The 144,179-nt window shown below is 31.9% G+C and overlaps 10 protein-coding genes across 29 annotated transcripts; 6 read left to right on the forward strand and 4 right to left on the reverse strand.

Moving 5' to 3' along the window:
- Positions 1-2,997: 2,997 nt before the first annotated feature.
- LOC113865717 (acyl carrier protein 1, chloroplastic-like) lies at positions 2,998-6,800 on the forward strand. Its single transcript, XM_027500445.1, has 4 exons — positions 2,998-3,065; positions 5,733-5,818; positions 5,898-6,025; positions 6,663-6,800. The coding sequence occupies exons 1-4, from the start codon at positions 2,998-3,000 to the stop codon at positions 6,792-6,794; spliced, it is 414 nt and encodes a 137-aa protein (XP_027356246.1). The 3' UTR covers positions 6,795-6,800.
- Positions 6,801-10,386: 3,586 nt separating this feature from the next.
- Positions 10,387-21,135, forward strand: LOC113865708 (coiled-coil domain-containing protein SCD2-like). Its single transcript, XM_027500433.1, has 18 exons — positions 10,387-10,964; positions 11,246-11,415; positions 14,116-14,197; positions 14,351-14,392; positions 14,477-14,539; positions 14,766-14,815; positions 14,913-14,940; positions 15,299-15,373; positions 15,485-15,595; positions 15,678-15,738; positions 15,929-16,045; positions 16,132-16,250; positions 16,896-16,965; positions 17,343-17,384; positions 18,017-18,057; positions 18,307-18,433; positions 19,559-19,691; positions 20,112-21,135. The coding sequence occupies exons 1-18, from the start codon at positions 10,572-10,574 to the stop codon at positions 20,155-20,157; spliced, it is 1,770 nt and encodes a 589-aa protein (XP_027356234.1). The 5' UTR covers positions 10,387-10,571; the 3' UTR covers positions 20,158-21,135.
- A 2,046-nt stretch (positions 21,136-23,181) lies between these two features.
- LOC113852459 (serine carboxypeptidase-like 45) lies at positions 23,182-26,776 on the forward strand. The gene is made up of 10 exons (XM_027482739.1): positions 23,182-23,466; positions 23,611-23,712; positions 23,808-23,903; positions 24,253-24,345; positions 24,640-24,719; positions 24,795-25,082; positions 25,220-25,344; positions 25,704-25,796; positions 25,927-26,044; positions 26,446-26,776. Exons 1-10 carry the CDS (start codon positions 23,202-23,204, stop codon positions 26,593-26,595), a joined length of 1,410 nt encoding a protein of 469 aa, XP_027338540.1. The 5' UTR covers positions 23,182-23,201; the 3' UTR covers positions 26,596-26,776.
- An 8,294-nt stretch (positions 26,777-35,070) lies between these two features.
- Positions 35,071-40,920, forward strand: LOC113847387 (dual specificity protein phosphatase PHS1-like). Its single transcript, XM_027476473.1, has 11 exons — positions 35,071-35,249; positions 35,433-35,510; positions 35,574-35,707; positions 36,099-36,291; positions 36,792-36,968; positions 37,074-37,234; positions 37,659-38,754; positions 39,223-39,369; positions 39,470-39,697; positions 39,835-39,992; positions 40,302-40,920. Exons 1-11 carry the CDS (start codon positions 35,190-35,192, stop codon positions 40,660-40,662), a joined length of 2,793 nt encoding a protein of 930 aa, XP_027332274.1. The 5' UTR covers positions 35,071-35,189; the 3' UTR covers positions 40,663-40,920.
- Positions 40,921-41,390: 470 nt separating this feature from the next.
- LOC113847334 (chaperone protein ClpC, chloroplastic) lies at positions 41,391-49,124 on the reverse strand. Of its 12 annotated transcripts, none has more exons than XM_027476372.1 (11): positions 48,861-48,885; positions 47,064-47,641; positions 46,319-46,434; positions 46,081-46,203; positions 45,809-45,994; positions 44,744-44,959; positions 44,628-44,666; positions 43,953-44,170; positions 43,600-43,675; positions 43,416-43,505; positions 41,665-43,185 (listed from the first exon to the last, which is right to left on the reverse strand). In XM_027476372.1, exons 2-11 carry the CDS (start codon positions 47,626-47,628, stop codon positions 42,007-42,009), a joined length of 2,808 nt encoding a protein of 935 aa, XP_027332173.1. In that variant the 5' UTR covers positions 47,629-47,641; positions 48,861-48,885; the 3' UTR covers positions 41,665-42,006. The 12 variants fall into 12 exon arrangements, with proteins under 12 accessions (XP_027332201.1, XP_027332191.1, XP_027332218.1 ...); XM_027476453.1 differs by lacking the exon at positions 44,628-44,666 and having other exon boundaries at positions 41,665-41,985; positions 42,090-43,185; positions 48,652-48,866; XM_027476364.1 differs by lacking the exon at positions 48,861-48,885 and adding an exon at positions 48,652-48,857.
- Positions 49,125-59,945: 10,821 nt separating this feature from the next.
- Positions 59,946-63,587, forward strand: LOC113866885 (transcription factor ICE1-like). Of its 2 annotated transcripts, XM_027501684.1 has the most exons (4): positions 59,946-61,152; positions 61,393-61,617; positions 61,957-62,127; positions 63,174-63,587. In XM_027501684.1, the coding sequence occupies exons 1-4, from the start codon at positions 60,097-60,099 to the stop codon at positions 63,255-63,257; spliced, it is 1,536 nt and encodes a 511-aa protein (XP_027357485.1). In that variant the 5' UTR covers positions 59,946-60,096; the 3' UTR covers positions 63,258-63,587. The 2 variants fall into 2 exon arrangements, with proteins under 2 accessions (XP_027357485.1, XP_027357488.1); XM_027501687.1 differs by lacking the exon at positions 61,393-61,617 and having other exon boundaries at positions 59,995-61,152.
- Positions 63,526-69,459, reverse strand: LOC113866868 (auxin response factor 2A-like). 4 transcript variants are annotated; one of them, XM_027501668.1, is made up of 15 exons: positions 68,720-69,459; positions 68,510-68,622; positions 68,097-68,192; positions 67,949-68,005; positions 67,684-67,839; positions 67,498-67,582; positions 67,283-67,373; positions 67,028-67,192; positions 66,809-66,928; positions 66,554-66,629; positions 66,302-66,473; positions 65,312-66,207; positions 65,038-65,228; positions 64,715-64,929; positions 63,526-64,563 (listed from the first exon to the last, which is right to left on the reverse strand). In XM_027501668.1, the coding sequence occupies exons 1-14, from the start codon at positions 68,826-68,828 to the stop codon at positions 64,746-64,748; spliced, it is 2,511 nt and encodes an 836-aa protein (XP_027357469.1). In that variant the 5' UTR covers positions 68,829-69,459; the 3' UTR covers positions 63,526-64,563; positions 64,715-64,745. The 4 variants fall into 4 exon arrangements, 3 of the variants coding, with proteins under 3 accessions (XP_027357469.1, XP_027357474.1, XP_027357479.1); XM_027501673.1 differs by having other exon boundaries at positions 63,777-64,582; positions 68,720-69,153; XM_027501678.1 differs by having other exon boundaries at positions 63,998-64,601; positions 68,720-69,154.
- Positions 69,460-94,881: 25,422 nt separating this feature from the next.
- LOC113868692 (ADP-ribosylation factor GTPase-activating protein AGD1-like) lies at positions 94,882-106,077 on the reverse strand. Its single transcript, XM_027504516.1, has 20 exons — positions 106,033-106,077; positions 105,689-105,765; positions 104,386-104,486; positions 103,724-103,794; positions 103,315-103,377; positions 101,322-101,366; positions 100,839-100,904; positions 100,684-100,731; positions 100,494-100,589; positions 100,353-100,394; positions 99,863-100,084; positions 99,604-99,739; positions 99,157-99,368; positions 98,981-99,079; positions 98,244-98,537; positions 97,771-97,979; positions 97,613-97,703; positions 96,953-97,118; positions 96,590-96,839; positions 94,882-94,987 (listed from the first exon to the last, which is right to left on the reverse strand). The coding sequence occupies exons 1-20, from the start codon at positions 106,075-106,077 to the stop codon at positions 94,882-94,884; spliced, it is 2,439 nt and encodes an 812-aa protein (XP_027360317.1).
- A 1,431-nt stretch (positions 106,078-107,508) lies between these two features.
- LOC113846333 (chromophore lyase CRL, chloroplastic) lies at positions 107,509-118,899 on the forward strand. Of its 3 annotated transcripts, XM_027474468.1 has the most exons (10): positions 107,509-107,694; positions 107,792-107,956; positions 108,034-108,083; positions 108,177-108,237; positions 108,358-108,393; positions 108,598-108,648; positions 109,316-109,408; positions 110,427-110,531; positions 110,639-110,731; positions 118,550-118,899. In XM_027474468.1, exons 2-10 carry the CDS (start codon positions 107,795-107,797, stop codon positions 118,688-118,690), a joined length of 792 nt encoding a protein of 263 aa, XP_027330269.1. In that variant the 5' UTR covers positions 107,509-107,694; positions 107,792-107,794; the 3' UTR covers positions 118,691-118,899. The 3 variants fall into 3 exon arrangements, 2 of the variants coding, with proteins under 2 accessions (XP_027330269.1, XP_027330259.1); XR_003501672.1 differs by having other exon boundaries at positions 107,509-107,956; positions 110,639-111,570; positions 118,550-118,845; XM_027474458.1 differs by having other exon boundaries at positions 107,509-107,956; positions 110,636-110,731; positions 118,550-118,818.
- A 6,076-nt stretch (positions 118,900-124,975) lies between these two features.
- Positions 124,976-129,330, reverse strand: LOC113874484 (probable beta-1,4-xylosyltransferase IRX10L). Of its 3 annotated transcripts, none has more exons than XM_027512720.1 (5): positions 128,738-129,216; positions 127,110-127,316; positions 126,532-126,920; positions 126,126-126,367; positions 124,976-125,826 (listed from the first exon to the last, which is right to left on the reverse strand). In XM_027512720.1, the coding sequence occupies exons 3-5, from the start codon at positions 126,799-126,801 to the stop codon at positions 125,313-125,315; spliced, it is 1,026 nt and encodes a 341-aa protein (XP_027368521.1). In that variant the 5' UTR covers positions 126,802-126,920; positions 127,110-127,316; positions 128,738-129,216; the 3' UTR covers positions 124,976-125,312. The 3 variants fall into 3 exon arrangements, with proteins under 3 accessions (XP_027368521.1, XP_027368510.1, XP_027368513.1); XM_027512712.1 differs by lacking the exon at positions 127,110-127,316 and having other exon boundaries at positions 125,313-125,826; positions 128,738-128,898; positions 128,990-129,223; XM_027512709.1 differs by lacking the exon at positions 127,110-127,316 and having other exon boundaries at positions 125,125-125,826; positions 128,738-129,330.
- Between the last annotated feature and the right edge of the window lie 14,849 nt (positions 129,331-144,179).

Below are 144,179 nucleotides of genomic sequence, written 5' to 3' on the forward strand. Positions count from 1 at the left end.
TAAATTTCACTTAAGGGATTTGGGAGGTTTAATTAGGTATTAGGATCAATGAGGCAAGGAATTGTCCTTTAGTTAAAGAAGTGAACTTGATTAGCAATCAATTAAAATTCTCAAGAGTTTAGAACATGATTATATTGCAATTGAAAATCTGATGAAGTGATTCCTAACTATTTTTCACATAATATTCTTAATACAAATTTCGTATTCTATTTTTACAACAATTCCATCACCTTTCAATTGTCTTTATTTCTTACTCTCACATGTTACAAACCTCTCAATGAAATATTTTGTTCAACTAATTGTTGAATTATGAAATGGTAATTGAAATAAAATCCTTGTGGACGATACTTGGGGCTCATATTTTATTACTTGCTACAACTACCTAGTACACTTGCTAGTTAGTTCTCAAATTCTGTTACACGTTTCTTCATGGAGATCTCGATAAGGAGGTCTTCATGCAAATACCTCCAGGTCTGCACGGTCATGGGTCATCTCAGTGTTGCAAACTGAAGAAGTCTTTATACGGGCTTAAGCAAGCCAGCCGCAAATGGTATGAGAAACTCTCTAAACTATTAATTTCTTCTGGTTTTAAACAAGCTCATGCAGACCATAGTTTGTTTGTGAAACATAATGGTGGTAAGTTTACAACATTATTAATCTATATGGATGACATAGTAATTACTGGAAACTCAAATTCTGAAATAGCCCAAATTAAATATATTCTTCATTCCAAATTTCGTGTGAGAGATTTAGGAAAGTTAAAATATTTTCTTGGTCTGGAAGTGAATCATTCTGATGAGGGAATTTATGTTTCACAACGAAAGTATTGTCTTGAATTACTTGTTGATTCTGGGATGCTAGGGTGTAAGCCAAGTACTACACCTATGGATAGCTCATTAAGACTTCGTCAAGAAGATTCTAGCGCATACTTGATGATTTGATGCAATATAGATGACTTGTTGGTCGTTTAATTTATCTCACCATAACAAGGCCGGATATAACATTTGCAACTGAACAACTTAGCCAATTCATGGCTTGTCCAACAAAGTCACATCTTGGTGCTGCTAGAAGAGTTTTAAGATATCTTAAGAGTTACCTGAACAAAGGTCTTTTATTCAAGAGAGATTCATTACCCCATCTCATTGGTTTTAGTGATGTCGATTAGGCAACTTGTGTTGACACTAGACGCTCGATTACAGGATATTGCTTCTTCCTTGGTATCATGGAAAGCCAAGAAACAAAGCATAGTGTCTCGGTCATCCTCGGAAGCAAAGTATAGAGCTCTAGCCACTAGCACTTGTGAGTTGCAATGGATGTCATATTTGCTCACTGATTTACAAGTTAATTGCTCCAAGTCTGCAGTATTATATTGTGACGATCAAAGTGCTTTCCATATCGCTGCAAACCCAGTTTTTCATGAACGCACAAAGCACTTGAAAATCAACTGTCACATTATCCGTGAGAAGCTTCAAGCCGGTTTGATGAAACTGCTTCCTGTCCCTTCTTGTCATCAACTTGCGAACATGTTCACTAAAGCTTTACCTCCTCAATCTTTTCGCTCTAATGTATCCAAACTGGAATTAGTAGAATTCTACCCACCTCTAGCTTGTGGGGGTTAACAGAAATAAGTCCAAAGCAATCTCACAAGGCCCATGATTCCTTGACCTAATCAGATGCTGATTTGTAAATAGATAGCTATTGAAATTCTATGGTAGTTTCTAGAAATAGTGAGCTATAATCATAGGTTGTAAATATCCTTTATTATAAGAAAATTGCTACTATTTTGATCATATCCTAATTGTGATCAATTGTATAAATATACTATATAATTGTTTTCATCTCTTATATATAGAGAGAGAATTATTCCCTATCAGTGTTATATTTTGTTCCTTCTCTGTCTTTTATCGTTTTTATTTATAGCAATATTTTATTTAAAAAGTACATTATATTTGTCTATATGTAATTTAATTAACATCTTTTAATAAAAATGATTATATTTAGGTGTTTAAAATCAATAATAAATATTGAATTTAACAAAATTGTTTAAAATATTATAATTATTTTGAATTAATGACAATGGATAAAATAGATAGAACGGTACTTGATTTCATTTGAATTTAATTAATTTTAAAAATGAGAAAATTTATTTTTTAAAATTATTCTTTTATTATTGAAAGATTCAAACAAATGGGATGGATTTACCGGAGGTAAAACTCTCTTCAGTTATTTTTCATACACATTTGAACTCCATATTTAAATGCGTTAAGTTCCTACGCAGGCACAATTTTTATATCACATTTCATTCTATTATTAAGACTAAATTATCAAACCTAACGTAATAATTTAGGACATTTAAGAATACAAAGAGAAAAACAAAAGAAAAGGATTTTGTACAAGGTTTAGTGTTAATATATCTTTTTAATAAGTATTCATTGAAAACAACATATGTAAAATAATCAAATTTATTTCACAAGTTAAAGATAATTATACGTCAATTTTAAGAAAAGCTAGATTAGTTTTTTATTTTATAACGTTCATGACTCATGAGTTGATTTTAATTTATAAAAAAAATTGATTTACTTGTATCCTATGATTCTCATTCTAGCACCACACCAGTACACTTGAATTCCAGCCATGCCATTTTTACTGTCGCCTCTCCCAACGCTCTTCTGCCACTGGGGTGCCACGTGGCAAAGCCAATTCCCATATGCACAACTTTCATCCGAAGTGGCCCCACAAGTAACTGCCACGTAAGCATCTCTGCCTCTTGCATTCTCTACCAAAGCACAATGAGCGCCACTCTTTCTTTCTACTCAATGCGGGACATGGCGTGACTCTAACAACAAAGCACAACCTTGCTCACTACCAGTTACCACTCGTTATATCAATTCCTATGGTTCCAATAAATAGTCTTAGAAACTTGCTACTTCATCAACATAAACTCAATCTTTGTCTTTTTAGCCTTCAGAATTTGCTTGTACCTTTACCTCACTTTCAATGGCCTTTTCTTCAGCCACTTCTCTGAGTTTCGAATCCTCTCGAATCTGCCTAACAATACCATCCAGGTTCAAAAACCCCGACTCTTAAATAGATGCATTATTTCTCTTATTATTTCATTATTTTATCTATCTCTACACTAACAAGTTTCATTTTTGGACTTTGGGTTAATGTGCTATTATGTAGCAGTTTTAGGTACAATGTGCACCGCAGTTTATTGATTAACATATCGCATTAGTTTATGAACTTATCAATATTGATTAATTTACTATTCAAATTTATAAAAATATTATTTTAATTTTGAAATTGTTAAACGATGGTTATTTTAGATTTTAAAGTTACGAAACAAAAATTAAAATGATTTATATTTAATGATTTCAAATGAATATAATAATTGTGTATTTGGTGAGGTTTTGTATACACTAGTTACTTTTTTAAGCATTGTAACTTCTATGTATTTGTACTAGATTACCCCTAATATTTTATACAATATATTGTATTAGATTATTAAAAAAAATTGATTTCAAAGACCAAATCGATACTTTTTGTAATTTTAAAAAATGTTAATTGATACGAAGCCCATAATATCAAGGATTAATGAGATATATTACCTTTCCTAATTAGATTGAGACAGTGACTCAGAGTTTAGACTGAAGAATAGGTCAACTGTTCCTGAAACGAATATTTTGGCATTTAGTAAAGGCGTGGAATGTCTCATTCAATGCTAAAATGATAAAATATGACAGTATACATTGTACACTAGAAAAAAGTCAAGTAATTCAGCTGGGATAATGATTGTCAATAAGTTAAAACCACTGAAATTCTTAATTATGATGTTGTGCAATGGTTTATTTGGAAACGGAAAAAATAGCGAAAGAAACTGAATAGCGAATGGTACAAATTTTTTTTCTTTTTGTTTAGTTAAAGAAAAGATTAAAATATATATATATATATATATAAACTTACTTTTTAAAAGTTAAATTTTAATAGTTTTATTGAGGTATTGGTAAGTTTTTAGTGTTATGTTTTTAAATGTAAAATTAAAAATAAAATATTTGATTAAAATAGAATGAAATTAATTTTTTTAAACTTTAAAAATTGTTTTAAATTTTGATGTTTAGTTATATAAAAATTTATTTAATCACCTTATATTTCTCGTAAGACTTATAAGTTATCTTTATTATTAATTTGTACTATAATTATTATCATTGCACAACTATGATTACTTTATATTTATTGTGGCGGTTAATAGACTAACCAATCATTTTAGTTAGTGCTATTATCATTGTTATCTTACTTTATTTAATGTTATTACTTATATGTACTAACTATTCTTGTTAGTATTGCCATTACATTGTTAATATTATTTCTACTACTTTTAGTATATTATTGCTGCATCACTACTATTATTATTTGATATTATTACTTTTATTATTATCACTCACTATCACCTTATGGATGTCATTATTAATTTATCAGTTTTATCTACAACATTATCACTATTGTACATTTTCTATATATACTACCATTTTTATCATTTTTTGTCTATAACAACTACCATTCATTGTCACTATCATTATTATTTTTACTATTGTTAATTGTCATTATTATTATTGTTGCAACTCTTATTATTGAGACACCATAACTATCTTTATAATTAATTATTACTATCATTATTATTACTATTATCATAATTACCACTTTATTATTATTTTTTTATAACCCTAATTACCTATTATTGTCATTAGCACCACTGTTATGAATACTTTTACTACCACCAATTACTATCTTCATTAGTACACTTTCATTTATTATTATTATATCATTATCACTACTACAATCATTCACCTCTAACATCATTATACTTTTACAACTTTTTCTATCACTCTGACGGTCTTTGCTATAATCACTATTGTTATCATTTTACAATTATTATTAGCTTTTATCATCGCTATCATTACAACACTACGATCATTTATCACCATTATTATTGTCTTCATTATTATTATTTCATTGACTATTACCACCATCATTATCACTACTACAATCATTCACTTCTAACATTATTGCACTTTTATAACTTTTGTTATAGTTCTTATTGTTGTTTTTGTTATAACTATTATTGTTATCGATATATAACTACTGTTAGTTTTTATCATCGCCACTATTATGACCATCTATTACCACTTCTTCGTTGATACACTTTTATTAACTATTATTACCATCATTATCACTGCTAAAATCATTCGTCTCTAGCATCATTACAACATTTATTATCACTCTTATTATAGTCTTTGTTATAACTACTATTTTCATTATTATACAACAACTATTATTAGCTTTTATTATAGTCATCACTACAACCACTATGACCATCTATCACTTATTTTGATTTTTTATTATCATCATTCTAATAAATAAATTTAAATATATAACAAGTAATTTGTATGTTTTAAATTTCAAAATAAAAAACTGAAAGAAAAAATAAAATACTTGTTTTATATTTTAAAATTTTCAAAACATAAAACTAAACCACTGGAGATCTAAATTTTTGTTCTCTTTTTATTTATTCTTCAAGTGAATGTTTATTTTTAATAATTTTCTTTCTCCTGGAACAAACAGATCATATGATAAGTGACACAATCCATGACTTAGTACGCTGACATCTAATTATTATGAAATAATAAAGGAATGAAAAGTGTGTTTGGATATTAAACGACGCAGGCTTCTTGCAGAATTTCAAGTTTGAGGACAGTCACTCTCACTGTGGGATGGACTAGAAGGAGTTTTCCTTCTTTGAAAACCCGCATCTCTTGTGCAGTAAGTTTTATTTCCATCTACATATAAATTTTGCACTGAAAAATCATAACTTATTTTGGCACATAAATCTCTTGTGACGATCCAGGCACAGCCTGAGACAGTGCAGAAAGTTTGTGAGATTGTGAGAAAAAGACTTGCTCTGCCACTTCAATCTGAGCTTACCCCACAAATCAAGTTCTCAGCTCTTGGTGCTGATTCCCTTGACACTGTAAGATTCATATTTTCACCGAGCATTTTTAATTGAGTAAAATATGAATTTTATAATAGTTTTTATTGATGAAGTATCATATATGCTGCTACTTTCGGTTTAAAAAGAAACAAAATAGATTTTTTTTTTATTCTTATTATAAAAAATAAATAATAGATTTAAGATGTATTAATTATTAAATTTTTTATACTTTTATTTTATTAGTATTATTAAATATAAAAATTACTAATTATACTATTTAATATCATATGTATTCTTGAAATAAAATTTATATTTATAAAAAACATAACTGACTTAAATATTTTATTTAATTTTGATGATTTAGTCTTTTATTTCTTATAAAAAGGACCATAGAATATTTATTAAAGTGATAACAAGGATTATTTTTTAAATTTATGAAAATTAATAAAAAAAAAAGTTATTATAGGATCATTAAAGTGAATATTTACAATTTTTAAACTTCAATAACGAAGGTCTGTTTGGTTGATTAGCAAGTAATTAACAAGGCATAAAATTGAGCATTATTGGAGAAATCTCTGATATTTTTAGTCCGAAAGTTAAATGTTCATTGTTAAAGGTAGCATAGTTATAGTTGATAAACTCTGATTGCTTTGGTATGAACATATGATTATGACAGGTGGAAATAGTGACAAGTTTGGAGGAAGAGTTTGGCATTAGCGTTGACGATGAGAACTCTGAATTGATAACAACTGTTCAAGAAGCAGCTGAGTTAATAGACAAACTGGTTCAAAAGAAAGATGGAGACTAGGAGCTGAACTCAGTGTAAACTCGGAAATCAAATTTCCATTTCTCAACTGAGAATAGAAAGTCTTGGGGTTTAGTTTAAATAAATTTCTCAACACCAAAAAAATTTAAAATAAAATAAAATAATATTTTTTTTATAAGTTAAAATCAATTTATGCATATTATTTTATGGAACAAGTGTGATGTATTTTGTATTTTTATTTTCTTCTTTTATAAATATTTGATAATAAGTTTATGTAAATTGCGCTTTAAGTATAGCTTAATGAGTTTAATCATTCAACCAAGTGTTTTAGATTTGTTTTTATACTTATAATTGTTCTTTAGGAAGCAGACTAACTATTTCATCGTGACATTAACTTGCTATTCTTATTTGTGCGTGTAGCATGTTCTTTAGCTTTTTGTTTTTTACTAAAGAATATATAAAAGGGATGTATTTGGTGAAAATATTTTTATATGAAAATGATATAAATTTGTATCGTATAATTATAAATAAATGATTAAAATTAATTTTTTTAAAAGTTTCATAATCATTTGCTTTTGGAGAGGAAACCGGCCAAGAGTGAAGTTTTCATCGCTTTGAAGAAATCATTTGTACTGTGGGTGTTCATCCACTCCTCTTGTGGTTTAATCATGGTGCTTGGCGTCTACTGTATGGTGGGGTATTTAAAAGTTAAAGTAATGCATTGATTAATGTGTATAGCTAATTGATCAAATAATACGAGCTTGATTCAAATGGTGGTATCGTAGCAGACCATGAATTTGAACTATCTAAAGTTGGAGAGATTGTTGGCAAATTGAAGCTTGATCGTGTTTTTCAGTTTTTCTTGTATGATCATGTCATGGTACTTGGTTTTTCTTGAGAAGATGTTAACGTAAACTTTGAGGACTCATTTTAAATATCCTAAAATTATAGTTTTTTTTTTTTACTAAAAATACGAATACCTTTTATGTTTTCATATTTTAATATGATAAAACCTTTAATTTTGTCATAAAAATTTATTATTTTTTTTATGATTAAGAGGGCATGTTGTACATACATAATTTTGACATGTAATATTATGCATTAGACTCATGCCTTGTTTAAAATTCCTAGTCTATGCATTTCATGATTTTTTTTATGTCAATTCTAAATTATAGTTTCTTTTTTATTTGATTCGTTCGGGCTCATTAGTTGATAAACATATGAGGAAAAAATTAAATTATTTAAATTAATATAAATAAATTAATAAATCTTGCAATTTAGTTCTTCAAGTTTCGATTATACACTATAACTTCGTTGAATGTATTAAAACGAAACATTGGCTGTGATTTTCAGCAAAAAGACACGAATGTGATCTTGTATCTGAAATTTGTCTTCTACTAACGTTGAAACACAATAATGAGAGAGATTGTTTGTCCTCGGCAAATTCATATAAAGGGAAAAGTAGGGAGTAATAATAAAGTGAAAAAAAAAACAAAGCACCGAAAAAGTGTTTTTACTCGTTTTATTCTTTACAAAATAAAATGATTATATAAGTGGCGTGTGACTTTTCATCATCCACTATAAACTGCTCTATTTTTTTATATATATAATTTTATTATTTGAATATATACAAATTAATATCGTATATAATTGTCTCTTTTATATACATGTATTTTAAAAATATGTTCTAATGTTAGAAGAGATAACTTTATTATTATTCACGAAACATTTTCTTTTTAAATAATTAAGAGCTTCAAAATTATCATAATTAATATTATTTAATTTTTAATTAATAATAAAGTTAATTAATCTTAGGTATCTTGTTTTTTTTAGTATTGAAAAACTTCTCTATATTACAGAAGAATCACGTCTTCATACATAATTGAATGTATTAAAACATGCAAAGTTTCTTTTGATTTTTAAAAAAAAATAAATTATAAGTTTTTCATTACCATGAGACCTACTATTACTAATTTTTTTAATCATTCTCAAATATTACAATGTTGCTGTACTTTTGAAAAAGAGAATTTGAGTGTTAAGAGACAAAATATCTTAATTAAAAACTTGGTAACATTAGTAATACTAATAATAAAATGCATAACAATCTTTTAGACTTTACCATTTAAAATAAGATATAAATGAAATAAATATTAGTTAAGAACAAAATAATAAAATATGAGACAAAAGATTTTCAATTTAAATATTACCTATTAAATAATATATAACTTTCTTTTATTTTTTAAAAAATAATACTTATAATGAATAAAATTTTTTGAGACCTTATTTATTTAGGTGCCTCTACTTGTTTTAGTTTAAGACCAACCCCCTTGTTGTCATAATTTTTTATGCACAAATATTTATACTTAAATTCATAATTATTTATTTAGTAATTTATTTTCTTATCATAAGTTTTTTTTTACTGTTGTATCAACCGAATGAGTCTCATTGTGTTCCTTACTTATGTTATATTTGCTTCTAATACATTGATTAAACTTGTTTACTAAAAAAAGATTATTTAAATTTATTTTTAATTTATTTTGATATCAACATGATTTAAGCTCATGAAAGAGGAGGTTAAGTGATTAGATCAGGATCATTAAGAGGTTCTGACAGAAGTCCATCTTCTTTGAGAATTCTCAATCCTTCATGATAAATAAAAAGAAAAAATTATTTATGATTTTGTTTCTATCTTTATGATTAAAATTTTTCACTGTTTTAAGAAAGTATTTCAAATTCTTTAAAAAAGTTTTGTATTATATTTTATACTTTTTAAATTCATAATATTTAATTTCATTATATAAATTAATGTATTTTCACTTAAAATCTATGTAATAAAAATTATTATGATAGGACTTTATATTTTAATTTGTCTTTATTATTTTTAATATTTTTAAATATTTTTAGTTGTTTAATTTATCATATTCTTATCATAATTTTTCTTTTTTATTTTTATTTTAATATTTTTAATTTTGACCATATCTTTTTAAATCATTTTTAAAGTCACAAATTTTTTTATATCTTTAATACATTTATGAAAATTAAAATAACTTTTTAAATTGTTACTATTTGAAAATACGACTAGAATGAAATTAGTTTTTTTTTATAATGTTTAATATATAATTTTTTTAATTATAAAGACTAAATTTTTTAAATTATAAAAAAATTAAATATATAATTTAACCTAAAAAAATTAAAAATATATCTTATTTTATTTTCTTGATGATACCATATGTATTATTTTTCTTTTCTGTGGAAGCATAAAAGATAAATGCAATCCTAATTGGAAGGAAGGTCTTTTTTGGGTTGGCTCCTTTGAACGTGATTGATTTGAACTAAATAATTATGAAGGGAACCATTTCATTAGCAAATCCGATGTAATATTAGATCTTTCTATATATTTAAAAAAAAAAATTTATAAAAAAGTATTAAATTAAAAATACACGTATTTATTATTTAATAATTTTAAAAAATGTTTAAGTTTAAAAGATAGAAAAAAATTAAATTATTCATGACATTATATTAGTTCTCAATTTCCAACAGTACTTCTACGATACCGTTCTCACGCCGCAAAAACAAATACACACATACATCTCTCTCTATATATATATATAATGGAAAACTAGAACAGACACGTATTCTCATCGGTCTTCTCTGCCGTGGACCCATTACAAAGAAGCGGCGTCGTTTTGTCCTACACAACCGCGCACGATTCGAACGGAACATACTTTCCGACTCTTTCTCCCCAATTTTGCTTCGATTTTCTCGAGAAAATCTAGCTCAGTCTCCGCGAGTCTCTGATATATATAATAGCTCACGCTCATGGATCGGAGAAGAACCGCGAGTCCGGTGTACACGCGGCAGTGGAGCGGCGGTTCCAGCAGCACCGGCTCCTCGTCGCCGGCGATGTCACCGGCTCATCCTCAGTCTCGGCTCGGTCCTTCTTCCACCGGCCTCTCCACCGTCAAGCGTACCCAAAACGTAGCCGCCAAAGCTGCCGCGCAGCGTCTGGCTCGCGTCATGGCGTCTCAGACCACCGCCGATGACGACGGCGATGAAGACGACGATCTCGGTTTCCGGTACAGCGCTCCGCCTCCAACGGCTCTTTCTTCTTTCTCCACCAACGCCAACAGTAACAAGAGTGCTAGCGCTAATGCCACCGCCACCATCCCTCCGATTTCGGTCGCGAGGCCAAACAGATCTCCTTCTCCTTCGGTAATTCTCACCGTAATTGTTCTCTATGTCTTCGCTCCGATGCGTTTACGTGATTATTTGCATGGATTCATTTGTTGAATTGGGAATGAAACCGAAGACGATGCGTATTCAATATGGTTTTGAGCTTAGATATATTTTACTGGTTTGTGATTGTTAATTTCACGCCGTAAGTAATGTTTGAGCGAGATCTAAGTCTTGGATTGTGATGTTGTTGCATGATTGTGGAGTTATTCGATTGGTAAGTTGTTGTTGAGCTAATAGGATTTTGATGTTTTTATTAGTTAGGTCGGAACTTTGTAGAGCATACACATTCGGTGCGCTCAACATCAGCTGGAAGATCAGCTGTTTCAGTTCGCTCAACGCCAGTGGTACCACCGAGCAAAACCACACTGCGAACGCCTATGGCTGTACCTCCTATTGACCCTCCTACCAATCGGAATAGAGAGAAAAGGTAGTAAGCATTTCCTTTTCCCCTTTAATTCTTTCGGTTTTACTGCTATATTACTACTAGTAAGTTTTTATGTCTTGGAGCATTTCCAGGTTGAGCCGGTAATACTGTAAAACTGAAATGCTGACTGAATCATCATTAATTTTAAAGAAGGAAAAATGCTAAGGAATGCTCTTACAGCACTTGTTAAGGGTTTAAAAGCAGAAAAGTATTAAATGAAAAGTAAATCATTTTTCAAATATCTAATGTATTAATTATGTGTTTTGGAATAGCTATATTGCCAGAATTATCATTTTTTTCCCCTTCAAAAGCTACCTCATGAATCTAATATGCATATATTATATTTTTCATTAAATTATTATTTTATATTCTTGTAAAGTACCCTTTAAGGTACTCTTTAGCTGGGCCGTAAAAGAAAAAAAAAACATCTAAAACAGTCGAAAGTCATGAGATTGCTTCAGTGACTTATTTTCTAAGCACCCTCTCCATCAGTGATTGTTATGATAACATATGTATAGGTCTAATTTGGGTAAATTTCTAAAGACGTACTTATAAGAGAAGAAAATAAAGAGATAAAATGAACAAAAATTCTTTCATAAATTAACTTATGCAATTACAGTTTTGAAAAAGTTAAACAAGAGAACTTCTAAAGAAGTAGAGGAGCTTAAGTTGATTAACTTATAGGAGTTTAATTTATTTTACTTTTTTATTTTTTTCTTTTACAAGTTCTTATTGATGTATTTAGGATGAATATGAAAAAGTTTGGTTTTGGATTAAGATATCAAAGATCAATTGGGAGAAATATTTCTATAAACTTTTTAATAAGGGACAAGGAGCAAGTGAAAATTTAACAAGATTAAAAGTGCAAGCGAATGGGTTAAATTTGACATATTGTTATAGGATTTGAGTGGACGAAGTAAAAAAAGCTCTTAAGAGAATGGAAAATGGCAAAACGGTTGGCCTTGATAATATCTCTATAGAAGTTGGAAAAAGTTTGAGAAAATAAGGATTGAAGTGGCTTACTAAATTCTTTAATGAGATTTTGAGATCTAAAAATATGTCAGATGAATGAAGGAAGAACACTTAAGTTCCTATATACAATAACAAGTGTGGTATTTAAAATTGTGTGAATTATAGAGGGATTAAACTCATTAGTTACACTATAAAGTTATGGAAAAAAGTGATTGAACATAGAATACGGGAGAAAATTAAGATCGCAGAAAATCAATTTGATTTAATGTTAGGAAAGTTTCCAACAGAAGTTATATATCTTTTATGAAAGATGATGAAAAATATCACTATAAGGAAAAGGACTTATACATAATTTTTATTGACTTGGCAAAAAGCATATGATTGGGTACCAAGAGAAGTGTTATGAAAGGTTTTAAAAAAGAAATGAGCTTGTGTAGCCTATATTCAAACTATACAAGACATGTATGAATAAGTGACCACATGTGTGAAAACTTTTAGAGGTGTATCCAAGGACTTTCCAATTAGAATATGTTTACATCAAGGTCCTGCTTTAAGCTATTACCTGTTTAATCTTGTTTTAGATATGCTTACAAAAAATACACGAGATTATCGTTTGGTTCATGCTATTTGTAGATGATGTAGTGTTGATCAAGAATTTGAAAGAAGAGGTTAATGTTAAACTTAAGTTATGGAGGAAAACTTTAGAATTTAAGGATTTTCACTTAAGTAAAAGTAAGACAAAGTACATGCATTATAGGTTTAACTAAAAATAAGATGAAGATCATGCGTTGAAAGTTAAACTTGGAGATAATATTATACCAAAAGTTCTAAATACATGGAATCGATTATAAAAAATGATGGAGAACCTAAAGAGTTATTTGACCATAGAGTACCAATCAATCTAAAAAAAAAATTTATCGTACTGCAATACAACTATCTATCTTATATGGTAGCGAATGCTAGATCTTAAAGGAACAACATGAAAAAAAATGATAGTAGCAGAAATAAGAATCTAAGGTGGATGAGTGGACACACAAGAAATGATAGGATACAAAGAAATGATAGGATACAAAATAATAGTATATGATAGAATATTGGAATAACATCTATAGTGGAAAAGATGATTGAAAATCGTTTAAGGTGGTTTGGTCATGTTTAGAGAAGACCTTTGGAAGTGCTAGTAAGAATAGTGGATTGCATGACTCATAGTCTAGTAAAGAGGAGTCGAGAGGGAGGTTCAAAAAACCTTAGATGAAGTTACTAAAAGGAACTTTTTGATTAACTAGATTTCTGAAAATTTGGTTTTTGACCTTACTTAGTAAGATAAGACTTGGTTGTTGTTGTTGTTGTTCTATAAGTACTTATTGATAAGTTATTTGAAGATTCAAAATACTCTATTCTCTAAATAAACATAAAAATAATGAAGTGGATTGACGTGTGTGTGTTATCAAGCTGGTCAGTCAAATGCTAATTTCATAAGGAGGTTGAATACATGGGCTTTAGTTGTGATTTGGCCAATTTTTACCTTTCCCCACATGCTTGTAATTGATTCTTTTTTACTATGAATTGGGTTCAATCCTTATTCTATTTATTGAGGTCATACATCTATTTATATCTTTGTGTCTGTATGCCGACTGAAGTGATAGGCTAACAAACTCTAGTTTGTTGGCCATTAGGCACTATTGATGACCCACTCTTCTTTGAATTGTACTCTTTGGTGAATAATTTCAGGTTTGCATCAGATATTGCTATCAGACCACTTAACTCAAAAGACACAGGAGATCAGCGCGAAGCTTCTGCACTCCGTGATGAAGTATAGTATTTACATGCATCAATTTCTATCTCCAAAAACTAAATCTGATGATCCTTATATTGGCTATGCTAATTCTTGAGCTTTATTTAAGTAGATTTTGTATTGCAATCCATAAAGAATGAGTTTTGAAGTTGATTCCTACTGATATTGCAGCTTGATATGCTACAAGAAGAAAATGAGACTTTACTTGAAAAGGTATGCTCATTCACACCCAAACAAAGTAGGTTTTTTTTGCTTGTGTTATGTGATGCTGAGTATATATGCTTGGTTATATTCCAGCTAAGACAAGCAGAAGAAAAACGCCAAGAAGTGGAGGCCAGAGCTAGGGAACTTGAGAAACAGGTTAGTTTTTGCTAGATATTAGCTAAACTTTGAAACCTAACCACAGTAGTTTTAATATTGTAGTTTCAATACCATATTTTGCATAATTAGTATACTTTTGTTTACATTAGTCTGTCACTATATGCTCTAAGATGTATTTAACAATAAAAGTTCCTTCATTGTATAGCTGTTAATCTCTGTGCTGAGTTTGTTGATATCTGTATCCTTATTCATTTTGATTTGGCAGGTTGCTTCCCTTGGAGAAGGTGTATCACTGGAAGCTAAACTGCTGAGCAGGTAAACTAGCTGCAAATTCTCTTACATGCTGGCTGGAACTGGAAATATTTATTTTGTATAATTATAAGGTTGTGGTTTTTGTGTGATATATTTGCAGGAAGGAAGCTGCTTTGCGTCAAAGAGAGGTATACTGAAAGAATAGATGTTAGATGCGGCCAAATATGAAATGAGTGATGTTTGGAAGTTTGAAGGGCTGTGACCACCCTTACTTGATAACCCACTATTCTATCGCTTCTAAGTGTTAATCGTCAAATTTTTTCTGACTTTCCATACTTTTGAATAGAATGAATGAATGCATGCATATATGTGCAAAGGGCATGAATTAGAGACAATGATGTAGCTGGTTCTACAATCTTGATATTTTTTTGTAAAGCTCTGTTTCAGTTACAGTTTTCTTCTTGAATTGTAGAATTTGAGCAACAAGCTCATCAATTTTGACTCTTTCAAAGAACGTCATTGAAATACTCAATATTTTTGTAACAGGCTGCTCTCAAGGCTGCCCAACAAACCCAGAGTGGGAGAGATGAGGATATTGCAGCCCTTCGTGTGGAAATTCAGGTAGTTTTGAATAAAGCATGCGTTTTTTTTAATCTTTTAGTTGTACCATGTATCTACTCTGATCAGTTATTCCCTGGTATAAGTTCTAGCTATCTTCTTTGTATTTGTCAGAACCTAAAAGATGATGCTGTGGCTGCTTTGGAACAACAGCAAGAAGCTGAAGCTGAAGCAAAGGCTCTTCGCACGATGACACAGAGAATGATTTTGACCCAAGAAGAAATGGTTTGTGTTTACCATTATAATTAGAATTAACGAATCTTCATTTTCCCATCTGTCTCAATTTATCTTCATATCTGTCTTTTAGGAAGAAGTTGTTCTGAAGAGATGTTGGCTAGCCCGCTACTGGGGTCTCGCTGTAAAACATGGTAATGGAATTTCACTGCTCTCAATTTTCTGAGGAAAGAGAATTTCCAATGTTTAATTTTTTTAACCTTTGATTTGACATGACTTAAAAAAAATGAAAAGAATATTTTGCAAAAGTCAGTTCATCTTTTTATCTATTAACTATCACAAGTCCTTATATTTCCTGTGGCTTGTTACTTTTATGCTGTTTAGGCATATGTGCAGATATAACACAATCCAAGCATGAACATTGGTCTTCACTAGCTCCTCTTCCTTTTGAACTTGTTGTCTCTGCTGGACAAAAGGCTAAGGAGGAATCTTGGAACAAAAGTATGAGTTGGTGCTCAAAAAAATTGGTTGAATTATTTCTCTCTTAAATTATTTACAACGACGTCTAACTAAAGAGCATGGACCAGGTGCTGATGGTCCAGATAGAAGCAAACTTGTTCGTGATCTGAATGATCTAGCTGGGGAAGGAAATATCGAGAGTATGCTTTCAGTTGAGATGGGTTTGAGGGAACTTGCTTCCTTAAAGGTTCTCCAAGAAATTGCTTTATTTGTTCAGTTCCTTATCTCATTTTTCTCTTGGGCATTTTTCGATACAAAGAATCATATTTTAAAGCCTATTGCTTCTTTTAAAGCACTAATTTCAGAAACCCAAACTTATATACACGAGTTTGGTTTAGATTTGACTTCCTATCTTTTGGACTGTTCTAGATTATGTACATCCTTTTCCTTTCTTATTGAGTTCTGAAAGATATTTGATACACCCATATCACATTTATGCTATAAAAAAGAAAGATGCGCTGAATAAGAGTGATGTGCTGCATGTGTACGAGAGGAGAATAGGAGATGCAAGAGAGGAAGAAAATGAGAATGTGCTTACTGCAGAGGAAATGCCAGAGGACAAGTATTTTAGAAGAGAGTGGAATGGCTGTAACAGCATGAAAACAGCTGTCATATGTTGAGGGTTGAAGGGTTTTTCTTTCTTTTTTTTTATTGGGTGGTGGCAGTGGCAGTTTTCTTCTCCTTGTTTTCTGCAACTTTTACATTTTTGTGTGTTGCTGTTTGGGTTATGTAGTATGTACAGGGAGTCACATTTGATTGTAAGGAGCTGGTCTCCTCCACACTTACTCTTCTGTTGTAAATTTCAGTTCCTATCATAATTTTTATTTTGTAGGTTGAAGATGCTGTTGTTCTCGCATTAGCCCAACACAGACGGCCAAATTTGGTTCGGCAGTCTGTTTTAGGTATTTAATTCAACCTATTGTATCTTTTTCAAATCTCAGTTTCTACTTGTCTTGATTAATTTGGTTACTCAAATCTTTCATTTGATCTGTGACTACTGTCTACCTGCTGTTGGTGCAGTACTACCCTATTAATTGAGTTGTTGCCTTTCCTCTTTTGATTCAGTTTTGGTTAATTAAGGCTGTGTCTTAGTTTTATGATTTTTCATACATGGATATCCTATTGGTGATGAGAATTCTGTTTAAGTAGTTTTGATTCATGTGCACATTTAAAATGTTTTTTTTCCTAGACTATTGTTTTGGTACTATTCCAAAACAAACTGTTTAGTAGAAGATTATTTGAATTATGATGTTCACATTTTTATTCATTTATTTTGCAGACTCCAAATCACATGGTGATGCCAAATATTTGGAAGCATTTGGTAAGAATTAAGTTGTCAGCTTTTGTTTGTGTTTAATTTGATGTTTGGCTGTTTTAATTTTTGCTAAGCAATAGGTTTTTAGCTTTTATTTTGGCATTTAATTTGATATTCTTTGGCAAAGTCAAGTTTTCAGTGATATTATTCCTATAGAATTTTGTAAGAGTCTAGGATGTACATTTGCATATAGGATTTCTATGCTTCTCTTTCACAAGTAAAATGTTGCTTTTATATTTTTGAATCATTTCTCTATATTATTTTCTTTTGGAGGGGAAATTCGGATTGGCTTTTTGGACATTATATGTAAGTTTTTTGCATGCATGGTTTGATCAGATATGCATGTGATTTGTATAGGAGGAGGATGGCACATCTGTATCATAAATTGCGTGGTATGAACTATGTAGTCATTTGTTACCCTTGTCACTATCTGCAAGAAATACAAATTCTCTTGATTATGGATTGTCTTCCATCTATTGGAGAGCCTTTATGTATTAAGACAATGGCTTCATGTGTATTTTGCTAATATATTACACTGACATGGCTGCATTTAGCTGTTTTTCCTTTCTATATGGAGAAGTGTCTGGCAGATGACATGATAATTCTTTGTTGATTTTCTGTTTCTTTATTTCCTGCAGAATTAAGTGAAGAGGAAGCAGAAGATGTTCTTTTCAAAGAGGTTAGTTACTTTTTCTCTGATGATTCTGAAATTTGGCACTATTCATGGCCCTAGTTCTATGAAATTGTATCCGCTAGTTGTTTTATTGCATTTTCACTCATTAACCATCATATGTGAGATGAAATGTTGAAATGGATGCTCCTGAGTAGCCGTGGCCTTTTGATGACCAGTTTATGTCAATGTTGAATTTATAACTATTCTGAAAATACTATGAACATATAATTGAATTTGATTTACTTATAAACTCAGGCATGGTTAACTTATTTCTGGAGAAGAGCTTTATTTCATGGTGTGGAAGAAGATATTGCAGAAGAGCGGCTTCAGTTTTGGATTGCCCGTAGTGGGCAGTCACCAACTTCCCATGATGCTGTCGATGGTAAGCTCGTCATTCTTATCATCTTTTGTGGTTTTTAAGATAGTACGTGCATTTTTTATATAGATTATTTTTGGAAAAATAGTTAATTAGTTTTTAAAAGCTCTGTCATGAATCTGATCAAAATTAGCGATTATTCTTTCAAAATAAGTTGACAATCTTGAAACTACTAGTGGGTGAATATATACATGTTTTTGAATTGTGTGCTGATTGGCAAAATGTTGCGAATGGAAATTACCTTTATGGACCAGTTTAGAAAGCTATTCTGGAATCTAGAAAATAGGTCAACTGAAAATCTTTTATCTTGGGTATTCAAAATCGTATATAAGGGAAATTGGAATAATATGATACAAACCAATCTGATTCTCAGTCTCAGCTATATGAATCAGAACTGATCCTAAATCGTCTCAGAATTGGTGGAATCAAATCTATTCAATCCATTCTGGTCAAATTGTGCAATTTAGCTATCATGATAAAGCTTCTTTTTTTTTTTTCCTTTTTTTTCAGTCTGAGCATGACAGATAGACTTAAACAAAGCTTAATAATTCAGTTTGGCGGTTTATTTTTTAAAACTAAAATTATTAATCATAGTTTTTTTTTTTCTGTCATAATATTTGTGTATACATCTATTAGATTGTGAAGACTAGGTTGCTTGACAAATCTGATACCCAAGAAGTTCATGCATACACTTATAAAAAAATTTTGCTATTATTTTTGCAAAATTCCTGCTGTTTCATCCAAGTTCTCATGATTAATTGGGTGCTTCGCTACTTGCAAACCCAGACAACCTCACTTTTAGGTTTCATCTAAACTTGAAGTACTTGGATATTCAAATGATGATCTCTGGGTTCTCTGAACTGTAGAAGTGATAGCAACAGCTTATATAAATATCAATATCCTTAAATTTGTCTAGTTACCATGCAAAGTATTTAGCATCATATGGTTTACAAATGAGGTGGCTTGAATTTTTTTTTTAAAACAAATACAATGACGTGGCTGTAATGTTAGACAAGCACATACAGGAAAATTTAAAGAAAGAAGAGCGTTATTTTTTAAAAATATTTAATATTTATTACTTTGATGTACTCGAGTGTTTTGTGTATGAACTCCATTCTGTTTCCTATGTAGTGGAGCGAGGTTTGTTGGAGTTGAGGAAGCTGAGTATAGAACAGCAACTTTGGGAAGCATCTCGGAAGGGAATTGATCAGGCTCAGGTGTCAGATGCGAATCATAAACCTGCCACTGACTCTGATGCCTCATCGTGAATGTTTCTTGCCCTTTAGTTGTTGATTGATTCTTTGTCCTCTATGTATATTTTATTTTGTTTTCTATACAAGTTTTTCATTCTGTAAACCATCTCAAAACATTATATTTGGAAATATAAAGAATCTTTACGTTGCACGAGAAACCTAGTTGAGTGGGTTGTAATAATTAATTATCTACATGGGACCGAGTTTTCCATATTCTTTTAATTAAATTTTGTAATTTAAGAATCCTAGTTTTTCTGTTTGTTATATCAAATGAATTTTACTCAGAAAAATAACTGCCATTATTATCTTTTTAACTTCTGGTTTGATATCTTTTTTCTGGTGTTGGTCATCTTGATATCAATTGAAAGCTTGGCTTCCTTTTGAAAATTGGAATATAAAAGTGCAATAAGTCAATGTTATGCATTACGCAGCATGAAGCGCAAGATTCTCCCTATTCCTGCACTGGAATTCAATTAGGCGTAATGTCACGGTGGTGTCTCGGATCGAACACTATAGCGACTAGCCAGAGTTGGAGAACTGCACATCTTCGGAGGCGAATCAGGCTGGTACTGAATTGCACAGTATATCACATCACTCTCATCAATCCCCCACAAAAAAATGGAAAATATTCCTCTCATTCAATAGTAATAACAAATGATAATAGTTACATTAATAGTTTATAACATTACCCATACAAGCCCATGCCTTAAGCGGAAAAATTGAGAGGCGCGTGCTCTGGTTTGCAGAAAACCCGGTTACTCTATAGTCATCCACATTAAGGATTCTGAGAATATATAGCTCAGGCCCGCAGATGGTGCACTACTCACGCGGGGTCCTGTTCCACACTGTGGACGCCAAGAGTGGCTGGTGCATAGCAACCCGGATCATAAAAAGAAGGAAAGCCTGCGTAGTTTAATAGTAAAAGTGGATGAGCTTTTCCTCCACTTGTATTTTTTATGACTATCGTGAAAAGGACCCAAATTTTGAGGGGGAACACCAAATAAACAAACCGAAGATTACTCACCAAAAAGGGATGCCTTTGCTCTAGTCGCAAGGATTCAAAAGCACAATATAGGCTTCACTCGCACTCCACACATTTTCCAACTCTGATGCTCAAAAGTCATTCTAACCACTTCTACATAATTATAATATTCAGTCATATCCTTGTGACATAAATTTTCCCAAGCACCTACTTTTATTTTTCTCGTTTTGTTTTGGATTGGAGTTGGTTGGGAGTACACTTTGGGTTTGAGAGGCAATAGAATATTTTGACAATCAAGAGATGAATGCTAAAAAATCAGTGACACTAATGCTGGTAATGATGAAATATCTGAAATCTTTTGTAAAAGCTGTGAAGGTAGGGTCCATTTTCTTCTCCTTTACCATTTCTTTGAGCTGCAAATGTAACAGAAGCACAGAATCCACCACATAAATCTTGATCAAATTTGTCATTTTATAGTTTGTTCTTTTTTTCACACTCATTATCTTCCATTTTTTCCTCCTTGTCTTATGGAAATTAAATAAGAACCTATCTACCTATGCAATTAGAGTGGTCCAGTAACAAGTCTTTGCAGTAATTATTTCATGACTAGATCATCTTTCTCCCTTCAATCCTGGTTAGATGGGGTCGATTCAAATCACTCGAAATGTTTGCCAAACCATAAGCATCCAAAAATTACGCTGTTACATGGCTTGCAGAGTTGAAATGGGGAATAGAAGAAGGCCCCACTAGAAGCTAGCGTGGAAAGGTTTGAGGCCACGATGGGGAACATGTGGCTCCGTGGAGGCTAGCATGTGAGTTTGTAAGCAAAAAGAAATATATATATAGTTGATGGATGGAGGTGGGGGTGTATTTGCTTTTGCATCACCGGGACAAAAAGTTTTGAGAAAAAAGAATCAAAGAGCTATCTTATAATTATAAGAAAAGCCTTTTCACAACTGGTCAAAGGGAGCAAGTTCATTCCCACATAAGTACATAAAGATAAGTCTTTAACCACCACCAGGAAAAGATTAGACTTTATGGGACTAAGCTGATTTGATTTCCACTTAAACATAAAAAAAAAATTGGGTTTTTGGTATATTCAACAACACACTTATTATGGGCATGAGAAAAAACCTCATCCCAGATCTTACTCATTACTTAAATAGATAAAGATTCTTTGCATAAAAGGCAAGCAGGAAATAAAATACAAAAAAGGGAGAGCATACCCTTCATCACTCAACTTCTTTAGTGATTATTGTTTATGGTTAATGATGCATTTGAGTACTCTTCATATTTTCTAGCTTCTCTGACAAGCCACAAATATATTTAAAATGCAATGGTCATTTGCACAAGTAAGATGGCCTATTTTCCTTGGAATCTCCATTCTGTAACCACTTATTTTGTCGACGTGCAAATCTTGCCCGTACTTGCTGATCAAGAAAAACTAATCAATCAAACTTTTTTTTTTTTATAAAACAAAAAGGAACTGCGTGTGCATCTCTCTTTTACATCCTGCATATGTACAGCATCTCCCCAAGATGCTGTCAAGTTCTAATATTTCTCTGATGCAAGGAGACTTATATTTTGTGTATATTTTTAAAGAAATTCTTAAAAATACACATTTTTCTAAGGTGTGAAAAGCAACCCCGTAAAGCCATTTTCCATGGAAGAGACACATTCCTGTTGATACAGTGAAAGGATACAAGCTTAGTTTTTGTTTTTTCCCAAGTGCAACAAAGATGCAGATACATGGTCTTTGTTGTTAATGCATCAACAGAGAAAAAAACAAAACGTAAAGAAGATCTAAACACTAAATTGTTTTAGAAGGAATATTATTCAAGGCAGAGCCCATATTCTAATAAGGGAAATTTTTTTAGAACTATCATATGGTCTATTATAAATGAGATGTATTTTTAAAATGTATAAATAAAAATAACAATATATAATATCACATATGATATTAAATTTTAGTAATATAAATAATGTAACTCATTTCAATTAATTTCCTTTTCATAGCAGCAAACTAGTGCTGACTCAGCTTCAAGCATTCAAACTCTCATAATTTTCTTTTTGCCATTGGATATAGACAGACCCGGCACACCGTGGTCATTACCTCTGTCACATCTCTTTCAACACCATTTTCAGGCTTGCCATTAAAAAGCTAAAATTGTAATGATAATTAGAATGGAATAGATGAACTCCAACAACCATAGTGGTCCACCCTCAAACCAATGTTGTTAAACATATCACTCTGACGTTTTTTTTTACACCTTTTATTATTAGATAAAAAATTCCTTAATATCATAAATAAAATCATTAAATAAAATATAAATTTATATTATTTTATAAATGTTAATTAATTTTAATTAATAATAAATAATATATTTAAAAGATTATGTTAAGAAATTATGTTTTCATGTCTCTTATTGCTATTCATGTTCTCACCACACTAGGTAACACTTTAAATATAGCATCCATCACTCTCTCTTTGTTATAGTACACACACACTCTCTCTCTCTCTCTCCCCATTTGTGAAACCATGAAGTGGCCAACATGGAAGTCCAAGTCCAACACCATGGCAATGGCTGTGTTGTTGCTTCAGCTGAGTTTTTCCTTGAAAGTGTTGTGCCACTCTTCTCCTGCAGATAGAATTGCTGTGCTTCCTGGCCAACCCCACGTGGGCTTTCAACAATTCTCAGGATATGTCACAGTGGATGAAAAAAAACATAAATCTCTGTTTTACTATTTTGTTGAATCAGAAACTGATTCAGCTTCAAAGCCTCTTGTTCTATGGCTCAATGGAGGTCTGAAATCTCTCTTATTTCCTTCTACTAATATTGATTTATGCAATGGTTCAAAACTTGAACTTGAAATTAAAAAATAAAAATCAAGACTTTGGAGTATTCACAACATGAGTTATTAAACTCGCTAACTCCTGTTTCATTCAGGACCTGGTTGTTCTTCTCTAGGAGTAGGCGCATTCTCAGAAAATGGACCCTTTAGACCAAATGGTGAATTTCTTGTTAAAAATGATTATAGTTGGAACAAAGGTACCCTTCTGGCCACATTCCATTCCATTCCATCTGCCACAATGGCCTGCATTCATTCTTCTTGTGATTGAGTGAGTGTTACTTTTGTGCTTCAGAGGCAAACATGCTGTATTTGGAGACACCAATTGGAGTGGGATTTTCTTATGCTAAAGGTAGTTCCTCCTATATGACAGTGAATGATGAGGCAACAGGTATCTCGATCTTCCATTCAAATTAGATCCTTCTGTTTTTCTTTAATCTTTTGGTACAAAAACATTTATTTCTCTTTAGAAAGATCCTTTTAATCCTATCTTCTATGGGAAAAGGCACTATCATGTGTATAATGCTTAGGCTTTTAAAAAGTTGAGACAAAACAGTGATTAATGGCAAAGTGCCATGCTAACTTTTGTGTGACACTTTACATGATTATTCTTCATCCCTTATTCTCTACGCAATACTTTTGATTTCAGTGTGATTGTACTGTCCTTGAATAATGAATACTCTCAAACAGTCATGGTATGCATATTTTGTCACCTGAAGCAGTGCTTTTGATTTCTTAAGCAAGGGACAACCTTGTATTCCTGCAACGTTGGTTCAACAAGTTCCCTCAATATAGGACCAGAGATTTGTTTCTAACAGGGGAAAGCTATGCAGGTGAACCTGTCACCTTTGCTCTACCTATCATTTCTCCAAAATTCCATGTCAAAAGAAAGTTACAGTAATTATTGGTAGTACTATTATTGGCTTCATTTAAAGACTGATTTTAAGCAAGTAAAAATACTAGGATTATATTGAAAAATAAAATATTTATCACAATAAAAATACAAAATGTAACAAAAATTGTCAATTATGATAAAATCTTACTATTCTTAATTGCTTAAAATGTTAACATTTCCTAATATTATTTGTTGCGTGTTTTTGTTTATTGAAAAAATATATATGTAACAGGACATTATGTTCCTCAACTTGCAAAGCTCATGATTGAAATGAACACAAAGAACAAGATATTCAATCTGAAAGGCATTGCCGTAAGTAATACTAACATTTATGCTTTCTTTCTTGCATATTACTGTTGGCTCATGCCATAATGGAATGAATTGCAGTTGGGTAATCCAGTTATAGAATATGCCACTGACTTCAATTCAAGAGCTGAGTTCTTCTGGTCTCATGGACTAATATCAGATTCAACGTACAATATGTTCACTACAGTGTGTAACTATTCTAGGTATGTGAGTGAGTACTATAGAGACTCAGTTTCACCTCTTTGTTCAAAGGTTATGGGGCAAGTAAGCAGAGAAACCAGTAAATTTGTGGACAAATATGATGTCACCCTTGATGTTTGCATTTCCTCAGTGCTATCACAATCCAAGATTATTTGTCCTCAAACACAAGTAAGTCTTCTCTTCTGGATTAGCCCTTCTCAATTCTCATGCTTTTCCATTACTTTATTTACTATTTTAGGTAAGATCATTGCTTCTTAAATTTGGCTTGTTCAATAAAATTATTGCCTTGTATTATGGCATGGCAGCAAGCAAATGAGAGCATAGATGTGTGTGTAGATGACAAGGTTACAAACTATTTAAACAGAAGAGATGTACAAGAGGCACTTCATGCAAAGCTTGTTGGAGTTCGCAAGTGGGACGTTTGCAGCAAGTAAGTCCTTTTCACTAATAAAAAAATCTTGTGGTTGGCTACACCAATGTTTTTTTTTTTTTTATTAAAGGTAAATGCTACCTAGTACCTATAATACTGGTTAAAAACTTACAAGTAGAAAGTTTTTATTAAAATGTATTATTAATACATTTTCACCATAATTTTCCAATGCATCCTTAACATGATTTACAATAAAAGTTTTATTAATTCATTAACCAATGTTCTTCGGATACTCGTTAGCAAGATTTAATTGGTTTTAAAAAATTGAAACATAAAAGTGAAGATCTGCTTAGCTTGTTCATGCTGATTTTAATTTAACCAAACCCTGTAATCATTGAGCTGCATTGTGCTGGTAACAGCATCCTGGACTATGATATGCTCAATTTGGAAGTGCCTACACTCCCTGTTGTTGGATCACTGATAAAAGCTGGAGTTCAGGTCTTAATTTACAGGTAACTCGAACTAAAACTTCTTCTTCTCCTTTTCATTTATTTGGTTACTTGAACTTGAAGTCTTGAAGGCTTATACATATGTTTTTTAGTGCTAAAATTGTCATAACCATGTGTATTGTTCTTGCTACAGTGGAGATCAAGATTCAGTAATTCCACTGACCGGAAGCCGCACCTTAGTTCAAAAGTTGGCTAGACAATTAGTACTGAACACAACAGTCCCTTACAGAGTATGGTTTGAAGGCCAGCAGGTATATACACTAATTACTGTGCTAGCTTTTTGCCCCCCTTTTTTTGTATTTTTTCTCCACAATCTAATTAGCCTATGTTTTATAGCTTATTCTTCATTAAAAAAAGCTACTTAATTAACATCTTACCAGTTTGATTTAGCAAAAAGTAAAGAAACCATTGTATAAATTACGGTTTCATATTTTAAGAGGTCAGAAGCCTTCAGTGGAATGACTAGTCTTTCGCCATTACTTGGCTTTAATCTTTGTCCATTAGGTAATGTGTGAGTTTTTTAGTTTGAACTATATGATATCTGCATTCACAATGGTAGAAAGCAGTTCCCGTGGAAGGAACACCACTTTTTAAACATAATCCAAATGGTATATATTATATATCATTAACTAATTCCAGTAACGAAACATAGGTTGGTGGGTGGACTCAAGTTTATGGCAATATCCTCTCATTTGCCACAGTTAGAGGTGCCTCTCATGAAGCCCCTTTCTCACAGCCTGAAAGATCACTTGTGCTATTCAAGTCATTCTTAGAAGGAAGGCCTTTACCAGAAGTCTTCTGACACCGTTTGTGTATTCAGATTTAGTTTAGATTGTAAGTAAGCATTATCCTTTTATACCATTTCACTAGCTAAAAAAAAAAAAATGTATTAACTGTGCAGGTCAGAAGAAAAGTTGGAAAAAGTTGTTTATTTTTTGGGTAATCAACCTTTGTACGTGAGTTATTTGAGCTTGCTTGTTCTTGAGCTGTCTAATGTGATGGATCCCTCGGTTTAAGAGATTATGTAAAAATGTTGTAAGAGAATACAGCTGTTCTTGTACTGAATTTCTAGGCAAAAAATAAGGATTATCCTATAAATTATAATGTAAATTTTGATGTGACTTGAATAAAGTTCTGGTTTGTGAAAAATTAGCGATTTTTTTTAGTTGGTTTCTCCTTTTTATTTATTTTTTTAATTTAGTTCTTCAAAAATTAACTTTTCATTTCCACACATTTTGGTGTGTGGTGCCTTTTTTTTTTTCGCAATATTTTTCAAAACACTGCTAAATTCTCGTATTTTTGTAATTAGTTTTTAAATGATATTTTTTGATAAATAGTTTTTAAAGTTGTATTATTATGGTTAAAAACCTATTATACAGGTTTAACAGCGAACAGTTTTACCCACTCCCAAGTAGTATAAGTGTGTGTTTGGAAACTAATTAAAATCACATTAAATTAAATTTCAATATGAAATGTTTAACTTACAACGTTGAAATAAATTTAGGTTGGAGTGAATTTAATGTCATTCAAAATACATTCTAAGCCACTAGAAAGAACAATCCATTCTCAACTAATTATAATGTAGATAATCAGAAAGGTGTATGGATGCAGTGTCTATCTACAGTTTATCTCACTGGGATGAATTCCTGTATTACTCACCCATATCAGAAAAAATAGATTTTAAAGTACTATTCACAGTTAAGCACTGTTCCAAGAGCCTATTTTGTATTGTAATAAGAGGATTTATACACTTTCCGGGCTTAGACTGGTCATTATCCAAGAACTTAACAATGTTGACAATAACTAAACTAAGGATCTATATGCTCTCAGACATTGGTTTTTTCTCCATTTGCTTTTGAAACAGTGCTGTACGTCTAGGAATTAACATGCCATTAGTAAAAACATCTCTTTAGGAGAGCTTGTACTTAAATATTAACTCTTCGCCTAAGGGAGCAACTTTTTGTCCACAAAGGGGGTTTCTGATCCCGTTTGTCCACCCTGCATAACTGCACATACCCTGAAGAAACAGTGTAAAACATGCACAAAAGTGGCGTGGGAATTTCATTAATTTGGTTTACCTGCTCTTCATCGTACAGAAGGGACAAAATGTGTTTCGATGAATAGCAATGTGTTTGTTTGTCCTCACCACAACTCCCCCACACGATCAATTGCTTGCTTTTGATTCCAGAATTAAACTATTTTAAGATTTTAATTAGTAAAACATAAGATTTCAAATAGATGAATTTCTTAAAGAGATTTACTAACAATTCACCACCTGGATTAACCCACGTGTATTTGTTTCAATTTGAGCATGTGATTTCAAACAAATGAGTTTATTTTTAATAAATGAGACTCGAATATGATTATTTCCTATTGAGGATATTAATAGTCTAAAAACAAAAAGAGCTTTATTATATTTTCCTATTTATTTTTTATAAGCTTTATATTAATAAAGTATGCATTAAATGAACACATTTATGCATTTGCCATCTCAAAAATATAAATCATATTTAATATTTTTATTTAATAATTAAGAAAATTAATAAAAACAATAACTTGAAAAGTTTAGAATTATTCCTCACTTAAATAGGCAAATTAGGGTATGATTCTTAGCAATGTATGTGAAAAAAAAATTATTAAAAGAGAAAAAGTTTATTTTAATAATATCAACTCCTATAGAGAATACCTTTTGTGTTTGCATTTTATTTTTTTGAAGGAAAGCAAGGCCTAGGATCTAACTTATCATCTTGACATGGTATATCTCCAGTTCACACTGGATAGCAAATCCTCTCTAGAATTCATATCATTGAAGCCAAACTGTTTCTGATCTGATAATTATCAATTGCAGAACATTTATTTGATTAGCCCGGATCTACATTCAGCCTTTGGATTAACATGGTAATTTGAATAAACAAATCATTCCATATACAGCAAATATGTAAGGGAGTACCAAAATTTCACACGTGGCAATTTGCTAACTAATTACTTTCCCAGCCTTTGGATCAAACTGGAAGCTAATAGGAAAATGAACGATCAATTCAAATTCCTCTCCCTATGGCCGTCTCTTCCTGACTTCGATGGCCAAATGAAGAAGTCTTAGAATCCTTATAAAATTCTTTTAAGAAATATGTCTCATACGACTATATCAAACTTTAAAGAGCCTTTTTTAATTTATACACTTCCAACTTGTAGATAGCGACGAGATTGATTAATAAATATTTGTTCTTTCAAATTTCCATGCAAAAAAGTAAACTTGACATCCAACTTTTATAGGCCATGATATTTGCGATGCTAAAACGATCATTAATCTTATTGTATCATGCCTTGTAACTAGAGTAAAACCTTTTTTATAGTTGATTCCACACTCTTCTTATATCCCTTGGCCACAAACCATGCTTTATACTTATCAACTTTACCATTTTCTCTTCCAGTTTTGTTTTAAATACCCATTTTACACCAATGGTCTTATGATCATTTGGAATATCACATAACTCTGATATATCATTTCTTTTAGTAACTGCAATCTCATCGTCCATTACCTTTTGTCATGTTGATTCTTTGAGAACATTTTCAAAACTTGTTGGATCACAGTATGAAAATAGAGCAAGATGAATGATTGAATCCTCATTTGACTCAACCCCCGTAACCACGTTATCTTTCATCCAGGGAGGCCGATTTCGAGCAGTCATGATTCAACTTTTGCATGAATATTTTCTGTTGCTAATGTAGATTCAGTATCTATGGAATCATCACTTGGCAATTGATCACAAGCGGAAGCTGCTGAAATTTCTTGGTGTGGAGCATGTTGTATTTCCTCTTCATATTGATTGTCAAAAATAGTGGGAGATAGTTGCTTCTTACTCCAATTCTAAGTGTTCTTCTCATAACAAAATGACATCTTTGTTGATTACTCTTCTCTTTGTTAATAGATTGAACAATTTGTATGCTTTAGATACTTCACTTACGCCAAGAAAGACACACTTTTCACCTTTATCATCAAGCTTCATTTTTTTCACATTTGGAATATAAGCATAAGCTATGTAACCAAATATTCTGAAGTGATTTAGGTTTAGGGTTTAGGATAGACATGGTCAATCAATCCATTAATCAAAGATACTATTTGTATAAACCGTTTGAGGCAAAACACAATGAGTTTGTTCCCTTCTTCAATATGATGATAATTTTCCTTTACAATAAACTCATACTGCTTCATTATTTTTATTATTTTCTATTTCTTAGCATTAATTTCAGCTTCACACGTCAAAACAATTTCTTTTATCTATTACTCCATGTTTTGTATTTGTGCCTCAAGCTTATTTGCTTAGGTCAGAACTTCTCGTTGATCTCCCTTAACCTTGTACAAACACTCTTCAGTTGATACTATTTATATAAGCCACAATTTGTTCTTTCACCCTCAATCTCATTTCCTTACTTGCAACTTTAAAGCATCATTGAACCTTAGCTGCATTATTTTGCACGAATTTTTGTTCCATACAAACTTCTTTATAAGCCTGTTATTTTTTTTATTATTATTATTTTCTCTTTTCAAAATTGCACTAGTATAGTGACTCTTTTAAAGTTTTTTTTTTTCTATTTTCACATTTTTCTTAATCATCTTAGCTAGTCTTGTCTCTAATTCTCTTACTTCTTCATCTTTAACAAATTATAGATTAGATGATTTGCCTTTTTGGGAAGTACCTAGAGCCTTGAATGGTAATTTATTCTCTTAGGCTTTTTCTTTAATCCACTAGTAGTAACTTGCTTTTGCTGCACAACGCCTTACACCCAACTCTTTTTTGAATAACTTTTGCCTAAGCATTTCTTGCTTTTTGGATTAACTTGATGAAGTTTTCATCTTCATAGTAGAAAACAAAAGGAGTCAATAAATCCTTGCAAGTTGTCCCATCATAGGATAAGTAAGTTAATGTTGCTTCATAATTAGATTATAACTGATACAGCTCTGAGTACTTATAAGAGGAACATTTGTGTAACTCCTATAATGATAAACAATATTTGTTGATGGTTGCCATAGAGTGTGCCACCTAATGTGCATTTCATTCAAGCTAGCTAGGTGGTTAGTCTATTCTTGACTATTTTTAGCTCAATTTGAAACCTTAACAAATTAGTAACCAAATATTTAATTTCACTTGACCTTTTGAAAACATAGGTTATTAGCCATATATATATATATAGCATGGGCAAACAACATATAATCATTTTTTTCTTCCTCTTATGACAACATATATAAGCTAGTAATAATAGGATTTTCAAACTAATTTTTGTATCCGAGAAACACATGTATGACAGTTAAATTGACAAAGTTATCATGTTTAGGGGAAAAAAAAGACAATATCATAAATGGTGAATGCTAAAACGTCCATGAAAATCTATTAATCTTCATTTCTTGCCAAATTATACATATGTTGCGCGAGAAATTTTCTTGTACATCTTTTATTATACCTCTCTTGGTTTGTTGCAACTATGGTGAGTGAATCTTCAAGACATTGGGTATGGTCAAGAGGGATGCATGGTGTTCCATAGAATGATACGATTGCTGACCCTCCAAAGGAAAGTCTATAATATGCTCAAATTTTTCTAATATCAAAGCACTGAAGGTCTTGAAAGATAAAACACCTTAATGGGAAATGATAATACTAAGTCAGGGCTATTATGATATCTTCTTGTACATCAACTTCCAACAATCTTAGGATATTTCCAAATCTCCTTGCTAAAGTGAGTTGATGAATTGTCTTTAGCTACTTTATTAATTCTTGTAAACTAGTGTTGTCAACTTTCTTGACTCTTAAATGTAACTTTCTTCTTAGTTCAAATGATCTGATACCATTACTTTTTTCATTTTTCTCATATACTCAAATAACTTTGTAGTTCTCAACCTATAAATGAAAGCAAAAAAGATGAGAAATTATTCAAAATCTTGTGTTTGCATTATTGATATACAGATCTTAATAATAACAAGGATCAATATTGATTTTAAACGTATAAGTTATCCATGCAAGGATCAACATTAATTTTAAATGATTAATAATCTACAAGATGCTTATATCAATGAATAAAAAATGTAATGATGGATAATGATGAAAGAACGTATGAATTATTACTCTTTCAATGGTCTCTTTGAAAATTATTATTTAATTTTCTTTAAATCTAAATTGATACCTAAAAGGATAATATTTCATATGATAGTGTAATAATGCAAGAAACATGTAAATCATTATCATTTATCTTATTTCAAAATCAATTTTAAGTTAAAATAAGTATTAAAGGGATGGCAATAAGCATGATCCTTGGATAAATGATATGCAATGAAAATAATGTAAGGAAATTTGATATAGAGAATCATGTGAATCATTAGCCCTTAGCATTTTTCCAAATTGTAGCAAAATCTCTTTATTTTAGAAAACTTTAGAGCATTAATAGTTCACATGATTTCTAAAAGGGAAGATAAGGAAAAATACTCCATTTGTGTCATATTTTAGTTTACCTATGATAAGACTTTCTTTTAATTGTAAAGACTTATCAAAAGTGACTTGTAATCTTAAAAAGCCACTAGAGCTAAGATCCAATCCCTAATATTGACCCCAAATCACATAGTGTACTAGATGTAGGCACCAAGAAAATACTTTAGTTAGGGTTTTCATGATAGTCAAATAGAATGTGCATTCAAAATTACATTCCTGCATAATTTCTCTAATGCTAAGCATACTTAGACCTAGGTATAGGGTCCTACTCAAAGTGTGCAATGAATGTGTAAGTAAGATGTACGAGGGAGCATACAAATTTTATCAATTCAACAAAAATAATAGTTGCAAAATTAAACAATACAAAATTTTCATAATAATTATCAATAGTCATTTATCTTAAGGTTAACATTGAACAATAATATCAAGAAAAATATTTACAACAAGGCTACAAGATTCAAAAACATAATTCAATTAATTCATATACTAAAGGAAAAAAAAGGTTAAATAAATAGTAACAAAATTATAAAAATTGTTAAATTAACTATTAAAAGCTTAACACTCTAAAAAAAAAATTTCCTTAGTGAAAGTTGTAGTACATCGCAACGTGGGTCACAACAATATAGCGAACATATTGTTTTATGTATGACTTAATTTAGTTGATTGATTAATAATTTGATAATTAAAAGAAAAAAATAAAATTAATAAAACATATTTTGATTAATTATTAAAATAATTACTTAGTTAATTTAAAATTAAAATATAACAAGTTTATATTGCGTAAAATATAAGGTAATATAAGTAGACATAGGTTTTTATAGCTTATAACGTATAACCATAAAAAAGTTATATGTTAATGTTATAAATTGGTATAAATATTTATTATAATATAAATTTAGAAAAACATAATTTATTAATCATGAAATAAAAGAAAGCCAAACATGAATATAAAATCTTAATTGATAGTAGAAAATTGAAGATAGAAATTTTTAAGCTTTAAAGAATCTAGATAGACCATTACAAAGAAGGCTTGTTTCGAAAGGAATTGGTTTTTCAAATGTCTCTTTTACATATTGAAATGCTATTTATAACCAAAGAAAAATGCTACAATAATTATTAGTACTATTACTGGATGCTTAATTGTGAAGTTTTTACTATTAATGAATTTATTCTTTTATCTTGTCATATGTTTTTCTTATTGTTGTACTATTGAATGATTCCTTCTTTTGTTTTGTCAATAGTTCACTTTTGTTTGCTTTAAAATTAAGGATTTTGTTAACTTCAATCCTTAGGATTAAGGATAAACAGCTAATAATAGTAAAATTATATTAGAAAGAGAAATATTTATTGTATTTCTATAACTTCAATATAATAACGATATATTTTTTTCATAAAAATTTTCTATTTGTAAATGTTTAAATTCAGTCTTAAGGGCTCAGGTTAACAAAATTCTAAATTTAAAAGTATAATATTATTATTTATTGTAAAAGAAAAAAAAAGTAGAATATTATATTTATCACATTATAATAATAAAAAAAGTAATTAAAAAAATAAATTCATCAATTAAAAGAAGCAATTGATAAAGAGCTATAAAAAAAATGCTTAAAAGAAAAAGGTTGAAGAGAGACTTTTCTGTAAATATTTAAAATATATTTAAAGACTTATTTATAAATATTAATTTTAAATAATTAAATATTAAAAAATTATATAATGTGGCAATGATGAGTTAGTTTATCATAAAAAAAGTTGATGACATAAACTAAATCTTAATTTTTAAAAAAAATTCAAAAATTAAATCCTAACCAAAAACTTTTGAATGACTTATCATAAAGGAGGTTACTTTTACTTTTATTTATATATATATATACCTATTTCACACTACATTTGAGTGTGGACAAATGATTCTTGTTCTAGGTGTAATAAGAGTGTGATTATTTGGTGAAATTATAAGCAAGTCAGTTTTTTCATTTTCAGCATTTGGCAAACTTAACTTTCTTTTCTTTTCTTTCGACTCATCGTCACCTACCTCAATATTTTTAAATTAATTATATTTATTCTTTTTATATCTAAAATATAATACACTATTTATTATTTTATAAACTAACCATTATCATATAATAATTAATTAATTATTACTTAAACAAATTATTATTATATAATTATAACCTATAGTAGAAATGTTTATGAATTTTGTTGACATAATAAACTCAACCTATCTAATTAAAAATTAATGAGTTGATTCAAGTAAAAATTTTAGCTCGTTAATATAAAAGTTGAGTTGTTAATTTATAATATTAAAATTTAATTCAATCGAATAACTCATAACATATTTTTTCTTTTTATATTATTTTGATTCCATTTAGTTTGTTTGAACTGAAAAATTAAAAATTATTGATTAATTAATTTTTAATTTTTAAATATTGTGTATTACTATAAGTGTAAATAAATATTGAAATTTGTATTTTATAATTTATAAGAGATTTTTTTTAACTAGTTTAATTCTTTATTTTAGATAAATATTAAATTATTAGTAATACATTATATTTTAAAAAAATTATCATTTAGTTTCAATAAATTTGTTATCAACGAGATTAGAATTAAGTTATCAATTGTATAATTTTTGTGTACGTTGTTAGCTATGCTAATTCATTTACTCAACCCATTATCGGTTAATTGTTTTTTTAATCAAAACTGACGCAATCCGATTTATGAAATTTTGATTATTTTCTATATCAAAATTCATCACACTCCACTCATGATCTTGTCTACTTTGTAGAGGTTTTGATTCAGGGTTCTATCGCTATTTTCCCTCCATCCTTGAAAATAGCAAACTACTTTGCCTGCCATTGCCAGCAGTTTTTTGCATTAGCTCTTATTTTTATTACAAAAACTAAAATCTAATCTTTTTATAATACCAATGGCAAAAGAACAGCAAAAGCAGCATCCCTGGGGAATCACCAACTCTTTTCAAAATCAGGTTCATACCCATTTTTCTCTTTTCGCTCTCGCTTGTTTATATAAATGAAAAAACGGTACTTGTATAATCTAGATCTTATATATGTACATCAACCAGTGTGTGTGATCTTCAAACTTCACTTTTAGTCCTAATGACACAGATAGATAGATAATGTGATATTGTGAAATTAAGTGCGAATTGCAGGGTAAAGGTGAAGAAAAACAATTGGAAGTGGAGAACGAGGAAACTGAGGCCCCCTTGCCTCTGAGCGTTACTTCCAAGGTAGATTATGCAACCGGGTTTTTGCTGCAATGAAAAAGTTTGAAACTTGTTTGGTGAATGCAGGTTTTGTACATGTTGGGAGACATCACAGCAGGGCCTGCGTTTATGTTCACGCAATGGCTCCAATTAGTTCGTAAACGCACTTCTAATTATCGCTCTTCTGGCTTCCCTCACCGTCCTTCCACCATGCCTTCTAGGTTCTCTTCTCTCTCTCTCTCTCTCTCTCTCTCTCTCTCTCTCTATTTCTCTATTGCATTTGCACTATGTTTCATGATTGTCGTTGAGAATGTAATATAATGTCTTAGACAGATGCTACGGATATGTATGTATGGTTCAAGAAAATGTTTTCATAAATAATTACAAAAATGCCATGTTGATTTTTCACTTTTTGGTTCCTTGTTTTTAAAATTGTGTCCAAGAAATGGTGAAAATAATATGTAATTGTTTGTGAAAATAAGAAGTAAAAACAAACTGTTGAGTTTTTCCAAAATAAATAGGCCAAAAGTTTTATGTTTTTTGGAAGGGGTGTGATAAGAATTTAGTATGCTTTCTAAAGTGGTTGCTAAGGGTGATTTAATCTGTTTTCAGCCCGGGAGAATCTACCGAGGATGCAAAAATTGATCACCAAACAGAAATTAGTTTGTGGGAGAGGCTTGGCAAAGCTGAAATGTTGGACATTGAATCAAGCTCCTTTTCTTGGGATAGGCTCTCTTCACTCCACCATACTGAGCACACAAGCAGCAATGAACACTCTGAGGATGAAATGAACAGAGCTCTTGAGGTTTGCTATTTTTCTATACTCTTAAATAATCTTGTTTACAATTATTATACTTAATGTATAATGTTAAGGGCTTTTCTTCATTAAGTTTTCACCTAAGTGCTTCCATATCTATTCTGTTAATTGATTCTTTCTGGGTGTTAAGCTTTTCCCATGTAGTTGGGTTCATCTAAAGAAGTGTCTTTGCTAACAAGAGCCAAGAAATAAAATGAAAATGGAAAGTTTTTATTGAAAATCAAACTTGACTGCATTGGAAACCATGAGGGGAAGTTCATTAATAACATATTTTAATAAAAGCTTTCAATTTTTTATTTCATACCCTCAATGTCATAATTCATAACCAGTTAACCACTGTCCTGTCCTTAGGGCACTTGTTAGCATTTACCTAAAAAAATCATTGTTGTACCAATTTTTGAGTTTTCTTTTGTAGTACAGAAACATTTGCATAAACTGTTTATTTTCTTTACTTCTGCCTCAGTTTCTTATCAGATGTGTGCACATAGGTAACAGTAAATTCGGGAGGAGTAGTCTTCTTTGCCTTATTCAATGGCCTTGGGAGTGATGATATTTTTGGAAAAGAAGTGGCAGCTGTTATAAAGATATCATCTTCCAGAATGGCAACACAATCCGAACGCCTTGGTTATGAATTTGCCAAGTGGTTGGGAGTCCAAACTCCACAGGTTTTTTCCTTACTTTTTATCTAACATGACCATCAGATTTGTAAGCTTAGGGTATCAAGCTGAAGTTCTATCATATTCATTCTTTACTTTGATTTGGAATACTAGGCTAGAGTCATTCACAATACCAGTTTAGAGTGGCTCCAAATAAAAGAGGCTACAGAAAAAGCAAGAGATGCAGCAAGTTCTGCGGGTGATGAAATTAGTGAAATGACATGCACAGAACTTTTGGAAGCACTTGAGCTTAGCCGATGTCTATTGTTTATGAGGTATTATTCAGTTCTAGAATTAATAAGATATGGTTTATAACATGGCAGCATGAGATATCTTGTTTGGCTTGTTACTTTTCAACCTATTGATGATTCTTTGTTTCCTAGAAACAACTGTGCACAACTGCTCATAATTGGGCGTGATGTGGTTGTTTCAATTTTCAAATGTGGAATGCAATCACCAAAAGATAACTAACTCTTTTTTTGTGCTCTTCTCCATGTGATGATGGTGTGCAATATGTTGGAAGTTGGACTGCAGTAGTATGTAAATTATGTCGTTTTGTTAAGCTAAATCAAATCCAGTATCACTATTTCCCAGGACAGCAATGAATATAGCATCTTCCATGCAAAAGCACATGGCTATTCTTCAATAATATAATTTTGATTGTTTATTCTAAAGATTCACCATCTATTCTTCTTGCAGTTATGTACATGGTTCACCCATGCTTGAAAGCTCAGGTGCATTTGAATCACAGGAATATGCTGAAAGAACATCAGCAGCCCTTGGCAGGGTAATGATGCTAGACCTTGTCATCAGAAATGAAGATAGGCTCCCTTGCCGTCAACTTAGATGGCGTGGGAACTCTGCAAACTTGTTATTGGCTGAAAAGATGATATCTACAAGTACAGATATAATAGGAGAAACTTTTGATTCTGCAGCAGTCCGATATGGACCAAGGGTGAGTAGGGCGCTTCATAAAGAAAGAAGGTCAATTTCAGTAGATAGCAGATTGAATTCTCATAATCATAATCCTGGATTGGTATCACAAGGCTCTGGTCTTTCAGACATCACAGAATCATCAATACCCGCAGACATGAGCCTTAAAAGTCAAACATCAGGAGAATCAATGTTTTCTGACTTTAGCATTGTTGCTATTGATTCTGGGGTTCCCCGCCGACCACCTGCTGGAAAACGTGCAGATGACCAGGTTAATTATCCTAAGTTGGTTGAGTTACTACTCAATAGCTCAGAGTTTTCCTCTAACCTGTTACATGAGATAACTGGAGGGAGATTAGGACATCCTCCCCCAGAAGACACAAATGCAACAACTGATGTTCATGCGGGTGATGTAGCCTCAGTAGTCCATGAGTTCCGTACTGGTTTTCGTGCTGCTCTTAGGGATCTGCAGGGATTCCATATATTCCTACTCACACTTCACCAAAAACTTGATAACTTGTTAAGATCATTTATGACTACTATAAGCAGAGTACCATCAGGGGAGTCTGAAAAAGAGGATGCAGTGGTTCCTGATTCACCTTCACTAGCTACTGCTGGCAATTTTTCCTCTCCAACAAGTAAGGAGAGGTTTTCCAATGACATCCATCAAGATTTTAGTGATTCAGAATCACAGAGAACTGCTCCAAGGGCATCATCATCTTCTGGTAATAGAGATTACTGCGACTCTGCTTCTTCTCTGCCAAGAGAATGTTGGCATGGAAAGCACTCTAAAGGAAGTGGGGAGTCACTTCGTGGTCTCCGCTTGACAACTAAGCTCCGTGACTTCCATAAATTTGCCAAGGTTGGTCTCTAGTTAACATAAACTTGTTTACTAATTCATGGTTTTGGTACAACTGATATAGTTGTCAAGTTGTTTTGGTGCATTTTTTATTTATTTTTGGATAGATAAAAAATAGTCGGTCTGTAACATATTGCAAAATAAAATGATTTTATTGCAAGTCTATTTTCACAAAATCAATAAATGTGGACAATATTTAAGAGTTGTGTTAAGAATGTTTATGGCTATTAAGAATGAACATAAATTTTGGGGAATCAGTTTTAGTTGTTTTTTTGGAGACTCAGAAGCATAAACCAGAAATAGTGCATTTGAAAATGTGGGTTTCCTCGAAGTAAAATATTTTCTTGTAGTTCTATTTCTATTTCTCTTATAGAAGTATTGCAACTTGCTCTTCTCTGCCATGTGAAACTGCATTCTACCTTGCGTTCCCTCTCTCTCTCTCTCTTATCTTATTCTTATCATAATTTCCAGGTTGACTCTGAATCTAATAAAGAATTGGAACAGTGGAATGAACTGCTTAAAAACGATGCTGTCAAGTTGTGCCAGGAGAATAATTTCAATACAGGATTTTTTGAGGGTAGTGATAACAACACTGTTGTTGATGCATATGAGTTGAAGGTATCTTGGTTAAAAATAGCATGCAAAACCAATATATTGGACTCATTTCATTTACGAAGGATTCATATTCGCAGAAAGCATTTACTTTATTAACTTTCAGGTCAGGCTTGAGCATATCCTTGAGAGGATTGCATTGATATCCGAGGCTGCAAATACAGAGAGGCCATCAACTGTTACAAATAGTCTGTTCATTGGTGGTGCACTGGCTGCAAGATCTACATACACACTGCAACACTTAGGAATCACTCATATTATGTGCTTGTGTACAAATGAAATTGGTCAGTCAAGTTCTCAGTTTCCTGATCTATTCACATACAAAAATTTCTCTGTAAGTTGTACTCTCCTGTCTATGTTGTACCACAATTATTCTGTTGGTTCTGTAAGGTACCAAATTTACTTTCAATATGAGGTTCTGCTCAAGAATGAGTCTTCACATTGGTTCTGTTCAATCTCCCATTTGAACAGGTGTGTGACAATGAAGATTCTAACATCAGCAGCATATTTGAAGAGGCTTGTGATTTTATAGACTATGTTGAGCAAACTGGTCTGAGAGTTTTAGTTCATTGCTTTGAAGGGAAAAGCAGAAGTGTCACTTTGGTCCTTGCATACTTAATGCTGAGGAAGTAAGTAAAAATATAAATACAATCTTAGATATGGTGCTCAAAACTGGTGTTGCTATGGAGTTGGGCCAGTTGGCCCTCTATAACCCATTAATGTTGCACTTGCACTTACAATTCAATAATTGAATCTTAATAACTAATTATATTATTAGATACATTTTATCAGTAAACTAATTTTTTCTATAATTATCCATTATTTACCCGGTTAGGGGCCTTAAAGTATTATTATTCAGTATGTGGAACACTTGCAACTATAAGCTTATATTACTGCTAGTGACAACAGTTTAGAAACTAAAAGCTTTTGTAACGTAGGAAGTTCACTTTGTTAGAAGCATGGAATGCTCTGAAACGAGTTCATCGTCGATCACAGCCCAATGATGGTTTTGCAAAGATCTTACTGGAACTGGATCAGAAACTGCATGGGAAGGTTTCAATGGAGTGGCAGCAGCGGAAACCAATGATGAAAATTTGCCCTATTTGTGGCAAGAATGCTGGACTAAGCAGTAGCTCACTGAAGCTCCATCTTCAGAAATCTCATAAAAAGCTATCCTCAGGGAGTGTAGATAGTGCCATGACAATGGAGATCCAAAAGGCATTAACAGCTTTGAAGATTAGCCGTGGTGGGAGTGTTAGCCCCTCCCAAAGGCAGTCGCATTCAATGATAGATCAATAGATTACTCTTCCAAATACAACGAATGGTCATTCATCATTTTATTTTCATGTTAGGAGTTGAGTGTGGCTAGATTTTAGCAACACAAGCAGCTAAGTGCCTGTTTGTATAGGCAAGTTAACTCCGTTTTTTCATAATTGAGAATTTCACTGCTCACAAAACCTGCATTGTAATTCATATAAACGGAGTTTTCAATCTATACAAACAGGCTGTAAGCTTTTTTTTTGTTTTTCTTTTAAAAGTGCAAGTAAAATAGGGATTCGGAAGTGGGTTCAATTGCTTCCCTGATTCATTGTTGTACATAGTTGGTACAAAGTATACTCGTTGGGATAGTTGTAATTTGTGGAACTGTCGTGATTAAGCTTTTTCACAAGCTAAGCAACGGATTAGTTAGGTGATTATCATATTAAAATATAACGGTGTATGAATAGCGGGAGTTCGATTCAATTGTTGCTGGCCATTATGGTTAGAATAGACTAGGTAAAGTTAGTTGCTGTATGGCCTGTCTAATCTTTTATTTTTGTTTATCTTAAAAATATATTTAAAAAATTGTTATATAATAATCTTTGTAAGTTAAAAAAGTCATCTTGAAATAGGTTAACAAGACTACGTAAATTAACAGGTCTTTGTTCTAAAACATTAATGTATCGTCCAACTTTTTTATTATTTTTGTTATCATTATAACTTATTTGATAAACTTAGAAGAATTTTTAAATAATTTAAGATTTGACTTTTTTTAATTTAATAAATTTCAAAATTTTAAATTGACTTATTAAATAAACTCAACCTCCCCTAAACCCAACCAGGCTCCAAATGAAAAATAAATGACCTCTTTCATTCCCTGCTAGTAACTTTTTCTTGACCCAAAAAAAAGTGCGTATCAATGAAATTTTGGTGACATCGTCGGATTCAAATTGATCTAATTTCCCCGACCCTGTTACCTGTCATTAAATGTGCAAGCATTTGTGAATACATGCATTGCAGTTTCAACTTTCAAGCAATGAATACGCCGTAACGATGATTTACAGTAACGCTGGGATATTACAGCACGGTCCAACCATTGAAATCATAAAAACACCCCAGCTTCCAACGGAATAGTTCAGTGATGCACTGTCCATGGTATATACCAAACACAGCTCTCATTCTCACCCCCACACCCTCTTTAGTTTAGGGTGGTAACCCCCCGCTACCCACCCCCTTTCTCAACCTGTTTTGCTTGGGTATGGGCAAGCATAACTGGGCCTACCAGTGATCAATTACAAGCTTTCGGAACATCAACAAGTAAAAACAGACAAAGACTATGGTTTAAATAAATTAAGTAAACATGTACTAGCAAAGGTACCCACATTATACGGGGAGAGCCTCAGGTAAAGACTCTGGCGTACCGCTGCTACCATTTAGCACAATCACGTTACCATCAGAATCAACATCCACTATAACAGAGTCTCCCTCTTTGATCTCTCTAGCAAGCATCTTCTCAGCCATGCTGTCCTCCAAAAGCCGCATTATGGCTCTTCTTAGTGGCCTGGCTCCATAACTAGGATTATATCCTTCCTCAACCACTCTGTCCCTAAATCTTTCTGTCACTTGAAGCTCAATATCTTTTTTCTTCAGTCTATCAAACACCTCTTTGAGCATTATGTCAGCAATTTCCTTCACCTCCAGTTTTGTTAGCTGCCTGAAAACAATCATTTCATCCAACCTATTTAAAAATTCTGGCCTAAAGTATTGTTTTAGCTCCTCAGTCACCAAGCTCTTGATTCTGTTATAACTGCTATCCTTCTCATCATAATCCAAATCAAAACCAATTCGGCGGCCTCCTTTCTCAATCACGCTGCTTCCAACATTTGATGTCATTATAAGAAGTGTGTTCTTGAAATCCACAGTTCTACCCTTACTGTCTGTTAGTCTTCCATCTTCCAGGATCTGAAGCATCATGTTGAATACATCTGGATGGGCTTTCTCAATCTCATCAAATAGTACAACAGTGTAAGGACGACGCCGAACTGCCTCAGTCAATTGACCTCCTTCAGTGTAACCAACATATCCAGGGGGCGAACCAATAAGTTTGGAGACAGTGTGCCTTTCCATAAATTCACTCATGTCAAGCCGAATCATGGCTTCTTCAGAGCCAAAGTAGTATGCAGCCAATGCTTTGGCCAATTCAGACTTCCCTACACCAGTTGGACCAGAAAATATGAAGCTGGCAATTGGTCGATTAGGGTTTTTCAATCCAACCCGGGCCCGTCGGATAGCGCGACTTATGGCTTTTACTGCTTCATCCTGACCAATGACTCGCTTGTGTAAAGTCTCTTCCATCTTAAGGAGGCGATCAGATTCATCTGTTGAGACTTTTTCAACAGGAATACCAGTCCAGGATGAAACAATATGCTGTATATCAGCTTCAGTCACTACAGGACCTCCATCCCCTGCCTCACTCTCTGCCTTGCTCATCTCCTTGCCTTTCTCTACAAGTGTTGAGATCTGTGCCTTAAGATCCATTTCTCTATCTCGTAGCTCTCCAGCCTATTCAGAAATTCATGTCACATAACCCACAAATTATTAGCCAAGAAAGGAACCACACATTACATCATTCTTTAAACTCAACAAACTAAAACAGAAGCCAATGTATAGTTATAATCGACAAAATGCCAGTCATTCTTTGTGTTACTTAAGCAAAAACGTATAACTTTCCTTCAACAAGGTAGCTGATAATCTTCATGCAAACGGATGCAAAAACTTGGGTGAGACATTACCTTTTCGAAGTCTTGGTTGCGTACAGCTTCTTCTTTCTCCTTAACAATCTGCCTGACCTCCTTGTCCAGTTCTCTTGCTTCTTCCGGTAACTAGAAGTACATCAAGTTTGGGGTCCAAATTAGCTTGATAATAGAAACTATAACTGCTAGTTGAAGGATAGACAAACAATGTATATATATATACCTGTGCATGTTGAAGCCGAACTCGTGAACCTGCTTCATCAATCAAATCTATAGCTTTGTCGGGCAAAAATCGATCACTGCAGATCAGGATATTTTTGGTTACAGTATACGGCAAGAAGGGGAAAAGGACATAAATAGCATTTTGATTAACACAGATCTCAATCACACAGACATATTAGAATTCCAACACAAATAATGTCATAATTCAAAGAGGACGAGAAGTTTGACATATACTTCAGCGTAATTCAGTGGAAAATTTCCATTAAGATTCAGTATTGAAAAAAAATGGTATACCAGCATAAATGACAAGGCATTTAATGAATATAGAAGGTGCAGAGATGAATTATGACAAACCTGATATACTGATACGATAGCTGAGCTGCAGCTACAAGAGCCTCATCAGTATAGCGAAGCTTGTGGTGAATTTCATATCGTTCTCTAAGTCCTTTCAGTATTTGTATGGTTTCATCTACAGTTGGCTCTGGCACTCTAACTGGCTGGAATCGTCTCTCCAAAGCTGGATCTTTTTCAATGTGCTTCCTGTATTCATCCAATGTTGTGGCTCCGATACACTGCAGAAATATTTAAATAAACACCCCAGTACAATGCCATCAACTGCGACTGAATTTAACACATTCAATAATTAACTAGTTGTTCATTGTGGCGAGTTCAGTCTGGGCATAAGAACCTTCGAAATAGGTCTACATTGACAATAATGGATTCTATTATCAACCCAGATTGAAACTGTTGGAAATGCCAAACTTGAATTTACAGACCTTCAGCATTTTATTTAATTCTGACTAATAGCAAGCAACAACTTTGACTGTATATTAGAATTGTAACTAGATAGCTGACTCAAAGCAGACCTATTAAATATCTCAAAATGGTTTTAACTTTTAACTGTTTATGAACATTGACTGACCAGAAGAAAGATCATATATTCATTTTGCATATTGTGGAATTACAAAGACAATTTTATGACCAGAGAAAGTCTTTTGTCCCTTGAATATGCAAAAGTTTGAGTGATACCAATAAAATCCAACAACTGAAAACCCATTCTTTCTCCCTCTACATAATATATTGAGTACAAGGTCAGAGTCAGCAAGCAGTAAATCCATTATGAACATGTCAAGGGAAAATACTACCTGTAGTTCACCTCTTGCAAGAGCTGGTTTTAGTATGTTAGCAGCATCAATTGCCCCTTCTGCTGCTCCTGCTCCAATCAAAGTGTGCACTTCATCAATAAAAAGTATTATCTCATCACTTTGTTTGATTTCTTCCATCAGTTTCTTCAACCTCTCCTCAAATTCACCACGATATTTAGTTCCAGCAACAAGCAGACCCATATCAAGGGTTATAACCTAATTCATGCAGAACAAAGTACATTATTAGAAAACATTGGGTATAAAACCATTCATATGCCTTTCACGTAACAGTTTATGGTAAAAGGGGCTCCCTTGGGCATGGTTAGGACTTTGATCCTTGCTGCCCTTAGTTTTCCATATAAAAATAAAACTTCAGGATATGGTACAAAAGGATAATTACATTGTCCACAGTTCAAGCCCAAAATGCTCTTGCATGAGGGGGTGTGTTAGACATGAAATCATTTATGTACCTTCACCTAAAAGGTTTAGGTTTTTGAATAGTTGGTTTGTGACATAATAGAGTGGAAAAGTTATCAAAGGGTAACTACTCAACACAAATCCGTTGAAACTGCATTGATCATGATCATCCATGTGTTATCATAAATTTGAAACGATAATTAAAAATGATTTTAAATACACGTACTTACCCACTTGCTTGCTATTAATTTGATAGTCTTGATATACATGTTGAAAACAGATTATTCTATGCCCAATATAATTGAGCAAAGAAGGCATTCACATTATTCAAGAGTCAGGACTCATTGCACTCATACTGAACACACACCCACAAATCCGATAATTTTAAACAGTAGGTCCTAAACTGAAATACCAACATGAAATTAATATCAATCATATGACTCAAAATGAGACAGCATGCCCAGATACAGGCATGATCATGGTGGTGCCATAAAACTCCTTTTTGTCAACATGTATAAAATTCCACAAATATAATGACATATTGTTGTAGAATTACTTTACATATATCCAGCAAGTTGAATATGTTAAATAGTGCCGAAAACAAAAATCAATTTTAAGAATTGCAGAGGTAAAATGATTTCTACAAACCTTTTTTCCCTCTATGGTTTCAGGTACATCACCATTTGCAATCCGTTGAGCAAGACCTTCAGCAATTGCTGTCTTCCCAACACCAGGCTCTCCAATAAGACAAGGATTATTTTTGGTGCGACGGCCTAAAATTTGAGTGACACGTTCAATTTGCTGCTGCCTTCCCACAACAGGATCCAATTTTCCCTGGGTGCAGATGAGAAATAGTTAGCTTTTATGCACACTAAAGCATAATCAGCATCGTCATGAAGGAAACTAGGAACTGTCATCACCTCCTCTGCTAGCTTGGTCAAATTGGTACCATACTCCTCCAAAGTTGGCATCTTATTGCCACTACTTCCTGAGCCAACAGTAGCAGTAACACTGTCAGCACTCTCACCCACCATGCGAATAACCTGTACCCATCCAATGGAAATTCTAAGATCAACATAAAATTTAAGATTAAAAAAGAATACATTCATGTAAACAGAAATTTGTGGGAAAAATGGTAAATGAAGGTATAGTACTAGCCTGTGTGCGAATATTAGTAGGATCAGCACCCAGATTTTCAAGCACACGTGCTGCAACACCCTCACCCTCTCGAAGAAGACCCAGAAGCAGGTGCTCAGATCCAATATAATTGTGACCTGAAAATATCAAGGGTTAAAACTCAAAGTTCCAGCATCTAAAACAAAATATTACATATAATTTTATCCCCATACACAGGGCCGCATTGAACAAAAAATATTAACACAGTCTCCAACTCTTTTTCAAATGCATTTAGAGCAAGAGTGTGCCAGACTCCCAGCTAGTAGTAGCAGACAAACTTTGCATGTAGAGGTTTGGTGCAATTGACTCAACAGACATACAAGAAGTATTAAGCAAAGGTTTTAAGACAAGATAAGTTTCTTGCATCATTACATTTCATGACTTCTATTTTTTCTGTAAGTAGTAGAGTAGTAGTAATAATAGGGTAGCTTGCTCAATCTATCACTTTGTCCTTTCTCCTCTATACCTAATCAAAATTTAGACTCATTGAGTAAGCAGATATATATATATATATATATATATATATATATATATATATACACACACATTACAGATCCAATATAACTAAATCAATTCTACCTTATTGAGTAACAATCACACCAGAAAAACCATGAGAGCGCCACTAGGAATACAGATGGCTTGAAGTTGAAGAAACATATGCTTTTACTGACTTATAAATTAAGTAAAACCAAAAAAAAAAAAAGTAAGAAGTGAAAAAGATGTTTACCAAGTTGGCGAGCTTCCTCCAGCGAAAGTTCCAAAACACGCTTTGCACGGGGAGTAAACGGAATCTCAACAGCAACAAATCCACTACCCCTTCCAATTATCTTCTCCACTTCCACACGTGCATCTTTAAGGTTTATTCCCATTGACTTCAGAACCTTGGCGGCAATACCAGTGCCTTCACCAATAAGACCCAATAGAATCTGCTCTGTTCCAACAAAATTATGACCAAGACGTCTTGCTTCCTCTTGTGCCAGCATAATTACTTTGATTGCTTTCTCTGTGAAACGCTCAAACATGGCTTTGGGTATGCATCTGGAAGCTTTTGCTCGACGTGAAGAAGTTGCAATGGATACCTTAGAATGAAAATCTAGTCCAGGTCTCAGCATAGTGTCCAAAGGATTAAAAGTGCGAAGTCCTGAAAAACCTGGCACTCTTAATCCATTTGTTCGTAAAGCACTCATCATTTTGACCGATCTTTTTAATTTTCCTGACCCCTTCTGCTGACCATGCCTTTGCCCAGCTACTATGCCAGGGACATTAATTGACTGAGCCAAAACCTTAGCCATAATTCCTGAATTGCTGCATTTTTTATGAAACAGATTAGCCAACAAGTAACACACCATAAGTAACAGAAAGCACTCAGATCAGATAGGCATGTGAACATGTTCCAAGCTTTCAGAATCAGCACATCAATATTTAAGGAAAAAATTTCAGAAAAGTGTGAAGGATATAAAAGATATTTCAAAACATATTTGATGAATAACAGAGACATGCTGACAAGGATCAACATCATAAAATCCAGAAATCTAGAAGCTCACAGGACAATATCTTGCTTAAATAGTTTAACAAACAGTGTCACGAACCACATTTATTTCATACTGAATCCCACCTTATAGGAATGAAGTTCAAGCAAATGTTGCCCAATGTCTGTATTATGATTGTTATATGGTAGAGGAATCAAGAATTACTTCAAATGGCCAAGACATTCTTTCAAGTTCATTATAACAAAAGAGAAAATATACTAGGCGAATTGAGGTGTGAGGAAGTTAACACCAGAACGAAACCAATAACAATATAGTTGGAGCATTTCCAAGTTAATTATCAAAATTAACAAACAAATTGTCTATTAAATGAATAAATAAATTAATTAACAAACAAACGAAAAAAGGAGTTTTTTTAAAAAAAAAAAAATCAGCCAACTAAGTAGCAACTGCAAAGATAGCGGCGAATGACAGAATAATCAACAAAACGAAAACAACCAGTTATGCATATCTCGTATCTCGTATTGGGAAAAAAAAACTAAACGAATTAATTAATATCTTAATTGTAGTTGTACAAACAATAAGAACAAAAAACAATTAAATAAAATTAAAAAAAAAAACAATTTAATTGAGCAAACACCTGGTGCTCTAAACTCTAACGGGGGATAAGGAAAAAAAAAGCCCAAAATAACTGAAAACCGTAATCGAAGCAGCTTTCGAAACCCTAATCGAAGCAGCTTTCGAGCTAAGGAACCCACGAAAAAAGTAACAGCAACACACAACAGTGAACGAATAAATGAAAATTGAGAAAACAAAAAAGTAACTCACCGGAAGCACTGCACCACAAACAAGTGATAACAATTCAATCCAGAATAACCAAAAATAAAGGAAGAGAAAAAGACGAATAATAAAAAAAAAAGACGAAGAGAGAGAGAGAGAGAGAGAGACCTAGAAAAGAGAAAATGAAGAGATTAAATTAATATATAGCGAGCGAAGAAGGGGAAGGAATAAAAATGTGGTGGGGAATAGAGGCTAACCTTCCCCAACCCTAAACTCCAAGATAGATATCTCTAATCTAATCCAATCTTATGTAACCCAAATATCTATCACACCTTCGTGTACCCTCTCTCACTCAATCATTTCTATTATCTCATCTCATGCGTCGATTCTTTCGAGGTTGTGTCTGAAAACGTGACACGTAGCCGCCTGCTATTGGCCCCACCACTCAATATTGTCTTTCCTTTTTACCCGGAGTGACTGTTTTGCCCTTTCTTCACTCGCCGCCTTAATAAAAGGCCAATGCAATGAATCAAAGGCGAAACACCAGAGATTAACTAACTAACGTTAAGTAGTAAATATCAACGTCGCTGTAGCAAAGACGTAGACGATTCCACTTTTAAATGTTGCACCTGCCAAAGTGCAACGTCAAGCGTTGCTTAATTGATTTGCTTCTTTTTGTTTGCATTTTCATTCTTCCGCTACTCCTCCGTGGGCTTCCGGCAAACCATGCATCCACAGAAAGTGAGAGTTCCATGGGAATAATATAAATCTTCTTACTAATTAAGATTAAATGTATTTTATATTTTAATGACATTAAGCGTTTTCACATTCAGATTAAAATAATAATTACTGGATAAAATACTCTTTAGTCCTATCTATCTCTCAAATCTATTTGTAGAAAAAAATAATTGAATACCCCTTCAACTTAACATAGTTAGATACTCTATGTCAGAATTAAAAGGTAATTAATTTAATTAGCAGTAACAAAAATCAGATTGATTCAGCAAGCTCATTAATCTATAACAATATTCATAAAAGAAAAGTAAAAAAATACAGTAAAAAGTAAACTTTTTATTATTAAATAACATTTATTATTTAAAATTGAATCTGACTTCAATATTGAAATATTTTTTTGCAGATACCCTTCTTACCTTAACGACAGTCAAAAGAACATCAATATTCTAGAATAGATAGTTAAAATTGTAGGCCAGGATGAGTCGACATCGAGATCTCTGTTTGTAGGAGTAATATTAAGGTGGTTTTTGGTTGCTAGTTTAGTCACTTCCTACTTGCTTGTTTATTTTTGGTCATGTAGTAAACAATGTACTGGCTAGTTACTGTAGTTGGTAGGTTATCATAGGGTCGATGAGCTGTGGTGTGGATGAAGCATAGTTTGGGCCAAACTATTCAATTGGGCGAGTAAAGTTCATATATTGACCTACGTAGTCATTAAAACAAGATATTAAGCTACATACGAAAAAGCCCAAAGGCAACATCGGCTACACTAAAAGTTGTGTCAACCAAAAATATATAGTTGTGTAAGGATACGCTAGGAGGTTTGTTAGCACTTGGCCTAACTCACTTTAGGTTTAAATTAAGCTAATTTTATTTATTAAATAAATTATATTAATATTTTCATGAAATTTTGTTTAGTTAAAAAAATGGTTAGGTTTTATATCATTCAAAAGGTCTTTTTTAAGTATAATCGGTACTTGATGCATTTAAATAAATTTGAATAACATAATATTACAGTTGTTATATTATACTTTTAATAAAATGTTTGACATTATATACTTATAGCTATATTTTAAAACTTACTCTTTTGTTTGGTTCATGTTAAAAATAGGAACGAAAGAAATAAGAGAGAGAAAATTTAGATAAAAAAGAAAGTGATATAAATGAGTAATTTTTAAGTTGCTTGATATGAAAGAAATATTAAAAAAATTGGAAAGAAAGAAAGAAATTTTTTTTTCTACTTGTTTGATTGAAAAAAATCAAATAAAATTACTTTTAATTAAATAGACAATTTTCTCCTTAAACTAATGAAAGTTCTATAATGCAATATTGATATTATTCTTTTATTTTATTATTTTTAGTTGAATCAAATAATATAAAAATTATTTTAAACTTATTAAAATCTAATACTATTTGATGTGATAAAATAAATATTTTTATTTATATAGATACTATATACTGCTCTATTGGAGTTCATTGGATTCTAAGAAGCATGATTTGCTTCAACCATAAACAAACACTACAAATCTTTGGTATCAATTTTTTTTATCACTTTGTTATTTGTTTAGAAGTTTGTAAAATTGTTTGGGTTAGTCTAATTGTTTGTATAACCCATCTCAATGGGTTGAAAGGAATAAATGTTTGTACACTACTTTTAATCATGATTCCAACTTGATATGAGACTTTTTAAGGAATGGATTAGAAGCTCTTCATTTTTTAAGGCTAACGGATTTGCCTCACACATACATTTTTGTGGCTTAAGTTATCCTTTCAAGTTCCAATGTTAATGTCCTGCCAAAGTTTCACTCAAGCCTATAACATCGTTGCACTCAACTATATTTGAGATATTGTTTGCTTTGATTCTTGTGGATCTCACTATATTTATTTTTTAAAGATATTTTGATGAGTTGAGCAACATGAATATACATAGACAATTATTGACTTGACTTCTATTTAATGTATGACTTTTTGATATATTAAAGTACCGTTGAAACCCATGTAATTAATTATGTAACATAATTTTTCCAATTTACTCTATTTGAAGAAAATAAATGAAAAATAAAATACAACCCCTATCTTATCTTTCTTGTTTGGGTTGGCAAGAATTATAAAAGTGTGGGACCATTTTTCATTTTTCTCCTTTATAAGTTTTAGAATATACTAAATCACGAAAACAATTTCGAAATAATTTTTTTCTTTTTTACAATTTTTTTTCAATTTCTTTCTTATGTCAAATTTTTTCAATTTTTTTTTTGTAATATTAACCTATTTAAGCATACTTAGAGATATGTATGCTATCCTACTTGAAAATAATTATTTAAAATGTATTATCAATAAAATATCAATTAACAATAAATTATTATATTTTTTTCCTACTTGATGTATGAAAATTAACTAAGTTTTAGTTAAATTTTATGATATTATTTGATAAAATGTTTATGTGTTTTTAGTGTTAATAAGTATTCAAAGCATTAATGGTTAAAAAAACAATACATATTAATAGTATAAAGGAAGATAACAACAACAAAAATATTTTAAGTAAATATCTTTTTAATAACAATAAAAACAAGTAATGACATAAGAAACAAACATATTATTTAAGAAAATAATATCAAAGTTTTTAATAAAGACAAAAATAAATTTTTATTCAACTTTTTTTATACTAAAAATTAAATTACCAAAAAGAAAAATACAAAAAGTACTTTTAGTGGAGTAAGAATTCATATAAAAACCTTTTCAAAGAAGATTCACAATATGACTAATGGATATATAAATATCTCCAACAAAAATTAAGATGTTAGAAGTCATACCAAGAAGCATACATTTCAGCAAAAAACTGGACATGCATATGTGAATATAATGTCATTCTTTCATTTAAAAGTCTAATTATTCTAAGTCTTTTTTAAATGTAAAATTTTACTTTTTTGTGTGTTTAAAGTATGAAGAGATGTGTTAAAGAATACTTATATGTATGATAATTTGAAAATATATATAATCATAAAAATACTTAGATTGTTAAGTTTAAAAAAACCAGTACAAAAATACTTGAGTTGTTAGATATTGAGTTTAAGTTTTGGTTAAATAGTAAAAAAGACTTTAAGTTGTTCTTACATTTTGGAATGAATTAATATCAACTTTATTGTTCTTTTTTCCTTTTGTACTTTTAATAAAAAAAGTCTTTAGAATTTCAACTTATCTTACCTTTAATTTGAAACTAAATTTATCAAATAAATTTTTTAAATTTAATTTCTAAATTTTATGAAAACTTGATTCAACTCTCATTTTCTTATTTTCTAACCTCCAATTCAAAGCTTATCTAATATGAAACTTAACTTAATTTCACTCATATTTTATTCCTACAAGTACGCATTATACAATTATAAAATATCTTAAAAAAATAGAAAAACTGAGCTAGCATATTTTCAATGAGCTTCAAGTAGAGTACCTATTATTTTGTCTAGTTCTTTATCATATTTTTTTCTTGTGTAGTTCAAGCAAATCAAGTTACATTGAACTATCAGATAATAAAATGATGGCTAAGCAAGTATTGCCATCATCTGTATGACTAAAATGGAAGTCATTAATTTTTGCTCTTAAATAGAATTTTACCACGAATGGCTAAATTGTCATTCTATTTGGATTATTTATAATATAATGAGTTGTGTGCATATGAGTGATAAAGATCAAATGGCATAAGTTTCAAACCTAATAAAATGTCACATTTAATAAATTTTGATCAAATTCTATTCAAGTCTACAATATATAAACAATCCAAATAGTTGCACCTAGAGTCACATTGTTATTCCATTCTTTTCCATCAATTCACATCCCGTCATTCTATTTGCAAATATCTCCATTCTTTTACCAACAAATTATAAATTTGTTAACATTCTCATTGCACATGATAACTCCAATCTAATTTTGGTGAACCATTTAAGCTACCTTGCTAGTATAAATGAGTTGGAAGCTTCATTTGACAACTCAAAAATACTTCATTACTGATCAACTTGATCTAAACAAAGTTCAAGTGACAAGTTTGTATTTAGACCCTCTTTTGCAATCCATATATTCATGTTTAGCCTTTATTTTATTTAAGTTTTACACTGATTTATATGTATATTGTGTAGTTTAGCATAAAAAGGGTCACAATTGGGTTTAAGGCGTGTTTTGAATCCAAATTGGTTGGAAAATAGAGTTTCACAGTAGTCAGCAGGTCTAGACCTTATCATCAAGCATAAAGGTGCTTCAAACGCATGCACGACTATTCGGAGGGCAAATATACCCATCGAGAAGTAATAAAGGGTTCTTAAATTAAGTTTCCGAAATATCGTCCCACAAGGATTGTTTTCCAATCACTAAAAATTTCCTAATTCAATTGTTTAAACTTCAAAGATATGAGATTAATTAAAACAAGAATTTATAAAATTAATTATAAATTAAGAGCAAGGAATACAATGTACGTCTAAGTTAAACTTATTGGAGAGAAACCTAGGACATATGGGTTTTCTCATCCAATACTTTATATTATTTTTCTGTTTAACTCTAAATCTGATTTTCTTGTTATTACTAATCATTCATACGAATATTATTAATACCTAATGGTCATGCAATATTAATATTCTTTTCTCTAAATTAACATCCCCAATAGTCATGCAAGACATCAACTTGAGAAAGCTTAAGGAACCTATGAACTTGTTAATTTAATAATGATTAGAAGATAAAGATTGGTTTGGTCCACTTAATCCTTTGTCTCGTTTTACCCTATAGATCTATTAATTAACCGAGGTACGGTCGCCTGACGATATAATTAATTAGGATTAAGAGAGAAGCATAATAGGATAAAATCTAATCACGAAACGGAAATCAAACTTAGATTCAAACGTCAAAACCCCATAAATTCATGAACAATAGTTCTCATAACATTAACTATGAACTTAGTTACTCATACTAAAGAAAAGAACTAAAACAATCATAAACAAAGGTATAAAGAAAAGTAAACTAGAATGAGATGAGTTCCCGATCTTCAAGTACAATCGCTCGAAACTTCAAGTCTCGCCAAGCATGTGCCAAGGATCAGGTGTAAGAGAAACAAGATGAAAAGTGTATTTGAAAGCCAAAGACTAGATGTAAAAACGGTACCCGTTACGATGCCTGAGATCTTCCTTTTAATAGGGTTTGAAAGTCCTAAATATTCTTCATAATTGGGCTTCCCGCAGATGAGTACAACCGTGCAAGGCCTTGAGCACGATGGTACATGGGCTCGAAGCACCCCGTGCTTGTTGAAAGGGTCTGGGCAACTGATTGCTGCGAAGCTCTAATCTTCTATCAATTTGGGCCCAAAAACCCACCCAAAGTATACTTACAGCCTCTTTATACCAAACTGCATAATTAATATATAAATTAGTATAAACACTAAATAAAATAAAGGTCAAATATGAATATATAGGCTATAAAATAGGGTCTAATTACAGACTTATCAACGACTATGCATATTGACTAGCATGCTCATGTATCAAGTTTAAGCATGACTGTGCTCACCTGGAAGAAGTCAACTATAAAATAGTTTTATGTTTCTCAAAGCCCTATTTAAAGGAACCTTGGAGGCAACAATTAATCATTCTGTTCTACACCATTTACATCCATTTTTACATCTTGCATTTTGATCTTTGATGCATTTTTCATTCGTCTCTCTTACATGGAATCTTTGGCATACTTTTGGTGGGACTTGGAGCTTCAAGCGACCGTACTTGAAGACTGGGAACTCGTCTCATTCTAAGTTAATTTGGTGTGAACTAGAGAGATTAGGGTTCAATTAGGAATGGTTAAAAAGACTAATGTATTAAAGGAAAGAGGGAAAAGACAATGAAGAAATGTAAATTGATAAAAAGTTCTCTTAAAGTGAACTATACCTTATTTAAAAATAATTTGCTTCTCGAATTATGCTCACACATACAAGTTTAATTTTCTCACATAAGTTCAATTTTTTTACTCGTAACTTAGTTCAGTTCAACAATTTGATTTATTTAAAAATAATTTTTTAAGCAAACCTACTATTTAGTACTTTATAATATTACTATTGCAATAGAAGTAAGTCTTAGTTGAATTTCTTCTATTTTATTATTTGGTACATTCATATAATTGTATTTTTATCATGTCTTATAACAGTGAACAAAATAAACTTTAACTAATATTTTATAATAAATTGAAAATATTTTCAAGATAAAAAGTAAATTTATTAAAGTAGTAAGGGAAAAAAAAATCCTATGTTAGACTATAAGCTTAAATACTATTCTAAGTAATGTCTAAAAAAAATATTATAAACAAGTGAAATCAGCTCGTTTATAAAACACTGTGTTAAAATAAATTTTATATTTGAACAAGTTAAATAAAAATTAATCTTATAATAATTTATTTTATTTTATTGTATAATATATTCACATTTTTTAAGATAAAATTTAAAAATATATAAAGTTATGATAATAGTTATTAAAATAATAATAATCAATTGTTAATGATAAAATAGAAACATAAAATTTAATTAGAAAATAAGTTAATAATTTTTAATCATAAATTCTAAAATTTTATTTATTTTAAATAAGTTAATTTCTTTATAAAAAAATTTCAAAGATTACAAGCTAATTTTTTAAAACTTTTTAAACAAGAAATAATAGCATTTTTGTTTTTTTTTTTATGATCAGTAAAAATAATCCAATCCAAACACATACTAAATAAATAAATATAAGCTAAATATGATATTTCACAAAAAACACTCTAAATATAATTAGTTTATGAATTCTATAACTGATTATGGTAGATTTTTATTTATTAAATTTTTTGTTTCTTTTTTATTTTTTACATTGCCTTATCCTGTAATTTAAGAAAATATTCAAATTCATTATCAAATGTTGTTGATGTATTTTTCGTGGTTTGGTCAATAAAGGGTGGAACTAAATTGTGCGCACAATTGGGAAACCATATATGCAGCATGTACTAATTAGTTCTTTTATTTTGGCAATATAAAGTAGACAGATGCTAATTAGTGTTTGAGTTACTGGTTAAGAAATTAGTAAAAATTTTATATTAAAACATATTATTACCTCTATCCTGATGTTTAAGGTATTTTTAAAATGATTTTTAATAAAAATAATAGTATTTTTTCAAATAGTGCCCAGAAGCACGATTTGCAAGAGCCTATAAAGGATTTTGATTCAACTTTGAAAATCTTTTCTGGGCTGAACTTGGGATATAGCATTTTTTTATGCACTTCCTAATTGTTGAAAACGAGCAAAATTTAACAAACTTGAGATTTGTGAAGACATGCAGACACAACTTGATCAGCAGCAATGGTGCAATATATTAAAAACTGAAGGTGCAGACCAGTGGACAAGTTGTTCAGGCGAGTGCAGAATTCAAATATTTAGTGATGATGACATAACCCACTAGACAAGGGCAAATTAACGTTCTATGCCCCATGTTCACGAGGTTAGTGGAGAAACAATAAAGAAGAGTATCTTTCCTTCCCTATATCAACAGCCACAGCACAGCACTCACTGCACCTTATTTAAGATTCTTGTCCCTCTCCACTTTCTAACACTTTCACCAAATGATACGATTTTAATTCAATTTCTTGCATTCAATTCTCGCCAGATTTACACATGCATGATGTAAATACAATTACATCTTGTGGACCCCATTCTTATTCATATTTTCTTCCCCAAATATGGGTTTAGGAGTTTTCTTTATATCAACTTCATTTTTGTCTATAGTATGGTGAGATTACCTTTCTTCAGTAATTTTTTTATATATGTATATAATTCATATGCGAAAATTATGTAAAAATAATTAAGTATATACTATTTAAATTGACTCTTTATGTTACATTTTAATGTATAATTTTGAAAAAGAAAAATAATTTTGCCTTCTTGGTATGTAATATTTAAAAAGAAAAGATGATGATAGAGACATGATTGTTAGAGATAGAGTTGAAATAGTTTGGGAAGTAACCGTTGAAAAAAGAAAGAAGGAGAGGGAGTATTGTGTACCATACTGTGGTAGACACAGAGAGAGGTGTTATAGTTCCAATTGGGTAGTAACTGCGGTGACAAGAAAAGCTTCACGAGATGCTTGAGACACTGTTATTTTCAGCTCCCTCCCTTAATTCTCACTACGTACTTAGCCTTCTTTTTAGTTTTCTACTATCTTCCTAATATCAGCTAAAAGGATAAGATTTTGGTTTTATTTTTCAGAAAAATTCTATTCATACAATTTCTATGTACAATAGTATGCATTACATGGAGAAAAGATCAGAAAAAGTGTATAATAATATGATTATTGTGAGAGAAAAAATATTATATAAATCATATAATGATATTTTTTAAGCATTTGTAATATTATTTTTAATCAAACTTTATTTCAATAACTTACATCAATATTTAATGCGTAATTTATTAAAGTGACTCTAATTTTAATAGAAAAGTAACAATGCTTACAAAATAAGGATTTTTCTTAATATATATATATATATATATATATATATATTAAAATTATAAAAATATAATAAATAATTTTTTTTAGTAAAATTTTATTATTATTGAATGTTGATCCTCAACTCCTCTAAAGAATAAGGTTAACAAAATACAAAAAAACAACACTAAAATTTTGTCTAAATAAATATAGCACGCAGTTTAATATCAAAATCACAATCATTATATCTGAGGTTCTAGATCCAACTCCAAGTATTGCAGTCTGTGACAAACCTTATCCAAGTATTTCTCACACGAACATCTTACCAAAAGAAAGTGTTTTATTTAAATGATTTTATTAACCATTATTTTAAAAGAAACGATAAAAATATTTTTATTAAAATATAACATTTAATATTATTAATATATCCCAATAACTTTTATATATTAATTATTTAACTATTTCTCTAAGAACAACGAGTAATAATGAGATAATTTATTCTCATTTTCTGTATGCAGAAGATATATAGCGTATTTTGTTAAGATAGACAGGCAGAAAACGTTACTTGAACGGTGTCGCACTCATTCACCGATTTATATTCGCAATTATCAAAACAATTAATGTAAACACATTCATAATCATTGGTTTTGACTTGACCTTGATAATTAATTACCAGTAAACGCATCAATTTGTGATGCTAACCTCGTGCACTCCCACGGTTGATGATGAGGTGTTGAACTGGTAAAGGGAAGAGAAAAACAAAAAGCATGAAAGCGAAAAAGATGAAAAGAAATCAAAGCTGTAATAAAATTAACTTCATCCGTGCCAGTGATATTACTGCTCCTCTGAAGAGGGCTTATCATCTTTTTTCTATATGAATCTGTATCTGCATAACCTTGGCATTGTTGGCTTAGCAAATTAATAAGCAATACATTTATGATACTAATTCTCTCTAAATCTAATAGAAATCGATCTACCCCCATAATCCATCTATGTCTGTGAAAGGATAAGGCTGTGGAATGACGATGATAAAGCTTTCTTCTTTGCATGGGAATAAAAACACACGTCATTATACATTTCTTGTGTTTACGAGATGAAATAAAATAAATTCCACCTTATTCATATTGTCAAACACTATTCACGTGTTCATAGTCACAGGCCGTGTCTGGATAAATAGATAAAATGAGTGATGACATTGGCATTTACAAAAGGGAACAACAAGTTTGCTAAGGAAGCATCAAATTTTAAATCAAATGGGTATAATTTATATTATTATTATTATAACCAGAAATATACAAACAAGAAGTGTAGATAAAATGATAACTGATAACTTGGTGAGAAGGAAATTTTAAAATTAGCAAATGGTAAGAGGGATACACTGGCCCAATGAAAGCCATACTTAACTGCAACTTATCTTTGCTTGCGCTTGAAGTCATATTTTTTTAATTAAAACTATATTTAATTTTAATGTATTGAGAGTATAAAAAAAATGTGCTATAATTTAATACCAAATTATTGTATTATTAAACACTATTAACTATACTAACATTTTTTAAAATCATATTTATAATATATTTTATTAATTAATGATATTTTTTATATTAATAATTTATCAAAAAGATATTATATATTTATTCTGTTCTTATTAATTATTAAATGAAATTTTGGTGTGTTGGACTTAAATTAAATGATTAAGAAAGTATAAAAATTAAATATGGGTAATTAAAATTAAGAGAAACAAAATTACCCACAAGATAAAGTACAAAGAAGAAAAGTGAAATGTGTCCATAAAAAATATTATTAACCAAATTTTACATAGCTTTTAACATACTCTCAATATATTTTAATTATTTATATTAATTTTTAAAAAATCATAATTTTAATTGAAAAAAGAATATGAGACTTAAATGCAGCATCTAAGATCTTATTGAATTTACATTTAAAAAAATAATTTAAAGTGAATTTTGATCATGGAAGTAAAAAAAAAAGCAGGATGGTGAAACATCCTTCCACGTGTAGAAACAGTAACAGAGAAGCACAGAGAGAAAAGGGCACAAAGGGGTGAGTGTATGTGATACTCCATCCTACTCATCGTGTCAATGCATTGCATTCCTATATGGGGGAAGCGGTGGTTGGTTGTTGGTGCAAGTGTGTTGTAACGTTCCAAGCCTATGCTTCTCTCAAACAATCGCAATCTCTCCAAAAAAAGCCAATGCCCTTTTCCTTCTGCAACAACAATAGCACCCTCCTTTCCTTTAACTTCCCTCTCTCTCTTTCTCAACCAAAACCATCATCATGTCTAGAATAAACCCCAGCGTTGCGTGGATGGACGAGAGAGAAGACCAAAACTCTGCTTCAGCTTCATGGGCCAGAACCTCCAGGCCCAGCAACATCATAACCACCGACAGAAACACAAACACAAACATTGGTTTTGTCGAAAACACTAACAGAGACGACTTGGGATCTATCTGTGCCTTCAAACCCATGTTGGAAGTGGACGAGGAATGGTACATGACCAACCACAACCACCATCAAGACATGACCTTTTCCCCAAACTTCGCTGACCCAGATAACCTTTTGCTTCACGCTGTTGACTCTTCATCCTCTTGCTCTCCCTCTTCCTCCGTCTTCAACAACCTCGACCCTTCACCCTCTCAAGTTCAGTACTTTCTCCCTTCCAACCCCAAACCCACCACTCTCTCTTCTCTGCTCAACCCTTTTGACATGGCCTGTGAAGTGGGGTTTCTTGATCCTCAAGCTTCGTCCTCTTTGCCACTTCTCAGTAGAGCTTCTTCCCTTCTGGGTAACCAGTTAGCGCTTCCTAGCATGAACTCAGAAACACAGTTAACAACAACACCTCAAAGCAGCACCGCCTTTGCGGGGTTTCAGAACTTGGAAGAAGGTTCTGCTTCGAAGCCTCTATTTCTTAACAGGTCAAAGATTTTGAGGCCCCTTGAATCGTTACCTCCTTCTGGGGCACAGCCGACGTTGTTTCAGAAGAGAGCAGCACTTAGGAAAAATATGGGATCAGAAGGTGGAAGAGGGAAGTGTGAAGTGGGGGAAGGGAGTGACAAGAAGAGAAAAGAGGAGGTGGAAGATGTGAGTTTTGATGGGTCAGGGTTGAACTATGATTCTGATGACTTGACTGAGAGTAATTATAATAAGGTTGAAGAGATTAGTGGCAAGAATGGTGGAAACAGCTCCAATGGAAACAGCACTGTCACGGGTTTGGATCAGAAAGGGAAGAAGAAGGGAATGCCTGCTAAGAATTTGATGGCTGAACGACGCCGTAGGAAGAAGCTCAATGATAGGCTCTACATGCTGAGGTCCGTTGTTCCTAAGATTAGCAAAGTAAGAGCCCTTTCACTCCTCTTAATATTTCAATTGCCCTTACTTTTCATGTTCTTTGAATGTTTAATCCTTAATGCTTATATTATATAATATATACACCCATGAGAAACACACCACATGGCTTATAATGATTCTTGAAGATTTTAATCTGCGAGTGAATGTTAAGATAAGGATTAATTTAGTTTGGTAATCGGTGTTGGTTGGTTTGTGATGGATTCTATGACATGGTATGGTTGATAGATGGACAGGGCTTCAATCCTTGGGGATGCAATTGAGTATCTTAAGGAGCTTCTGCAAAGGATCAATGATCTTCATAATGAGTTGGAGTCAACACCTGCTGGTTCTTCTCTTACACCTGCCTCAAGCTTCCATCCTTTGACACCTACTCCTCCGGCACTTCCGAGCCGAATCAAAGAAGAACTATGCCCCAGTTCATTGCCAAGCCCCAGTGGCCAACCTGCCAGGGTAATGGTGTTTGTTGTGGCTTTCAAATATGCTCAAATCGACCTTGCTTCCTTACTTTTGATTCTTGTTACTATAAATAGTTATGGTTGTGTGGTTATGTTGACAGCAAGCAATTTTTTTATGTGGAATTGAACTTTTATTTGTATTTGGGGGGGGGGGGGGGGGGGGTTGTGGAAATTGGAATGAAGCGTGTATCTTATTGCTTACTCTATTATACTTATCAATCTTGGTTTAACACTAGGCTCATAGGCGTAGTTGAGCATTTTGTTTGCTGGTAGTATGATTTAATGGAAGGTTTTGATAATCCAATTGTGCAATTATTGTCTTCACCTTGAACAGGTTGAGGTTCGTTTGCGGGAAGGAAGGGCTGTTAACATACACATGTTTTGTGCCCGCAAACCTGGTCTGTTGCTCTCAACCATGAGGGTTTTGGATAACCTTGGATTAGACATTCAGCAGGCTGTTATCAGCTGTTTCAATGGATTTGCTATGGATATTTTTCGAGCCGAGGTAAACTTTTTATTCTGTTATCTACCTACATCACTTGGAAATCAAATCATGTTGCATCCACACTGCAAGGTCAATTGATATTTTTTCTCAATGCTTGCAACCTTGGTAATAGATATCCAGGCTACAATTCACTACCGAACTTTGTATCCCATCTATCTGGTACCTTGTTATAGATAGAAGAGATATATGTTTCATGTGGAATTCCTTAAATTTTATTTTAGTAATCTGGTGTGATTACTGTCAAGATCCATTATAAAACCCTACTGTAGAATAGTTGTCACTAAGGTTACACACACTGAAGTAGATAGCAATTAAAAGAGTTTTGCTGTATACTCCTAAAACATCTGTAAAAAAAGAAACATAATATAAAAATTTAATAAAATTCATTTTACAAGTTTAATTTAATTATACTTTTCGATTTTCTTAAAAACTTCTCATTTAACTTCTTTAAAACTTTAAAGAATTAGTTATTTTTAATTTATAAAAGAAAAATTATTCAATTTTTGTATTATTTTTCTTCTCTTGGAAAGACTTATCCACAACCTCACCACTTTGTTATTTTAACTTATATGCAACTTTGATCTATATTTAACTGCCCATGCTTAATCTTCTTAATTTTTTAATTGCACAAATTCAGTGAATTATTGAATGAAATTTTGAAGTGAAAGACTGAATTTGTACAATTAAAAAATTAAGAAGATTAAGCATGGGCAGTTAAAATTAGATAGATCAAAGTTGCATATAGGTTAAAATAACAAAGTTTATTGAATGAAATTTTGAAGTGAAAGACTTAATTTAAATAATTGAAAAAAAACTATGAAAATTAAGTGTAAACAATTAAAGTTAAAAAACTAAAATTACATAAATCAAAATACGATGACTAAAAGTCAATTAACATACTTTTAAAAATATAAAAAGCATTCAATCCCTTCTTTGTTTTTAGTAATTAGGAATTCAGCAAGATGATTTATAATTATTTATTAAAAAATCGTGGGTGCTGTTAAAGTGATGATTGTTTTGTAAGGGCTAACGTTCCCCTATTTCAGCAATGCAAAGAAGGTCAGGATGTCCATCCGGAGCAAATCAAAGCAGTACTCTTGGATTCGGCAGGCTTCAATGGCATGATCTAACGAGATTTTACAAAAAAAAAATAATAATAAAACTGGTGGATGCCGTTTCACAGTCCGTGTGTCAACTGTAATCAGTTTTTACTTTGCAATGTCCGCAATTCAGGCGTACAATATTGGATCTGGTAACTTCTGTTCAAGTTGAATCAGAAGAAATTTTCACATGAATTTTACCTCTGCAACAGCAGTTACTGGTTGGCACATATCACATGTTCGTGTCGAACCAAAAGTTGATGATATTCGAGTTCAATTAGTCCAAGGAAATATTTGAAGACGCGTTTTGATGTGAAACATTGTATTATTTGTATGACCAACCTATTGTCCTCTTTACTCAATTTTCAGAAAGGACAAAACCTTTCAGAAAGCGATTCTCTGTGTTTCTTCCCCCGATTATGGTCAGCACACACTTAATGTATCTTCCCCTTTAAAACCGAAAGGTAGCGGAGAAACAGAAAAGATAGATTGAATCTGCAGTATAATCGGCAAAATTAAAACGATTCCCATTGGAGCTTCCTTTTTAATCTAAAAAGACAAATGGAGTGAAATCCTAGGGTAGCACAAAGTAGCTGATGAGTACCATTAATAATGCGCCACTTCCAGATACTAATTGACCTATTGACTCCACCCAAAAGAAACTAATAGACCTTGAAATATCGTGCTTCCTAGAATGCCGCTTCATCACGTAGCCTCACTACAAATGTCCAAGGAAGCGATGACACATAACTAGTGTCCATTTCATCTGGTTTCACATTTACACATACATATCACTTTTGAGTCTAACATGACACCACCATTCCAAGTTCGCCATTCACACGGAATCCCTGTGGCCAACTGACCTCTCCCCAAACACGAGGTACAGACAAATGTTTTAACTTGAACAAAATAATTATACATCAAGTAAAATGGAATATCCACAATTTCCATCTCACAAATTATGATTAATAGGAATCAAAATTAAAATCAAATAAACCGGATACCAACCATAAGGCTGCCCTTGTAAATGAACTTCATTACATTAATGGGTTGGGTGTTCAGCGGGCGGGAGAGAAACAACTATGTACAACTAACAAGGAAGGATTGTTGAAAATTGGAAGATGGATATCAGCCCATATCACCTCGCTCAAAACACAGATTACAGATTAGGAGTGTATAACGGGCAGGCATAAACTACTAGATCCGGGATGTCCAAAATTGGATGGATACTCTTTCAAGTCATCTATATTGATTCCAACTCGATTACATTCATCTTCAAGTCATGTTCTTCCAACTGAATGGCTTCATGACAGTTCCCTACTTTCCAGCCCGGAATCTGTGGATCCAAACAAAACCTGACACCATAAGATACTTCTACTAAACTAGATTCAAATTCACATATGGCAACGTTACATGAGGCAATTTCATCTGGACAGCTAAAATAATTGAATCCAGTGCTCACTGGAATGCGAGACGCAGAAAGTTACCTGAAAGCTATGGAAATCAATCTACTAATGATCAGGCGTCAAGGCCATTATCTGAGTTTAACTCCTGTTGTGGCTGACATTTAATGTCTTGAGCATCTGCACCTTCACTAGCCGACTGGTTCTCTTCATTTTTTGAACCCAAGGTACCTGGGCTCATTTTCTGAATCTCCTCTTTAGGGTAGATAAAAATTTTCCGAACCATGCCACAGAACTCCCTAAATTAAAAATATAGAACTACGTAAATTATGTACCACACCCAAAGAAAAATAAAACATTTAAACAATCAGCGGATCAAGGATGTATAATTAAAAACAGATCCTTACTGCCATGGATCATCGCCTACAAGCATCATATCACCCTCATTGTCAGTGTAGACAATAAGCCAATCTTTTTCAGTTGACTTTAATTTTCCTTCAAAGTCAAACAGCTCATCCAATTCATCAACCAATTCTTTGTAGCCACTGAACTTTGCAAGGTCCACTGACCTACCAAGTGCAATCCCCTTCTTGTGAACCTAAAGCAAAAAGCATGTGGTTAATTTTCCCAGCGAACTTTGAGCTCTCATTATTTTATTCATCAGACAGTAAAGGACCTTACTTTAGTGCAACTCCTAGCAGAACCACCAAGAGGTTTGGCTTGAACATCTTTCATATGCAGCTGAGAAGTCTGTAATGGCTTGTCATGGTCATCAACAACTAGACCATCTGCTAGTTTCGAGCCCTTTGAGTGATCTGACTTTTGATCATTTTCAGATGTTCTTTGTTGGTGTGATGTAAGAGGCATTTGACCAGCTGGATCACTCACATTTCTTTGTGAAACAGAAGGCTCAGGTACTACAGGGCTACTGATAAGGGAGATGCCAAATAACTTACAGTCACCATCTTTTGGTTTCACAGCCTCATAAGTTTTCACTGACACTGGTTTTGACATAAGCTCTATTGAGTGAGGACTCTGATATTGAGTTAGGGGTGTGGGTGGGGGAGGCATCAAGTTTCCATGCGAATGCTCAACTTTATGACCATGCAGTGCAGGGTATTCACCAAATGCACTGTACTTCAAATTCCCTCTAGCTTGGTAAGTTGTATCACCACCATGTGCAGAACCTTTTGTATTAGGGTCCAAGATGTTCAGACAGAGACCAGAGGACATTACAGTCCAAGATTGCTTTCTAGCAGGAAAAGCTACAGTAGTCATTTGATCAATCAAGGCCGAATGAGAAGGATCTCCACTGGCCCCAAAGCCCGAAAGAAGATCTGAATATGTTGGCTCATTCCTCCCCATTGACATCCAGCTCCCTGAACCATACCTCCTTGAAGTAGAAACAACATCAATCTTTTCATCATCTACTGCAGGTGGCCAAACAACAGACTTCTCAGGAGTATCAGAGTCATTGCTTTCAGCAAAATTGCCTCTCAAGGTCGTGAATTCTTGACCTTGCAAGACCCTTGGAAACCCATTTGTTGGTGAAGGGTCTATGCTTACTTTAGATGATGCTGTTAGTCACACAAAACATATCAGGCCTCGACCATATGTTTGCAAAGAGGATATTCATGGAAACATCAAATATCCAGAACTGAATAACAATACCTTCTCTAGTAAGAACGGAGGAATCTGGGGATGATGGAACAGCATTAGCCCGAGGCCTTTTAGGCCTGGGCATTGAAAGGGGATTCAAAGCTGGAGGAGCAATAGCCGGCTCTATTTTCCAAGGGGAAACTCTCTCTGGACGAGGAGTGTTGGACGTTTCATCCCATCTCACCTGAATGACAAGAATAATGCCATTATAAAATGCCTTACTTAACATGTAATAAAAAGTGGCACAAAGACTAGAAGAACAACCTTGAGGCATCTCCATTTGGATTCTCTCCACCTTTTGGGATCAGCATCTTCTATTCCAACAATGGTACCAGTGAACCTACAATTTTAACAAACCATGTCAAGAGATTACTTCCATTCAAATTGAATTTTTAGTAATAATAAAGCACAACAGGATTACATTATATTAACAGTTGGAGAGGCAAAAGAAAAGAAAAAAAAAAAAACATGCACAATGACAAGTCAATCAGCGACGAAGACATCATCAATCCCTCGTACCTCTGCTCTGGAGCCTCTTCACCTTCAAATCTCATTTTGAATCGCATCCCTATGGTATAATTATTTTTGAGGGACTCCATATATTGATTGTACGGAACAATAAATTCAGCAGGACTGGTCCTGCAAAATAATAATTAAAGTAAATACTGTTAATCCTACATGCCCACTCTCAGGATAGGAGGTCAAGCTGAAATGACCAAGATATCAGGTTCAACAAACCTCGGCTTGTAATAAACAGTGAAAATGGTCCCCGTCCTGATGGCATGCCAAGCTGTTGCAAGGACCCCAAGGTGCATACTATGGCTAGATATAACTGAGGATGGAACGTTCCCCTGATGTCTCATTGCTCGCCTGACACCAACACGAAGCTCCCCATTCTCACCTCTGCATGTCCCTAAATTAGTTCCACTCTAAATAAAAAAGTGGAAGTAACAAAGCAGTGCAATCTAAAGCCCAGTTCACGGTATAACAAACCTAAGAAATATAAATGCATCCCCAGCGACAAGCCTTTTGGAGCTGACAAAAACACTCCAACCACTCTGAAGCAAGTGCCTACGGGGTTGACCTGAAATTCACTCAACTTATCAGTCACAATCTACACTCTACTGACAAGTAGAACAAAGACTTACACAAAAGCATTTGACCAAACAAACTAGACAAATAGAAAGGAAGGATGAGTTAGCAATTACCCCGAAAGATATGTCTAAATCGCCACTCATTACTGTGCAGATCCTTAGCCACCAATTCCTGGGTGGGTGGCTGCTTCGTCATGTCCTGTCAACAAACAAGATTTCATTCAACATCAGCCACCTATAATAAGAAACTGAAACAAAGTCCCAGAACGACAGTAAAAAAAAAAAGGCAAGAAACCAAACCAGAGGAGGAAGACATTCATCGGCATGCCGTCTCAGTACGGAAAACCCACCATGGGTACTGGTATCCGAGGCCGTCAGTGTTTTACAGAATGAATGAACGTGAAATCGCGGCGGCGGAGGTGGCGGAGGCTCCTTCTCTATGTCATTCTCATTTTGCTATCATCGACACCCACATTAAAATAATAATAATAAGCATAAGGATCACGTTTTCGCTCAATAACCAAAGCCAAAAAAAAAAATAAAAAATTTTGAGCTGGGAACTTACATTTGACTCGGGAAGTAAGGTGACCTGGGCAAACACTTCATCCGTGTCCGGCTCGGCCTGAAACAATCATTCTTTTATGAGGATTGCTTTGTTCTAAAGCATGGGAATTTTTTATAAGCAAAACGTGGCACAGATCGAACAACACTACCTTCAGCTGCACGTTGATGACCCGACAAAGGATCTTCGGTGGGAGATCGTAAACCGGCATATGTTGGTCCGCCACCTGATTTGTCGACGCCTCCACCTATTTCGCAAGCCACAAAACCCAGAAATCATAAAACCGAAACCATAACACCCAGAAACCCAAAAAGAAAAATAAAAAAACTGAACCCATCTGACTCCAATCTGTTAACCAGAACACAAATTCTGTCCCCAAAAAAAAATACAAGAAAAGAAGGCAAAGCTCCTAACAAATCTGAACTCAGCTCCATAAGGAAAACGGTGATTTCCAAATGGAAAAAAACATAAATAAAGGAATACTAATAAGTTATATCAACGATTTTCCGGAATTAATTACTTAATTAATCGTTTTATTAATTAACTAATCATTTATTAATTTACCTGCTCAATATGTCCCTGAGGAAAATAAAAGACGCGTTCGTCTTCCCGTGGAACAGTTACAAGAGGACCGGCACAGGCGTGCCACAGTTCCCTGAAAAGTGCAACTTCCGCGTCTGCAAGAAATTCATCACAGCCAAACAAAAACAACCGATTACAATTTCCAAACACTCCAAACAAAAAACAAAGGAACCTACAGTGTCAGTTACCTACCTTTCGCGGTGGTCGGCGAATGAGCATTCTGAGTCTCTGTAGCAGCGTTCCTACTAGCATCGTTATGGTTCAAGCAATTTCCGTTCATCGTCACCTCCGATGATGCCATTTCCACAAACCTCACCACAGATCTCTCATCCGAAACACTCCTCGCGAAATTCTACAGCCGTAAAACCTCGCTCGCAGCTTCTAAAACAAACAAACTCTAAAATTCACGCGAATAACTAATCTTCAAGCTCAGAACTAAGAACAGAGCTCGTGAAGAAGCAATCCAAATCCACAATCACGAGAGTTTGAGATTTTTCTTTTCCTTTTTCTTTTTTTTATTTCCTACTTTGTTGTTGTTGCAGGGAAAGCAGAGGCAGAAGAAGAAGGGTGTGTGGATTTTGTGAGGGGAAGGGGACTTAACCAGAGTGGTCAAAACAGCGTGCAATGATTTCAACCGCGGTCAATCCTTTAACCAATCTCTGTGGAGGGGACCGGCATTTGGCGGTCACTCTGGGCTTTGGGACCGGATACAGCCGGTGATAAATAAAGGCGGCTGGGGACAGGGGAGGTGGGGTGCAGACGGCGTTAACGCTGTCGAAGAGAGATTGGATTGGCATGTAACGGCGTGTGTCGTGACGGTCGCGGGAAAGTTGTTCTGTTTTTATTGGGAAATGGCATTGTCGTGCTATTAACGGGCAGCGCTTCATAGATGGGATTAGAATTGAATTGGATGCAATTGCATCCCCAAGAGTGCGCATTTCACACACCCCGGCGCATCTTAACCTTTTTCTTTCTCTACATATATTCAATATTGTAATATATAATTTCGTATTTTTACCCTTTTTGTAGCTCACCGTAAGCACGCGATTGTGATTGTGAACCGTAATTGTCGTCTCGTCTTATTCTCGCGATATGTGAATATTTATTAATCATATCGGAGACATTTCAACACATGCAAGTATGGAAATCAACACGACTTCAACCAAGTCCACCTTATTTAAATTATTAAAGCTTAAATATATTTTCATTTTATATTTTTGTAAGTTTCGTTTTTTTATAATTTTTAAATAATGACGTAAATAATTAAATTTATAGCATATTATTTTTTATTAAGGCATGTTCGTAAAAGAAATCAAATTGATAATTTCACAAAAATATAAAAGCAAAAAAAATTGAAACTAAATTTTTTTTATAAATATATAAGAACTAAAATTATATTTAAGTCACTCGTTGAATTCTTCTTTGCTTGGGGTCCAGCTCCATGAAATATTTAGGAACAATGCGTGCACAATTCCATATACTCGTAAGCAAAGAGTTGAATCATGGTTTCCTTTCCATATAAGGAAGGTGTTTTTTAATTAATAAAATAATTTTGTTATATTTTATTTTAATATTCAATCTAAGTATTTAAAAACAAAAAAATATTATAATAAAAAATTATATAAAATCTTACTATAATTAACTATTTAAACTAAAATTTAGAAGTTTCAGTTATTTTTTTATATATATAAAAGTCTACCAAACTTATAATATATTCATAAACTCGTAAATATACCCTGAAAGAGAGGATGCATGCATTCAAAGTCCAAACTGGAGTATCCCGTCTTTGAACGATTAAAAAAAGCTACCATTGTCTACAAACATAAATACTATGAATAAATAGGGAAAACTTACTTCAACGGTTTTTATAAAAAAAAAAATATAAATAAAAGTGCATCTATTTTTAAAATTTAGAAAATCGAAATCGATGTATACTTTAAATTAATTAAGTGCAAATATATCATTATTTATTCATTTTAAAAGCAAGCACACTTTGTAATAAGAATTTTTATCTCATAAATATAAAGCATCATGCACTTAAACTTTCCAAATAGTAATAGAGTAATTTCCATTTCTCCGTGAAGAAATAGAACAAGGAATTTCGAAGAAACAATCAAATTTTAGAAGGGAGGGTCAAGATTAAACTTCAGTAATTGACTGATTTTATAAACAAAAATATATCATAAGTAAATTTAATTTTTTGTTATTTTATTTGTAATCATATTTAATTAGTTTCTTAATTGTTATAAATATCAAATATTTTGTTGAATATAAATGAATAGATTGTTTGATATGTGAAGATAATAAAAATAAGAATATAAAACATTTTAGCAACAAATCGACTAGGTTAAAAAAAAGAAATTAACCAATGAAAAATGAAGGGCAAAAAGCTGCAAATAGTAATTTACAATTATTTTGTTCTCTAGATACTTACAGGGATAGAGCTGAGCATGGGCCATCTCCCATTATTCCTTGTTTCCATGCCTCATCTATGTCCTGGGCATGGGATAGTTTTTTTTTTTCTCTATTTCAGTTGAAAAATTAAGAGATTATATTTAAGAAAACAATTGAAATCAAAATCACATGTTAATTATAATAGAAAGACCAAAATTATAATTAAACCAATACATATAAACATATAGCAAATATTGTACATTTTTAAAAAAATTAAATAAAAAGAAAGAAAAAGACTCAATTATTTTTATTGTCAATGTTATTTTCACACTTGAAAGTTATATAAAAATAAAAGCGCGTTGTTTGTAAAGAGATGTAACGTGCACGTTACTTTTGTTTTTTGTTTTATGACAACTGAATGTGAAATCTTCCATATTAATATCCTAGTATTTGCAATTTTTATAATATTGCATTGTAGAAACTGTTTGTAGACTTTGTAGTCATACCAAAAATAAGGCGACCTCAAACAAGGATTCATAACTTAATTAGTGATTATACTGAGTTCCTTTGGGATAAATTTTGTTCAGCTTGCAAATAAGATTTTTCCTGAAAACAACACAGATGTTTCACTTTCTTTAAAAGAAAAAACCTTCTGAACTCAAATTATTAAATAGATACAAAAAGAATCTTAAAAATTTGTTCGGTTGACACGAAATACAATATATATTTAATGACTATTTTGTTTTACAATAATCAATTCTAATATTTATTAAAACACTTCATTGGGATTTGGGGCTTTTGTTCCACTACATCATGAAACTACGATAATGTTATCCAAAAGGAAAAAATATTTTAATTATGGTCATTTAATTTGGGACACTTTGCGGATTCACATATTATAAAACGAAAGATTATTTGTTTTAGGGGATGAAAGTGTTACATATGTATTATTAATTAAAATTTATAAAACTAATATATTGATTTATGCGATGCACAGGTGTATTATTATGTAATAAGAATATTAATTTTATAATAATTAGAAAGCGAAGAGATAAGAGGGATGAGAAAATGAAGAGAAAGCGAAGCGAAGGGGGCAAAGCACGTGAAGAGAAGAGGAAAGTGAGTGGGACCCAGTGGTGTTGTATAATAGGCAATAGCAGGTGTGTGTCAGTGTGTGTCTATGGTCCAAACCAACAACAAGGAAAGGAATCTTTGTCCCCTCACAAATTCTATTTCACTCACTCGCCACCCTTCCCACACTGCATTCCCCATATCACCCCTATTTTATATTATTTTTCAATTTCTTTTTTACATATTAACTTTTACTATTTTTCTATGAAAATCGAATATTCATTATCATGATTATGGAAAGTGTAAACATGCCAATTTTAACTAATGTATATGGATCGCTTTAGTATTATAAAATTACTATTTTTTCACCTATTACAACCTTTTTTTTACAAATCGTGTGTGAGAGAATAAGATGAACTGGTTTAGATATTGAATGTGATTCTTGATATGAAATGTCACATGAGCACCAAAAGATAAAATGTATTGAGAGAGGTTCATTCTAAAAAATGAGAGCTTAAATTTCAGAGTTGATTACATCTTATTTATTTTAAAGTTGAAATATCACAAACACACGTTATTAGAAATTTAGAATATTTGTTTTCTATTTTTGTTGATGGACTCAAAAGTTGTCATGTTATTTGACTCTCCGTTTGATCAAGGGAAGATGAGAGTAAGTGAACAAGTGGATTTTTGTTTACGTTTTACAACAATGTGAACTAAACAATTAGTTTATGATCAATTCAAATTGTGACAATTTCTAAAATATAATTCGTCTGATGAGGTTTAAAATATGCTCTTAAGATTATTCAAAGTAAAATTTGTCAGTTCTTGTTAACATATATATATATATGACCTTTGTGGGGTTACTTTTAACTTACAGTTGTTTAAATTGACCTGATTAATCCGTGCTTATAACAATCGTAACAATGAACTATTGTCTTTTAATGGAACATTTTCAACATTTCTATGGCTAGAAAACCTATTCGAACATGGAATCTTATGTTTACCATTAACCAGAAGTTCTTTTCCACCAAGCTAGGGTTCTCATCTTTTGTCTGTTCTTCAATTGTTTATCGTATCTCTGTTATCCTTGTAACATAAATCAGTACCCACTCTGTAACTTTCCTAATTTATATTCCATAAAAATTTAACCTTAGGTCCAAGTATTCAACCTCATGCCAGAATAATGCAGTGTTTAAATACATTGATGTAATGTTGACAAATTTTGTAATGGATCAATGATAAAATAGTGTCACATCGTGAATAAATATAAAATTAAATAATAAATACACTAGAATTTAAATTAAAATCTAAAACAAAAATTCTAACTTCCATCCCTCTCCTGCTCTTTTTCTTATTTTGCTATATCTTTTTCTATGATATTCTTTCTTGATTTTCATCCAAAATTAACTTATGATTCTTTTAAATTTTAATAAAATTTGATATAATTTAGGCTAAATTAATAAATTGCATGGTCTCTTACCTTTATATTTTATTTTTGTTTAGTCCTTTAATTTTTTTTATTTCATTTTAATCCCTTGGTATAAAAAAATTAAATAAGCTTTTTTTAAATTTTAATTTCATAAAAAAATTATTATTTATCATCATTCTTCTTGCAAACAAAAATATAATATATTTCAATAAAAATTTTATTATCTTTTTTTTTCTTATTATTTTCTTCTTCTTCTTTTTCATGTATATATCTTTATTCGTTTCTTTTCTTATTTGACTTACGTTAATTTATTTCTCTTCTTGTTTCTTTCTTTTTCTCCTTTTACACATTTTTTGGAACTTTAATAAAAAAATTCTTTTTATTTTTTTAACAATAGTGATTATTTTGATTAATAAAATTTATATTGTAAATGTATGTATAGATAAAGAAGGAAAGGACTTAAAATTTTTATACATATAATTATTTTTTTAAGATGTGTGATAAAAAATTAAATTTAATGAATCTAAATTTATGTTGTTACCAAAACACTAAGACTTCGGAAAGGTAAGTGAACCATTGATTATTGAACGAGAGATCTAAATAGAATTGAGCTTTTGAATTAAGGAGGACAAAGAAAGAAAAAGGAAAAAAAATATTTTTGTTAGACTTTAAAAGGAAAAGAAATATAAATGATAGCTAAGAGAAAGAGAGGAAAAAATAATAGATTTTTCTTTAAGTGTTTAAAAGAAAAGAAAAATAAGTTAAGAGACGTAGATGAAAGAAATAATAATATATATATATATATATATATACTATATTTTTACAAGAAATGTGAATAAGCCAGTTTTTTTATTAGAATAACATTTAAAAAAATATTTTAAAAAAAAAAGACTAAACAAAAAAAAATAAAAGGTTAAATATGCAATTAAATTCTCAAGATTCATCGAACGACTCTCTCGACAACCCATGACACTACTTTGAAGCTCTTCTTGCAATCCAAAAACAAGTAGGAATATATAAGAAAGAAAGACATGAAAATAAAGGTTTTGTTTATCTTTTATTTCTTTAAATTTAAATACATTTTCATAATCCTTGATATATTATATATTAGTTTAAGAATGATGTCACACTTTACTTATTGTTAATATATTCTGTATGCTTAACATATATAGATCACGTTCAATCCATTTGAATTGTAAATAAAAATCTAAAATTATATTTTTAATATTCTTATTATTCTTCAACTACCTTTGCATTTTCTTAAATTATCTAATAAGAACTGTATGTGATAGCAAAAAAGATGTTTATTAAATATTTGGTTGAAGATGATATAGATATTATAACTAGAGACAAAGACTTATCACTTGGCTTTGAAACTCTTAAAGTTTTTCAAGTTACTAATCTTCCTTCTCTTATTTTACAAATATTATTTATAAGTTATTGGAATTAATTGAGTTTTAAATAACTCTTCATTAAAGGTCCATTACTGAACAATACTAATATTTGACTGTAATAGAGGATGGTACAATGAGCAATACTACACCATCGTGTAATGTTAAATCTGTACCTTGCTGGTTCTAAAGCTGGTTGATCAGGTTTTGAAGTGAGTCATCCTTTGCAGTAGCTTCTTGTAACATAAAAAGAATTAAGTAGCTAACAGTGTGAAAAGCAAATTTCTAGGCTATCCTAAGTAAGCAGGATAGAGCATATGCAGTTGCGTTCTATTTACTTGGTTTGTTTACAATACAGTAATCAAAGCCTAATAACTTACATAGACAGTTTGAATCACTTGGTTCATGAGGTCTTTAGACTTTGGTGATCTATTCTAATTTTGAATCGATGCCCAAGGAGGTGATGTTGCCATTCAGATATTGCCTACGTAATTGCATACAACTCTCTCACATAGACGAATGCTCCTGCTATTCAGAGGTTTAATTATTTGCTAAAGAATGCTATCGAGTGACCTTTCTATGAAAGTACTACACCAATGGCACTGTTTGAAGCATTTGTCTCGATAACAAAGTCCTTGTTGAAATTGGGTAGTGCGAGCAGAGGCACTTTTGTCATATACTCCTTCAGCTTCTCGAATGTTGCTTGTGCTTGGTCATTCCATACAAAGGTATTTGCTCATAATAGGGCTGTCAAAGGGGTAGTAACTTGTGTGTAATGTTGAATGAACCTTTGGTAATATCCCATTAGTCCTAACAAGCTACGAAGTTCAATAACTAACTTTGGAGTAGGTCATTGCAACATTGTTGATATTTTATATGGATCTGCCTGAATTCCTTCGTTTGAGACAACGTGCTTGATATACTCTATATGAGATTGTGTGAATAAACACTTATTTTGTCGTATGAAAAATTTATGCTCTTGTAATATGTTTAATACCTCTTCTAAGTGACTGATGTGTTGCTACAAATTTGAGTTGTATATCATGATTTTGTTCAAAATAACTACCACAAACTTACGAAGAAACAGGCGCAAGAACTCATTTATTATTGCTTTGAATGTTGCAGGTGCATTTGAAATTCTAAAGGGCATCAAGATGTACTCATAATGATTGTTATGAGTTTGAATGTCATCTTTGGAATGTCAATTTCGTACATCTTGATTTGATGAAACTCAAAATGGAGATTGATTTTCGAGAATATGAAACTACCATGTAATTCTTCTAGCAACTCATCTACCATTAGCATCAAAAACTTATATTTGATAGTCATTGTATTTATTGCTCAAAAATCTGTACACAATCTCCATGACTCATCTTTCTTTTTGACAAGTAAGACTAGGGATGAAAACAAACTCTGACTTGGGCAAATTATCAACATTATCTAGTAGTTTGTTAACTGTCTGGACACTTGTGGTTTGCAAGATTTAGATTTCAAAGGGAACCATTACACTTGGTTTAAAGGCAATATTAAGGAGAAAATTGACAGGATTGTTGTAACAGATTATTGGAGAATGTTATTTCAAAATAACTCCATTGTTTACCTTCCTCTTTTAAAGTTTGATCACAATGGATTGGTTAAAAATTCGTAATAATGCTAACTGAGAGCCTCACTATACTTCTTTTAAGTTCCTGGCTCCTTAGATATATCATAGTGATTTTTCTAACCAAATTAGAAACTCTTGGATTTCCTCTAAATATTGGACTAAAAACATAATTTGTTTTCAAAATAATATCTCTGATTGGAACCTCAATACCTTTGGAAATATCTTGAAAAAGAAGAGACGATTATTAAATAGAATTAGAGGTATATCCTGCAGAATGGCCTTGCATGAGAATCCTTTCTTGAATAATCTTATGAAAAATTTATGGGACACTATCAAAAGATTTTGGACTAGGAAGAGGTGTTTTAAGCCCATCATTATAAATCTAACTGGCTTAGAATAGGAGATAGGGACAATAATTTCTTTCATATAGTTGTGTTAATTCGTAGGCAGAAAAATACTATTAAAGCCCTTAAAGATGATTCTAATAGCTGGAAATTTAATCTCCTAAAACTTCAAACCATTGTTGTTAACTATTTCAAAAATATATATGTTGATCCTTACCCTAACAGGCTAACAGCCCTCTTCTCATTATTGTCTCCCACTTCCCCCTTCCCTTCAAGATCCTGAGTTGTCTATTTTAAATGCTACCTCATTTATGAAATAAATTAAATCTATTGTTTCTTTTATAGGAAATCTTAAATCTTCTGGCCCTGATGGTATCCATGCCTTATTCTACAAGAGTCAATGAGAATTCTTAGGCCATTTCATTTTTTATTTCATTTTCAATATTTTTAATATTCCCTATAGGATTGCTGAAGTTAATGATACAGCTATTACCCTTATTCCCAAATGTGAGAATCCTGAGCATATTAGGAATTTTAGACCTATTTCTTTTTGTAATGTCAGCTATAAAATCATTACAAAAATCCTAGCTAACAGAATTAAAGGTTCCCTTTTTAGTCCTAGCTAATCAAACTAATTTTGTCCCGAGAAGACAGTGCATTAATAACACTTTAATCTTCAAAGAATTGAATCATTTCTTCTATAAATTAAATTCTAAAAGTGGCTAAATGATGATCAAATTGGATTTAAAAAAGGTTTATGATAGGCTCAAATGGAGTTTTATTCAAAATACCATTTAGCAAATAGATTTAAATCATAACATAGTTGATCTTATTTACTATTATATTTCCTCTCCCTCCATGTCTATCAACTGAAATAACTGTTTCACTAAAAAAAATTTCCTAATAGGGGAATAAGGCAAAAGGACCCTATTTCCCCTTATCTTTTTGTTCTATGCCTTAAAAGACTTACCTATACAATTCAAGATAAGATCAATAGTGGGGTTTGGACCCCTTTCTCTTTCATTAATAATGGTCGCAAAATATCTCATCTATTTTTTGCAGATGATATTATCCTAATTGCTAAAGCAAATTAAGTCTGCCCTAATTGAGTTCTGCTCTGTCTCTAGTTTTTCTATCAATAAAAATAAGTCTTTTATTTTCTTTTCCAGTAATTGTGATTATGTGCTAACTAAAGACATTAACCTTAGATTAGGTATTGACTGCTTTGGCCACTTTAGTAAGTACTTGGGTATTCCAATTAGTCATCTCAAACCAAATAAGCAGGAATTTTTCTTCTTAGTTGACAAAGTTTGAAAAAAACTTTCTCTTTAAAAAAAAATTTTTTTATCTATGGCTGGGAGGATCTCTTTTGCCCCCAATCCTTAATCATGAGTATTCTATCCTATTTTATATAATCCATGCTCATTCCTAAGTCTGTTTGTAAAGAGATAGATCAAATTTGCAGAAAGTTTTTTTAGGGCTCTCTAGGTAATAGGAAATGTCATCTAATTAGTTGGGATAATATTTGTAAACCTAAAAAAGATTGGAACCTGAGATTTAGGAAAACACACCTTGTTAACCAAGTCTATATCATGAAATTATGTTGGAGGCTCATAACCTCTCCCAATGACCTGTGAGCCCAAGTCATCTCTAGTAAATATAAATTTGATATTGGTAAGAACCATTCTTCTATAAACCCCTAGAATTGTTCTCATCTTTGGAAGAATATTATTTTTTCTTAGCAGTAGTTCTATAATGGACTTGGTTGGGTCCTTGGGAATGGGTTGCCGATCAGATTTTGGGAAGATAATTGGGTCCATCCTAATCTGAATCTTAAACAATTTGCCTTGCATTTTGTCCCTAACTTTGATTTGCAAGAGCTTGTATTCCTTTTTTCTCAAAATGGTAATTGGAATTGGCTTAGGCTTAAATCCTTGCTCCTTGAGCTTATATGCAACTTAATCATCCAAATCAAACCCTTTGATTTTGATAAAGGGTAGGATCTATTTTTCTGGAAATCTAATGACAATGGGATGTTTATTGTGAAGTCTGCTTACCAAACTATTCTTACTCTTATCAGTCCCATCTTTTGATTAGTAACACTTTTAACCTGATTTGGAGTTGGATAAACCCCCTAAAATCAAGATTTTTCTTTGAAAAGTTGTCCATGGTAGACTCCTTACCAATGCTGAACATTTTAATAGTAATATGATTGAATTTGCTATTTGTACTAGCTTCTCCTCCCTGATAGCTAGGTTCCCTTTTACAGTATAGAGTTGACTAATTGGCTTGAGTTTAACATGTCCATATGTAATTTTCCTTCTCATCCTCGCTGGTGTTTGTTATTTGGTTTAGTGGTTTGGAACATGTGGAGTAACAGGAACAAAGAGATCTTCCAGGACTCCCCCTCTAATTAGTAAGTTTTTTTTTTAAATTTTGTCCAAATTTGACTATATCAATTTTTGTGACAGTGATAATTTAAAGGAATCAAGTTGGTTAGGGTTTGAACTGAAGCTTAATGTTGATGGGGCAATTTTCTCTATTTGGATGATACTCCCTTTTCTCTAGTTCCTTTCTTGAGAATAAACACCTTAGGAGTCTAGGTTCATAGAGGTGTAATCTAGTTGTTTTGTGTTTTTAGACCATTAAGTCCTGTTTGATAGAAAAAAAAACTTTAATTCTAAAATAATAAATAGCATTCAAAAAATATAAAGAACAACATTAAAATTTTATATTAAAGTAGATTATTTTTTTTCTATTTTTAATTAAAAAGTATTTTTAGTTTAAAAATAGATTATATTTTATTCTAATTTTAAAATAATAAAAGAACCCTTAGATTTAAGTTTATTCTCATGGCATATAATTTCTTAATTTTTGAAGTATTACAAAAACTATCTTCATATTTTATAAATATTTTACAAAATAAACTCATGTTATAATAAAAAGTATAGAAAATTATTAAATATTTAAGAAAATGAATAAAATTTACATCTTCAAAATAATCAAATTGTTTAAAAAATATTTATATACTACCAAATAATTTTATTGGTGTTCTAAGATGAAATTTAATATATATATATATATATATATATAACTTCTTTTTGTTTAGACTACATCTATTCATTATGAGCTAGATAAGATTATTATAAAAAATTTAAATAATTTTAATTATTTTGAAGATATAAAAAGATTTAATGATCTAAATTTTTACTATAACGTGGTTTAATTGAAAATCACTCACTCTAAATTGTTGAAACGTGAAATTTAATCTAATGATAATTTGTAACTTTTTTTATATGTTTAATGATTTAAATGTCAATATTTAAAATTTAAATCCTAAAGTTATAAAAAATATATTTTTACCTAAAAAATTTAAAAATTAACATTAATTTAAATTAATGTCAAAGCTCCATCATACATGTTACAACATATAAGAAATATGCTCCTGAAGAAAAAACATGACATGTCTTAATAAAAAATCTTAAATTTAATATATAGTAAATTACTTTGACATTCCTTTTAGTTTTTATTTATATAAAAAAATTAATTTTATAATTATAAATACATATTTTAAAAACAAATCATTTTTTAAAATTTTTATGTGAAACTTTTTTAATTTAGTTCTTAGGAAGTTTGTAAACAAATATTAAAATAATTTTTTAAATGGTCCTTATCATTATTTTATATTATACTGATTTTATTTTATAATATATATTTTAGAAAAATGTTCATTTTACTTCTTTGTACTCTTAATCATCTACAATTTAGACACTGATTCTTTAAATTGTGCAACGTACTTATGAAATTGGGTAAAAAAATAATAATCTTGTTATTTAAACATCTAATTTGATTTTTAACTTCCTATACTTTTCATATATATATAATTAAAAATCGAAGGTCTATATTGCGCCAGACAAAAAGTACAAAAAAATAAATCACTTTTTTTAAATGATATTTTTTTTAACAAATTATACACTTTGAGAAGTACACGAAGAATTATCGATTAGATTGGATATCTTATTAACAAAATAACTTCTTAAAAATTGATTTATAAGCAATGAAGAAAATTTCAATACCTTTTACCTAATTTTTAAATATCACCTATGATAATCACTCTAAACACCTAAAGGCTCAAGTAATAATAATTTTATTCAAATTAAGTTAATAAATAGTTTTTTTATAACTGATCATGATTTATCGTGATATTACCTTATTTAGAAGCGTTCTGTTTCGCTATAATTTATAATAATCTCAATAACTCATTTTTAAAGAACATGTTAAACCTCTTCAATTCCTATTGGACGCAGAGCTTAGAAATGAAAATAGTTTTAATAAAAGAATATATTTATTACGTAAAATAAAAAAATGAGAAAATGGAAAAAATATATGGAAACGAAAGAGTAGAAGCGTAGGTGGGAGCGGGAGATGAGAGATGAGAGATGGAGAGAGCGAGGGCAGCGCAGACACTGAGACAGCGAAGCAGTAGTGAGGATGGCATTATTGTTTATTAACTACTGCGCCCTATTTTGGTAATTACACATTGGCGAGTGCGTCGGTTGCAGGAAACTCCACATTCCAATTTTTGCTTATAATATATATCTTTTTGTTGGCATATTGCAATGAAAATCTCTGTGGGAGGTAATAATAATAAATAAAAAGGAAGGAATGATGATAAGGTTAATAATTATAGTGGTTACTGTAAGTAATAAATAATGGATTAAGAAAATAAAAGTGAAAAGAGGGATGTCCCCTGTTGAGATTACATGGCAGTTGGTGGGACCCATTTAGGGTATGCTTCATTGCTTCCTCTCATCCCCTGCCCTATTCTTTTTGACCCCTAACCCACAGACCAAACCCTCTTTAGTTTAATCTAAACCCATTCTATTCATTTCCCTTTCCTTTTCAGGTGAGCTTTGCTAACCGCACTCCCCTCGCTCCCGGACCTCAAACGCCCTTCCATTATACCTTTTTTTTCGATTCTACAAAAATGGGAGAAGGAGAATGGTTCGCTCGCTCCGCTTAAAGGAATTCTTTTTCTGCCAGACGCCAAAACCCCCACTGCCACGTGCCATATATAGACACGTGGGTTACGCAGGTCAAGGATTGCAAGTGGACCCCCCACCCCCCTTAACCTCACACATTTCGTTACGTCGTTATCCATTCACGCAGGTTCCGTGACGATGGTTAGGTAACAGGTACAACCCGGGAAGCGTTACGGATCATGACGTCATCTCCCGCTCTTTTTTTTGTCTTTATTACTTTACGCAAATAGATAAACTCAAATAAACTTTCATATATAAGAATTTAAAATATGCATCGCTTTTATGTAGATGAACTAATATAAAGTGTCAGCATATAAATTACAACAAAAATTAATGTTCTAATTTTAATAAACGACAACATTGATTTGTAAATAACTTTTTACATAATTCAAGATTTAAAATATTTTTTTGGATAAAAGTTTTTAAAAGTTTGAAACCAAAACACCGAATCTATAATTACATCTGCAAGATTGATTTTTTATATTATTAAGTAAACTTCAATATTACATAATATTTTAATGCCGACGTGTATTATTATAGTTTTTAATATATTATTTCTATTTTTATTCATTTTTCTAAAAAAATTATTTCTGTCCATCTTTAGAAAAATTTAAAATAATATTAACTTTTCATTCTTTCACTAATTTTTTATATGAAAATTATAAACACAATAAATAAAATATTTATATTAATTGAGTAGTCTAAAAGTTAAAAAAATATTATAAAGAATAAATTAAAAAATACATAATTCATATAAAATGATTATATTCTATGGTCTGTGTAATTTTCCTTTCTCTAGTCAAATTAATAAAAATATGGATAATATTTTTAATTGTACTTTTTCCTTTTTGTCCCTCATCTATTATATTCTTTATTTTAGTTTAACTTATTTCAGACCCTTCAAGGGATGTAAAAAAAAATATTAAGAGTATGTTTGTTTTCTTTTTTTAAAAGATTTTTCAGTTTTTAAAATTAAAATACAATATAAATTTAAAAAGGGAAACAAACATATTCTAATGTTTTTAACACCCCACCAAAGTATATAAAGAGGATGAAGAGGAGGGAAAAGAGAGAGAAAATGAAAAGATATAATAAATAAAATAAATTTAAAAGAAAACATATCTGAAAAAGTCACGACTCCTGATTATGAAAACAACATTACCCTTATTTATCTAACATCATCTTATTAAAAATGAACTTAACTCTTCCTTATTTTGGTCCAAATATTAATTCATCTCTTATAATTTAGTTTTAACATTTTATATTTTTAATAATACCACAAATTGTTGAAATTATTGCCCTACAAGAACTTCTCAACATATTCCACTTTCAATGAAATAAAAGCATTTGTGTTGTATAGTACATGAACAAATAAGCTAAAACAACACGTTCCACAATTTAGAAAATTTCGTCCCTTGATATTTATCATACACAGTGGTAGGTATCTTTTTAATGATATAAGGGGTATGAGATATTATGTTCAATGTATGAAGAATGTAATTGGATTGAAGTTAAAAAATTAAAACATATTTTAACAATTAAAAGTTAAATTGTCAAAAAATGGAAGAAGGCATTGGTGAGGACAAACTTGGGATGAAAGATAGTGGTGGAAGATAAGATAAACGCATTAAAATGTAATATTAATGAAGCTAGATTGAAAGTAGTACCACAAAATTCATCCCTCCTTTATTCACCCCTTTTCTCGCACCCCAACTTTAATCATTTGCCATGAGTAGATAAACAAGGTTGGAATAAAGCTAGTAAAAGAAATTAGCAAGGAAGGAAACACAAGTGAAAGAGTAAACTACTGATAAAAAGCGAGACAAGAGTGGGGCAAGCAAGTGAAGTGGAAAAGGAATAGAGGCAAATCCTCATTGGTGTGAGGAAAAGCAAGAAAGTAAGTAACAAACAAAAGAAAGGGATGAGGTCCTTGAGGTTTAGGACTTTTTGGCCCTTTTGGGAGGTAGGCAAGAGCAGTGGCTAGGTGTGTGAGGAGAGAGAATTTTTCAATTTTGCACCAAAGCCTCAGTGATAGGAGTGCCTATGTCTTAGCATGATCCTTTAATTTATCACAATCAATCAATCAATCATGGGTGGTATCGGGAATAATAAGCTTAGGCTTGCACGTTTGGGTGTGTGTGAAGTGTGATCGATCATGCAATATAAACATAAACTTATTTATATACAAGTCCTTCCTTTGCTTTTGGATGGCTTTGGTTGGTGGGTGATGGGATACAGTGACACAGTGGGAGAAGACTCAACATAGACCAGTAGCTCACGTAAAGAAAGGTTACATAATTCTAACCCCATTGTCCCTACATGTCTTTATTTTCCCTTCCCACTTTCCGGAACCCTTTTCCCCCAGTCAAATTAATGCTTTATTTTGTTTCTATATTGGTTTATACTTTATACTCTTTTTATCATTTCACAAAATACTCATTTATTATTTATGTAAGTAAACTATAACATTTTTTTATTAATATTAATAAATTAGTTATTTTTATAGAACAAATGATATTTTGTAAAATGTTTATCATGTACAAGAACATTTTATTTACAAATCGTTTTAGTTTATTATTGGTATTAAAATGTATATAAAAACTTTAAATTGCTTTTCACTCGTTTAAAATTATTTATCATAAATATTTTTTTATTCTTTGAGAAAAAAATTGGAACATCACTTTAATTTACATGTCACCTTTTAATAGAAAAGCAGACGAAGTAGCACTGACAAGAGCTGAGGGACGAACAACTTACTTAAACATTCGTCTAAAACTTTTTTTTAATAGATTATTTATATATGCAAATAGTATAGGACCAATAATTGCTCATGCAAAACTTTTTAAGACATTAATTAAGACAAATCATAAGGAGCTTTAACAAGTAATACTACTTGATCATTTAACGGTGAAGACGTCATCTTATTCAGTCTTTTGTGAATGTGTAAGAGTGTGTATTAATAATAGGTTTAATTCACTTAAAAAAATCGTTCATTAGTGTTTGTTAAATTTTTTTAATTAACAGTGATTTTATTAGTTTTTAATTTTTTGTTCCTACGTTAAGAAATTGATGATAATAAACTAAATTATGGAAGTTGTGTGGCATAAATTTTGTTCTAATTATTTAATGATAGGTTTGATCGATCGTTAAATTTTAAAATTTAAATATTAAAAATTGAATATGTAACAGATATAAAATTTTATTTTATAATTATTAATTTCTCTCTAAAGGTGAAAGATGATTTTGGTTTCACTTAAAACTCTTATGAAGTTCAAGCATTGAGGGTGAACCATGGTTACGAAAATTCTTTCAACGAGAGTTTAGGTGATAGCAATGAAGCTAATTTGTTCCCTCAATTAAATCAAATGATTATTGAGAATTTTAACACTTAAGCAAGAGCTCCTTGCCTAGATCTTAGTAAACAAGACTCGTTCTTAACTCATGCAAAGGAGTGAAAGCCTTGCCAAAAAAAAGTTAAAAGTTTTGTCACTAAGATAGAGGAATCACTAAACCATGTTGAAGCAAAGAGTCAAACATGAAAGAAGCTTAATCAGAGATTTTATATTTTAAGAGTTGTTATTCCTAATATATCTAAAATGGACAAAGTATCTCTTTTTGGTGATACCATTACCTTCATCGTTGATTTCCAAATGAAGATCAAAGTGTTAGAAACATTAAAAAAAAAAACTCTGTAGCGGTTACATAAAAATTATGCTAAATCTCTTATTTTTGTTAGTAATTATCTCAAATTGACATTAAATTCTTTATTTTTACTGAATTTTATTTCAAACTAACGTTAAAATTTTTTATTTATCGGTGATTATTTCAAATCAACTTTAAACTTTTTATTTTTGTTAATTATTGTTAAAATTGGCATTAAATGTTATTTTATGAGTGTTTTGTTAGTACTTATTAGTAAAAGTTGTTAATAAACTGACAATAGATGCTGCAATCCTTACGGTAATTATATTAGAAATTAAGGATAATCAAGTAAGAATAAAATAGGTTAGCTGGTGAAAATCATACAAAATATTTTTTAATAAACACGAAGAGGTTAAGATAAAAATAAGAATATAAGATTATAAAATAAAGTTTTGTATGATAAAATTAGCTAAAAATTTATATTTTGTAGTGAAAAACTTATAACTACCTTAATTAATTAATTTTTTAATAAAAATCGTAGCACAATTACTTCAGGTGTGTTAAATAATTAAAAATATTTTAGATAAATGTAAATTATTTAAAGATTAAGGTAAAAAAAATTTTCAATAAGTTAGAAGTTACACAGAGTAACTATTTTATAAGTTAATTTTAAAAATTATTAGTTTATTTTAATTTTTATTCACCAAATAATTTTACTAACTTATTAACAATAAAATAAATTATAAACTTGTATTACCAAATACATTCTAAGATTTAATAAAACTAACTAAAAGCTTATAATTTGTAGCTTATAGCTCATGATTTAGTTGAAAGCTTACACTTATAACTAAATTAAATTAAAATCAATCGTATAACTAGATCACATGTGTTTAATGATTTAACCAAAGTGTTAATGTTACTTTGTGTAAGTATAATTTGTTTAAAAGTACAAATAAAAAATTGCACAAGCTGATTTCCATTTCCAACAAACTAAATATTATTTGGAATAATTTTTCACCTAAATTTTTAAAATGATTTTTTTTGTTCACTAAACAATTCTACTAACATATTTATAAACGCATTATTTCGTCAAGAGAAGTTCCTATCGAAGTTCACTATGAATCTTTGGGTACCTATCATGAAATTTATGGGCATTATCTAATAGTAAGAAGTAAAAAAAAAGAAATTCATTGTATATACATTCGAACCACGGTTGATCATATTTCTTTTTATCGAGAAATTGAAGAAGCTATACAAAGTTTTTGCCACACCTATTCATACAGTATATTTAATTATATAGATGATTGATATGTAAGATAAGTAAATTTATGTTACCAGTGTGAAATTCAGGTCTCTGTGGTTCAACTAGAATCATAGTTTTAAAATTTCTACGCGAACATATTTATAAAAATTATACTACATGCTTCCATTTGTTTGAATTAAAATAGATGCTATATTGCTTTTCTAAAAATATTTTTAATTTTTAAAATCATTAAAGATAAAATATTTAATTCATATAATTAATTATTATAATTTTTAAATATGTTATTTATTATTATTTTTAGATACAAACTATAGTGGATCCAGTAAAATGCTACTCGACACAGTCATTGAAGCTGGTGGGTTGTATCCACGTTACCCAGTCCGGTGGGCCTCCATACCATAACTTTTCATTAGATTTCAGAAATAATAACCACGTTCTACGCCTATAAATCTTTAAAAATATATATATACAGAAGAAGAAAGTGAAAAATATAATAAATAATATAATGAAAAATAAGAGAAAGTTAAAGAGTTATAAAATATACGAGAAAATTAAAATTCTTATTCGATTCAAGTGAAGTCAGAGTGAATCAAATTATAAATTAATATCGATCATATAAGATAAATGGATTGTTGAATAAAGCATTACTGAAAAAAACATTTTCTATGACAGCTGAAGTGGAAATGACTAGATGTTATTTATGCAATCTAACCTACAATATTTAGTGTTAATTAAAAAATTTAGTAAATAGTAAATATTATTAAAAATCATAACATTTAATATTATAAATATATTAAATTTTGTAAATAACTTGTACTTTTTAATCAAATTTACTGTATATAGATTTTTATAGTTTATCTTTAAAAAATTGTTTTAAAAACATTGTTTAACGTTATCTATGTTGGATTATACTTTTTTTATTGTGATTTTTAATAAAAAAATATTAAACTATATTTTTATTATTTATCCTTCAAGATAAATTAAAATATCACCAATAAAAAACTCGGTTTTTATGACATCGTGATCAAAATATATTAGGGGTGGTCGGTGAACTATTGTTGATAAGATTAATATAAAAGTTAAGGTGGATTATTATAGTTTTATTTAGCTAGTTCTGTTTGAGGGGTGACATTAGCGAGTAATTGGAAGATAATGATGATGATGATACAATGATTCTGATAAATTTGTACCATGTTGTTGTTTAGTTGGGCCAGCTAATTTAATAGTAGCTGTCGGTAATCCAACTAGAGTGCTTGATTAAAATCAAACAACTCAAGATTTGGTGTGTCAATTTTGATATTTATTAATTTACAGAGTAATTATAAGGTGAGGTGGCTACGAATCCCATTTAACTATGCCGATTCCATATTAATTAATTATTTGACAAGATTGATGCTCATTAGAGAAGCATACATTACTTTCTCGGAACCAATTATGACCATTAAACTTTTCTTAAGATAGAAGATTTATATTAGAGTTTGTAAAGTTTTTCGTCACAGTAAGCTTCTACATTGGAGGAATCTCATGATACATTTGAAATCGATAATGAAAGTCAACTTGGATTAATCATAACCACATGAATTACGGCCACTCAGAAGTCTTGAGCCTGATTTCCTTTAACTTGATCATTCCTTATATTGGTAACTTTCCAATTTCATGTTCGGATGATTTTCCATGCTTCATTTTCTACATTTTACATTTTGTAACCTTATATATACATATTTTTATACCCATTGTTTTTTCTCAAAAAATAGAAAGTGAAAAACACAGAGGAGGAAGAAAAAGTGAAAAGTAAAAGTAAATAAAGTTTATTTTGGAAAGAAAAGCATGAAGCATTTGGAGCTTTGGTCCAGTCGTTGGTGAGAAAATGAGGCCACTAATGGTATGGTACACATTTTAACCCTACAAACCATGTGCCACATTTTCCCCGTGGGTTTTGAATCGTTCTGCATATGTGAACGGCATTAATTTGGCTTCGGAGTGGGGCTTCACAATTTCAGACTTCATGGACCAAACAACACCCTGGATTACATGTCATAATTTAAAGTAATTATTTTTTTCATATATAAAAAAATATTCAATAATTTAATATATTAATAATATTATAGTAAAATAAAAATGCATGGAAGTAAAACTATACATTACAAAAAGGTAAACAAGAAAAACGCCTAGACCATGTTTCCTTGTAATCTACAGAAAGAACCAAAATTCAACAGCTCATTCAGAGAAACATGGGCTGAGGAAGATAATATTGCTATTCAAGGAAAGAAGATAAACTTCAATGTATGCAACAGTATGAAGATGTCATTCTTCTTACTTTTTTATTTGTTCTTTCTTTAATAAGCTTCTAAGATAAAGGAACCTAAAACTCCATCCCACGTGTCTGGCATTTTGTGATCTCGGTTCACTTTATGTAACCATCCATATCCTCAATCTAGGTGTGAAAATCGGATGATAAACAATTTTATCAAGTATAAAATATATAACCTGTTTTCTAGTTCAAACCCAACCATTTTGAAAGAGTCAAAATATAGAAGGAAAATTAATTAATGTAAATGGGTTTTTAGATGGCTACCCCTTGTACTCTTCTTATCTATTTTATTTTCTTGGCTGATATATAAATAAAGATTTCTTGTCACTTGTCTTTTGTTTACGTTTATTTAGCAATTTTAAATGATTATAATACTTATTAGACATTCAAAATAATATTTAGACTAAATTTAATTATCTTAAATAAAACAAGCAAGACAAGGGTCATGATGACAATCCTTTAAGATTTTTATTTTTCAACTTTAGAATTTTTAATCACAAAATTTAACTTCGAATAAAAGAATAAAATTTAGACAATTTTTTCCATTAAATTTTAAATAAAATAATGACATGTGACACTTTTCTTTTAACATTAAATAATTCGTTCAGATCATGTTGCTGAACTAATTGAAAAAAAATTACATATAATTGTTTTGACCAAGTATATGTTTTCTTATTTATAGGCATAGTTACCAAACTAACCCTCAAACCATAGCGATAATTAGATAAAATTCTCCTCAAAATGATGATTCTTCAACTCAAACTCTTGGTAAATTTTGTACATATGGGATCACAATTTTTCTTTGTACTTCAAGTAATCACTATTAAGTTGCTGTGTTGGACTGATGTTGTTTAATTCAAAAACTCAATATTAAAAACATTAGTTTTATGAATCAAACAAGAGTTTTTACGCATTAATTAAAGAATTAATAAATACTAATTTTCTAAATACAAATCAAGTTAAAAAAATATGAAAATAGGTGATCTTAATAAAGTTATAAAATTATTGAATGAAAGTTGTTGACTTGACCTACACTGTCGTGCAATTTGTTTTGGATAGAGTGACAAAGTATGGTCATATAACAAAACAATACAGCTGGACACGATTTATATAGAACACAAATGAGGCAAAAAAAAGTAAGTACTTGCATTGCAAGCACAAATGAACTGCTTCGCGAGAGAAGAGAAACAAGCGATTGAGCATGGTTATGAGAACGTAACTAGACTTGTTCCCATAATTGCACCGCCTCGTGCCTTCTTTCATTTGATATTAAAATTGTGCATGCATGCCATCTCAATCTCTTTCTATCGTAATCAATTTTGACCAAGACGATCCCTTTAGGCCAATCATTACTCCCCCAAATATCTTTGTTCAGTGTTCAAGATTGTAGCTTCAAAGGGGTTGAGTAGATGAACCAAATACGAGAAATGCTACCAGCATTATCTTCAATATATTTTATATGATTATTAATTTTTAAAATGTTAAAGTTATTTTGTAAAATGATTAATTTGTAAAATATGTAGTTTAACTTTTCAAAAACTAACTAATCATGAAAAATATATTAAAAAATGTGTTATAGACATTCTTCTCCAAACGTGTATTTCTTTGTTCAGAGGGGATAATGTTGAAGCCTAAGGATTACAAGTCCTTTTCATATTGGCCCACGTCTGAACTCTCGTAGTAGAGAAACAAGTTATGTGCTTACAAATGCTGAAAATAGGTTGGCAAGTTTCACATGACTCCCAACACTTTGTGACCCTAAATGGGTCGATTCTTTGTTTTCCATTATATGTGGGAAAGCGAAGTATCCATACCCAAGTAGATGCTGTTCACTCTGCAAATGCAGAACTTTTGGACTAGGAGACATTGCTTTGTTCAACTAGACTGACCTCTCTCTTGCTCTTTCATTCATGCTTATGTTATAATAAGAAGAAAAACATTTACTTAAGCTGACTAATTATAATAGTATTTTATCAAAATCTATTTATTATATTTTTACAAATTTTAATATAATATCTTTAATAGTAATGGTTCAGTCATTGTTTGGCTTTCCAATGAATTTCAGTTCATAATATCGAGGGGAAAAGATATTGCCACAAATATGTGATACCTAAACTTTCTATTGGTCAAAACAATATATGTAGTAGTTTGGTAGTTCTATCGTGAAAGCCAACCAATCAACTGAAGAAGATTCTGCACACCATTTATCATCACTGAGCCCAACCCACTATTAATTTTAGGAAAATAATTTGTTTTATACATTTTTTCTTCGTTTTTTTTTATTTAAAAGAGTTTGTATAAAACTTATTTTGATTTATCTTATTATATAAATATTTAAACAGGGGTTTTGATAAAGAAAGTTTTATAATCTTTTTATTTTATTTCAATTTGTCACGGTGGAACGTAACAAATCATGAACTCATGCGATAATTCGTTATGACATTATGAATTTATTTCGAATTTTATGATAAAATTCTACAAATGGATAAGTAGTTATTTATTTTTTAATCTAGACAATATGTCAAGTATTGTTAAGTAATATATATATATATATATATATATATATATATATATATATATATATATATATTCTTTTTAAAACGATACCTTATTTAAAAACAATAAATATGTATTCCCAAAATTAATCACGTACATATTGATAAATAAATGAGTTAGTCAAGTGTTTTTTTCCTTTTTTTTTTTCCGGTGATTTTGATATGCATACAAAGTAGTTGCATGTATCAAATACAGCCAATTTCGTGCAAAGAAAAAATAAAATGCAGACAACTACTCATGTGCTGCCCCTAATTATTATCAGATGACAGTAAATCGTAACCTAATAAAGCAGTATTCATAAAGATATCTTGTACATGTGACAATTCTTGTACTCTTGTTTCATATAGTGACCATGTTCCGACAAAATAATGTAATATCTCTGAAATAAACTAGAGTTAACTGTCAATCGATATTTACGTTGATTCTATGAGGTAAATAGAATCATCTCATATATGTAGAGTAAATATGTTTTTCGCAATTTTTAGAAAAATAATTTTGCATCAAATTTTTGATTTTGTTACCTTATCGTAAATGTAATTTTGTTGTTTTTGCTATTAAGAAAAATTCAACTGAATGTGTATCGATAAATAAAATGCCTCAAGATTTAATATTACATTATTAATTTAACAATATTTACATTACTAACAACATATTTAAAAATCCTTGTATTAAAATTATTTTTGTAAGGTCAAATTTATCTAAAGTTAAATTTATAAACCCATCCCCAATCCAAAAACATGTTTAATGTATAAGCTTGACAGCGACAATGCTTCCAAATTTAAATAATATTTAAAGTTTCAGATAAAGTTGAATAGAAGGTTTTTTAAGCATTTTTGATACAAGCAGATACTCATTTATTATAATAGGAGGTATAATAGATAAGGTATAAGATGCATTATCTTTGAGTTAGAGTTTGTTTCAGTGATTCTCAGTGCAAGTTTTTTTACGCCCCTTTCTGCTACATCCCATAAGCCAGCAGCATCAGTCCCTTTTAGGGGTCAAATAATGTGTTTTCTTCCGAGGACTACTTCACCATCGAGTGTGAGTTCCTCGTCTGATTTACGGATTTCCCTTATAATATAAGAAGGCTTTTTTATGTTAAGATACTGTTGGCTTAATACTGGCTGGAGGGGAATTTGTACACTCGTAAGGAACTGGATGAAAAATGGAACTCCTAAAACAAGAGGATAGCAGAGGAATGCGACCATAGAAATATAGAAAAGCCTTACCTGGAACATATTTAACCGTTTAAACTAATCAAATTTTCATATGAAGTTTTTGTCTGTTTAATATCTTAATTTGGTTTTTCGAACATTACTCATGTACCATATATATCATTACGGAGGATCAAGCCAACACAATGTTGGTAATTATATACATGCATGCATACAAATTTATACCCTGAAAACTAAGCTACTCTTTTGAACCATATTTACCATTCTCTCTAGCTCGGGAGTGAATGTTTATATCAATGATGTTTATACAAATGACAAATATCTCAAATTTGGACCAATTAATGAGAATAAGAGAGTGAAAATGCCTTCTCTCGCTCAGTCTCAAATAATAATTGATTTGATTAATTGTGGTTAAAGTCATAACAAATCAAGCAAAAATAATAAGCTTGTCATTTTGTCTGGTTGACTTGCCCTTTTGTCTTGGCTTTGGGCCAAGGAATCAATAATTATTGACTAATTGTGTGCCTTTGTATGGAAGGGGTGTTTCATTTAGGTCGAGTTTAGGTTTGAGTATTGCAGAGCCCTCCAAGCTTTTAAACCAGAACTCGATTTGGATGGTACAAAGCCTTCCTATCTTTGAACTATGTAGAGAGATGAAACTCGGATTCTAGAGAAGCCTTTCAAATCGTTTAGTTTTAAACTTTTTTACTGTTGTCCTATTAATATTGGTTAAAAAATTAATATATAATTTTTTTTATTGAATATTATGATTAAGTGTATTATAAAATTTAACGAGAGTATATAATTGACAATATTTTCTTATAAAAACTTTTAATTTTTAATTCTGTAACTAATGTTTTAAGGATACTTGTAACTATTTTATTAAAAAATAAATATCTTTACTATCTTGAAAATATTAAAAAATGTTTAATATTTTTCATATAATAAGTGCATGTTTAGTAATTAATTATTTTGAAGATATGGTTTTTTTTTTCAAATACTCACTCAAAAAATTGATAAAAATAAATTATTATTATTTTAATAAACTGACCAAAAACGAGGTAAATAAAAGACTAGTAAATAAGATTATTCTTTTTTGAAAAAGGAGAGTAATGATGCAGGCTACATCACAGTGTGACGCAAACTAATCATATTTTGGCAGAAACAGGAAAACAACTCAATTTAGGCATTGATTAACCTTCACCATGTTAGGACAATAAACGAAAATGAGAAAAGGAAAAACACATAGGAAGGAGTGCAACTCGTACGATAGTGGAAAAAACATTGGCTTACTATAATGGCAGGTTGAGGTATAATTTCGATTCGGGAGTTAAACAGTCAAAACTATGTTGCTTGATAGAACATGGGTGAAAATTACGATAACACGAAAAAATGATGGTTAAATGAATTTCGCCAAATCATGATTTAACTAGGGGGGTTATTACCTTCATAAATTAAATTGTGCTGACTTTTATATGTACGAACATTGAATCTAACAAATCCACCACAAAGAGTAAATAACATGCATTTAATCTAACTAATGCAGTCATAATCAGTGGCATAGTTACGATCTTAGAAAATTTGTGTAAAATAATCCTTGTTCCTCTTAAAGTCTGGTTGGATAATGTTTATAAGGAGTTGAGAGAACTTAATTTTTTTTTTACTTTCACATAATATGTATTAGAAGTCCTCCCAACTCCATTTTAATATACATTCAAATAGGCACTTAGTTTTTTTGTCATTGATCATCATGCTACTACAATGTCGTCATCACTAAAATGGGAACTTAAACCTGGTTGAAACTTATATACAATTCCTGTATAACTTCGATCCTGATACACACTTCCACAAATTGAAAAGGATGAATGTTGCAAAACTCAGGCTCTGTAGTTGAAAATTAAAATGGACCAGAAGCCCAATTAGACAGCCTATCCCTTACTACATGGCCGACCATAACCAACCCACCAGCTTCAAGCCTCTTGGGCTAGTTGTTTCTTGAAATAAATGACCAAACGTCTGGTTTGGGCTTTTGGGCTATGCTTGTTTTTATGGGCTTCTGATATCTGGACCAAGAGAAAAATCTGAGACATGGGTTTTTTTGAGCCCTTATAGTAAGTTTTGAGGGCATGTCATCTGCTTAAGAGAGCAAGAATGCCTTTGCTAATAGTGTCAGGTTCTGATGCAAGCTTAAGAGGAGTGTTGCCTTCTTCGTCTTCGGCAGCTGGATTGGCACCCCTGAAACAATTGGTAATTTCTTTTAGTAAATTTCCTAACTATGAGCATATTATGTCACACACACAATATGGGACAGTTATGATGGAAACTGAAGTTTGCAAGGCATGTTAATTTCAGTCACCATTTCTATATATTTATTGGTCCAGAACGAGAAAAAAAAAATTATCTGTTTATGTAGAAGTTCAAGAACAACATTAATTACTATTTTTCTACCTTTTGTCTATATAAAATATGGATTTATCCAATCAATGCTCTTAGGACATTAGTTAAGACTCGGAAGTATTTTTTTATTATTAAAAATTATGTTGGGATGCATTGAAAATCAGAGAAAAATATGCATTAATAACACTTTTTGAACACAATTTTATTCTAATTCTTTATCCAATGCCCTTTGTATTGGTTAACGTTTACTATAAAATGTTTATATTATTTGAGTAGTCCAAAGAGTTAAAAAAATATATTAATAAAAGATAAATTCATAACTTTAGCAATTAATTTCAATAACTGATTAAATATCTTCTTCTTTTAGACAAATAAACAGGAATAGAGATAGTAATAAAAAATTAATGATTTTGTTATACGCCTTTAAAAATTTTAGAAATAAAAAAATTTATAATACTTATATATTTTTATATAATGAATATTTTTTAATAAAATCTTACTACTTGGTAATGGTTAAAATGAATCTTATAAACTGACGATAATATTTTAGTAAAATTAAAATGCAATATTTCTCATGGGATAACGAGAAAGATACTACAGGGTTAAAGCATAACCCGTATTTTATGCATGAGATTTCAATTCCTCCTAGACAACCAACCTAATCTCAAGTTTGAGTTCCTGCTGCATGGAGCTTACCAAGGAAAGGGGACAGAATAAATTGATTGAAAAAATGAAAATATGAATAGAACGAAGCTACAATATTGAGAAAACATGCATTACCTTCACAAGAGAGTACCAAATGCCCATGTATGAAATTGGAATAAAAACTTCATGTGTAGTAAATAGTTTTCATTCATGCACTTGGGAAATACTACATTCATGTATCACATTGTAACTTAATTTAATATTAGTGTCTAAGAATTTGCACTTAATTAATGTAAGCCCCTAGCAAATGATCTGCATTAAGTCTATAAATTTTTTTTATATATCCAATTATTTTTAACGTGTCCTACAATACATAATAAAAATTTATTTATCGTATTTTTTTATTATAAAACATAAGATATTACAAAATATAGTTCAATAATAACATTAAATGTTATAAATTTTAATATATATTTTTATTTAATAATTTCTTATTGTATCTCCTTAAGCACATATTAAAAAACTTGTATAAATAAATAATATGAGTGTATTGTCACTTATATTTAAAGTTTGGCAATATAAAATATCGCTACCATTATAACGGTCATAAAAAATAGAATTTTTTGAAATAAAAATTACTTAAACACTTAAAAATCGCAATAGACAGCTCATAAATGATATTCAAAATCTATGTATTTACATTTATCTGCATATGGATAGAGAAATCCAATGAGTGAAATCAAAGAGGTGCAATAAAAAAAATGAGGTGTTTAAGAAATCTTTGAAAATAAGTACCTTGTAATAAGCACTTTTGCAGCTGCATTCTTTCCCCTCATAATGCAGTAATGCAGTGGTGTTCGACCTCTTGAATCAATAGCATTTACATCTGCGCCATGTTGTAGGAGCAGTTCTACCATTGCAGCATCACCAGTTAGGCATGCCAGGTGAAGCGCAGTAGAACCATCTTGGAAGTCTTCCATTATTTCAATCTTACTTTGAGATGATATGTTCGAATTAGTTGAAGAAGGCATGTTGGAAGAAAAGCCTGCACAACAATTCATTCTTTTTAGGATGCATTTTGACACATAACTTGTTTAACAAGTTTTTTTTTTTATAAAAATAATAATATTTGAAGAGTTTGGGGATAAGAAAAGATACCATATAATGCTTCCCCACTAACAAGATTGACATCGACATCTGACTTGACAATGCGTCGGTACACTGCTTTCTTGTCATTGGCACAGATGCTTGCTGCTACCTGTTGTGCTGCCGAAAGGAGACGGTTGTTTTTTGTCACCCGCCGAACAAATATTTTCTCAGAATACTGCAACGAAACAATCTATCAATTTCTATCTCTCTGACATTATTTAGCCTCCCATTATGAAATACTTTTGTAACAAGATCTCTTCTAGCTACTAAAAATTAGCTTTTTTAAAAGTAATTTTAAAGTAGATAAAAGAGTTCTTATATTTAGGACTATAAGTAATAAATATAATTAATCAATACTCTTTTTTTAATAAAAAAAAAATGAGGAAAGAAAAGGATTAGACATTCCTCTTAGGTATCTAAAATGTAACTGGTTGCAAATCATGTAGGAAATGGCAATAGGGTGCCACAAATTGATTGTCAAGGGTAAATAAATATCCTAATCCCATGGTTATTTTTTCTGGGTTATAGAATACCAAGCTTCTTCAATACAATGATAGAGCAGATTTATTGTTTTCCTAAGCTAGAAACTTAAGCTAAGAATCGTAAAATTGAAAACTTGAAAGGGTTCATTTCACCTACCCAACTAGGAAATAACTTGTAAGTTATTACCTTTGCAAAAATGAATCTCTCCTTCAGTGAAATAGGATCATCATGTGCTGGTTTTCTTGCGTGAAATAACTTTTTGGGTACCTTGGATGAACTACATTGCAGGGTCCATGTTAGGGGAAATTTAATTAGTTAATCCCATCAATTATGGCAAAACTTACCCGTCTGGAGTGTCATCAGTTTGTGAAGTACTTGTTGAATGCAACAGCTCCTCCCAAACTGAGTTTGCAAAGAGATTCCCTAGTGACTGAAACATGGTTAAGACAGAGGAATCCCATACTTTCACATCAAGTGTCAGCGATCTTACCTGGGGAAAAAAATGTTTTAACTCCACCTTAATTGCACGTACGAGGAGTGAAAAAAAGAAAGCCTTTTGTTTTTCACGATTAATAATAAAACGTTTTTTTTGTTAACTATTTATTATATTAAAATTTAAAAATTTACTATTTTTTGGTGCTTAAAGGGCTGAAGTTACGATTTTTTATAATAAAATAAGTACTGCACAAAAATTACTAAGAATATACTGTGCTCAATTAAAAAACAAAACCGAAAAAAGGACAATTTAGAATTGTTAAGATGCAAACCAAGTACAATACAACAACATACTCTTAAATATGCAACCTCAACTACTTACTTTTGATACATGTACACCAAGGTTACGGTGAACACCAGAACATTCAATGCATATAAGGATGCCAAGGTTTAAGGATGCCCAATCTGGGTCAGGGTTACCACAATCAGCACATTTGTCATTCCCGCTAACCTTTCTAAGAACATCAATTGGCTTTCCAATTTTTATAATGTTCTTGGTCTTTTGCAAGGTTTCAGATGCAGAATCTCCACTTGATGCATGATCATCATCTGGAGAACTTTGTAAGGAATCAATCTTGCTAGCAGAGTAACAATCGCCGCTTTCTGAGTCATCTGACTGTCACATAATAGTTTAATAATTATAGTAGTCACAATTAATTCAGGAACTAGAGGATGCATATAGAAGAATTTTTCTTAAGAATTGGTCAAGAAACATTCCATGTCATTGCAATTTCAAATGAGCAAGACATTAGATGAGAAATTCTAGATGCTTATAAAAAAGGTGACAAAAATTTCTCAGCACTAATTATAATTATATATATTTGGCACTGTTAATTTCTTTTGCACAGTATAATGATGATTTGTTACAGATAACAGAATTAAACCTTTTAGGTTGATGTTATCAAAGTTTAATTCTTTTAACAAATATTAGATGATAATGCTAAAAGGTTTTGCAATTTTACTAAGTAAATCATAATTAAGGTCTATAAATTATATATTAGACCCACATAATATATTAAGACACTGTCTTGTTTAATGCAAGTAAACAGAAGCCAAAACAGAAGTATGTACCTTATCCAGTGTATGTACACTCAACAAGGAGGCAATTACACCAGTTATCTTTTCCATCCAATCCATCTGGTCCAGGGCATTTTCTGCCTGCCATTTTTCCTCAGTGAGGAGTAATATTAACTATAAATGCCAAACTGCATATATTAAATTTTTGGGATGAGTACCTGCAATGTATAACTCTTTGTTGGTGAAATAATCCTGAAGCAAAACCTTAAATCTGATTGTTCAGCATCAATCTTGATTGTTGATATCAATAGGTTCACTATATGACGTGCTACGGATTTTTCATCAGGGACAACTCCATGGTTATGTGAAGAAAGCAATCGACTCAGAATCCCAGCACTATTGTCAGCAGCACAAGTCTTTTGTAAAGATGCTTGGTTGCCACCCTAAAATAATATGCTTATTTATTAACAAGATAAGGTGATGAAATGAGCATTACCTAACCTACAGTACTAATACTTAATGTATATTTGGAAACACGTTGTTAAAGCTATAAACGTGAATCCAATTAAGAATCTATAACCTGTAGCGTTGAAGTAAACATGAATCCATACTCATTCAAATGTGAATGCAAACATGCTACGAGTAGTTAACTTTCAGTTGCATACTTACATGTAACCCATTCCAGGGTTTACGGTAGTAGTAAAGCATTCCGCGACTGTCAAGAACAAAATACCTTCTCTTCCAGTCACCCCTTAAGTTGGAGGATCGTTTTGAAAGATACCCTTGTCGAATGATTTGGACCTAAATGTTGCACTTTATGAGATGAAGAGATGCCAATGGATAGGACTCAAATGAATAGCTATATAGAATGAAGTGAATTCATATTCTATCAGAGAATGAGTGAAGCATCATGCCCTTAAATACCTTTCCATTTGCAGCAGATTCTGTTACAGCATCTACCACTTCATTTGATATCCTAGAAAAAGGTTGCACTTGAGCTCTATCTTTACCTGGAGAAGTATAAGGGCCATTCAAGGACATCATACTTTGATGATGAACTTGTTTTTTGTACTCTAACATTCTTTCACAAAGAGAAATCTGCTCCTCATTGTAACTTTCTCTTGCTTTTTGTGCATAAGCCAAAACCTACATGTTAGATACAAGAAAGGGAATATTCCATTGAGTAAATAAATGAGAAAAACCAATAATATTTTCAAAACTACAATTTTGCTTGATACTTGAAACATGTCATTATGGTTTTGATGAAAGCATACTATATTAAGCATTTCAAATGTATTATTTTAACCTTAGACAAATAAATAAAATAAACTAAATCTATTATCTAAGGAAAAGAAGCACATTTCCAATCTTCAGTGAGTTGAAAGTAAAAGAAGTGAAGAGTAAATAACACAACCTCAATAATGAAAGGCTCTAGATCATGTAATAGCTGATATCCCTGCAATAGAAATAATTTTGAAGAACGTCGTAAGTGCAGCATTATATCTATGTCATATCCCTACATTTGGAAAATGTCATATGTAACTATGTCATATACCTGTCGATAATATCGAAGATGAGCATCCATAACTCCAGTGACAGCCTCCAAAAATTCAAATCTCTTCTTGGCCTCAACATTATGAAGAGCCCCTACCTAGAATGGGAGGTGAAATATGTTATGCAGTTAAGAGCTAAACTTATACATTTCATACTATTCAAAGTAGCATATCTTGTTCAACTAAGATTACCAAATTGAATCGAGCTTCTTCAAATGCGGTTCTTGCATTGTGCATTTCCTGGAATGTCTCTCTACCAAATTAGATTAAAAAAGATCATGGTAACCCATGACAAGCTAAGACAATATTTATGAGTAAAAATGCCAAAGGTAAGCTACATAGCATACCTCTTCTACAACAGCAGCAATATCCATCCTAGTGCTTTTTCTCAATGACATAAACTTCTCACGTGCCTATAACATAAAATCCACATTGTATTTGTGATATGATGAAGAGATAGGCCAATGAACTTTCAACAGATCTAATTTCTTTTAAAATAGACTGAATTTCTTCCTTGTTTTGGGGACATTGAATACACACATGCATCTTACTCCTTTGCTATTTCTTCAAGACAATCATTGAAACTTGAAAGTGCATGCTCAAATTGAACTTCATGAAGTAACTAAAGCATTACAATGAAAAGTGATTTGAAAGTCCATTATGTAAGAATATGATAGATTACCAACTGAAATAGAAATTTAATTGGTGTTTATTACGATTAAACATTAAAACACAGAATTTGACTGAAACTACAGCAAGAATGTTGTTTCATTGTAAAACGAGGCAGCAGAGGTAATATTGTGAAATTTTTGTACGAAATTGAGAAGCACCTGATCATGTACGAGGGATGCTTTGTCAAAACGTCTTCGAGCTTCCTGCAAGCATCACTTGAAGCATTAAAAGTGTAAAAAAGATCACAAACCATTTGAAGGCAATAGTTATAAATATTTTGTTGAACATATGAAAATCAACTCTCATCAGAGTTCTGATTTCATTACTTTAAATTATTAAAATTTTCTTTTTAAACAAATAAAATATAGATTCTTTGCTCCAAATTTGGTACGTACATAAAATTGCATATAGCAACCTCAGAATACAAAACAAATAATTTCAAGCCAATGCTAGCAAAGAATGAAGGCATCTTTTGATCTTTAAGATTTTAATAGATAAAAACGAGTGATTCACAGTGTTAGCCTTAGATGTTAAGCATAATTCATTTCGTTGAATTGTTGTATAAGATGCCCAAAGACAGTAAACATTTGAAATCAAGGTCAAGAATTCTTTGCTCCAGAATTTTTATTAAGCTAAAGATTGTTGTCACCTATTAGATGATGTTTTTGGTTTGAACTTGAAGTTTTGGTTGATTAAAGATTCAAATTAGAGACTCAAATTCTGAGTGTTAGTTTTCTCAAGTACAGCCATTTGCCTATTTGAAAGCAGTGGCAGATATAAGTAAATCTTATTGGGGTGGCTAAAATAAAATATTATTAAAAACAATTAAATTAAAAAATTAGTTTAAGTATATATATTTTTATCTTGCAGTCATTTTTATATTTAAATTAACCATTTCATTTTTCAGATGTTACAATTAAGCTATTTAATTTTTATCTGCACAAAACCCTGACATTCTTTTTATATTATTTATTTAAATAATTGAGGGTTTATGACACATTTGAAATAAGAAATAATTTGAAAAGTTTTAAATTACAAATTAAAGGACTTTATAAAATGTGAAGTGAGTGTTCAAAAGGATAAACATTTGATTTTTTTAAAAAAATTTGAGTAAAAATATGATATTTGAATTGATGAATTTTAAGTGAAAGAGAGTTAAAATGATATCATGCAATTAGTTTAATTCATGATATTTTTGAAAAAGAAAATAACAATTTAAGAATTTTAAGAAGAGAAAATTAACGATTTGTTTATTATAACAATTAAAAAATAGAGAATAAATTTAAATAAAATTATTTAGAGTTAAAATTTACACATGAAACATAATAATCAAATGTATAATTAAACTTTATGTGTGTTTGTGTGTTTTATATAGACAGAGAATGTATAGAATTTGCCCGGGGGGGGGGGGGGGGGAGTCACTTATTTAACTGTGTAATGCTGGAAATATGTTTGCATTTGGAGGAGCCTAAAGTAAATCTGTGGAAATAAGGCACCACAGATAGCTTCCTCAGCAATTTGATTTAGATCATTCCGCAGAATTATTATATGAGAGGTTGCTCTTTATTCATTTAAACTCAACTCCTTTTGTGTCACCATTTTTACAACTCATTTCTTTATGCTTCTAAACTCCTAATTTCATAAGTTATTTAAAGAGTTGCTGCTTATTCTTGCACATTGGTTATTTATTTAAAATATAAAAAAAAAACTGAATAAATTCCATTTATATAGCACTAATAGAGAGAATCTTATTTTTGACAGGTTATCTTAATTTTGTGTGACAGTGATATGTCTCATGAGCATTGTAGAATACTAATTGAAGTTTTGTAGGGATGACATTAGCGGCTTCAGAGAGGAGGGATAACATCACGTACTTATGACTTATAAAAGTCCTCCAAAAAAATTACTGGGAGTTATATGCAAGTATGATATGGCTAACATTCCATAGGTTAGGGTATAACAATCAACACTATTTAAAGGTTTTTATATACATTTTTCAGAAAAATATATTTGACTGCATTAAAAATTACGAAAGAATGTTTATTAATTATATTTTTAACAATTTTTTTTTTCATTTTTGATTTCTTAGAAAGTACCTTAGCATTTGCCATACTTAAAACATTTAAAAAACTTCTGCTACTCACAATGTACCTTGACATCAAGGATTTCGACATTTAGAATGTTCAGTAACCGGTCATTCAGCATGTGCTCCACCTAAGAAGCCAAATTAAGTAGAGTCAGCTTGGCAATATCAGTTAGAACAATTGTTTTTTATTTACTCAAAAATCATGTAAAGGGATTTTCAACAATTCATTTTGTAGTTTGATCCTACTTAGAAGGATGCACAGGTAGACAATAAGACTACAGACATATCATTAGATTTGAGAAAGAGTTGAGTCACATGAAAAGCCACAAGTCTCTAAACATAGATCGTTTGAAACTAATGATGTTGAAAAAATGTAAATTTATAGGCATTTAATTGTAAATCTAAACATGTTATAAATAAAAGAAAACATTACTAAAACATAAAAAAGACGATCAACATTAGACAAATCATTACCTGTGACCGAAGAAGTTCCTTGTATGTACTAATTTCTCTCATAGCAATAGCAAATTTGGTCATAACAGGTCCTAATGATACCAACACAAAGTTTATCGACATTAATAACAAAAAAGAAAATACTTCTTTTCTTGGAAATTCAAATAAAGCATGATGGTGAAAAATCATGGGAATAAATGAAATAAACATAGCATGCTTCAAATTATTAGAATATTTGAAGCATTTAGATCACATTATCCAAGGAGTTTTAGAAGTTCCTTTAACGACCTAAACAAAGCATGCACAGAGCTAGAGTATACATCCAACTACAATATATGACTTGTTATGCTCAACTGAAATTTTTATGTGAGCTCATGGCCAAAAAATATAACCTAAATCATAGCGGTTTTCCTACACATATAATAAAATTTTTTAGTTAAAAATTATTTTATTTAATACATTAATGAATTGAGTTGAATTAAATTTTGTAATTTTTAATAAAAACTTAGTATAGATTTTATAATTTTTAGAAAAAAGTCAAATTATAATCTCCAAACACATTGCACACCTATTTCCGGTTAATGGCTTTTGCTAAGCAACAAGCATATGACAAAAAATTTACAAGTTTATTTTATCAGAAAAGCCAAAAAGGCAAGAGTAGGGAAGAGACCAACAAGACTTACCCCCCAAAGTTACAAATAGAGGATCATTATGCCCTCCTCCAAAACTTTCAAGGGCACTTGCAAATGCAATGTCTCCATCATATGCCCCTCCAAGCCCTTCCCTACAAAAGTTAAAAATATCGGGGCATTAAAATTTAAGAGCGTGAAAACTGTGGCTAAACATATGTTTAATCAACCTCAATACTCAAAAGTATGCCTTGATTATACCAAATAGCAAGACATAAACTGTCCACGTATTTGCACTTAACTTATGAAATGTTCAACCTTTTTATAAGAATCAAAATTTACATAAATGTAAAAACCTATAGTTTTCTTTCCCCATTTTTTGCTTTATTTCTGATACATGAACCCAAGACTTCATAAACCCACTCTGTTCCAACATGTTTTTCCTCTCATCAAAATATTTCGTTTACTTGGTGTTTCAACAAATTATAGGAATAGTACGATGATTTTAGAAGAAACTTCAAGAGCTCCATGAGCTCTTTTTCTCAATAGATAAAATGTTTCACATCTGCAAACATATTTGGATTCGACGTCCAACCCAAAATCTTTAAATATTATAGTTTATAGGTTCATATCACTTTTTATATATTTTTCAACTTTATCATTTATATTTAATATACATTTTTTTCACTTATATTCGTTACCTCAACAAGCTATTTACGTTCATGCAATCACATTGAAGTAGGTTTCTTTTAAACTTTTGTACACCTACACTATAATTCTGTCATCATTTTTTGGGACTCATTATTGTTCAGTTAGTAACTTGTCATATATTCTATTACTTGCATATTTCCTTTCTAATCCCCATTGAACACCTGCCCTATTTAAATCTTGCCTACACTGTGTCTTATCCAATTTGACACAGTAGTAATACGTGAATAATGAGAGATTCTTGGAATTCAAGCTGGGAACGCACTAAACTAACTAACAATCAATATACTATTATTATATATATGTAAATGATTATTTGACAAATTGCAATTATAAAACATTGACAGTTAAACTAATTTATAATAGCTATGTACGCTAAGCAAAACAAAAATGTCTCGTGAATTATTTAGAATTGTTTAATTGTTGAGACTTAAGGTTTGAGCAAAATCTTTCTAGATTTCAACTTGCCCCAAAGGTATGGAGGCTTGGGTCTTTCTTCTATTTATATTAAGTATCTACCCTCTTAGGAGAGGTGAGGGTCTAATTGTACGTATAAATTGACACGCTTTTAACTAATATTCTACCACCCCACATATTACTAAAGTGCAACAACATATTGATAAACAAAAATGCGTGGAAACACACGTACGTGTACTTTCGACATCCTTTGTAGAACTTCCAACATCTCGAGCGTAACGACTCTGAACTTTCTTCCATGCACTGGAGCTGCATCCACAACCATTCATGACACATACATAATTACTCAACCAATTCGTGTTAAGCACACCACATGCATGACCCTCCCAAACAACAATGAATGAACCTTGAAAATAAAATAATACCAACCACGACATGCGTGCATATATAAATATTTCTACGTAACAGGAACATAAACATCAATGTTCTTAATTATGTGTGTTTTCTTAAGCACCCTGATTCGTAGAATGATTACAATCTTTAGATGATGAGGAAAAAGAATATTTAGAACGAAACCTGTTGTCGGAACATGGGCGAGTCGTTGAGTTTTGCAAAATTCATTTTCAAAAAATAATGTTTATGAATTTTCTTTCTTCCTTTCTTTCTTTTTGCTGGTATTTGTTTGTTTTTGTTGTTTTGTCAAAATGTTATTTAGAGAGCGCATTTGAAGGTTTGAAGCAATGGCTGCGATTTATCATGTCTGTCGCTCGAGATCTCAATTCACCCTTTTATTCTCTCTCTCTGGAAACACCGTGTCACAACATGTTTTTGCTTTGACCAACTATCTATTTAGGAAAATTCTATGATACTTCCAAAATTTGAGGGGTTTAAATATCTTCAACATTCAACAGGTGGATTAATAAAAAAATTAATATATTTAAATTTATTAATCAATATTATTGCATAACATGTATTTCAATTTTATTTATTTTTTAAAAAACTCAAAATTATATAATTATTTCACAGTTAAACTTGTAAAATCACTGAAATTAAACATTTAACTAACATTTAACATATTATTATTAAAAAGAATATTATTTTACTGAAGCTAAATTGTTCATAATACTGTAAATTATATCATTATAATTCTCTTTCATTTCTTTTTTCTACGTTAGATTTTACATATGTTTAGTAATATTTTGTGTAAAATTTCAGGTAAGTATAAATTGACATCAAATCATTCAAACATTATGTACCACAATTTTATAGAGATATCGCAATGTAAAAAAAAGATATAATATATCATCATCATCAGTATCATACAACTTACAAGTTTTCAAAGAAATTATCAATCTGTGTTTGATCAAATTCTTTTACATCGAGATTGCATTAAGTAATATATGCCAAATAAATAAACTATTTTTCTTAGCATGTTGACCTTCTAAATCTTGTGTAAGACCTGCATTAGACTTAGTTTTAAATTTACTTAAATAAATTTTAAAAAAAAATTAACTTGAACAAATTTAGTGAATACTGTTGATATAATATTATATAGGTAAATTTTAAGAGTATTCATAAAATAAAATATTCATTGGTATGTCTAGTCTAAATCATATAAAAAATTATGTATATTTTTTAAGCTTCACCATTTAAATTAGATTGAATTACTCAAATAATTATAAATATAATATAAAGTAAAATATGAAAGTATATAAATTTAAAAATTTTAGTTTTGTAAAATTTTTAAAAATTAGGTCATTGATAAAAATGCATTTTAATAATAAATTTCACATATTTTATTATATTTATTGTTGATTAAAAATTACACTAATTAGAAAATAACCAAGGTAAAAATTAAAAGGTTATTTCAATGAAATTACTGCTTAATAAAGAAAAATATCAATACATATGAAAATCTAAAACACATATTTCATAAAAAGAAGAGAAACATGTTATTACGTGAAAAAGAGAATAATTCGGATCATTTTATTTTTAAGAATAAAATTTAAACTTCATAGTATAGGAGTGTGTTTCTAAATTTTAGCCAAAGATGCCCAATTTTTATTGATATATTCCTTTTTTTTTTTTGGGTACAAATTCACAAATGAATTTGATGAAGATTCATTTGGGCAGAAAACATAAGGAGTGGAATCAAAATTAAAACCTCTTTTCTCTCTTTCTCTGGCTCTGAATGATGAACAATTCATAAACCAGTGACAAATAAGAGAGAGGAACGAGGTGGTCTCCTTCTCCAACTCAGAGATTGCTCCGCAACTAAGTCTGATTCCATGATTGCTTATCATTATTATTATTATTCATTTCCTTAAAAACACAGAAGATGGGTACGGGTTCAGATTCCAATGGATGGAACCGTGCTCGAGGGTTAGCCGTTAAGACTCTGCTACTCATTGGTGGTGCACTTCTCGTCAAGCGACTCCGCAAGTCCACCACGCGTTGGGACCATGCTCGCTTTGTCACCAAGTCCCTCACCGGCCAAAGGGTTCTCCTTTTTTCATTCCGCTCTTCTTCAACTCTCTTCGTTTTAATTTCTTAATTTTGAATTGTTTATAATTGTAGTATTCAAAGGAGCAAGCTTCTAGAGACCCTGATAACTATTTTAATATTAGGTATGTTATGTTTCTACCAATTCATTAGCACACCTAAATTGTGGTTTTATTTGGTTTGCATAAGTTGTTTATCCTTTCATTTGGTATTTGCAGAATGCTTACGTGTCCTGCAGCAGAGCTAGTGGATGGTTCTAAGGTCTTGTATTTTGAACAGGTGAGGAATGTTATATAAGTATGCAAGTTCCTTCTTTGTTTGTGACTTTTAGTTTTCAATCTTTTTTGTTATCTATGCTTTCAAGATAAGCTCAAATGAAGATTTTCTTTGTGCTGCTAGGCTTTTTGGAGAAGTCCACAAAAACCCTTTCGGCAGGTACCTATATATCTTACATTTTTTTCTTTTGTTTCTTTGTATTTGAAATATAAACAACATCAAGATGCTTCCATTGACTATTTGCTTTGGTGAAAAATGTCTGCATGTTAAACTTTTTTATGTTATTGTTTTCAGTTTTTCGTATTGACTGAAAAAACATCTAATCTTTATTTTCATTGTTATTATTATTATTTTTTTTTGCAGAGGTTTCTTATGGTGAAACCTTGTCCTAAAGAGTTGAAATGTGATGTTGAGGTATGTATTTGTTCACTTCAATGATGCTGATGCCCTTTCCATTCTTCTAGCACTTTGTTATATGAAACCTGTTCTAATGCTTGTGATAAGTTTTCTCTGTGAAGAGTAGTTAAGTTAGCCACACCACACTTGCCTTGAGTATCATGATTTGTGTATATTGATGATTTTGATGCTGATGCCTTGTCTTACTGATATCTCTAGCTTCATAAGACAATATTGAAATCTTCTTTCAAGGGTGTGTACCATGACTTTTCTCTAGAATGGCATTCAAAAAATTATGCTAAGCCTTCCTTACAAAAAGTAGTAAAATTTTCTGAAATTTTAGCTTTTCTGATATTACATGTACACAGTGATGCAGGAGAAAAGGGATCAAATTATAATTAAATGTTAGGATATTGTAGATTTGAGTAGCCATACTATATTTGTGTGTATAGTTGATCCAAACAGTATCAACATTTAAGTATAATTGATCCAACTGTTGTCCTACATTACAAGGAAACTTGTTTTATGTTTTTGCTCTGATTTCTAGGAGCATGATACCACTCTGTTTTACATTTTTATTTCATTTTTAGAAGAATAGCCTATTCTCTTTCTTGTTACAGTTTTCAAGTGGCTGTTATATTTTGTTTAAATCTGAGCATGAATACTAACTTCTGTTCAATGGCAGTTGAGTACTTATGCAATTAGGGACATGGAGGAGTACAAAAATTTCTGTGATCGACCGAAGGATCAGCGTCCACAGCCAGAAGAAGTGATTGGGGTAAGCATTTTGTCATGTTCATGGTTCATACTGTGATCCTAGCTTTAGAGTTAGAGGCATACACTTTATGAACATTTCTTTTCTTTTCTTTTTTGGTTAGAGACAGAGCAGTGACCAAGTGGAACAGAAAAGAAAATGATTTGAAAATTAAAAAAAGAAAAGCCTTAGGATGTTAAAAAGAAATGCTGTAGAGGTGGAGTGAAGAAGAAAAAGGAAAGAAAGAGAGTGGTGAAAAAATAAAAGCTATTTTTAGGATTAAAAAAAGGAAAGAAGGGGGAAAAGAGGCCGAAAAAGAGGTATAATCTTTAGATTTTTGAAATATAATAGTTGTAGTCTTGTAGATAGATTGAAGGATATCCTGAGATTGGTTAGACATCACATCTGAAATGAAGTGTTGGGTATAAACATATTTCTGTTTGAATACGGCATAATATATTAATGATTAAGGATTATGTTACAAAATATCTTAGATGCCATTAATCTAATTGGCCAGTTTCTGAGGTTGATAAAGGTAGAGTGGTGAGTGAAATGCATCTTTATATCAGCTGCCACTCTTAAATGATAATTGATCAAATGAGTGAAGAAATTTTCAAGTTTGTCTGAGGAGTTGAAGCTGTTATTTCCCCCTAATTTTGTTTATAAGGAGCTGCGATGATAATTCAATGACTTACCTAAGCAGGATGTAAAAGCTTGGCTGGCTTCTTGGGTATATTACCTGTACAGAATGGGATATGGAGTTTTCTTTCATGAAATGCTACTAGCTTAATTACCAGAATGAAATATATCTGTGGATTGATTTGTCACTTCTGCATTTCTGATTATAATGTTGTCCTACATTTCTTTTCTTGCTTTTCCTGTGTGTGTTGTTTTGGCTTTACTTAGGTTATTTTTGTTTACACTTAAATTGACAAAAATCTATTATGGTTGACAGTTTCTTAGGTAATTGCTTTAGTATGTTCTATGGGATCATGACGAGTTTTTGTATTTGAACAATTGTAACACGTACTTTGTTTTGCAGGATATTGCAGAACATTTAACAACAGTACATCTTAAGCGATGTCCACGTGGAAAACGTTGCTTATATGAAGGTTCAACGCCACCTGGTGGATTTCCTAATTCATGGGTAATTTTCAGTTCAAACTATTGTCTTAATATTCTCATCCTCGTCCTTTTACAACTTTTACTATACATAAGAGTTGGATTGAACATCTATACTCTCTTTTGTAGCAGAATGGGGCAACCTACTGTACTTCAGAACTTGCAGTTATGAAAAACAATGAGATACATACCTGGGATAGGGGTTATGATGACGATGGCAATCAAGTCAGTTTTCTTTATCTCGTTTTATCTAGTTTGACTAGTTTTATGGATTATGATAGGAACAGAATGATGATGTAAAAGGAGATAATATTATTGATGAAACCAAAGATGGTGAACCTGAGCTCTTACAAATGAAAAACCAGAGCCAAGGCATTAGTATTCTCTCTCCAACAACAACCAGATAACAATTCCTATCTCTCTCTTTTCTCTCCCTCCTCCTATAAGCATACTGTATGGCATAACAACTTGCCCAGCCCAGCGAAATGTAGCGATAACTTTCACCCCTAACACACTTCTTTTTGATATGCATAGACACTTTCCATACTTTGTGCTTCTCATGGATAGAGCCCACCAGCTGATCCATGCCTTGTACTACATGATCCAGATCACATTACCCATGGAAAGAGCTGGTAATATTAGTTTGTAGGTGACACTCCCATACGTCTCCAACACTTGGAAGAGACCATAATATCTAGGGGGCATTTTCTGACTAATTTTGCAACAAATTGTTGCATATATGATAGCAATTTAAGAAAAACCCATTTTCCCACTTCAAATTCTTTTGTCTTCCTACTTGAACCTGCATACTTCTTCATTTGCTCTTGAGCCTTAGTTAAGTTATATTTTAGTTGCCTTCAAGCTTCATTCCACTCCTCTAATTTATGAGCCACAGCTGCTACTTTAGTCTCACCTGGGATAAAACATACAACTGTTGGAGCCTTTCGATCATACACCACCTCAAATGGAGTAGCCCTAGGAGAGGCATGAAAAGTGGTGTTATACCACAATTCAACCCAAGACAACCATTCCTACCAACTTGGGCTGCTTGGAAGCAAAACATCGTAAGTATACCTCTAAACACCTATTAACTACCTCGATTTGTCCATTGGTCTCTAGATGATAAGAGGAAGGCGTCTTCAGCACCATTCCTTGCAATTTGAATATATCTTGCCAAAATATGCTAACAAATATGGGATCCTGATCTGTAAGAATTGATTGCAGTATGCCATGCAACTTCACCACTTCTCTTGCAAAGACAGCAGCCACACTTATGGCTGTATATGGGTGTTTAAGTAGAATAAAGTATGCCTACATTCACAAGCAATCAACAAGTACAACTGCTTAAATCCCTTCAATTTAGGTAATCCTGTAATAAAATTGAGTGAAATATCCTCCCAAACTTGATCTGGAATGGGCAGGGGTTGTAACAAACCATATGGAGAGGTGGTAGCATATTTCTGTCGCTGACAAGTATCACAACCCTGCACAAATTCAATCCAATATAAATTTCCTACTTTTCTTCTATATGTCCTAAAAAAACCTCAGTGTCCTGTGGGAGAGGAATGGAATTCTTGCAGAAGCAAGAGAATTATAGTTGAAGTAGAAGATATGACTAACCTGCCTTTATAGAGTAAAAGTCCCTTCTGAAGACTGAATCCGGATCTCGAAGTAGAATCTGCCTGTAAATCCTAAATTATGTCTTTCAAGATCTGGGTCCTTTGTGACTTCAGGAGTTAGAACTGTGTAAAACTCCCACGTTGGTTTCTTCTTAACCAATATGACTGGACTTCAGGAGTTAGAACTGTGTCTAATAACTTCCTGTTGCAACAAGCCATGCACATGTTTCTCAATCATACTTTTGTGCAAATGAGGATACCTATATGATCAAACACTGATTGGTCCAACTCCTGGTTGCAACACAATTTTATGCTTAGTAGCTCTCTTTGGAAGCAGCCCTAACACATCCTTAAAAACCTCGGGACATGTCTCCAACAGTTGAGTGAGTTCCTTCTACTGTAGAGGGGTCAATTGTGGTTTATCAACTCTATTATCTTCCACTTCATTGTGCCTTAACTCTCTTGGCTCTGTCATTAACTCCTTTTAACAAATTGTTAAATGAACCCAATCCCTGCATGTCCTTCTGGAGAAACCATGCTGTCATTATTCTGCCCTCTTAGCTAAACTGATTTGCCTTGATGCTTGAAATTCATGGTCATTTCTCCCCAATCCATAACAACTTTCCCCAAATTCCTAAGCCAAGCAACCCCCAATATTATATCTAGACCACCTAAATCCAGTACATATGCTTTAATAGTAATTTCAATGCCACCAAGTTGAATTCTAATTTCAGATGATTTAGAACATTTTCCACGCGTTATAACTTTATGTCCATCACCTAGGCAGATACTCAAATCTTCAGTAGAAGTGTTAGGAACCAATAAACACAATAGAATAACAGCAAGGCAAGATGGAAGAAAAACGATGGAATATTGTATTAATGGACTGATAAAGGAACTACAAGTGGAGGTAAAACTCCACTGCCCAAAGCATCAGCTCCTAATAGGGAAAACAAGGGTTTTCTCTATCCAAAACAACAAATGCAAACAAAAATCGAATCCCCTCTCTCATACTCCTCTTCTGATCTTATGCAATTGTCATTCCCTCTCTCCTCTAACTACCTCTGCCACCTAACTAGATTCAATAGGATTCCTAGGGCCCACAGCCTTCTTCCTCCTCACATACACTCTGTAGGATCCTGATGCACTATTCCCTTCATGGACCATTGGCACCTTCGGCCCATTAGGACTTTGGGCTGCAACAAGAAGTAATAAGTCTAGAGCAGTAGTCACTGGAGATGAAATAAAATTTGTTAGTGTGAAGTACTACTATCCACAATAATTAGAATCCTAATTCCGTTAAGCTTGCCTTCAAACTTCATAGTCTTCATTCCTTGTAATAAATCGCTGGTGACCCCACAAAGATCCATAGCCTTTACTTCATGACGGTTGTCTTTGTCTTCATCAACTTCAATCGCTATGATCTCTTCTCCTTCATTAATAGTCTCACCATCACCAAGGATTAATAATCTCGTTACTTTTCTGGACTTTGGTGCAGAGGATGGTATTTATCTCTGCTTCTAAAGCACAATCCCTTAGATTTCTTGTCCATGAACTCCTGGTATGAGAGATGTTTAAGGGTCTTACTACATTCATTACTGTCTCTCTTTTCCCTTTCATTTTGAGAAGTAAGAGAGGGTGTTAAGCCCCCCTTAATTTGTGACCTGAATGCGTGCCCAATGCCCAAATTAATCTGATTTGAACCAAATTGAACCATATCCAAATTATTGGGTATGGCCAAAAGGCTTTTATTGTGAACCTTTGAATTACTAGTCTGAATGCTAGAAAAGAAACTCCCTTGACCATCGACAACTCCTTGCAATTCAGCTTTCACATATCTAGCAACTTTTATCATTTCTAACCTAGTTCAAGTGTTAAAGGTTCAAAAGGCAAAATCTTAACTTGGGTAAATTGCTGACTTTAGATGAGATAAACTCGAATTCTACAATATATTCCTCAACACTTCTTGTTTGTAGCAAAATAGAAAGGTCCTCAAATGGATTATCATAGCACACCTGCTGCCATACCATTCTAGCATTGCTTGTTTTAATTTGAACCACATAAGATGAATTTGTCTCCTTTAGCAAGTTGAACAAGTGGATTGTGGGTTGCTCCATACATAGCTTGGCAAGCTTCACCTTCACTTCATATAAATATTCTAGACCTCAAAACATAGTAGTCAATAGCGTGCTAACGCCCACTATCGTAGAGGAGCATAGCGGAGTGGCTCCTTGTTGCAATTCCATGCTTGTTGCATTGCGGTCACCATCACACCATCACACGCGGAAAAAAGTTAAGTTTGCCCTTCTTTTCTAAATGTTGGAACATTTTTAAGTGGGGCAATCTTGAGATTTGTCCCCCCTATTACATTGTTGTTTTTCTGTGCTTCTCCTTTGTCTTCAACAGATCGAAATTGAACCTAGTGTAGTGCTTTGCTTCGTTCTCCATCTCAGCCATTATTTTCTAGTGAGTCACCATTTCTGGCCAAGTTCAGTTGTCTTCATCTTTGGCAAAACCCAAATTATTTCTGACATGACCTGGACATTTTTTGGCGATGTCAGGACATTTTCTACTATCTGTTTTAGAGCTTTTTATGGTGACTGACCACTCTATTCTCTAGTTTCCTTATTTGTTTTGATTATTTATTTCCTTCCCTGTTTTGATTTTCTTCATTGTTCTGTTTTGTTTTTCTTCTTTGAACAAACACCCCCCCCCCCACTGATGATCCAAATTTGACGTGTTACATTCTCTAACTCACTTTTGATCATTAACTATACATATGTCTTTAATTTGGATATTAATTTTGCATTTTTTAGCATATATATGTGTAGCATAATTTATATTAGGTGCCCACTTAGGTTCATCCGTTCATGGGACCTAACATTGCCACCCCCAATCAATTGAAGCCTTGTCCTCAAGGCTGACATCTTGAAATTGAGTGAAAATTGTGAGAGCGTCTTCACCAGGCTGTCCTTTCCACTTATTGATTAACCAATAAGTAGAATGAAATGAGCCTATTTGGAGAAACTACCACCAAAATAGTATCAAATCCCTTGGACTTTGGTATAGCAGTAACAAAATCAAGACTTTAATCCTCCCAAATTTGTTCCGGAACATCTAAAGTAATCGTGCAGGAGATAGAGCTTGATATTTTTGCCAGTTGACAAATGTTGCATTCTTTAACAAACTCTTGAACTCTCTTTTTCATTTCACACCAATAAAAACATTAAGCCAACTGCCTGTACATTTTGAAATACCCTAAATGTCCACCCGTCAAGGTGCTATTAAATTCTTAGAGTAATGTTGGAATCCAAGTCGGTGTTGCAGGGATAACCAATCTGTCATAGTACAATAGAACACCAGAATGTAGAGAGAACCTAGGTCTGGAAGAAGGGTCTTGCTGCAAATCTGAAAGCACCTTCTGCACAAAAGGATCTTGTTGGATTCCTTGTATTTTCTTAGAATCCAACCACTCCAGTTTCGAAATCAAAACCTGTAAATCCAGCTCCTGTGTACATCTAGATAAAACATCTGCAGCCTTGTTTTGGAGACCAAGTTTGAAAATCACTTCAAAATTATACCTAACAATTTTGTAAGCAAATATTATTGGTCTGGAGTTGTGATTCGATTCTGCAACAACTGCCTCAAACTTCTTTGATAAAAAAAAACTTTAAAATGTCTTCCTAATAAATAAGGTCTGTAGTGCTGAATTGACAAGACCAATGCCATGAGTTCTTTGTGATATGTAGACTTAGCTAAGTTTTCCTCAAAAAGAGATTTACTAAAATAGGCTAAAGGCCTACCATTAGCATCAAAATTGCTCCCAAACCTCTTCTAGCTGCATCACACTCAATTATAAATTCCTTAGTAAAATCTAGAAGCCTCAAAACTGGTGCTTCTGTAATAATTTTTTCAACTCATCAAAAGCTACCTGAGCCACTTTACCCCATTGGAAGCCTCTAACTCCTATAATACTTTTTTTTCAACTCATCAAAAGTTACCTGAGTCAACTTAATTTGTTTCAACTCATCAAAGGCTAAAGGCCAATGAAGGGTTTGACAATTTTGTCATAATCTTTAATAAACTTTCTATAATACTTTGTTAGTCCAAAGAAGCCTCTAACTCCTCTTAGACTTTGGAATTGGCCAATCTAACACCTGCCGAACTTTCTCAAGATCCATGGCCGCTCTTTTTACTGAAATTATATGGCTAAGATACTCTATCTCTTGTCTACTAAATTGATACCTCTGGTTCACCACCAACTCATGATCATGAACGCAGCCCAAAACATGCCTCAAAGGATGGATGGATATGAGAGTTCCAATCAGTGTTGTATATTAAAATGTCGTTAAGAAACACCTACACAAACTTCCTCAAGCAATGTCTAAATACATCATTCATTAAAGATTGAAAGTGGCCGGTGCATTCATCAACCCAAAAGGCTTAACTAAATTTCATCATGTCCATTATGTGTCCTAAAAGCTGTTTTATGACTGTCTTCTTCTCTTACTTGAATCTGGTGATAACTAGACTTCAATTCCAGCTTTGAGAAGTAAAAAAAGCTCCATGCATCTCATCTAACAACTCTTCAATAACAGGGATCAGATACTTGTCTAGAATTTTGGCTTTATTGAGAGTTCTATAATTGATACACATTCTCCATATAAGGTCCTTCTTTATCAATATCACTGGGCTGGAATAAGCATTTGTTCGCGGTCTGATTCCTTGAATTCAGTCACTCCTCTACTCCAATTAGTAGGGACTTCTACCAATGTGGCCAACCACTTCACAGCCAAAATTAAGTTGACTTATTTCATATCGAACACATAAAAATCAATGCATATTTGCAAGTTTTTCAACTCAACTACTACACTACATCTCCTTGGCACATATTTTTGGTTCCCATCTTCTAATTTGACTCCCTCCTTGGTGGTGTTGCCATACTATAACGCCAAGGACTGCACAATCTTCATTGAAATGAAATTATGAGAAGCTCCACTGTTAACCAAAATTATCGGTGAAACTCTTGATTTTTCCTTTTATTTTTATGGCTTTGGGCTTAAATCTAACTCCTCGACCCATCGCATAACAAGTAGAACACACTAGCTCTCTACTAGGATGCTCCTCCATCTCCAAGGCTAATACCTCCTCTCCCTTCTCAATTGCTCATCATCCATAATGATTAACTTAAATTGTCGCATAGGGCATTGTGATGCACAGGGTGAAAGTTTTGGTCATATTTGAAACACAACCCTTTTTGCTTCCTTTCTATTAGTTCACCATATGATAAGTGACGCACTCCTCGGTCTTTCCCATTATTGACTCGGCTTTCTCCAGCCCTAACATTGCCCAAACTTGACCCACCAAACTTTCCTTTCCTTCTTTCTGAACTTCCTATTTTGTGTTCCACTTGAATTTCCATCAAGTTAGGCTATAGGCAAAGGCTCTATTCCAAAATGCAGAAACTATATTTGAGCTTCTCCTATACTTTGTTTTATACTGCACAACCCCTAACAAGTCAGTCTCAGTTGCCCTTGCTAACTCTATCATCCTCACCTTGATAACAAGTTTATGAATACGGACTTTTAATATTTGCTCTAAGACTACATATAAAGTAGGCCATGATTAAGGTATCTGGCAAGTTGGACCAATTGTTAGAGACCAAATTAAAAGATATGAACTGCATTATTAGCAAAGAGGATAACAGTCCTACAAAGGTTCACACTCTTGCACACTACTAACCAAAAAAAAAAAAAAAGAGCATAACTGACCCGATCTCTCTCTTCCCCCCATTATATTAACCATTACATGTCAATTTGCTTTCCATGACTAATTTCTCTTTCTAATTTCCATTCTGCACCTTCTTATTTCTCCTATATTTTTTCCAAATCCAAGTCCCATGACTGGGTTGGACTGGACTTGTCCACTTAGGTTCATGGGACCTAACACCTTCCCATTTGGATTGGGACCCTAGGCATCAAAGGTGCAATGTCCCATCATCTTACCCAGCTCTTTCTACAGAGACTGTTGAAATTCAACCATTGACAACTTGGGTGGCATCGACACTTCTCTTAAGCTCTCCTGATTTGACAGGTCAGACCGAACAATAGGAACAGAATGATATAAAAGGAGACAGTATTATGATGAAACCAAAGATGGTGAACCTGAGCTCTTATGAAGGAGAAAACAGCCAAGGCTCCACACACTTCTTTTTCTCACGTATACACTTCCCATATTTTGGGTTTCCTATGAATTGAGCCACTAGCTGATCCATGTCATCCATGTCTTGTACTACTTCATGACTCACATTACACATTTGGAACTCTATCAGATTGCTTTACCTTTGTAGTTGCAAATATGGATATATAGTATATAGACAACAACAAAGAAAACTGTAACATGAATTATTCCTATTTGATTGCAGGTTTGGGGACAAAAAGAAGGCCCTTACGAGTTCAAGCTTGCACCAACCTCCAGTTTTAATGATATGTTTTCTCCCTTGAATTTTCCCCCTCCACCATCCATGGAGAGAAGAATAGAGGGTTCATTCGTTTTACAAGAATGAAAGCGTTCCATATAATCGGAGTGTGTAATTATGTTACTGTAGCTCTGTCAATATGTCTTTCTCGTTAGTCAGTACTATCTTGTCAATATTTTCATTTCAGACTAGAGTTAAAAGCAAAAGTCAAATAAAAAGCTGGCTTCTTAGAGCATTTTTGGATTAGATTTTGTTTAGATATTATAATTTAATTATGAAAAAAAAAACACTATTGGTGATATCATTCAAATGTGTCTGGTGATTTAGATTATAATTAAAGAATATAACTTCAATAAAGGAATTTGTTTATGATAATTGTGGAACTTATTATTAAAAATAACTTATATTTAAGCTAACTTTAAGTTTCCTATTTTATCTCTAGTAATTAATTAATTTAAATATAAAATGTTATTATAAAAATTGTCTTTTTATTATTTTATTATAAAAATACTTTTTTAAACAATTTGAATGAAATGGATTGCTTTGAAATTGCTTTTCATCAAATACATATAACTATGATGTTTATTTCGTTGAATGAACGATAATTGATTATACCTGTAATCATTTCTTAAAATAATTTAATAGTTTAATTAAGTTTTTAATCTTTATAAAAATTGCACAATTTAATCTTGATTTCTATCAAATTTTTTTTTGTTAGAATATAGTTTTCATTTTCTATGAATTATTGTTTTTAGTCTTTTTAATTGATGTGATTCAATCAAAAGCTATTACTTGACTGTCTGAAAAATTAAAAATAATAGTTTATAAAAGTATAGGAATTATATTCTAACAAAATAATTTACAGAGACTAAATTTAAATTGTATAATTTTTGTAAGGGTGAAGCAATTAAGCCTAGTTTAATTTTCATCACAAGGTAAATACACATCAATATTTTTCTTCTATCACCTGTTATATGTCAACACTTCTGTCAAATTGGATGGATATTCTTAAAATATTTTCTTAGAGGGCTTTTGATGTATTGAAGACCTAGAAGTTTAGCATTAATAGAAGTGGCCCAAGGTGATAGTATCACAGTGTTTGACGGCTTTTGTTCAGTCAGATGGCAAACGTCCTGCAAATAAAACTCGAAGTCACTTTTGTAATATTTCTGCTTTATTTTCAGTTTAACTTGTGAAAACATACTACTTAGCTACTGGAAAATGAACAGAAGGAATCAGATAGAACCATGCGAAAATTGAACTAAATAAACAAATGAAAGGCCAATGCAACCAAACATCCACTAAAATTTTGTTGTTCAAATTGAAGTTTAATACCAATTCCCGCGGCAGCTGCAATAGAAAGAAGCATAAGATTGTTGCAGTATATAAATAAGAAGTTCATAAAGACAGACTTCATTCATCTATCATTGTGAGAATAATAAAGGGTGAAGAGATGAAAGAAAACCCGCAATGCAATGACAACAGATACGCACGCAAATCCTGACAATTCTAGAAGTAAGATGCTGTTGATTAGGATGAAGTAAGAGGTAACCGGAGAAAAAAACTGACTTTTCAAAGAAAAAGGATTGCAGAGTGGTCACAGGCCAACATTGTCAGTGAGGCTAATGAAGGTGGGGGACCTTGCAGTAGCAGTGTTAAGGCCATTTCTGTTTCCCTTTGCTCTTCCTATGTAACGCAGTTGACAGATACTGAGTTAATTGAGTGAGAGTGAAAAAGAGAGACAAGAAGATAAGAAAATACTTGTGAAACATAAGGTCACTCTGTAAATGTGTAAGTGCAATTGATTTGTGTCTCAAGTCCAGGTAGATAGCATGTCATTCAATTTTATCTTATTTGAACTAAGAAGTATCAATGCATTTCTGCTATAGCCCCACACTTTAGAATATGTAGTAACCATTAGGTACTAGCAAATTAAGAGTAACATTTTTCAATTCCTTTCTTGTCCCCTATGTTGTCGAGAGGTTCTGAAGACTAGATAATCTAATTGTTCTTCCGAAATTCAGCTTATGAAATACTCTTGTGCTTGAGCATTGTGAAATCTTGTGAGTTGTGACTATTTCACGTTAAGTTTCGTTATTTGAACATCTAAAAGTTAACACCATATATAATACTGTATATGTTTATCTTTTATCTCTTTTAGTTTTGATATTTTTTGTATACATGCATCTAAAAGTACTTCACAAAATCAAAAGGACACCAAAAGATGTGCTTGCAAAATAGTTAAATCGGGATTTAAGCTGTGAATCATTGGGATTTAAGTTGGGAATCATGAAACCTGATTTTTAAATTGTGAATTGAATTGTATCATAAATCGCAAGATCAATAATTTAAAACATAAATATAAGATTATTGTAACATAAAAGAAAATCAAAATAGTGTATAGCTAATAATGTGACATATTCTTAAAAGCAAGTTAAAATTCAAATAATAAGTTTGTCCCGTTAACAAAAATAAATCATACGCTACCGTCTAAAATCGTAATTTAGCTCTATGATTCACGCGATTCTGGAACGATTCTGGACGAAATTGATACTCTCCTATGATCCATATCTTTGAATTAAGGAATTGAATGGAATTGGTATTATCGTTTCACGAATCGTACAATACTAACTACCATGATTCTAACCTTAATGGCTAAAAATAGTTAAATGCATGTCAATTGCACAAATTCCTTCAAAATTAGCGATAACAAGTAGAATTATCTTCTTGTGGGTGTGAAAATTGGCTGCCAATATCTCTCTTCCTGTGATTTAAAACTTTCCAAAAGAATTTGTTAGATGTAAGTTTGTAGTGATTATATTATTCATCAACAGTCTGGGATAGACATAAATAAGCCAAAGCAAGATATTATTATTATGATGATGATGATGATATGAGGCAATATGATACAGTTTGCGTGCTTAAGTTCTAAGGCTATTGCAGTACTAATGCCATGCCGCATATGCATACAGTGCCATTGAAGAAATTTGCCAAATCTGCTTGCTGAGAGTTACAATTATTAATATGAAAGGTAGGACAGCCAAAAAGGTACTTGGTTTAGCCTTGTTTTGCAGGCATTTAAGCACCTAATCAAATCAAAGCATTCTGTGTAAGTTTCCGGGGCTGCATTGTAAATCCAATATTCTTGCTTCAATGGTTCTAGAAATAATAACATGATCCATTAGTACAATCACACATAAGGGTTATTGAAATGCTAGTATTAAGTTAAAGGCAAATGTTATTATTCTTAACGGATCGGCTAAAAATTAAAAAACAAAATTTTTTTATTAGTGTTATTAATGCATTCTCTATATAGTTTTTAATAATTTTTTATTTTAAATAATTTTAATTAGTGCTTAGCATTAGTGAATAAAACTTGAAAAAAAAGGTACTGAAAGGCAGCTGAGATGTTCCATGATCCGAAAACTTATAGTAAAGCAGTTAGGCTAAGCCTGCTTGAGCACTGCTGCCTAAAATGTGTGTAACATTTTCGGGGAAAAGAAAATTAAAGAAATGTTTTGCTGCTCAGATTCTCTTCCATAGCTAAATTTTTTTTCCTACATTTTTCAATTACAGTCGCTACACTTATATTATTTTTTTATTTTAGTCGTTACATATAAAAATTTTACATTTTGATTCTTATATAAAATATTATTTATATATTAGTCCCTGTTATGTAAACATTTTGATTCTTATATAAAATATTATTTATATATTAGTCCCTGTTATGTAAGAATAAAAATAGGTTAAATTTTATATAAATAAGTCTGACTTATTTAATGATTTTGAAATTTAAATTTGACCTATTATTAATCACAGACTTTTTATTAAGTCTGACCTTTTTAAAAGCATGCTTAATCTTATTAGTGTTTTCGTACTAAAAAAAGTTACATATAATATAATATAAATAAGTGCATAAAAAGATATGGATGAGATGAAATGAAATGAACCAGCCATAGACATACTTAATTGAGACCATGTAAATGTAAATCAACATTGTGCATATAAGATATACGCAAAAGATTCTAACAAGTAAGGCTTTCTTTTGTAGAAAGTGTGTAGTTGATACACTTTTTAACTCCAATGAAAAAATTAGTATTTTTAATTTAAAATTTTATTTATTTTAAAATTTAATTTATTTAATATATTATTATGTTATAATTTTTATATAAAATTATTTAATATATTAATATAAATTTTATGAGTTTTAAATAAGCTATTTTAATAGACATATAATTTTTCTTAAGTTTAAGTCTAACTTATTTAATTAATTAAAATTTTTAAAAAATCTAAATTAAGCTTATTAATTAAATAGGATAGGTCGGGCTAGACTTTAAAAATGTTAAATTGTAACTCTGCCGAACAACTTTACCTATTTTCATCTCTATTACTATAAAAAATTTAGTCCTATACTTATTAATGTTTCTATTTTAGTTTTTATAACTATACTTCATTTTAGTCCATACATATAAAAAATCTATATTTTAATTTTTATATATTGTATATTATTTTATGTTGTGATCCATGTTAACACCGTTACAACTTAAAATAATATGAACTAATTTGTAGAAAAATTATACAGACTAAAATGTAGAATAAAGATAATTCAAGTAAATCATGTCTCATTAATGACTAAAAATATTAAATTTTTAAAAATTAAAGATTAAAATAATATTTTGAGAGTTAAAAAATTATAGAAACTAAAAGTATAACTAAGCTAATAATAAAAAATTTTGACAGACAAATAAAATTTTGGCAAGAGTAATTGTGAGGCTTATTATTAAAAATTCCATTATTTTCAGTTTTTTAATCAAAATATTTTTTTGAAAAATTAAATAAAAAATTTAACAGATAATTATTTCCTATATAAAATAAATACTAATAAAAAATTTAAGTAAAATTACTCTTTTCGTCTCTTAACTTTAAGGTAAAATTTTTTATACTTTAATTTTTTTATTATTTATTTTAGTCCTCTAACTTTTAAAATAGTTTTAAACATGTCTTTTTCCATGAAAGTTTTATTGTGTGTCACACAGTACTGTGTTACTGTTCATGATCTTCCTTCTTAGAATTCTAACCTGGTTTCCAGTAACTTTTCTTCTTTCTTCTTCCTTTTATCGTCATCTCCTTATACTCAAAACTCTATTTTCTTGCCACTAACACTAAACACTCATCTCGAAATCCCAAATCATAAACAAATTAACTTTCTAAATACTCATTTTTCATCTTTGGTGGTATGTGTTTATTTTTATATTATGTTTTATGCTTCTGGAACACACAGTATTTTTGCTAATGAAAGTTTGAGAGGTTAGGGTAGTATGAAAAATTAATAAAATAAAAAATGAGAATGTGTGTTCAAATTTACCAGAAATAGAAAATGTGTATTAGAAAATTAAATTATTTATGATTTGAGATTTGAGGATAAGTATTTGTTATTAATAGTAAGAAGATGAAATTTTGAGTATAAGAAGATGAAGATGAAAGAGAAAAAGAAGAAGAAAAAGTGCTAAAAACCAGATCAGAGTTCTAAAGAAGAAGACGATAAACAGTAATATATAGTACACATAGTACAAAACAACAAAACTTCCTAATAAATTTAGAGTTTTTAATAAAAAAGGATATGTGTTTAAAACTTTTTTAAAAGTTAAAGAATTAAAATAAACCAAAAGAATGTTTGAGAATGAAAGTAAATTTTATGTTAATGGAAGAAAAGATTAATTTTATCAAAAATTTAATATGCAAAAGAAAAATCAAATTAGGAAATTTTTTTTTTTTCTAAATAGTCTGTGCCCCGCATTTTTTGGACGGCTAGGACTTTATAGCATAGATGGGTCACAGATAGGACACACGAATAAATTTAAAATCTACTAATTACGATATTCGAAATATTTCATCAAAGAAAGGAAAGACAAACGCCAAAAACAATGAACCGTGTTGAAACTTGAAACTCCATTGCCAGCCATGGCAATGGGACCACCCTTACCAACCATAGAATAAACAACAATGATATTATCACCGAACCCGTAACTTTCCTTTCAAAAGAATCAATATCCTTATACAGAAGTGAAGATTGATCATGAGAATGAAAACAAAGTTTACCAATGCATTAAACCTTGTTGTTATTATAGTCACATGATAGGTACATTCAAATTATTATTCCAACAAGAATAACTCATTATAAAGTTAACTACTATCATCAGAAAAGGCAAACCTAAACAAAAAACTTACAATGTATCAACTTCATTAATATCAGCCTTAAAATTGATTTTAAACATCTAAAAGTAATAAAATTTTATTAAAACAATTATAACATCAAAACATAAAAATATAATAAATATTTTTTCCAATTAAAAATCAGTCCTAAAAATTGATGTTAAACGTTTTTCATGATGTATTAATGACATCATGATTCATGATCTTGATTTCCATTGTGTGGGAGCAAGGTTACTAACTATAATATGCAGTAAACATCGACAGGGACTTCTAAAGAAGAGGGGAGGAAAAAAAAGTGTATATCATATGAGCAATAAAGCTGAAAAATGGATATTAAATGATCTAATGAATGGTCTGAAAAAAAAAGATATATCAAAATTTACAATGTCAACAAAACCCAACAGCATCTCCATTACCAACCCCATCTATGAACACTTGGGAGTATAGAGAAAGATATGTAAAGAATCCTAATTGCCTCAGAAAACTGGTGCAAATGTTACCAAGGTTTAAGGTCACCCACAGGGCCAGCAGTCCAATTCAAGACCTTCTGCCCAGGTTTCAAGAAAATGCTCTTATCGTGCGGCAACTTGCGTGCAAGACCGTTTAAAACTTGATGGAAAGCATCTCCTGGTTGTGCAGGTTGTGGGAACAACATAGCTTGCTTCATGGAAGGGTTGGCAAGCAATCTCTGCTTCCTTAAGATAACTTCTGGTGGGATAGATGTGAGTATAGTGTCTAACTGAGGTACATCCTTCTCATCAACAAACACACCTATCTCTTCCCATGGGATTGCATCAGCAAATGGAAGAACAATATCATCTGCAATGATTACTGGGATGCAACCAAATATCACAGCTTCAACTAGTCTTGGGCTCCATGGTGCCCACCCAAGTGGACACAAACAGAACACGGCTCTTTGCATGTCCTCGTAGTATGTGGTTGGATGTTCTGTGGAAATGTCAAACAGTGGATTGTCCTTGAAATTCTCCCATACTGCTGCTCTTGCACCTCTGTGAGATATGCCATAATGCAGTCAGTTTGGCTATCAGGAACTCAGGATCATTTATTGTTCTATGTTTCATTATGGAAGCAAACTTCACATGTACTTATATTACTTGGTTTTCAAGCAGAATGTTAGAAATAACCAATTATGTCAAGAATATAGTTAATCTAATTATGCTTGACTGGGGTCAATAACTACTTAATACCATAATTATATAAATTTTGAGTTTAGTGTTCTGCTTGCATTTTCAATAAAAGGATGCAAATGTCTTATGAAGACGTGCTACAAAATAAATGAAAAACCTACCTTGCATAGTAGCCACCTTCAGGGTCATTTCCAACATCATAAAACAGTCCTCGGAAGTAAACAAAAATGGATCTGGGAGTATTTTCAGGAATTAGATGTGCATGCATTTTCTGTGGTGGAGCATATGGAGGAATGGTGATTGAGCCATCTTTCAAGCACACATGATTCCTTTGTCCAAATGTTTGAACCAGGGTAGCACGCTGTAGCAAATGAAGAATTCCTCTTTCAATTGCTTTCTCTTCCTGGAACAAAATAACATGATAAAAGTGCATGTTAAAACATCCATGTACAATTTTAACAGTGGAATCCTAGGTGCTTCTCACCAAACATCAAATAATTAGTTTAAATGCTTAAGTAGAACTAATAGTGATATAAAAAACAAAATTAAAATCGTATATTAACGTACTTGATAATGGAAGCAGGCCCCAAAATCATGAGGGGTGACAAAGAAATGATCTGCCCCTTCTGTCCTGTTCCAATAAGGCCAGTTTGAAGAAATAAGCTGTATGGCACTTCTCATCATTCGTGGTGACTTGAAAGGTAAAGGGAGGCCATTTGGTGTCAAGTCACAGGTGGTGTATACAGGGGTATAAAACCAATCAGCTTCTTCAGGATTAAGGGTTCGAACAGGGCTAGATAAGAGAAACCGGTGCATAAAGATCTCAGCAGCAAACATATGAGTGAGGCATCTGGGGTCCTTCTGCAGAATTTTTTTATTATACTTGCTTGGAAGTTCATAAACAAAAACCTTCAACCTTCCCACCGGATCATCTTCCAACACATCACCGGCACTTCCTACAATTGGTTCAACCGCATGTTTAGTAGTCTCATTTTTTATCTAACTATAATATACTGACTTTGAAATAAACTTGACCACAGAGAATTCAGAGACATGGATTTGACCCCAATTTATTTCCCAAGTCCTGAATCAGAATTGCTTAATGTAAGTCATTGAAAAAATAACAGAGAAGACTACTTACTAACCCTTTCACTTCCAAGCAACAACTAATGGAGTATAAGACTTTGTTTGTGTTTATGTATTATTAGAGTTTCATATAAAAACTCCTCTTTTACCATCACTCCCATTCCAGCTGCTTCCTCAGTGAATCTTAATCCAACATATGATACTTTCCACAATTTGTATACCATTATGGTGAGTTGATTTTTAATGCCTTCATAACATTTAAGTACCTATACAGTAAGGGAGCAGCATCTATATTCAGTGATACCAAATGCATATAGAACATTCATTTTTCCCTTAGCTGGCTGCAAGAAAAGCAGTATGGTATTATAAAGCAAGTTTTACTTCATTCACCTCTAACCTTAATGATAAAGAATGCTCAAAAGATGGCATCACTTCAATAATAATTTAAAACAACAACGAATCATGCCTCTTTTTCATATCAAGTAATAGTTCTATGTACCAGAGCCCTAACCATCGGGACTGATACAAGACTCATGTTGACCCGACCTTTTTGATTACAAATTTCTTAGCAACCTCAGCACACCTGATCTCTGAGACTGGTAATGAAACCTGTACCTTTAAAGTCTCAAGAGCATCCGAAGTCACTCAACTGACCTGGAAACAATGAGCCCTACTATGCAATATCTTTAAAGTTTCCGCTACATAAATATCTATTATTTTTCCAACCTCTTATGATGATTGCTAGCCTTTGATGCTAAGGTACTTTAAAATTGACACTCCCCAAACCACATTCTTAACAAACTTAAGAAATCAACAAATTTAAAATTTCGGATGCATCCTATTCTGGACCATTGGATGTTTGTTATGAATGAAGAAAACATTAACAGAAAACTCAATATCAAACTAATTGATATTTCCTCCACCTCATCCTTGCCAGGGCAAGACTTAGAAGAAGTGAAAAAGGTCATCAAGGACTGTCAGTCCAAATAACCCCACCAAAGTGAAAATTGACTAACACGACCCTAAATTGATTAATTGCCCCTTTCAATGAATTTCTTCCTCAAATCCTTTGATAAATTTCAAATATATAGCTTATTGCATCTGGCCCCGGACCCTTATGCAGAAGACAAGCAACTGTTCTAGCATTGCTATATATATTACAACAGAATCAGCTACACAACATCAGTCCCTAAAATGTACTATGCTACAAGTGCGTCCACCCTCAAAATATTGAACCAGAACAATTTTAGGACACAGAAACTAGAGATCTAAAAGGCAGGTTTGACAATTTTAAGAATAAGTAACTACACGCAATGCTTAGGAACCAACATCCTGCAATTCAAATGGTGAACGGAAGAATAACATCTCCAACAAAAAACAAGTCAACAACTTATGCAAAACACATATTTCCCGAATAAATCCCAAACCATAGTAGATCTTATCATCTTAACTAAATCCATACTTATGACGTACCACGGAAAACCATCACAAGAAATAGTCAAACCAATGCGACAACTAACCGGAAAGAAATTCATCACAATTGAAATCCGAGACCCAAAAAATCAATAGAACATTACCAAACCAATCAAATCAAGAGAACTTATGATATGGCGAGCTAAACAAGAATCTGATGAAAAAAGTTGACAAGAAAATTAAAAACAAAAAATTGAACTTTGAATAAACTCACCTGAAATTCTCTCAGTAGGTTGATGTCGACCGAGTTCCACCGCACCAATTGAAGAAACAAAAGCAGCACAAAGAAGGGCGACGAAACCCCACTTAAGAAAAATCATTTTTTGGCGAACCCCAGAAACACTTTGATCCAAGGAACCTCAGTGATGGCTGCAACTGCAAATGGAAAGAACTAAGATTATAAGGAAAAAGAAAGTCAATAATGGTCAGCGGAAGAAGGTGAGGGTGGTGATGGTTAAGACGTCACAAGAGAAAGTAGTTGTGAGAGATTTCTTAGGAGTGGGGCTTCACAGACTCATCTTCTGGAAGAAAGGGAAATGGGTTCTTCCCAGCAACAACGAGAGAGACAGGTAAGAATATTTGAGAGTGGATTTGCTTTGAAGAAAAAGGGACCAACTACGAAGGAAACAATGGTTTATTGTTGAAGACGAGGAAGAAGGTGGTTTTGCGAATTTTGTGGTATTCTTTATGTGCGGTTTGATGAAAGGTCCATCTCAGAATACCATATAGGCACCAAAACCCAACTACGTCACGCTGTTGAGTTCAAGTTCAACCATCTTTTCCCTTTTAACTGTATCAACTGTGTATTTTGAACCCGTGTCAAAGCCATGCCGTATAATCCAAGCAGCACGACATTCTTACTACTACTTCTGAAATTTACTTACACGACCATATTACCTGCTTCAACTCAACTCTACGTAATTAAAAAAATTAATGCTAACCAGCGATGTGGGCAATGATTACAAAATTAAAATAAAAAGTTTTTTTTATTTAAAAATATTATTAATACAAGAAAACACCTTTTTCTAAGTTGACGTGAGTAATTGATCGATTATAATAAGAAGATTGAGAACAAAGAAAACACATCATCCAGAACACTAAAGGAATAAGAAAGAACTATGAAGTGCTATGGAGTCTTGATTTGAATGTAACTAGGGATTAAGAGTTATATTTTTTAAAACTTATTTCATTTCTTCTTTTTAAACATTTGTTTGTTTGTTTGTTTATTTGTTCCTATTTTTGTTGTTTGAACTTGAAAATAACAAGGAAACGAGAACAATATTCACCTATTGCTTGTGATGAATCTTGCACTTTTATTTTCTAAATGATTTATTGCTTATTTTTTTAATTGTTATTACCCTTTCATAGAATGTCTGATGAGAACCATGTCTAGTTGGGGAATAACAACATAACATTACTACTGCATATGAAGTGAAAAGTCTTTTATATTATCTATTTGCTGTAATACCTTAAATTTAATTTTTAAAATAAATAAATTTTATAATAAATGAAAATAGCTAAATATTTTTATTCAATTAGTTTCTGCTTTTAATAAAGTTTTTTAAAATAAAGATGAATTACAAGTTTGAATTAAATTAATACTACATGACTAATTTAAATACATCAATTTTTCAAAATAAATTTCTAAATCTTATAGCAGTTTCATTCATCTTTTCACTAAGTCCGATACTGATCGTCTTGATCACCTGAAAATAAATGTGAGGGTGAGTACTTTACACTATCACGTATAAAAACTCACCTTGCACACTTCTACATATTTCCTAACATAATTTAAATCATTCATCAACAAACATAAAGTAGTAATTTCAATATATCATTCTCATTCATACACAGGTGCGCTCACTACACCATCAAACAATTTACACTCACGTGCGCTCACTACATGCTAGCCACGCTCACTGTGGCATTGTGATCACAGATTCTTGATGTCCTCAACCTCAAGTACTTACTCAGTTCACACCATGGATAGTCGCCAGATAGTTTGAAGAGAGGAATGGGAAATAAATTTTTCAAACCTTAAACCCCTCAAATACCCTTTTGGTTGCAACACTCTCACTACAACAAGCCATCTCTCCCATCACTGCTGCAACACCCCATCTCACTATAACAAAAATCTCAGATGAAACTGCATTCTGGTTTTTACATAATCTCGCTACAGCGAGACCCTCTCGCTACAGCGAGACCCTCTCGCTACAGTGAGACTGTAACCTAGAAATGCACCCCTCTCTGTTGCCTTCTCGCCACAGTGAGAAGCCTTTCGCTACAGCGAGAACACAAGAGAATCATCCATTTCTTCCAAGAACTTCTCGCTACGCGAGGATCCTCTCGTTACAGCGAGAACGGCACAAATCCATGCTCTACACCCAGGGCCTTCTTGCTACAGCCAAAATCTATGTGCTACAGCGAGAACATCCCTATAACACACACTTAGCCTATATTTCTAATCCAACCACAAGTCCACATTCATCTTTTAATCGTGCTATACAAACGTACGCATATTTATACATTGCACATATTCACACTAGCTTATCACACAATCAAATGCACATTCAAACATCAATTTACACATATATATTAATAATCAAACAATATTACAAAATTTGGGGCGTTACATTTATTATGTTATGTCTCTATGAATGTTTGTTAAGTATGTTGTAAATATGTGATATATTATAATATATGATGTAGTGAAGATAGGATATTCTATTATTTTTTTAAAACTGAGAGTATCATGTGCTCTTATTCTCTTGTGATTGTATAAATGTGATATTGTAGTATGATATGAAGTAATAGCAATGCTTTTACTTTGAATATGAATATGTGATATGGCTATTATGTGAATGAATGTGTATATATTTGATATCATGTTATGATATATGATGTAATATATGTGTATTTCGTGATTTTTTTTCTATTATTTATTATATTCTTATTTCTTTGTAAATATTTGATATTAAGTACTAATAGTTATTAACTTAATTGAATGATCTAAACTTCACTTTAATTGAATTATGTAAACTATCAATATTTGTAATAATAGTTAAACTTTAATGTAATTCAACATAGAAATGATATAAACTTTAATTGAATGAATATAAACTTTAATACATAAAATTTGTCTCCTCTAAGAACTGTCACAAATGCCACTAAATTTGCACCTACACTAGTAACAAGGGAAAACCATCTCAATAGTTAACCGTAGTTGCAAATGAAGTAATAAGTTGTAATAACTCTTCTTTTGAAACATGCAAAGAAAACAAAAGCAAATGCTAATGATGTAACACCCCAAATTCTCGCTTTATATTTCTTAAAATTTAAATTTATAATTTTTTAATTTAGTTTATATCTCTCTTAATGCATGTTAGTGATTAAAATTTTGTCCAAAACATTTGAGAGATTTTTCATTCCAAGAATTTTCATATGTCAAATTTTATTCTTTTCTCCCATGTAACCTCGGTCTCCACTTCTAGTAATTCATGAAATGTGGCAATTGTCATTTCTTTGAGCTGCACGTGAATTCTTCCTCACTCTCCACTCACGGCACCTTAATATTTGATGGCTAAGACACATACGCATGTACACGCTTAGCATACACTAAATTTTTTTTATAAAAATAAAAATAAATAAAACAGAATAGCTAAAATAGAAAAGACAAAAATAAATAAAATAAAATTAAACTTAAATAAAATAATAACTGCTCAAATTAATTAAATATGAAATTTTCTTATTATTAGAAAAAATAATCCTTAACAAAGGCGCCAAAAACTTGTTCATGAGAAAGCGTACCCATTAAAAAATAATAAAGGATTCTATAAGAAGTTCCTAAAATATCATCCTATAATCATTATTTTCAATTATCAAGAATTTTTTAATTTAACTGTTTATATTTAAAGGATGCGAAAGTAAATAAAAGAAGAATTTAAATATAAAACTAAATGAAAAAATAAAATAGCGCAACCACTAACAATAAAATTAATTGAGAAGAACCTAAGGCGTATGATTTTACCTTTACACTTCTCTATGTTCACTGTTATATTAATTCCAATTTTAGTTTTTTTATGATTGTCAATCACTCATACTAAATCCATTAACACCCAATGGTCATGCAATGTTAACAGTCTTTTATCTAAACTATCACCCTCAATAATCATGCAAGATAAAAGATAGAGAAAGCATAAAGAGTTTATCAGCTTAATAACGGTTGAAAGAAAAAAACTAAATTTAGTCCACCTAATCTTTTGTATCATTTTACCTTATAGATCCATTAACTATATGTGGTACGGTCGCTTACAATATAATTAATTATGATCCGTTCAAGAGTTGTCAATTCTAACATACAAATATGATGTAATAGGATAAATACTAATCAAGAACGGAAACAAGAAATTATCATAAATTATAAAAATTTTATAGAGTCATGGAAAGAATCTACCATAGCCCTAGTTATGGATTTAACTAAACATAATATAAAAGAAAACTAAAATAATACAAAATAAATCCATAATTATTCAAAAATTAAATGTAAACTAGACGAGTCTCCAATGGAGAAGAGAGCTCTTGATCCCAAGATGCGCTCCTAAAGCTTGTAGTCGTTAGTTACTGGCTAAAACTAAATTTGAGGATGTGAAAAATATGTATAAAAGGCATGAAAAGTATAATATCAAACGGATGCCTAAGTGGCTGTAGCTAAGGTCTCTTTAATAGAGTTTGAAAATCCTAAAATTTCTTCAATGTTTGACTTCTTGCAGTCACGATTATGCAAGATCATCAGCACGGTTGTGCATATGGCTTGAAGTACCTCTGTGCTGATTGCTAAGGTATGGTCATATTGACTGCTGTGAAGCCTTATTTTCCAACCAATTTGAGCTCAAAATACGCCAAAAACCTAATTGTGGCTTCTTATATTAATATGCACAATAATTATAGAAATTAGTATAAAAACTTGATAAAATAATAGTCATAAATAAATATATAAACTATAAAAACATGTCAAAATATAGACTTATCAAAAGGTCTATTGAGTAGATTACATAAGGCATTGATTAGGTGTCAATTACCTACCCAAATTCTATTTGATGAATTTTATGTTTTGAAATTGTAGAAGGGTAGATAACAAAACCTTCCCTAAATCAAAAAGAAATTTACTAGTTTTATAAGGTAAAATCTATATAAATCTAATTAAAGAATAAACATAACAATTTTTTTACTATAAACTACTATTCACTAGTAGACTAATAGAATTGAGCCTTAAAAAATTGGGATAATAAGTAGATTTATAACCTAATTGAAGTAATTTTTTTAAAGTATTTTAAATTTTTATTTATTGATGAAAAGTGTATTGAAACTAGTTAAATTATCCACTTTCTTATCCTAAAAATTGACATTAACTATTTGGATAGTTTAAGTATAGAAGTTTCTATTTAGTAGTTTAAGATATATGTATGCGGACATCTTAAATTTTATTTCACACTACGCCAGAATGGAGATCTAAGAGCAGTTCTGTTTTAAATTAGATAACGTTTAGAACTGCTCTAAAATCTTGCGCTATCTGATGTGTTATATTTAAGAGAGCGGTTAAACGACCGCTCTCAAAGTTAAGATTGGAGAGCGATTTCATGCAGAATTGCTCTCCAAAATATAGGTGTAAGATTAGAGAACGGTTTCACGTGGAACCGCTCTCCAAAGTATAAATGTAGACTGCGAATTTGAAATTGATTTCTTTTAGAGTTTTTTGCTGTAAAGTAAAATTAATTTATTATTACGTTTAAATCAAAATTTAGAATTGATTTCTTTGTGAGTTTTCTTCATTTTTATCACAAATCAAAATTGAATCTTGAGTTTATACGTTTGGTGTTAACCAAACAGTCTACATCTACATGAACCAAACAGAAAAAAAAGAACAAATTAGTAGGATGATTTTTAACGTTAACACAGAGAAAAAAGAAAGAAAGAGAGAATGAATGTGTTTACGGTGAAAAATGACAGTTTTTAAACAAATAATCCAAAGATCAATCTGGGGACTGAATTAGGTCCTCTTTGGGTTCTTTTAAGTGTGTTGTTAATGTGATGCTCAAATTAACGGCGTAAAAAGAGTATTAAGCAAAAATAGGGAATAGTAAACGTGCATAATTGAACCAAACGTTAAAGTTTTTACAGAAATGTAGCAAGCAGGAACTTAATAGCGTACAAAGACATAAGCAACAAGAACTGAAATTAAAATGCAAAAAGGTAAATGTGGGAATGTAAAGGTGCGTGAATGTAAACGTACGACTCCTAGGGATGAACAACAACGACCGTAATGTCTCCTTGTAGCTGGTGTCTGGCGCGGTGCAAGGTTTTAGCGTCTCAGAGAGTTTAGGTGCGGTGTCTGAGTGCAAAAAGTCGTCCCTTGTAGAATGGCGCTTTGGGGTATTTATAGGCAAGAAGATCACCACCGTCCTCCTCCTTTTGCGGGTACTTCTTAGTAACTGCCTTCAACTGTTATGTCCATTATCCACGATTACTTGTGATCGTGTTGTCGGTAACTGCTAGTAACCGTTATCTCCCACGATCTTTTCTTTGCATAGTTGAACCTTTGCCTAGTGTTGGTAACTGCTAATAACTGCTTTTGCACTTAACCTTTCAAGTCAATTTTTCTGTCTTTCAAGTTATTCTAGGAGGGTTTTAGGAAGCTCATTTAGTTTATGGCCTTAGAATAATTTCTCCTTGCCTTCTCTTTTCGACTAATTCTGGGGTTTTAAGAGCTTGTCTTGATCTCATGGACTTAGAATATTTTCTTTGCTCATTTATGTTTTTCGAGCAATTCTAGAGGAAATCTGGAACTCAACCATGTTTGTGGACTTAGAATATTTTCTGACTACTTCCTGTTTTTCGAGCAGTTTTGGGTGTCAGCAACTTGGAAACTCCTCAAAACTCCTCGAAAAAGTCCTTAGTTTTGTGGACTTAGAATTTTTCTTGTTAGTCCTGCTTTTCGAACAGTTTTGGGTGTCAGGTTTATGAAATTTTTCTTATCCCAAATAGATACCCCCTAAAATATTAATATCTCAGGTTTATGAGATTTTAATATTTTTTTATTTTGATATTTAATTGAAAAATTTTCATTTTCTAATTTTCCTGCCATTTCTTATGGCATCTTTGCCACTTACCTGCTTTATGTTAGGCACGTCGTCCAAAGTCGGCGCATTAAATGCAGGTACTGCCTGACAGTTACCGAAAATGTCCCATTATTGAGACGTGCTCCGTTCTGTTGGGGATTTAAGTCAATTTTTGATCGAAAAGACACCCCACTATCTCTTCATCTTCCCACTAAGTGCCAAAATACTCTGGACTTGGGCTCTTGTATGGGCCTTGCATGAAGTTGAGAGACTAGTATAAAAGGTGGAATTACCTTCTCATTTTTTACGCTTTCATTTTTACTTTCCTCTCTAGAGCTCTGTTCTCTCTCTTCCGCCCTTTTTGTGTCGAGATCTCTTCTAGTTCTTTCCCCTCTTCCCTATTTCTCATCGAAATGGCCTCCAAGTCTAAGGTTCCTTTTGCCTTCTCCAATGCTGAACTCGTGCCTTTGGGTCATTTGAGCTACCTTTCTGAGCCACCTCTCGAGAAGGAGAAGTTGGCTATTTGGAAATCCCAGGTACTTATTCACTTTTCATTAGGCTCGAAATCTCATGCATTTTTAGGTCCTTTCTTACCCCAAAAATCTATCGAGTTTCCTTTTACTGATGGCATCTTGGCATTCTCTTCAAAATACGCCCAAAAAAATATTTCGAACAATGCCTCCTGTAACCAAAGACTTGTATTTGCCTTGGTTAGATAGAGTTGAGAGTGAAAAACAAGATAGCTGGAGGGCTATAGGAATTTATGATGTCATTCCATTGTTTAGGTAAAATCTATCTTACAACTTTCCTATGATCATGAGTTCTCTTTACTTCTGGGATCGAGCAACTAGCTCTTTCCATGTGCCTTTTGGTATGATTTCCCCAACTCTCTTCGATGTTGCAGCCATTCTTGGGCTTAGATCAACTGGTCCTTCATTTCGACCAGATTCTTATCCAAAAAATCATGATGTGACCCCTAATTTCCAAAAACTTTCTTATCAACTCTTCATAACCTTGAATATGAATCGAGATGGTCCTATTACTGATGAAGAACACGTTGCTTTTCTGATGTTTTGGCTTTTTGCCTATGTTTTTTGTTCGAGATCGCTTCAAGTGCCAAAGACACTGCTCACTTTGGCCCAATTATTGCACAAAGAGTCTTCGATATGCCTTGGGAAGCTTATCCTAGGGAACTTGTATGAGAACATAAATGAAGCAGTAGCTTCATTTAGGTCTAATTATTTTCCTTTAGTCATTAGTGGGCCCTTTTGGCTGCTTCAGCTCCGGTTGGATGCTATTTTTGAAGAGAAATTACAAGCTCTGAACCACCCAATATCTCTCGAGAGATTAAGGGTTTTTGTTTAACTTTTTTGACTACAGATGTAGCCAAAAAACACTATTGTAATGCTTTTAGGCAATATTTCATCGTTTTCTTATCTCTTCAATCTTTCACTCCTCAACTTGCCCCTTTTTCTGCTCGAAAAATAGGGCCAATTTGGTTTAAATGCCCTTTTCCTTCGAGAACTCTGAGTGCCCAATCTGAGGTTTTAATGACATGGAGACAATTTCTTTCATGTCAACTTCTTTTTTGTAGTTTCACCCCGAGGCCTTATCAAGTGGTTACTTATCAACCAAACCTTGTAGCTCGACAATTTGGCCTCAGCCAATTAGTGCCTATGTTTATGTTGGATGAGTCCAGCCGTGGAGTCTTAGAAAATGCTCGAAATAGCATTGAAGATCTAAATGAGGCCATAAGCTTTTTTCGCAAGCGTAGGCCTGAGATTTCATCTTTTGAATTCAAGCTATCGCTCTATTGTACCTATGCTTTCTAGAGTTGGTGGTCCAATTACTATAATCATCACGAAATTTCTGTCGAAGCGTGCAACCAGAAGATGACTTCTGCTTTTTCTGTGTTTCAGAAAGGGGATCCAAAGGCCAAGACGAGAGGTACGCACATTCGAGAAATTCAGTCTTTTGAGCAATTTTTTAAAGTTCTTTACTTACCAAAGAGAATATCTCAAACCATTTTTGAAGCTGCCCTTTCTTTAAGAGAGAAAACAAAAGAAAGAGTAAATAAATATAAGGATTTTCATCCTTTTGACCAGTTCATAGAAGATATTCTTTTCAAAAAAATTTGACCAACTTTTCCACCTTTGCCAAACTGTAATTTTGCTCTGGCCTTGCCCATAATTTCACCTAAATGGGTCGATTTACCTTCGACTTTTTTGAACGAATTATCCCCTCCTCGAAGTAAAATAACAGCTTCGAGATTTTCTTTTAAAACTTATCCTTACCCTCTTCACCTTGATATTTGAGATGTGAGAATCCTTACAAAGTTTAAAGATGGTAAGGTTTACCCTGCTTTCTTCTCGAAATACCTTTCGTATTTTCATTTGATTTTTTAACTTTTTGATCACTTTTTTGCAGCTCTTCCAACGGAACCTTTTGTTGGTCGATATGACCAAGAAGATTGGGAAGAGGATGAGCCTCAGAAAAAACAAAAATCTACTCAAAAAGGTTCTTCTTCAACAACCCTAAAAAAGGGTTCTTCGTCTACACCCCAAGCTGCCTCTAGGGTGTCTAAGGTAAACATTTGTTTTGGGGTTAATTTCACTTTGCTTTTGTCGAAATGCTTATCACTTGTGAACTTTTCCCTCTTGTTATAGGCTCTGCCAAATCCAAAATTTCAGTCGAAATGGCTATTTCAACACCTACGCAGCCAACTCCTGATCAACCTTCAGCTCCATCAGCGGAGGTAAGTATTTTGTGCTTTCTTCGAGTAAAAATTCTATTTTTTGAGCAATATCTTAACCCTTTCTTTTGTAACAGGTTTCAATTGATGACACTCCAAGTGTCAATTCTCCTCCTAAGGTTCAAAAGGAACCAAAAAAACGCTTAACCCCCATCCCTAAGGAGTCTAAAAAAAGCTCGAAAAAGAACCGTGAAGCTGTTTCCCAAAACTTGGTGCAGGGGAATGAAGTAACTTCCTCTTCAAGTTCTGGGACTTTGAGCTCTTCTTCAGATGCTTCTTCGAGCTCATCTAGCTCGAGTTCTAAAGATCAAGCTCAAATAGAGCAAGCTTCTGAGGTAAGGCGTGATTTTACTCGAAATCTGTTCTTTGTAATGTGAATTTTCTAACTTCTTTTCTCTAGGTGCCCCTCACATCTCAACTAACACCTCCTTTGGGTTCACCCGAGGTTGATGTTGTCACATATCAATCAGAAGAGGAGAGGCCCTTGCATGAAGAAAATATTACTGAAAAAGGAAATCAAGTCCCTGAAGACCCGCAAATTTCTGTCGAAGGTACTCCTCATCTCGAAGTTGCACCACCAGAATCATCCATCAACGCTGAAATGAACTTGGATGATTTTAATGTCATGGTGGAAGAAGATCCAGAGGGGGCCATTGACAAGATTTTAGCTGGTACCTTCACATTTTCTTCTTCCTCTTGAACTCCTTCTGGGTCACACTTTGAAGTCTCCAAGCCCACTGAATCAACCGATAAACTGATCAAAGAGCTGAGATCTTTGGTCTTTGATGCACCAATGATGAAGAACCTTCCAACTGACAAGGGTTTGGTTGCCAAGATCAAAGACTTGCTCTCCTCGTTGAAAGCTCAACTTCCTACATTTCCTGAAGGGCGCCAACGTTTCGAGTCTCTTTTTATCGATTCTCTAGCCATTATAGACCAAACTGCTATGGTTGGTTCTATGCAAAATCAGGCTCGAGCGGTGCAGGACTCTACTTCTAATAAATTGAAAGAGGCTCGAATTGGACTGGTCAAGCTAAAGGAATTGGCCACCAATGCTGATATAAAGCAGAAAGAGGTTGATGCCAGAATCGCTGATATAGAGAAACAACTTGAAAGAGCTCGAAAGGAGTCAAAGATGCTGAAAAAAGCTGGTGTGGCTTGTGAAAAGAAAAGAAAGTTTTTTATAGAAAATGTGAAGACCCTGACCATCGAGAGAGCTCAAGCTATGGAGGATATTTCGAGCCTGGATGCACAATGCACGGCTCTTGAAACCAGATATCAAAATTTGAGAGCCATTTACACGGAAATGCGCTTAAAGCCTCCTTTTTTATTTTTTGTGTATTTTTCTTTGAATTCTAGTAGTTAGGCCTTTTGTAAATATGATGAATCCACTTTTTATTATATTTTTACTTACCTTTTTGGTGCTCCTTGATAGAAAAAAATGGACTTAGATAATGCAAATAATATAGAAATCACATTTTGAGTAAATATCATAGGTTTATTAATTTTTGGTTAATTTGCATTTAATTACATAGATATAGATTGCAATTTTAATTGTCTTGATAATTTTGAAGAGTCCCCAAGTTAATTTTGAGAAATCTTGGCCCTTGGATAAAAGTTGCCACCAAAGTAGCCACTTTCAGGAGCAAAAGTAGCAACTATAGCAAGTCTGGGCATTAAAGCTTCCAAAGTAGCTACTTTCAACCTTCATAGTAGCAACTCCAGAAAGCTCCAGGGACGCTATTTGAGAAGTAGTTTGTGCGTGGTCACTATTGTCTTTCATAGTGGCTATGCGCATCCAAAGTAGCCACTTTCAACCTTCATAGTAGCAACTCCAGAAAGCTCCATGACACCACTTTTGGAACCAATTTGCGCGTGATCACTATTGTCTTTCATAGTGGCTACGCACATCCAAAGTAGCTACTTTCAGCATGAAAAGTGGCAACTCCAAAGAATTGGCAAGCTTACGTAAATGAGCGTGTGGACACTTTCAAGGGCTAAAATGAACACTTTCAAAGGCAAAAGTGGACACTTTGCTGACATGTCCTCCACTATAAATAGATTTTAGGAATTAGGGTACGGGGACTTGAACATTTATTTTTCTTGGTTTCTCTTTGCCAAATTATGACATTTTCTTTCCAGAGCTTTGGAGCCTTGGGTGACAGTCAGGGGTCCATTATAGGTTTTAATTTTCAATTTCCCTTTGATTCTCATTGAGTTTACATTAATGTTGCTTATGTTTCTGCATTTCTTTCTTTTATTTGTGAAGCCCATCCATATGGAGGGCTAAATTCTCTTGTAATACCTAGTTAACTCATATGGTTCTTGAATTCTTGGGTTTAATGGCAATATTACTCTTTCTTTCCTTGGATTTATTAACCCCAATCTCTGAATGAAATGAAATTTACATGAGGAGAACATTGCTTAATGAACCCTAAATTACCAAAACGAAATTCTAATCCAAAATTGCTTAATTTTGATTAATCTTTAAGATTGTTTAATCTTAGGGATAGAGATTGGAGCCCATTAAGATGCTTAATTTAAATTGGGATGCTAAAGTTAATTTATGTTTGATAAATTAACATAATTCAAGGGAAAATAGGGGATTATTGAATCATTTGAAAGAATAGCGATAGAACTCATTGATTGACTAAGGATTACTCTCCTTAATTGATTGAATTTCACTAGTTTACATTTTGCTCTTGATTAAAATCTGGAAATTGACAAACTTCCCCCTAATTTACTTGCTTTAAATTCTATGTTTACACTTGTTCAATGTATATTCCCAACCAAAAATTCCTTGGAGACGACCTAGGACAACACCCTAGTACTACATTCATTTCTTTGCATATTTGATGAGAATTAACGACAATCTTTGTGCATAATGATCAGCGAAATTCGTTTCATCAAAATACTCAAATTTTGAATGAAATTTATTCATTTGACCTTTCATTGCTCGAATTACCTTTGCTTATTTCAATCAGGTTATTTTTACTTTATGCATTTCTGGTTTATATGGTTTTAAGTATTTACCGTTAATCGACATGACTCGACTATTAGTTCTAAGTTCTTGAATTGAATACGCGTTATTTGAAAACACATTTTCAATCTCGAAGGGGCCTTCCCAATTGGGCGACCACTTTCCAAATTTTCTTGATTTTTTGTCGATCGGTAAAATTACTTTCCACACTAATTCACCAGCATTAAAAAACTTGTCTCGTACCTTTTTGTTGTATGACCTCGAAATTCTTTCTTTTTGTCGAATCATTTTTTCTAAGGCACTTAAACGAATTTCATCTAAGGCATTTAATTCATCGAACAGTAAGGCCCAATATTCTTCACTTGGTAGCTTGAACTGCCGTTGTAATCTAATCGATTGTAGATTTACCCTAACAGGTAAAACGACTTTATGGCCATAAACAAGTCGGAATGGAGTTGTCCCTGTAGCTTCTTTTGGGGAATTCCTGTATGCCCATAACACTTGACTTAGAGTTTCATGCCAATTTCTTGGCTTTGATCCAATGTGTTTTTTAATCAACTTGATCAAAATTTTATTTATTGCCTCCACTTGTCCGTTGGCCTGGGCATAATATGGGGTCAAAGTTATCATTTTTATATTCAAGGACTCTGCATATTGAGTTACTTTTCGACCTACAAAAACAATTCCTTGATCTATCGTTAATGTTTCTGGTATACCGAATCGATGAATTATGTATTCATCGATAAAATTAACAACATCACTTTGAGTAACTTCTTTCAATGAAACTGCCTCAACCCACTTTGTAAAATAGTCGACAGCTACAATGATGTATTTATGGCCTTTTGTCGAATGAGGATGGATTTGACCAATTAAGTCTAAAGCCCAACCTCAAAAAGGCCATGGCTTAATTATTGAATGTAATTCTGAGGCTGGAACATGTTAAATATTACCATGCTTTTGACGTTCTTCACAAGATTTTGCATATTCAAAGCAATCTTTAACCATCGAGGGCCAGTACACTCCTTCTCGAAGCAACATCCATTTCATTCTTTCTCCAGCTTGATGGGCTCCACAGATCCCTTCGTGGATTTCTGCCAAGGCAATATAAGCCTCATGTTCGTTGAGACATCGAAGTAGAGTTCCATCAACACCCCTTTTATACAATTCATCAACCAGAATTATATAATTAACTGCTTGAAATTTTGTTCTCTGATCAGTTGGAATGTTGAGGTCCTTGATATAATTGACTAGAGGTTTCCTCCAATCTTGGTCAGTTAAGTCATTTATATTTAGGATCTCAAGGTTTGTTGACCCTAACTTCTCTCTTATCTCTATTAATTTTGCCAGGTTTTTACTCGAAATTCTATATTTCGAGGCAATTTGGGCTAATTCATTGGCCTCTTGGTTTTTGTTTCGAGGAATATGTTCTAGAATGACTTCGTCAAATTTTTGTAACAACTTGTTCGCTTTTACCCAATATTCGACGAGGTTTCTACTTAGACATTTATATTCTTTGGTTAGTTGTTTTATTACTAACTCAGAATCTCCTCGAATGATTACATTTCTCGCCCCAAAATTGAATACTATTTCAAGTCCAGCTACTAAAGCTTCATATTCAGCCTCATTGTTTGAACAAGCTGACTTTATCTCGAAGAGTAATTTAGTGGGGATTTCGTCGGGAGAGATTATTAGTATTCTGATTCCTATTCCATTTTTGTGGCTTGAACCATCAAAGTATAATTTCCATGGCTTTAAATTTATAAAATCAACTTCTTTAATTGGAATTGAATGATCAACAACGAAATCAGCAACAACTTGGCATTTTACATATTTCAATTATTTATAAATTAGGGAGTACTCTGTTAGAGCTAACGTCCATTTTCCAACTCTACCATGAAGAATAGGTTTCGACAAGAAATATTTTATTATATCATGATGTGAAAAAACATGTACATCAAAAGGTCTAATGTAATATTTCAATTTCTCACAAGAAAAATATAGACACAAACATAATTTCTTGATTGGACTATATCGAGATTCTGTTCCTATTAACAATCAACTAAGATAATAAACAGCTCTTTCGACACCATTTTCGTCTTCTTGAGCTAGCATGCTCCCGATAGTCTCGTTTGATGCCGAAATGTACAACTTCAAAGGAAATCCCATCGTTGGTGGAACCATTACTAGTGGTTTTGTCAAATACCACTTAATCTCCTCGAACACGGTTTGATGCTCCGTTTCCCATCGAAACTCTTCTTCTTTCTTTAACTTCAATAGGGGTGAGAAGATTTTAACCTTGCCAGAAAGGTTGGAAATGAATCTTTGTAGAAAATTTATCTTCCCCAACAATGATTGCAACTATTTTTTAGTCGAAGGTGCTTGTGTCTCAAATATTGCTTTGGCCTTATTCTTGTCGATTTCAATTCCTTTCTGGTGAACAATAAAGCCAAGGAACTGCCCTGCAGTAACACCAAAAGCACACTTTAGAGGATTCATCTTCAAGCCATATTTTTGCATTCTTTCAAATGCTTGTCGAACATGACTAACATGGTTATTTTTACACTTAGATTTCACAACAATATCATCAATATAAACTTGCATAAATTTGCCCATTATGTCATGAAAAATAATGTTCATTGCCCTCTGATATGTGGCTCCAACATTTTTTAATCCGAATGACATTACTACTCATTCATAAGTTCCTAGAGCCCCTGGGCATCGAAAAGCTGTTTTCGATATATCCTTTTCGGCGATAAAGATTTGATTATACCCCAAATACTCATTTAAAAGACTAAGGATTTCATTTCCT

This window comes from Abrus precatorius, unplaced genomic scaffold (genome assembly GCF_003935025.1).
Source record: "Abrus precatorius isolate BTA unplaced genomic scaffold, Abrus_2018 Scaffold10, whole genome shotgun sequence".
Taxonomy (NCBI): Eukaryota; Viridiplantae; Streptophyta; class Magnoliopsida; order Fabales; family Fabaceae; genus Abrus; species Abrus precatorius.

Excerpts from the sequence above, each read along its gene's own strand:
- LOC113865708 (XM_027500433.1), top strand. The coding sequence starts at position 10,572 with ATGGATCGGAGAAGAACCGCGAGTCCGGTGTACACGCGGCAGTGGAGC. Across the intron at positions 14,941-15,298 it reads CTGCTTTGCGTCAAAGAGAG|GCTGCTCTCAAGGCTGCCCA; the intron begins GTATACTGAAAG and ends TTTTTGTAACAG. Across the intron at positions 16,966-17,342 it reads GGTTCGGCAGTCTGTTTTAG|ACTCCAAATCACATGGTGAT; the intron begins GTATTTAATTCA and ends TTTATTTTGCAG.
- LOC113868692 (XM_027504516.1), bottom strand. The coding sequence starts at position 106,077 with ATGAATTTTGCAAAACTCAACGACTCGCCCATGTTCCGACAACAG. Across the intron at positions 100,395-100,493 it reads ATCTTCGATATTATCGACAG|GGATATCAGCTATTACATGA; the intron begins GTATATGACATA and ends TTTCTATTGCAG. Across the intron at positions 99,740-99,862 it reads AATCTGCTGCAAATGGAAAG|GTCCAAATCATTCGACAAGG; the intron begins GTATTTAAGGGC and ends TGCAACATTTAG.
- LOC113874484 (XM_027512709.1), bottom strand. The coding sequence starts at position 128,843 with ATGATTTTTCTTAAGTGGGGTTTCGTCGCCCTTCTTTGTGCTGCTTTT. Across the intron at positions 126,921-128,737 it reads ACCTACTGAGAGAATTTCAG|GAAGTGCCGGTGATGTGTTG; the intron begins GTGAGTTTATTC and ends AACCAATTGTAG. Across the intron at positions 126,368-126,531 it reads GGGCCTGCTTCCATTATCAA|GAAGAGAAAGCAATTGAAAG; the intron begins GTACGTTAATAT and ends ATTTTGTTCCAG.
- LOC113866868 (XM_027501668.1), bottom strand. The coding sequence starts at position 68,828 with ATGGCATCATCGGAGGTGACGATGAACGGAAATTGCTTGAACCATAAC. Across the intron at positions 66,929-67,027 it reads ACTGTTTATTACAAGCCGAG|GACCAGTCCTGCTGAATTTA; the intron begins GTTTGTTGAACC and ends ATTATTTTGCAG. Across the intron at positions 66,630-66,808 it reads GAAGAGGCTCCAGAGCAGAG|GTTCACTGGTACCATTGTTG; the intron begins GTACGAGGGATT and ends TTAAAATTGTAG.
- LOC113865717 (XM_027500445.1), top strand. The coding sequence starts at position 2,998 with ATGGCCTTTTCTTCAGCCACTTCTCTGAGTTTCGAATCCTCTCGAATC. Across the intron at positions 3,066-5,732 it reads TGCCTAACAATACCATCCAG|AATTTCAAGTTTGAGGACAG; the intron begins GTTCAAAAACCC and ends GGCTTCTTGCAG. Across the intron at positions 6,026-6,662 it reads GTGCTGATTCCCTTGACACT|GTGGAAATAGTGACAAGTTT; the intron begins GTAAGATTCATA and ends TGATTATGACAG.
- LOC113866885 (XM_027501684.1), top strand. The coding sequence starts at position 60,097 with ATGTCTAGAATAAACCCCAGCGTTGCGTGGATGGACGAGAGAGAAGAC. Across the intron at positions 61,153-61,392 it reads TTGTTCCTAAGATTAGCAAA|ATGGACAGGGCTTCAATCCT; the intron begins GTAAGAGCCCTT and ends TATGGTTGATAG. Across the intron at positions 61,618-61,956 it reads CCAGTGGCCAACCTGCCAGG|GTTGAGGTTCGTTTGCGGGA; the intron begins GTAATGGTGTTT and ends CACCTTGAACAG.
- LOC113847387 (XM_027476473.1), top strand. The coding sequence starts at position 35,190 with ATGGCAAAAGAACAGCAAAAGCAGCATCCCTGGGGAATCACCAACTCT. Across the intron at positions 35,511-35,573 it reads CTCTGAGCGTTACTTCCAAG|GTTTTGTACATGTTGGGAGA; the intron begins GTAGATTATGCA and ends TGGTGAATGCAG. Across the intron at positions 36,292-36,791 it reads AAATGAACAGAGCTCTTGAG|GTAACAGTAAATTCGGGAGG; the intron begins GTTTGCTATTTT and ends GTGTGCACATAG.
- LOC113852459 (XM_027482739.1), top strand. The coding sequence starts at position 23,202 with ATGAAGTGGCCAACATGGAAGTCCAAGTCCAACACCATGGCAATGGCT. Across the intron at positions 23,467-23,610 it reads TGTTCTATGGCTCAATGGAG|GACCTGGTTGTTCTTCTCTA; the intron begins GTCTGAAATCTC and ends TGTTTCATTCAG. Across the intron at positions 25,083-25,219 it reads TTATTTGTCCTCAAACACAA|CAAGCAAATGAGAGCATAGA; the intron begins GTAAGTCTTCTC and ends ATGGCATGGCAG.
- LOC113846333 (XM_027474458.1), top strand. The coding sequence starts at position 107,795 with ATGGGTACGGGTTCAGATTCCAATGGATGGAACCGTGCTCGAGGGTTA. Across the intron at positions 109,409-110,426 it reads AGCCAGAAGAAGTGATTGGG|GATATTGCAGAACATTTAAC; the intron begins GTAAGCATTTTG and ends TTTGTTTTGCAG. Across the intron at positions 110,532-110,635 it reads GTGGATTTCCTAATTCATGG|CAGAATGGGGCAACCTACTG; the intron begins GTAATTTTCAGT and ends TCTCTTTTGTAG.
- LOC113847334 (XM_027476409.1), bottom strand. The coding sequence starts at position 47,685 with ATGGTGTGTTACTTGTTGGCTAATCTGTTTCATAAAAAATGCAGCAAT. Across the intron at positions 46,435-47,063 it reads GGAGGAAGCTCGCCAACTTG|GTCACAATTATATTGGATCT; the intron begins GTAAACATCTTT and ends TGATATTTTCAG. Across the intron at positions 46,204-46,318 it reads CTACTAATATTCGCACACAG|GTTATTCGCATGGTGGGTGA; the intron begins GCTAGTACTATA and ends GGATGGGTACAG.